This window comes from Notothenia rossii (assembly GCF_949606895.1).
Source record: "Notothenia rossii genome assembly, chromosome: 1".
In the NCBI taxonomy this organism is placed as follows: Eukaryota; Metazoa; Chordata; class Actinopteri; order Perciformes; family Nototheniidae; genus Notothenia; species Notothenia rossii.
In genome coordinates, this window is record NC_136912.1 from 8,594,732 (window position 1) to 8,734,862 (window position 140,131).

The 140,131-nt window shown below is 39.2% G+C and overlaps 10 protein-coding genes across 16 annotated transcripts in view; 6 read left to right on the forward strand and 4 right to left on the reverse strand.

Annotated features, from left to right (window-relative positions):
• Nucleotides 1–3,393: 3,393 nt before the first annotated feature.
• On the forward strand, nucleotides 3,394–13,993 carry LOC307028966 (dynein regulatory complex subunit 4-like). The gene is made up of 11 exons (XM_079664410.1): nucleotides 3,394–3,534; nucleotides 3,707–3,796; nucleotides 5,234–5,431; nucleotides 6,016–6,222; nucleotides 8,078–8,132; nucleotides 8,219–8,424; nucleotides 9,268–9,435; nucleotides 9,997–10,083; nucleotides 10,974–11,183; nucleotides 12,143–12,208; nucleotides 13,174–13,993. Exons 1-11 carry the CDS (start codon nucleotides 3,532–3,534, stop codon nucleotides 13,285–13,287), a joined length of 1,404 nt encoding a protein of 467 aa, XP_079520536.1. The 5' UTR covers nucleotides 3,394–3,531; the 3' UTR covers nucleotides 13,288–13,993.
• A 658-nt stretch (nucleotides 13,994–14,651) lies between these two features.
• kif16ba (kinesin family member 16Ba) lies at nucleotides 14,652–52,878 on the reverse strand. 3 transcript variants are annotated; one of them, XM_079663121.1, is made up of 29 exons: nucleotides 52,502–52,878; nucleotides 49,530–49,599; nucleotides 49,227–49,340; nucleotides 46,715–46,831; nucleotides 45,489–45,586; nucleotides 44,775–44,884; nucleotides 43,274–43,416; nucleotides 42,548–42,716; nucleotides 40,862–40,993; nucleotides 39,530–39,705; nucleotides 38,591–38,656; nucleotides 38,324–38,383; nucleotides 37,630–37,749; nucleotides 37,301–37,352; nucleotides 36,808–36,945; nucleotides 35,696–35,778; nucleotides 35,195–35,283; nucleotides 33,256–33,288; nucleotides 32,871–32,924; nucleotides 30,873–31,689; nucleotides 28,941–29,482; nucleotides 27,387–27,536; nucleotides 25,863–25,971; nucleotides 24,592–24,639; nucleotides 24,236–24,283; nucleotides 20,514–20,633; nucleotides 19,045–19,134; nucleotides 18,850–18,933; nucleotides 14,652–16,759 (listed from the first exon to the last, which is right to left on the reverse strand). In XM_079663121.1, the coding sequence occupies exons 1-29, from the start codon at nucleotides 52,546–52,548 to the stop codon at nucleotides 16,598–16,600; spliced, it is 4,041 nt and encodes a 1,346-aa protein (XP_079519247.1). In that variant the 5' UTR covers nucleotides 52,549–52,878; the 3' UTR covers nucleotides 14,652–16,597. The 3 variants fall into 3 exon arrangements, with proteins under 3 accessions (XP_079519247.1, XP_079519249.1, XP_079519248.1); XM_079663123.1 differs by lacking the exon at nucleotides 24,592–24,639; XM_079663122.1 differs by lacking the exon at nucleotides 33,256–33,288 and having other exon boundaries at nucleotides 52,502–52,877.
• Nucleotides 20,640–24,213, reverse strand: LOC307028287 (uncharacterized protein). The gene has a single exon (XM_079663200.1). It carries the CDS (start codon nucleotides 23,300–23,302, stop codon nucleotides 21,458–21,460), a length of 1,845 nt encoding a protein of 614 aa, XP_079519326.1. The 5' UTR covers nucleotides 23,303–24,213; the 3' UTR covers nucleotides 20,640–21,457.
• A 1,311-nt stretch (nucleotides 52,879–54,189) lies between the features above and the next one.
• snrpb2 (small nuclear ribonucleoprotein polypeptide B2) lies at nucleotides 54,190–60,819 on the forward strand. Its single transcript, XM_079658747.1, has 7 exons — nucleotides 54,190–54,271; nucleotides 55,255–55,326; nucleotides 55,653–55,825; nucleotides 56,620–56,751; nucleotides 58,883–58,918; nucleotides 59,400–59,488; nucleotides 60,443–60,819. Exons 2-7 carry the CDS (start codon nucleotides 55,263–55,265, stop codon nucleotides 60,600–60,602), a joined length of 654 nt encoding a protein of 217 aa, XP_079514873.1. The 5' UTR covers nucleotides 54,190–54,271; nucleotides 55,255–55,262; the 3' UTR covers nucleotides 60,603–60,819.
• Nucleotides 60,820–64,987: 4,168 nt separating this feature from the next.
• prokr1a (prokineticin receptor 1a) lies at nucleotides 64,988–71,519 on the forward strand. 2 transcript variants are annotated; one of them, XM_079644621.1, is made up of 3 exons: nucleotides 64,988–65,536; nucleotides 66,382–66,843; nucleotides 69,803–71,519. In XM_079644621.1, exons 2-3 carry the CDS (start codon nucleotides 66,416–66,418, stop codon nucleotides 70,515–70,517), a joined length of 1,143 nt encoding a protein of 380 aa, XP_079500747.1. In that variant the 5' UTR covers nucleotides 64,988–65,536; nucleotides 66,382–66,415; the 3' UTR covers nucleotides 70,518–71,519. The 2 variants fall into 2 exon arrangements, with proteins under 2 accessions (XP_079500747.1, XP_079500746.1); XM_079644620.1 differs by lacking the exon at nucleotides 64,988–65,536 and having other exon boundaries at nucleotides 66,177–66,843.
• A 3,088-nt stretch (nucleotides 71,520–74,607) lies between these two features.
• Nucleotides 74,608–97,299, reverse strand: aplf (aprataxin and PNKP like factor). 2 transcript variants are annotated; one of them, XM_079693698.1, is made up of 11 exons: nucleotides 97,008–97,299; nucleotides 96,663–96,819; nucleotides 95,039–95,110; nucleotides 92,467–92,630; nucleotides 91,135–91,306; nucleotides 89,964–90,111; nucleotides 84,871–85,139; nucleotides 84,430–84,692; nucleotides 82,948–83,079; nucleotides 82,005–82,051; nucleotides 74,608–76,726 (listed from the first exon to the last, which is right to left on the reverse strand). In XM_079693698.1, exons 2-11 carry the CDS (start codon nucleotides 96,759–96,761, stop codon nucleotides 76,512–76,514), a joined length of 1,581 nt encoding a protein of 526 aa, XP_079549824.1. In that variant the 5' UTR covers nucleotides 96,762–96,819; nucleotides 97,008–97,299; the 3' UTR covers nucleotides 74,608–76,511. The 2 variants fall into 2 exon arrangements, with proteins under 2 accessions (XP_079549824.1, XP_079549825.1); XM_079693699.1 differs by lacking the exon at nucleotides 97,008–97,299 and having other exon boundaries at nucleotides 96,663–96,832.
• On the forward strand, nucleotides 96,701–101,134 carry fbxo48 (F-box protein 48). Of its 3 annotated transcripts, none has more exons than XM_079693718.1 (3): nucleotides 96,701–96,837; nucleotides 99,358–99,682; nucleotides 100,683–101,134. In XM_079693718.1, exons 2-3 carry the CDS (start codon nucleotides 99,389–99,391, stop codon nucleotides 100,842–100,844), a joined length of 456 nt encoding a protein of 151 aa, XP_079549844.1. In that variant the 5' UTR covers nucleotides 96,701–96,837; nucleotides 99,358–99,388; the 3' UTR covers nucleotides 100,845–101,134. The 3 variants fall into 3 exon arrangements, with proteins under 3 accessions (XP_079549844.1, XP_079549843.1, XP_079549845.1); XM_079693717.1 differs by lacking the exon at nucleotides 96,701–96,837 and adding an exon at nucleotides 97,735–97,865; XM_079693719.1 differs by lacking the exon at nucleotides 96,701–96,837 and adding an exon at nucleotides 97,919–98,042.
• A 2,139-nt stretch (nucleotides 101,135–103,273) lies between these two features.
• Nucleotides 103,274–108,670, forward strand: cnrip1a (cannabinoid receptor interacting protein 1a). Its single transcript, XM_079680257.1, has 3 exons — nucleotides 103,274–103,780; nucleotides 105,476–105,620; nucleotides 106,235–108,670. The coding sequence occupies exons 1-3, from the start codon at nucleotides 103,602–103,604 to the stop codon at nucleotides 106,397–106,399; spliced, it is 489 nt and encodes a 162-aa protein (XP_079536383.1). The 5' UTR covers nucleotides 103,274–103,601; the 3' UTR covers nucleotides 106,400–108,670.
• A 3,376-nt stretch (nucleotides 108,671–112,046) lies between these two features.
• ppp3r1b (protein phosphatase 3 (formerly 2B), regulatory s1ubunit B, alpha isoform, b) overlaps nucleotides 112,047–140,131 on the forward strand; it is a 36,710-nt gene continuing 8,625 nt past the window's right edge. Inside the window, exons 1-3 of the mRNA XM_079663547.1 lie at nucleotides 112,047–112,278; nucleotides 123,082–123,121; nucleotides 139,523–139,699. Coding sequence (XP_079519673.1) covers nucleotides 112,276–112,278; nucleotides 123,082–123,121; nucleotides 139,523–139,699 — 220 coding nt within the window. The 5' untranslated portion in view covers nucleotides 112,047–112,275. The remainder of the gene's footprint in view (nucleotides 112,279–123,081; nucleotides 123,122–139,522; nucleotides 139,700–140,131) is intronic.
• On the reverse strand, nucleotides 126,085–137,677 carry LOC307044872 (uncharacterized protein). The gene is made up of 5 exons (XM_079690296.1): nucleotides 137,631–137,677; nucleotides 135,205–136,847; nucleotides 133,044–133,149; nucleotides 127,201–128,828; nucleotides 126,085–127,099 (listed from the first exon to the last, which is right to left on the reverse strand). The coding sequence occupies exons 2-5, from the start codon at nucleotides 136,837–136,839 to the stop codon at nucleotides 127,037–127,039; spliced, it is 3,432 nt and encodes a 1,143-aa protein (XP_079546422.1). The 5' UTR covers nucleotides 136,840–136,847; nucleotides 137,631–137,677; the 3' UTR covers nucleotides 126,085–127,036.

The window sequence follows — 140,131 nt, forward strand, 5'->3', positions numbered from 1 at the left end:
AATCATAAGAAATTACTCGAATGAAAAGCTGCAGATAGAGCCATAAGAAATGAATGCAACTGATTATTTAATGTTTAATGTTGTTTTTATAGGCAATAATTTAAGCTTTGTTAGTTCCAGGTTTAATATATGCAATAAGTTCATTTCAATACGTTCTGCAATAAACATTGAACCAGTCCAGCCCTCGACTAGTACCCATTTTTTAATGTTGGCCCACTGTGTATTTGAGTTTGACACCCCTTGCATAGAGTATCGCTATCGGACAGAAACATGTGATCAATTTATCCTTAATTTGACTGTTGTGGTGTTTTTGTACTACAATTCCCAGAGTTCAACTGTCTTTATCAAACCGTATATGCATGATTATGATATTCCTTAATTTTTGTATTGACTCATATATATGTCATATACTGTGTATTCCAAATAACCCGAAAAGGTACGCACCTTTATCAGAAACAATCACTGCTGTGTCTTATCCATCAGATGCATGAGCAGAGCAGATATTTTATCAAGAAAAGGGATTTAATTGTTTACATTTTGTTTGTTTGTTTGTCTTTTTCAGGCCAAACCAGCGAAGCGAGGCTCGGCCAACGTGTCGTTTGCGGATCTGTCGCAGATCGACCAGCCACCCAACACCACCAAGTTCTAGAAGCTTCTGAGCTAATAAACAACTGCAGAGTATAAATAATATATTTTATTTAAACAACTGTGTTTAGTTGCTAGGGTGGGCGATGTGCTGTGCTATAATTGTCTGGAATAAAGAACAGCATTTCGTCACGCAGGAAAATGTACTTTGAGAAAACCAGAAGCAGTGACGCGTTGATGTTTTAAATACCAGTTCACGTAATGAGATAAGACCTTTATCAATCAATCAATAAGAGTGGGGGAGGGTAGAGCAGATAGGAGTTCCCGCAGGGATAAGAATACAAATGATAAGATACCAAATTTTCTTTTTATCTTTGTGTTTTTGGTGGATACATAAAATAAAACAAGAGTCTAAACACGGATAAAAAAAACTATCTTAAGGAAACTATGATAACATAAAAAATATAGCAATATTTACATCGAATATGGTTGAAATATACAGTATGTATACCCGTAGAAATAAAATAGGAATAATACAGTATATCAGAGTATCTAAGGGATGTGCTACATGGTTAAGCTGTACTGAAAAAACAAGTATACAGTATAATAATATTCAATGGTTAGACTAACTGTAGATCTAATTTCAGTCAAATTGAGTGAAAGAGAAATGGAGCAAATTACTTTGTTGAAAATTTCAGCAGCAGATGTCCTTTCTCACAGTGACAGAATTTGTTTTCGTTTTAAGATATGATTAGTTCAACTTACGCAGAGAAACTCCCCACGGTATAAAACAGCCAATCACTCAAGACCTTTTCGACCCACAGCCATATTACTCATAACTTCCTCTTAGATTAAAAATACTATATTTAAGTCGTATCTGACACAACAGAGTTCACCAGCTGCAAAGATGCTGCTTTGTCTCTACTTCCTGCTGCTCGCTGCATGCTTCTCTATCAGCTATACAGGTAAGAAGATCTATTTTTAACAGGTTTCTATTAAAGTATTCATACATTTCGAGTTCTGGCTTTTGTCTTGTTTTCATTTATCAATCAGAGCAGATTGGGCTCTGGTTTCAGACAGAGGGTGAACAGAGGTGCTGCAGCACAGTATGAGAAGAATAAAGAGCTTTTTGAACATTAAAGCATGGAGACATGTCACAGCAGAGACACGTACTGATATGAACCTGAAAATGAGCAGAATACGGCGTCTTTAAACTGGTTATTCTTGAAGTCACTGAAAAGTTTGGGAGAATTAAGCATGGAAAACTTTTTGTCTAAGGTTTGTGTTTTTATTCTTTCAATCAGTAGTTGATATTTTTTTTAATAAAACCACCATGAGCAAACCATCAATCAATCAAACCATCTTATCTTGCCAATTGTCTGCTTATCATGGCTGTTGTTGTCCCGCTGAAGATAACAAAAATATACGAGGTATACTGTGTGATTGACAGAAAAGTCTACCACAAATGTTTAACTACTTTCTGCGTTTTGCTTTTCAGCTGTTCCTGAAAAAATATCAGTGCAGGCGGGCATGAAGGCAACACTGCACTGTCCTCATAAGAAAGGGGATGTAACATGGAGTTGGCATATGGATGGTGATGGTAAAACTCTGCCTCTTGTCACTATAGAAAATGGCAAAGTGAACATCATTGACAGGCGCTTTGGTTCCGGATCAGATAATTCACTGGTGATAGAAAATGTTACACCCGATCTTGGAAAAATGTATTTTTGTAATAAAGTCCGGATATATCTGGAAGTAATGAAGGATCCCAACATGGTGGATCCGGAAGCTGGGTATAAACCAGTCACTCAGAGAAACAAGGGACTGGGTGTTGACTCAGGACAGGAGGGAACCGCTGCAGAACCAGAGAACCAACCACGATCTGACTTTTGGAAAGTACCTGTTGTCGTTGTTGGTGCTGCTTTGGTGCTTCTGGGGATCATAACCCTGAGACACTTCTCCAAAAACAGAGAAGAGAGAAACCCCAACGAGGACGAAGCTGAACCTGAGAGGATCTACGAGGAGATTAAAGATAGTGAGCATCAGCCTGGGAGGGAGCCTTATGGAAGTCCTTATTACTGGACAAGCATCAATGAAATGCCAACTACACAATACAATAATAACAAACACAACAGTGTGAAAACACCAGCAGCTGAAGGAGGCAACAGGGAGGAGTGTGTTTATCACCTCGCCCAATTTCCACTTCACACGGGAAATCTCAGCGAATAAACTTCTGGTAAATTCAGCCTGTACATGAAGCGGGTCACCACACCTCTCCAGCCGTGTGAAAAATACCCAAATACCGCTGTGTTTTCTAAGAAGGGGACTTTTTACAGAAATCTGTAGAGTGTCAAAACGTTTTTTTGTTTGATGCCTGAATATAAAAGATGAGAATCAACAAGCAACTCATATTTGGAAACCCCTTTTAATGTCATATGCAGATAAGCAAAGGAGTGCCACATTTGTCCTTAAAACCCATCACAGCTATCAGTTGTTTTCAGGAAGGAAGTTTAAAGAGACAGGTCCTATGTCTTTTCCTAACCACTTCCCTGAGTCTTGATGAAAAACGTGAAGAGGTTAAGGAAAGATGTTAAGGACAATTCATCAGGAAAGCTGTTTTGTGTTGTGGAATCAATGACAATAAATGAACCTTGTAATTTTTATAATTTGTTTATGTTTATTTTTTATTTTATATAGAGATATATTAAGATTGTTCTTTAAATGTGTTAATAAATTATAATCCAGTCTTCAAGAGGAGACACCTGTGCGGGCTGCGGACTTTCAACAGAAGAAGAAGAAGGGGGAAATTGATGTTGCCATGACAACGCCTTTTGTTTACATGTTGCCGAGGACTCCAACTGTAGCTCGGCTAGTTTACAGGCTAACGGGCTAACTCCTGTCTTTAGCGTTATTTCCCCCATTTGTTAGCCTGTACTGTATTTCACGATGGTGAGTAAACTCCTTTTAATCAGCAGTGTTGTTGTTGAGTGCAATAAGCATGTGTTAGGTTAGCATGAGCCAGATACCGGATCGTTTGGAGACTGTAAGCTAAGCTACAGGTCAGATAACTGTTAGCGTGTTTTAGACATGGAGCTGAAATGTGCATGTGTTTTCTTTACAGCCCCCAAAGACTAAAAGCAAAAAGGTCGTGAAGGGGAAGTCCTCGGCCGTAGTGGACGGTCTTTCCACGGATGAAATGTCTAAAGATCAGGTGAGAGCTGCGATGCTACTACAGCTTACACAGCTAACACAGATAACTAGCATTAGCCTCAAAGCTATACTATATATAACACTGTTATCGTTTTTACTAGCATCACATTGTATTTGAGGTTCAGAGACATGTTTTGTTGTTAATCTTCTTTACTTTAGTAAATAGGGGTTGATATGAACACTGACTGTGGGGTTGAAGTGCTGACAATTTTATTTGAGGGTATTTATATCTTCATCACACTACCTTTTAAATGTATATTTAATTGATTATGCTATTCCTTGCATTGCACACTTAATGTTAATAATATCCTACTTTAACATGTTGTAAACTGTAATTAGCCCTTCATAGTTTACAGATTATTATCTTTCTCTGTCAATATGTAGGCTATATGTATATATTTTAACACTTCAGTTCTGTTTTATTTTATATTTGTTTATTTTGTACTCTTTTTCATTTTCACATTATTTGCAATGCCTTGTTCACACACTGCTGTGCGTGTGTAAGACATATTCAGATCCTTTATTTGAATTAAAGTGCTAATGCCTCACTGGAAAATACTCCACTACAAGAAAAAGTATTATAACAAAATGTACAAGTATGAAAACAAATTAAAGTTAGAAACTGTGTAGTAAAATTCTCCCTTTCTTAAATCTTATGTTGGATACCGAATATATAACACATAAGGAAGAGATGGGGAGCAAACAGTTGGCACAGTTGTTTCAGCAGAGTATAGAGAGTATCAGGTAATAGTGGCTGCACTGTACACCTACACCTACATGAACATGATCTCACTGCATACAGCGCCACTCCATGGTGAAGCATGAATGCTTTCCAACTCCTCTCCAAAGCTTCCTGCCAGAACAAATCAATACGGCTCCTCTCATATTGATTGTATCATATATACCATCAATACAATCAATATGATCTAAAACCAATATATCAATATTCCAATGACGTATAGACTATTCTGCACTATTTCTACTATATTCCATTTTATTTTATTTACTTGTACTATTGTATCTGTTTTATTGTGTTGCAATGTGGGAGGAGCCTGTGACCTAAGATTTTCATTGTCATAACTACACTGTAGCTATGTACACATGACCATAAAAGCCTTGAATCCTTGAATCCTTGAATCCTTGAACATGGCGCCAAAGATATTTTCTTTAAAAAAAAAAAAAAAGTTTAAAACAAATGTATTATTTTGTTTATTGTAGCCTCTGTTATCACTGTGCAGCCTGATTATGAGGAAACAAAATGACCAATTATTTGCCAAATCTAAAAATCAGGTTGAAATCTGCTGGAGCACAACAAAAAAACATGCTTGGCACACGGTAACTTTCTGCCTTATTTAACTAAAGGAAAACAAACATGGCTTTGAGTAGGCCTGTACAGGAGCATGTATTGTCCAGCTCTTTACACACATCTTCTGTCCAGCTGGAGGAGCACATCATCCGCCTGCGAGAGGAGCTGGACAGAGAGCGGGAGGAGAGGAGCTACTTCCAGCTGGAGAGGGACAAGATCCAGGCATTCTGGGAAATCTCCAAGAGGAGCCTGGAGGAGACGAATGCCGAGCTGAGGAACAGGCGGAGGGAGAGGGAGGAGGCGGAGGAGCGCCACCGGGTGGAGATCACTGTGAGCCACACACACACACACACACACACACACACACACACACACACACACACACACACACACACACACACACACACACACACACACACACACACACACACACACACACACACACACACACACACACACACACACACACAGGATTAGAGAAAACAAAACGAAGGGGACATTTAAAGACTATAAGAACCTTTATTGAATTGAGTTGAATAGACAAATGAATATATCGATTTTTAGTTTTATACTTTCAATTTACCAGTAATACCATTATCTGCTCAAATCTTCACACAGAATATTGTCTTTTATATTCACCCACAATTTTTAATGCGACTTCAGAAATATTCTTTCAAGCATTCTTTATTTGTATGGGGCATCATGTACTTTTGAATTCTGACATTATAATAAATATTTGATTTGATCAAGTGATTACAAAAAAATATATATATATTAACATAACTTTTTTATTGAAGAAATGACAGATCATGCTCACACCATCACTATATGATTTAACTGATTAATTTGAGTCCTTTTTTCATAAATCACAGTTGATGGGTTGATCAATATATGAACTCCTTGCTGGTGTTCAGGTGTACAAGCAGAAGCTGAAGCACGTCCTGTCTGAGCAACACAACACCGTCTCTGGGCTGAAGATCGACGGCGTCTCCTCGAGCGGACTCATCCGGCTGCAGAACGCTGAGAAGGAGCTCGGGCTGAGGACAGAAACGCACGGCCTGCAGGGGGACTTCAGGGAGAAGAAGCTCCACAACGAGAACTGCATCAAGGAGCTCAAACTGGTGAGACTAGGGACATTTTTACAAGGCAAGGCAATTTTATTTATATAGCACCTTTCAACACAAGGCAATTCAAAGTGCTTTGCAAACATGAAAGACATTAAGAGCATTAAGAAAAATATTATAAAATGGTCACATGTTTATTTGAATTTTTTCCTGTATTTTTTTTATTTACATATCATTTTTGGTTGGGTATTATTTTCTTTTATATTTAATTTTTAACTTATATTGAATTTATATAAAAATTATAGTTATTTTTAGCTAGCACCTGTTTCGGATTTGTAAGCATACCTGTCTGTATCGACTACCCAGGGAAAGGTCAGAGAATTTAAATGAATGTCTGTATGTATGTATACTTTGCCAAGACTTGGAAGGAAAGGGGTTGTGTGTGTGTGTGTGTGTGTGTGTGTGTGTGTGTGTGTGTGTGTGTGTGTGTGTGTGTGTGTGTGTGTGTGTGTGTGTGTGTGTGTGTGTGTGTGTGTGTGTGTGTGTGTGTGTGTGTGTGTGTGTGTGTGTGTGTGTGTGTGTGTGTGTGTGTGTGTGTGTGTGTGTGTGTGTGTGTGTGTGTGTGTGTGTGTGTGTGTGAGCAATAACGTGTAGATTTGAGTGGACTGTGAACTGAGGCAGGTGTGATTTCTATGTACATCTCCATGTATGTTATATACAGGGTTCTTACTGTCATTGAAAACCTGGGAAAGTCATGGAAATAAAAAATGTAAATTCCAGGCCCTGGAAAAGTTATGGAAATGTAACTAAAGTTGCATCAAATATAATTTAGATTTTATCTAATCGCCGAAATAGTAATACTATAATGATAATACATACTGTAGTAATGAAACGTAAAATGGCATTTAACCGTCACAGTATTTCGCTGATTAGAGATGTTTACAATCACGCCCTCTAGTCTACAGTGGCTTCAGCCTGTAGGAGCTAGTAAGCCTACTATTTGATCTACGTTATTTGTTTTAGATAGGCACAACATGTTTCATATGCAGACCTTATTTTCCTGTTCCATGTTAAAATAAACCATTTTCAGTGGTACCGCTGAGAAAGAGTCATTTCTTTGGTCATGGAAAATTAGGTAAAGGTCATGGGGAAGTCATGGAGAAGTCATGGAGAAGTCATGGAGAAGTCATGGGGAAGTCATTGGTGAAGTCATGGTGAAGTCATGGAGAAGTCATGGTGAAGTCATGGAGAAGTCATGGGGAAGTCATTGGTGAAGTCATGGAGAAGTCATTGGAGAAGTCATGGTGAAGTCATTGGTGAAGTCATGGTGAAGTCATGGAGAAGTCATTGGAGAAGTCATGGTGAAGTCATGGTGAAGTCATTGGAGAAGTCATGGTGAAGTCATGGTGAAGTCATTGGAGAAGTCATGGTGAAGTCATGGTGAAGTCATTGGTGAAGTCATGGGGAAGTCATTGGTGAAGTCATGGGGAAGTCATTGGTGAAGTCATGGTGAAGTCATGGAGAAGTCATTGGAGAAGTCATGGTGAAGTCATGGAGAAGTCATGGAGAAGTCATTGGTGAAGTCATGGAGAAGTCATGGAGAAGTCATGGTGAAGTCATTGGAGAAGTCATGGAGAAGTCATGGAGAAGTCATGGAGAAGTCATTGGTGAAGTCATGGAGAAGTCATGGAGAAGTCATTGGTGAAGTCATGGAGAAGTCATTGGTGAAGTCATGGAGAAGTCATGGAGAAGTCATTGGTGAAGTCATGGAGAAGTCATGGAGAAGTCATGGAGAAGTCATTGGTGAAGTCATGGGGAAGTCATGGAGAAGTCATTGGTGAAAAAGTGTATTTTACTGTGTTTTGTTTATTTCTACGAGTGAGCATCTCTGTTGCCTTTTGCTTCTCAACAGAAACACCAGGTGGAGTTGATGGAGCTGACAAACACCTTCGACAAAAGATTCAGAGGTAAACAAACTACATTTCTGACTTTAATTAAAAAAACAACCTTTATAAACGGTATTAAACATTTCCTTCTGTTGCTATTTAAATAGATATTGAGGTGAAATACCACAAGAAAACCGAGGCGATGATCCAAGCGGAGGGTAAGAGGCGGCGTGCGGAGGTTTTAGAGGTGGAGGACCGGATGAATGGTCGTGTTGTGGCTCTGATGGAGGACCAGGAGCGAGCTCTCAGAGGAGCAGAGGAGTACTACTCTGCTGTTAAGAGCAAACTGATGGGGGATCAGAAGCTGCTGAAGGTAAGAGACGTTACTTCAGAATGCGTATTTTTACAGGACCTAATGCCATGAATGTGAAGTGGTGGAGGGTTCACAGAATTCAATTATTGTTCTACCTACAAAATAAAACGTGCTAATGCTTTTGCCAAACATTTTGTTGAGCTAAATTTAAATTATTTTTTTAATGATTGTTTGTATTTTAATTGTTTCACAAAGCTCTTACAAATGTATACATGTTCTTTCTAGAGTAGCAACTCATTATTTCTATTTTTATATATTCTATATATATATATATCAGGGTGTCCATGGGGTCTTAAAAAGTATTAAAAGTTGATCAATCAATTTAGCGAAAATTATTAAAAAGTATTAAACGGCATTTAAGGAAGGACAATCAATACTGTATATAGTAAATGTGAGGTAAAGTGTGTCGCCAAGGTAACCGGTTAGAACTCGAAGTGGCGATGAGGTCTTAAAATGTTTGGAAAGGGTCTTAAAAAAGGTCTTAAAAGGTATTACACTTGACTTCAGGATTCCTGCTTATACCCTAATATATACTTTTATTACAGAAAAATTGGTGAATTTGTGCACACTTTTATTGAATTTATTTTAACCACTTTAGTCTATTTAAGCCAATCAGTGTCTTAGGACATATTTCTCCATATTTAAATAAAATTGGTTTAAAAAAATGGTTTCTTGTAGAAAAAAATTCCTGAAGCTACACACAACAATTTGATACAAACAAATAATCAAATAAAAATGTAAATGTATTTAGGTTGGGATATTAAGCAATTTGTAACATATCAAATGATGTTCAAGAACTCGGTGTCTCTTGTTTTCTGCACCACATGGTTTGTTGTTCTGTAGGAGGAACTTGCGGAGGTGACGAAGCTTCAGGTTCGATCCGACAAAGACCTCTCCTCAGCGCAGCAGGAGAACAGGAAGCTGAGCGACGCTCTGCAGGAAGCCCAGCAGACGCTGCCCGCTCTGCACCGACAGCTGCAGGAGGACCAGCAGGCCAAGAACAAGATGGTGGTGCGTTCACAGCTCAGAAAGCATCACGACACACTCTCTTATCTTAGGTACATACATGTTGAATGTAAGGCGGTGCTCATTCAGTGTTGGTACGTATTTTGAGAAAATGAAAATGACTTGGATATGTATTGCATTTTATACATTTGTCCATCAGTTTCCACATCAACAGGTTCAATTTAAAGACACAAGGATAGGGCGACATTGTTTTCATTTTAACACTAGGGGTCACTATTAGGCAGATTGTTTTATTCCTACATATGAATTGGATTTATCATGAGACACTTGTTTGGAGGAGAAAATAGCTATTTACGGATGAGGATTAGGGCCAAATGTACAAAAAACTAAATTGAGATCTCACCAAAAGTTAGTTAAATGCTGGGATTTGAGTCAGAATTATGATTTGAAAAAACAGACTCTTTTTTTTACCTTTGAGTTTTGTTGTTTTAGCTGTATGGGTATTTCCATGTAATTACACTAGGAGCAACACAGACTGGAGTCATTTTCCTTGTATTTGGACCCATACTTGGCCAATAAAGCTGATTCTTGTTCTGTGTCTGCCAGGCGAGTCGAGCTCGAGTGAAGCTCATGGATCAGGAGCTCAGAGATCTGACCGTGGAACACGAGCTGCTGCTGCAGGCCTTCGAAAAGGTAAACATCACGTGATCTACCTTCATCCCCAGAGGTGGGAAGTAGTGGAGTACAAAGACTTCGTTACTGTACTTAAGTACTTTTTTCTGGTATCAGTACTTTACTCCACTACTTATTTTTCTGAATACTTCTTACATGTCGAACACAAATACCTGTACTTTCTACTTCTTACATTTTGAACACAAACACCTGTACTTTCTACTTCTTACATGTTGAACTCAAATACCTGTACTTTCTACTTCTCACATGTTGAACACAAATACCTGTACTTTCTACTTCTTACATGTTGAACCCAAATACCTGTACTTTCTACTTCTTACATGTTGAACACAAATACCTGTACTTTCTACTTCTTACATGTTGAACCCAAATACTTGTAATTTCTACTTCTTACATGTTGAACCCAAATACCTGTACTTTCTACTTCTCACATTTTCCAAACAGGCTGGTTCCTTTAGTCTGAATGTGTGTTTGGTGGCGTGATCATTATTATTTAGAGTCATTGCGTGCCTATTGATTTGAACACGATCCGTGTATCCATCATTTCCTGGTCTTCTCTAAAGAAGAGGGACCAATGAAAACGTTGTCATGTTGCCGTTGGTCACCATGGAAACATTCATTAGCTAACAATTACATTATTGTTCTATTAACATAAAGGGAGGTCAGGTACTCTTTAAAACAGCTGCTAGTTATGGGTACTTTTTACTGAAGTACATTTCAAAGCCTCTTTACTTTTACTTGAGTAAAGAAGTTTAGTCAGTACTTCTACTTTCACCAGAGTATTTAAACACGAGTATCTGTACTTCTACTTGAGAAAAGGATGTGTGTACTTTTCTCTGGTCCTCCCTGGGCTTTACAGTAGGTATTCATGTGAATGTGTTTTTCTGCAGGTTCAGCAGGAGCGAGATGATCTCCTGCAGAACCAGACGCAGACCCTCCTGGACGTGCAGCAGCGCAGCGGGCTGAAGCAGCTGCTGCTGGAGAGGAAGATGGCGGCGCTGACAGAGACTGTGGAGAAGAAAGAAGCTCAGCTCTGCGCCGCTCTCTCTGCATCTAAAGTCACACAAACTGCAGGGGGCAGCGCAGCGAACAGAGTGGAGGTACGAGGTTATGAACATGTTTCATTTGCACCGGGACAGTTTCATCCCACAGGCCATAAGACTGTTGAAAGAACGTCCATCTGTTTGCAACTTATATATATCAATATTCCAATTACTTGTATATAGACTATTCTGCACTGTTTCTTAAAAAAAGTGTGACAGAACACATGCAATACGAAAAGCCTTAAAATAATAATAATAATAATAGATTTAATTTGTTAGCGCTTTTACAGGTGCTCAAAGACGCTTTACAGATAATAAATATATAGTTAAAGTTAAAGTCAAATAATACAAAAACAATCACACATGAAAAGCCAGATTGAAGAGGTGAGTTTTTGTGAGTTTGAAATAGTGATGCAAACTTCAACCATTCCTTGTTTGTTTTGTCCAACCTTATGTCATTTTAGTTTATAAGAAAAAATAACATCAAAATGCTTGATTAAAAAAAAATTGGTTAAAATCATGTAATATGTATTTTAAAAAAAAAGGCTATTATCAAAAAAGTTGCTTTTTACAGTTAGTCTTCATGTTTTTTGTCCTAAAGCTTAATATGAAAAATGACTGAACTCTTGAGTAACTGCTAAACTTGGAAAACTGCACTCCACTACTTATCACACGTATACCTGTAATATATTTACATTTAAATTAAAACTTTTAAATTCATACAATGCAGTGAGACTTGCAGTTTTGATTTTGGACTTGCCTGATTTAAATAAAAGTGAAAAAGCAGATCTTCATGTGCTCACATCCACACTTTCCATTTCCTATTTATGTCAACGCTTCTCTAAAACCTGCCCCGCATCTGATAAGACACCAGCTCAAGTATCATTATGTTGATGGTTTTTGTTGAATGGTTTTAGACTTTAGTTCTGCAATCGTTCTTCTTTCATAATCAACCTTTTTTAAAATTTGTATTCGAGCTTCAAGTAGAAACATCTGCACGTTATTTCTTCTTGCAGGATATATTGGAGTCCAAACAGGTCGCCATCGATGACCTTCAGGGAGGCTTGGCTCGGGATTGTAAGGTCAGTTATCTCAAAAGGGTTTCATTTATTTAAAGGTCACCTATTATGCAAAATCCACTTCTTCATGTCTCTTCTACATCAACATGTGTCCCCTCTTCTTCATGTCTCTTCTACATCAACATGTGTCCCCTCTTCTTCATGTCTCTTCTACATCAACATGTGTCTCCTCTTCTTCATGTCTCTTCTACATCAACATGTGTCTCCTCTTCTTCATGTCTCTTCTACATCAACATGTGTCCCCTCTTCTTCATGTCTCTTCTACATCACCACGTGTCCCCTCTTCTTCATGTCTCTTCTACATCAACATGTGTCCCCTCTTCTTCATGTCTCTTCTACATCAACATGTGTCCCCTCTTCTTCATGTCTCTTCTACATCAACATGTGTCCCCTCTTCTTCATGTCTCTTCTACATCAACATGTGTCCCCTCTTCTTCATGTCTCTTCTACATCAACATGTGTCCCCTCTGTGTAAAGAGATTCTGAAAGTTTCAGGAACAAAGCTTCTCTCTCTTTTTGATCCATTTCTATAAAAACCTGTCTGAAAATGAGCTGATCAGATTTTGGCCAGTTTATGATGTCATAACGATGTTCTGGCTTGTGTAACCATTAGCCAATCAGCAACCAAGGTAACCCCCCCCCCCCCCCCCCCCCTTATCACCTGAATCTCCTCCTAGAGCACCATTGTGTTCTTTGTAACCAAATCTCTCTCAGAGGGGCGTGGGGAGGGGCTCCTTATTTTCATCTAAAGTAACAGACAGAGAATCAGCACTTTGGAAACAGGGCTGAAACAGAGGGGATTATGGGTAATGCTGTAATGATCTGTTTGGTGTTTCAGCCAATCAGAGACAGGTTCTGGATATATCTGAGACCTATAATATATTGATGAGAAACAGTATGATAGGGGACCTTTAAAGGTTATGAGAGTATTCCCAGTCAGCTGTGAGAAGTAACCATGTGACCTGCAGGAGTACGACGAGCTGCTGAGGAGCTGCCGGGAGAAGACGAGGTCTTTGGGGGTCGACTTCCCCTTCAGACCCTCACAGCTGATCCTGGGGGGCAAGGACTCTCCGGGGACTTAAAAACACCAAAGACTTCACTTCTCTACCTCCGTCTCATTTCATAACTTCCCTAAAGATAATTGTATTGGCTTAGAAGTTTCTAGAGCAACTTCCAACATACAGGGGCGTGATTTCAAGGCACAAATAATCCAGAACGATCATCCATTTTGTCAAGATTCATTGTGTGTGTGTGTGTGTGTGTGTGTGTGTGTGTGTGTGTGTGTGTGTGTGTGTGTGTGTGTGTGTGTGTGTGTGTGTGTGTGTGTGTGTGTGTGTGTGTGTGTGTGTGTGTGTGTGTGTGTGTGTGTGTGTGTGTGTGTGTGTGTGTGTGTGTGTGTGTGTGTGTGTGTGTGTGTGTGTGTGTGTGTGTGTGTGTGTGTGTGTGTGACTAAGTGAGCTTTGTTGAAGGGTGTGACTGGGAAGGGAAGGGAGATCCAGAGGGAGACACAAACTACTTACTGTTGACTTTATACACAATTATGAACATAATGTTGATTTCACACAACGTGATGAAATTGCAGCTCACTGATGATTTTCTAAATGTTTTTAAACAAAAATATAAAATGTGCTTTATTATGTGGTTCTTTATTCTGGTTATCAAACCATCCTGCTGCTAAGAATGAATGTGTTTCTATTGATGCTGATGGTGAGGAGTGTTTATGAGGTCAACTCCAAATCACAACTTCAATCTAATGTTAAAACGACAATAAAGAATATTTCTGTCTTATTTTTGACTTTTGTACTTTCTTAAATCTTGTTAAAGAAGCCCTATTATGCTCTTTGGGGTTTTCCGTTTAGTGCATGTGAATGGTCAGCAATTGGATTCCTTTGTTTAATTCCTGAACAAAGTGACATCACTCTGTAACCCTTGCGCTTCTATTGGCTAGAACACATTGTACGTGATAGGCTAAGGGGCGGGACATCTCTAAGCGGTTGACCAACAACATATTTACGCTAGGCATTTGTACTGCTTTAACTAAATATATGTAATTTTATAAAACGGACAAGTCAAATCAAGCAATCTGATTGGTTCTTAGCCGTGATATAATGAGCGTATATCCTGAGTAGAATTGTAGTTACTTTTCACAAGTCAGTATCCCTCTGCGTCTGAGAAAAGCTACAACCGTTACAACTGTTACATTTCGTCCATTACGAAACTAACTAACTAACAAACAAAGCTTAAGATGGAAACATGTAAGGCATAATGTCTCAAACTTTTCCTTTGACAGTTTTCTTCACACACATTGACTTTTCTGCAAGTAATCGCCTCTGGTTTAGGTAAAAGAAAACAATTGTCGAAATAGGAAAAGATCATAGCTTGCGTTAAAATAAACATTTGTCTGGCAGGTGCTTCACGAAGGAATGAAAAGAGTCCACACAGTCCGGAGGTTCTTGTACATTCCCTTTACTGACATTCAATGCCAATAGTTCACATTGCATACAAGCATATCATTTAGAAAAACTATGCACATCGACATTTACAATCTATTTACACACACAGTATGGCTTATGAAAAAAGCAGTCAGTGGTCAGACGGCAAATTAAACTCCACGAGTGTCAAAAACAAACAGTTCAAACAGTGAGGAGGAAGACTTCAGGATCACATGATGGGTCTTTGGAAATAAAATCAGCTCGGGAATATATAAGTGTGGAGCTGCCGGAGGAAAAGTATTCCCTGTGATAGAAGTTTCTGTCTATGTCATTATAGTAAGAATCTAATGAGTAAAAGTGTGTTTGACTACGTGATGATTTGAAGAGAGAAGTAAGTTAAACTAAACACCATCACTTTCTGGGATCTAATTATTTATTTTACAGGTTTCCATGACAATTGTTCCTATATAAAGGGGGTAATGGGTTAATGACTTGTTAAAGCATAAGAACGCTTACAAGGAACAAACTCAGAAAAACTTTCCCTTCTTCTCAAACACTTACTTTGTAGATGAAGCCTCAACATATCCCTTCATGTCACAGGTCACAAAATGCAAGTATAAAAAAAACAAATGTTGTCCTGGTAACTATCTTTGGGATTATTCCACGTTTGGGAATGATATAAATTGAACTTCACCCACTCCTGCTTGGACCCATATAAAGTGTGGCACTGATATAACATTTAAAGAAAAACCTCTCAGATGGCACCGATATGATCATAAGTCCATATAAAGTTGTTAAATGGGAACAAAAACATGAATCTAGAGACTCTTAGCTGTTGTGGTTTAAACAGAATAACCGCAGCAGGCGACACATTATCATAACTTGTTACTGGTTGCGTGTTTTAGCTTCACTTCCACAGTTATTTCAGCTTAAGTGCATTTGTTTTGAGTAATATCTGCTCGTCGCCAACTTCAAACAGTGCTGGAGTCACAGTGACAGGAAAGAAAACAGTCTGACAACAAGAGAAATGGGTTTTTTTTGGGACTCAAGCTTCAAATATACATCACACTACGCCTTGCCATGCTAATATTTAGTCTGTCTCTTGTTGCTACAGCACAATGGAGGAATTCCAGCATTACTTTGACTTGTTTTCTGTGATCTGAAGCGAACACACAGACTAGCATTTAACGGTTTAATGTTTATTTATCCCCGCTTCAGACTAACATCCGTTTCCTGGGCCTGAGTGCAAAGTAATGTCAGTAAACAAAGGATAATGTGATCTACTGTCAAAGTAGTGTTCAGTCTTTCATAGCTGGTCTCTCAACAACTCAAGGTCCATCATGTGTTTGAACTCAAATACATATTTCTATGATCTATTCCTTTTTTTTCTATGAATACAGTGGTTCATAAATCTATAAAATGTGAAAAATGAGTGAAAAATGCCCAACATAGTTGCCCAGAATCTAAGTTTAAAAATGCATTATTTAGTTTAACAGCGACTAACAGTCAATACATATCCTGTATATAATGATATTTAACAGTGAAAAACAGCTAATCTTCGTGTTTAAGGAGCTGAAATGTGTGGTGTTTTTGTATCATATATTACTTTGTTGCTGAGGAACCGTTTAGTTGATCATCTTTTGTTCAGCAGGCGATAAAAACACAGCTTTTTTTTTACTTTTAGAGTTGCAAAACGGTCATGAGTTTCTCTAAATATCGTAGCTGCATGTTAATATATTTAGCCTAGCCGTGTATTGCCGTAACATAGTTTAAATGAAAGTCTTGAAACACAGCTCTGAGTTCCCTCCTCTTCCTCTGAGCAGCACCTGGTTTCAGATCCAGGAAACTGACCTGCGAGCTTTTCCTTCTTTGACCCTCTGAGGCGATTCTCTCTGGAGAAAAAGGCACCGAGCTGTTTTTTCCTTTTGGTTCTTTGGAGGAGGTTCCTTCTGGAGTGGGGTCATCCGGTGCCGTGGCTGCTGTGCTCAAAGACGCCCTTCTTGAAGAACGGATAGAACTCACCGATGGCGTGTTTGCTGAGATGGAAATGGCCGTTAGCGTCGGCTCTGAGAGGCGAGCCGCACGACGACAGCATCACTCTGAACAGGCTCCTCAGGTAACGCTGTGAAAACACTTTATTAGTCAATTTATTCAACAGGTCAGAAACAAAACAAATAACAATAATAATTATAATAATGAGAAGCAAAAAAAAAAAACATTCAAGGTACAAATGAAAAATTCTCAAATAGTCTGTCATGTTCAACAGGGGCAAGAAGAAGCTTAAAAATGTTCCTGGTCCCCCTCTAGCGTACATTTTTCTTGAAAATAAAAGATTAGGTGATCAGCATCCGTTTCAAACAAATAATCTTTTTTTGTACAAAACAACCAAAAATAAATCACTTTTACAACGAAAAGAAATAAGTATGAGTTCACAGGTTTCAGGACTAGAGGTAGAACGAATAATCGGGCGGCCATTCTGAAAACATTCTGCATTGATCGATACCTGCCGATTACAAGATCAATTTATTTATTTATGATGGTGTCACACTGAGACACCACAGCCAATTAAAACTTTGTATTCATGAAAATATACAAAATAAAGAGGGTTGTTGCTAAGATGTGTTTTCAATTTTTTGTAATTGCACTAAATCTTAACTACTACTTAAATGTATTTAAATGTCATTTTGTAATGTGTTTCTTTTGACACCTTATATGACACCCATCTTAATGTTTTTATGAAGCGATGTGTGCAGAAATGTATAGAGTAAATGAAGTGCACGGCAGAATCTACCAAAGTAAACAGAAGACTAAAAGCGGAAAATACATTTAAATGGTGTTTGTTTAGTAGTTCATCACTTTAATCTCATTTATCATTACTTTTATATTTTCATCACATGCACAGAAAACACGTACGATATCTGCATCTCTGATGGAAAACATCCTCACTGTCTTCCACAGTTTCTAACCTCTAACAGTTATATTCCCTAGAACAGTGGTTCCCAAACCTTTTCTGTCAGGCCCCCCCTTTGGAGAAAAAAAAAAAGCCGGGCCCCCCCAACACAAGTCAGGCTCAGTGGCGGCGCCAGAGATTTATTTTGGGGGTGCTGTGGGGTAGCTTGACGTTTCATAGAGGGTGCTCAAACATTTAGGGTTTCCCATTAAGGTACCGGGCGCTACAGTGGAATTTTCTACTGCAACACTCCCTACGCAAACACACAGTGTGACGGTTACAATGAAGGCTCGATAATCAGCTCACGGCATAGGTGTAAGCAGAGGAAAAGTTCTGTTTTTATAGGTGGTGTGTGGACCTTACATAGGGGGGTCCTTACCTCCTCTAGGGGGGTCCGGGGGGATGCTCCCCTGGGAAGATTTATTTTTAAATATTGAAGTTAAAAGCATCAATCTGGTGCACTTTGAGAGCAAAATGAAGAGATCTATGGATACCTCTCTCAACACCCAGATGAAACAGAACTGTAAACAGATTTCCTTTTTCTTTATGGATATTTTACAAATCACTCTTTTAAACTTTATTCTTGTTTTACTGTCATATAGTATTTCATACCTGTTTTTCATTTATTCTCTTATTTTTTTATAACTATAATGACCATATAAACGTGTGCCTCGGAAGTAATTGTTTACATTTTTTAAATCTTTTTTATTTATTTTTAATAACCATTTTTCCTCCTGGTCTCTCGCGCCCCCCTGTCATGCCTCTGCTCCCCCCCAGGGGGGCCCCACACTTTGGCAACCACTGCCCTAGAACACACGGTGGTTTTATCTTTCATGTGTAATTCAAACTGTAAAAAGATGTCTTGCCTCTGCAAGCCTCCTTCACTTCCTTCAAATCTTTCTCATTTTTGTCTACTGATTAATAGACACACCCCCCCTTCTTTATTTTATATTTAGTGTTTGTCTTTGTACTTTTTCTATTATTATTATTATTTATTTTTGTTTTGTCCTGTTAGTCTGTACAACACTCTCTTACATTTTGGCTACATGGTCTGTTTTGGTTATAATTATGATTTAAATATTGTACGCCTTCAAGTGAAGATCAACTATGTATGGCTTGTCAATTGATGATCAATAGCAGAGACTAAGCTGAACACTTTGAACTGTTGAACATTTGTATCTGTGGTTCCTATCAATGTACATGTCTTTTCTGTGTGTCTTCAATACAAATATATTTAAAATAATAAATAAAAGATGTCTTGCCTCTAAGTGATTCCGGCGTTCAGCGACCATCCGCTCGTCTCTGTTTCCAAACAGTTTCTTGGGAGGGAACTCGAGAGCTGCCAGCTGAAACAAACAGAGACTTCTGAGTGACACGAAACAAATCTCAGAGACGTGTGACCCGGACAAAGTGACTCGACAGACTCAATACTTGTAAAATAAATCAAACTCTCTCACCTCTGGGTATTTCAACTTCAGGCTCTTGTGCATTTCCCGGAAGCGAGTGTAGCGTCTGAACACGGCCCACATCTCATCCCCAACAGTGATCTGAACGTGGAGAGAGAAACGCTTAATGCAAGTCTATCAAAAAAATACACCCAAGGTTTCAGTGTTAAAAAAAAAACGAAATCCTGAGTATTTTACACTTAAAGCAACCTAATTGAGTGAATCTCTAAATATAAATTGTATACCGTACACCCTCAGTAATAAACATTCATTTTAACCGCATTTCCAACAACTAAACTGAAATTAATAAAGAAAAATGTATTTAAAGGTAGGGTAGGTAAGAATGGAGAAACCAGCTCGAGTGCGCTAGAATTTGAAAATACACAACCGAAAATAATCTGCCCCTTCCTTCAGACTTCCTTACAGAGCCCCTCCTCCAACACACACGAACGCGCACATGACCAATGAGGGCACGAGATAAGTTTGTGCACAGATGGAAGACTGACAGGCAGGTAGGCCATCCAGTTACTTTAGCCGGGCCGGCTCAGATGATTGGTCGTGCTATTTACAGCGCTACGGCTTCCACAGATGAAATGGTTGTATATATTTATGGTCAAAGCATTTCATGTGTTCATTGCTATCGGGATGTTAAGAGCATTCCATGGAATATAACAAAAAGTGTTTCTGAAGTGAATTACCTACCCCACCTTTAACTGTTGCACGAGAGTGTACAGGTGTACCAAAAAAGGGACCATTGTGCATTTACTTAAAGGTCACCTATTATGCACAATCCACTTCTTCATGTCTCTTCTACATCAACATGTGTCCCCTCTTCTTCATGTCTCTTCTACATCAACATGTGTCCCCTCTTCTTCATGTCTCTTCTACATCAAGATGTGTCCCCTCTTCTTCATGTCTCTTCTACATAAACATGTGTCCCCTCTTCTCCATGTCTCTCCTACATCAACACGTGTCCCCTCTTCTTCATGTCTCTTCTACATCAACATGTCAACCCCTCTGTGTAAAGAGAATCTGAAAGTTTCAGGAACAAAGATTCTCTCTCTTTTCGTCCTGATCCATTTCTATAAAAACCTGTCTGAAAATGAGCTGATCAGATTTTGGCCACTTTGCGATGTCACAATGTTTTTTTGGCTTGTTTGACCATTAGCCAATCACCAACCAAGGTAACCCCCCCCCCACCTTATCACCTGAATCTCCTCCTAGAGCACCATTGTGTTCTTTGTAACCAAATATCTCTCAGAGGGGCGTGGGGAGGGGCTCCTTATTTTCATCTAAAGTTACAGACAGAGAATCAGCACTTTTGAAACAGGGCTGAAACAGAGGGAATTATGGGTAATGCTGCAATGATCTGTTTGGTGTTTGGAGCCAAACACTTCAGAGACATGTTTTGAATATATCTGAGAGCTATAATATATTGATGATAAACAGTAGAAAAGGGGACCTTTAAGTCCTGAACTCACTTTCACCTCGAACTGGAAGTGCTCGTCCTTCCCCTGCCCGCGGAGAACGTAACGAGGAATGCTAATTTTAACGGGTTCCTGAAGGTCGTCGGAGCTCGTCCCGGAGCGACACACCAGATGCTGCAGAGGAAATCACCGGTAGATAAAAGACGAGGAAAAGAAGAGAAGAACAAGAAAGGAAGTGGAGAGTAAAGGGTTGACTCAGAAAACAGTATTATGAACCATTTTCTTTTTACTTGAATGGTGTATTTGAAAATGCCAAATATATTCGGTCAATAAGAATCACAGTTTAATCTTTATTATCCTGTTTATTAACAGTTAAAGGCACTTTAAACATTGCTGATTTAAATACATATTAATCATATTTCATGTTTAATCACTTCTTATCATAAAGCATTTATTGAAGTCATTCGATCGATAATTAAAGTGCAGCTGCAAAATGTTCCCTTTAAACCATAAATGATTGCAAGGCAAACAAAAATCAAGAATTGTCAACAATGACTTAAAATAGTCAAAAGCAAAAAAAACATTTAAAAAAGAAAAACCTTGAAATTCAAAAGTACATTTATTATTTAAAACCACAAATAAACAACAGGAATGACAAGAAATAATAATGAATATAAACCTAACATGATATGTGCTTCTTCATTTAAAAAGAAAATCTTCAGGACTTTGAGGCACAATAACGAAATCACAAAATAACATTGGAACATCTAAAATCATTTTAAGTGCTTCGATTTTACTTTGACATTATAAATAATCATGTTTCCAGAAATATCTCTTAACTCTTTTTCCGTCAATTTGTGGTAACTTATTTAAACACATCCCGAAGCAATTATAGGTGACTGAATATCTTTCTTCATTTAAATGTCTTCCTTTTGGACGAAGTTAAGTACGTTACATTTGTGACTTAATTCAAGTGAAACTGCCTTTAGGAGTTTAACTCAAGTACACAGATGGTTTATCAAGATCTCAGCTTCTGAGGTACATCCAAAACATAACTTCCAGGAATCGCCCTGACTGCTCAAATTGGTGATGGAGCACACGTCAGCCGAGCCTCGTCTGAACTCGATCTTCTTCTCTCGCGTTTTAGTTTGTTGAGTTTTAAACGTGAAATCCACCACCAGGCAGTTGTCATCCTTCTTCGCGAACAGGCATCTGATGTCTGATCGTCGGCAGAGTTTGAATGCCTGAAACTGAGGAATAGCAAGAAGCAGAGTGGATCCTCGTGGCACCGGGTGAAAGACGCCGTCCTCCCGAAGAAGAACCACATGACTGTCTGTCAGGAGCAACTGATAAATGGCGTCTTTGGGCAAGCGGGGAACGTCCTTGACTTTGACGCTGGTGTAGAGCAGAGGACGAATGTGTGCCAGAGAAGGTTTGCCAGGACCCTCCATGTTCCCGTGAACAACGTAGAGCAAGTCTGCGAGGATGCGCTTGAATCGGCACGTCACTTTAAGTCCGTTATCCAGAACGATGTCAGGAATGTTTGACGTGCAATGCAAAGAGAGAACCATGAGATCACCGGAGAGCAACGGGTGATCTTCAGTCCCTTCAGAGGACTTTCCCTGAGAAAGGACCTTCAGTAAAGCCTTGCAGAAGTCCTGGGTCAGCTCTTTGCTGTGGGTAAAAACAACCAAGATGGTGTCTTCCGTGGAGCCAATTAGGCGAACGTGCTGTCCTGCCAAGCTAATCTGGACCATCTTGATTTCCAGGAGATTAAAACGGTGACGAATAGTTATGGTGTCGTCTGAATTTGCTTCACTTGACAGCACTAATATCTCCTTTTCGGTCAAAAGCAAGCACCCAGGCTTTGGCATCGGCTGCTTACTGTTGGCAGCTTTGAGCCAGAAGATACTCAAGAGCTTGTTGACTTTTTGAGGACTCAGAGATTCCAACTTTTCAAGCATCTTCTGGGATGTAAAGGTCTGTAGCTCGGACAAGGCTGGAGGCAGCTGGACTAACTTCTGATAAAACACTTCAGGACATTGGTCTTTGAGAGACGACACAGAACCTTCTGGCCATTCAGAGACGCCTGGGATTGTAGACATGCCGCAACTTTGTGGTAGACTTAGGGCGCAATCTTTGGACAGATCAACCAGACTGACTTTGTTTTCTTTGGCATCAAAACATGGTTGTGGCTCCGGTTGCATTCGGTTAATAAATGGCAGCTCTTTGGACATCATGGTCACATACTGAGAGACTACATCCTTCATTTCAGTCACTTGTACATTTCGAATGATTTCACTTGTGCCCTGTATTGTTCGACTGGCGTCTTTGTACACTTCGGACAACTTTCCAGCAAAATAACCGAAACCATAGCCCCCGTTTGCTGCTACTTTCTCAGTTTTTGAATTGGCCTTATTTACGGATTCACTGATGTTACCATTGACAGAGTTCTTCAACTTTGATGATTGACCATTGGGAAGTTCACCATCTCGTTCTATCCCTGTTTGGTGCTTGCTGGCTGTATCTTCAACCTTTTTATCGGGTTCACAGCAGGCAGAAGAATGTCCTCCCTTATAAGGAATGTCTTTGTTTTCATCAAATCCGTTGTTCACTGCGTTTGCCGATGTGTCAAAAAGCTTGCGTTGTTCAATGTCACAGTGATCAGGTTTACAGACATCTTGGGCAACTTCTTCATGGGGTACTGTCACTCCATCTTGCCACCATTTGTTGTAGTGGACATACTTGTAAGGCACTTCCTCTTTTTTAATCAACTCTCCAGCTGATTCTACTTGTTCTTCTCTGTGAAGCTTTAAGAGGTCGTTCTCTGGTTCTTCCAACATGTTTTTCTGGTTGTGAGGAGGGGAGTAAGCCTCAAGCTCCGGGGCAGGCAGGAAGCTAGACCCGAACTCGCAGGCTTTCTGTGTGCACAAGGGGGGAGTCCATGACTACATCACCAAGACGGACGTGAAGGAATTATACTGAAGTCCATAATCCAACCCTTTGAGAATAACCATCTCCTCCATCACCAGGTGCACAGGCGAGTTGTAAATGATTCAAAATTAACAGTGTAAAGAGGTTTGGCATGCAAATTAGGATGAAAAGTGTACTGGGAATCTTTGAGTTCTAAATAAATGAGGGAAAAGTAGCACTTGCAAATATTTCTTATCACTATGACCTTCCTGTGAGCACATCGATTGTCTTTACAGAACTATATTTTGTTATTTTTTTGTTTCTGGCTTGAAATCCACCTATCTTGAACGTCAATTGACAAAAAAGGGATCTGCGTAAACTATTCTACCCATATTTAGTTTCACATAGTTTGAAATGAAGGACTTTGAGCTGAAATAAATGTGTGTGTTTAGTTGTCTGTCTACTTTTCATTTATTTGGTCGCTACCATCCTAACGAGGAGAATGGGCTTTCTTCCCACTTTGCTTTCACCAATAACAACAAGAGTTGATTAACTTTCAAGACTGACTCCAATCCTAACAATTTTCTATTTCAATTTTTATCTCGTACTACTAAACTGGAATTTTAAAAGAACATGTGTACATCTGTGAATTCCTGTGTTTTTCAAACCTGAAGAAATCAAATGGAAACCCATTCACCATCTCATTTCAAATTACATTGATTTTGGTCAATGATATGTGGAATCATGTTTCATTTTTTACATGCATGTGAGTCATTGTTTAAATGTAGCAGGTTTACAGATGTTAATTGATTTATTATAAAAAAGATAATTATCCCAATACTAAAATTAGATCTTTGTCTTACCTCATATTTGAGCCTTCTCGGATTCACGTTGTTCTGCTTTTCCTCATCCTGCAAACATTAAAACATTCATTATCAGTGTCACAAATACCAAACAAAAACATTAAGTAGGTGCAAAATACCAAACATAATGTTTTATTTTATATTCCAATTATACACCATGATGCCAGGAGAAAGGGACAAATGAAAGAAAACCCGGATGAGTAAAGATCAGGTGGAGAAGAACCCAATTAAAAGAGCAAACAATAGAACTGACTGATATAAGTGTTAATGATTCGATCCATAATCATATTTGGGAGAGTCATGCAGATTTCAGAGCGGGGGAAGTCTCATTCAGAGCAGGTGGATCCTGGTCTTACCTCCTCTGTTAATCTAACAGAGCTACAGTCACTAGCTTCTTCCTCCTCCTGCGGGGTTAAAGAGCTAAAGATCAGTTCTTCACAGAGAAAGCCGCTTCCACGCTGGACCTGCTGGATTTCTTTACTTTACACTTTACTTTTAACACAATATACATTTAAGAGCACAAATGAAGCCTCACCTAATGTGTTTCAGGAATAGAAGCCATATTCAACACAATGAGGAGCAATACGTTTCTTTAAGATGTTTCTTAACAACTGTAGAGCTTTAATTTAAATCAACAAAAAGTTGTTGACATAGTGCAGATAAACAAATAGTGAATAGGTGGATATGTACAGTATATGCATAAAGACAATCAGACCGTTTCTTCCCCAGAGCAATACATGCACTAAACTCCAGCTTGCACTGACACAATATATATATATATATATATATATATATATACATACCTTTTTATATACATTCAAAGATATTTATTTTTACTTAAACCGATATATTCCTGCACTTTAACTTTATCTGCATATTGAAATATGAATGCTTGCTGTTTGCATGTTGTCTTCTCCTGAATGTTGTACGTCTCTCGTTTGTTTTTTTGATGGAACCTTAAAAAAAGTAGTAGCTCTACTCATCTCATTGTACCTGTATAGTGACAATAAAGGATTCTATTCTATTCTAAATGAAAGCATGTCTACATACAGTATACTGCATGTGAGTTTTACTGGAATAACATAACATATTACAGTGTTTCCCCTAGGTTTACTGCTTTGGGGGGGTGCTGCCTGGTTGCTCGGTGGTATTGGGATATCTTTTTTTAAATCCTCTGGAGCAGAGAGAGGAGCTGTGGATTATTGTTATTGATTAATGCATCAGTGTTTCTTAGGGTCAAAAACTCTAAACTCACAACTTAAAATGAAAGTGTTTAGCTTATTTAATAAAAGAGCACATGTTCAATGTGAAAAATGACAGTAGATATAGATTAGTTGCAATTTGGTGCTATATATATAAAAAATAATCATAATAAAAAAAAAAAAAGATATACTGTATATTTTTTATAACACCTTGAATTTCAGGGGGGGTCGCGGGGCTCCGTTGGCGGGGCGCAGCGCCCCTCCAAGACAATCGTAGGGGAAACACTGTATTAATTCATAAGTGGATGTTGTTCTGTATGACTGATGTTAAGTATTCATCCGAGTAAAGGCCGGTGGGAAAAACACGTTTTTTTGTCAGCAGGTGTGAAAGATAAATTAATGCTGGGGTGAAAAGCAGTTCTTACCCTGAGAGATTCGCAGGAGAGAGACAGATCCATGCTGCTGCTGCTGCCGTTGAGAAGATTCATCTTGTGTAACCTCCGCTGGACTTCCTCTTCAATGTAGGCATTTATCCTGGATGATGGAGAACAAGCTTGAGTAACAATGTAAAGAAATACATGAAAAACCAATCGGTCTATAGAAAAATCAAGACTCTAATAAATCTACAATTTATTTGTGACAATACTTAAAGGTCCCATGTCATGCTTTTCTGGTTATTACCCGTCCCCTTGTGTGTTATGAAGGTTTTTCTGCATGTAAACGGTCTGCAGAGTCACAAACCCTCAAAGTACACCCTGTAGTGAGTAAAACTCTAACACAGAAAAGACCTGTCTATGCTGCCCCAGAACGCCTCGTTGGAGAATTCTCATTTTCCAATATTTTCTTCTTGGGTATAGTGACGTATTTGGGTATAGAGACGTAACGTTACGTCCGCGGAGCCATTACGTTCCTTCCTCACACAAACACACTCAATCTTTTCTCAGCTGCAGCTACGCGGATTTCTCAGCCTGAGACGGCGGGACACGGCGAGGCTGTGAGTGTTGGTTTCGGGCTGGTTTCCGCGCTGTCTCGCAGACGGCCACTGGGCTCACAGGGGCGGGGGGGGGGGGGGGGGGCAGAGTGAATACACATACTATACAGAGATGCTGTATGAGAAACCAATGTGAGTTTGGAAAATTGCACAGTATAAATCTATTCTAGTATTCCTCAACAATGGAATTATGATCAGTAGAAATGACATGGGACCTTTAATATTGTTTTAAGTTTGGGGAATGCATAGAAGTTAGAAAACCCTGAAAATGTAACCGAGTAAGGATCATATTATAAAACATAAGACAGTTGTTCTTTATTAACAAATAAAATATACTAAATATGAAGTTCAACAAGCCTTTGTTCTTGTCTTGCTTTTTTCTTATTGATTTTTTGATAACTACATTTTTTCGTTGGGAAAAAAGGGACACATTATTATATTGTTAGTTACTTTTCGATGACTAAAAAGTCAAGTCTTCATAAACTACAAATCGATTAAGCTGAAGAGAATACGAAATTGCTTTTCCTGAACTAAAACTAGACAAAAAGAAGACAGGATGATTCAATATGACAACAATTTGAACATTTGAAAAGAAATAGCTAACAAAATGAAGTAAGGATCATAAAGACGGTTTCTCTTTGTTAATGAATAAAATATACTGAATATGAAGTTCAACAACCGTTTTTCAATGTCTGAGGCGAGACAAAGTGGAAAAGGCAATAAAACAGGCCAGACTCAAATGTTTTCAAATTGAGGTTTTCTTATTATATTGTTAGTTATTTTTCGATTGCTAAAAAGTCAAGTTTTCATCGACTACAAACTGATTAAGCTAAAGTTTTCTTTAACTAAGATAAGACTAAATTGCTAATTATGACAAAAGCTGACATTGTAAACAGGACAGCAACTAATAAAAAAATAGCAAACAAAATGAAAACCGTGAGTATTCCCTGAGGAGTACCTGTCGTCGGAGAGCGGCAGCAGCGTGGTCAGACTCTGCATGTGGCTGACCGGAGAGCTGCTCTTCTCCTCGTTACCGATGGAGTGACTCCTGTTGTTCTCTTCTCCTTCACTGATCCTCTGTCGCAGCTTCTGGATCTCCCGCTCCACCCTTCAGATACAAAAACAACAACACTATGAGCTCTGTTTTTGTGGCAGCACTACACAAACATTTTGATTTCTCCATATCTGATTCAGGACAAACAGTGCTCACTACATTGAGGCTAAACCTGGCTTTAGGTCGTGACGTGTGTTTAACATGAAAGCCCATACTGAAGTTGAAAGGTTGATGATGTTTGATGGACAAAATGAAACAACGGATAGCTTAAGGGGACCTATCATGCAAAATGCACTTTTGTACGTCTGTTATACATGAATATGTGTCCCCGGTGTTCCAGGGAACTCACCAAGAGTCAGAAAACACAACCCTCTTTATTTTCCTCCATACCCAAATCTCTTAAAAAGGGGCTGCAACGGATCTGATACAGACTGACCCAGATTTGAACACTTTTATGAAGTCACAGAAGTGGCGCTAGGGCTATTGGGCCAACTCCACCAATCAGGAGGAGACAGCCACGGACATTGCCGTTCGAAAGCGCTGGAGACGTTGTAGTACATATTTCAGGCCACCAGATGGTGCTGTTCTCACAGAATCAGAGCATGAAAGACAGTGTTAAATTAAGCGAAATGAGGAATGGCTAAAATGCATGATCTGTTTGGTATTTTGAAAAATAAAAAGTATAAATATGCTTTATATTAGGTATGGTCCTACGCTTTATTATTCAAATATAGCATGATAGGTCCACTTTAAGTAGTACCACACGGTCAACAACAAAATATCAGCACAGGTCATCCACAAAACCGGCGTACAACAGGTGACCTAGATACCAATAAACCACACCTATGTGATCATAGGTGCTAAAAAAAATACAAATTAACGTGATGTAAATAAACGATAATACAAATAATACTTTTTTTTTTTTAAATACCATTTTATTTCTATTGAGATGTTTACATTTTCGAATGCTTATTTCTAGTCTTTTAAATTTGTATTGTACAATGCCATGTCTTTTTATGCTGCTGCTGCAACACAACATTTTTCCCAAATTGGGATCAATAAAGTACTTCTTATCTTATCTTATAAGAAACGTAAGCCTTTTGTCTCCTACAGTCTTGTCCAGTTTTGTACATTATATTACAGTCATGAGGTCTAAAACCACCACTCAGGGACAGTCAACTTTCATCCCACAGGCCATAAGACAGTTACACACCTGAACTTTTGAAAGAACATCCATAACATTCATCTGTTTGCAACTCATCTCAATATTTAAATGACTGTATAGACTATTCTGCACTATTTCTATTATATTCTATTTTATTTGATCTACTAGTAATATTGTATCTGTTTTATTGTGTTGCTCTGTTGGAGGAATCTGTGACCTAAGATTTTCATTGTCATATCTACACTGCACACTGTACACATGACAATCAAAGCCTTGAACCTGGAGTCTCTGACCTGTGCTGCTCCAGCTCGGCTCCGCCCCTCAGGTTCCTGACGGAGCTGTCGTGTCTCTGCTCCTCGGCTTCGGGCTCCAGAGAGGCGCTGCGCCTCAGGGCCGCGTGCCTCCTCTCCAGCCGGGCCACCGCCTGCTCCATCCCCTCTCTCTGCTGCTTGTCCTTGGACTCCAGGATCTCCTTCTCCTTCCTCCTCACCTTCTCCTCCTGCCGCGCCACGTTGGCCGTGAACTCGTAGGTTTCCTGGAGCTGCTGCAGCTGCTGAGCGCTGTGCAGGTGGAGGCTCAGCTTCTCCTGCTTCTCCTCCAGCTCCTTCTCCACCTGGAACAGCGTGTTGTCGAGCCCCGGCGGGATGTCGCAGTTCCCGTTGTTTCCTCCTCCGCTGCGCTCCAGCATCTCGGCCGCTCTCAGCTTCTCCTCGGCCAGCGCGGGGAGGAGTCCGTCAGAAACGCTGGCCAGCTGTCGCTCCTTAAACTGCAGCCTGTGCTCCGCCTGCTTCACCAGCTGCTCCTCCTGGGACACTGCTGTAGCGTCCTGCGCCCCCTGAATAATAATAATAATAGATTACATTTAATTATCTTGGCGACCTGGTAAAACAATGAGGTTTAGCATGCCATGGGTATTTCAGGATATCTGTTGGGGAAATGGTGAATGTCCTCTTTCAATCTGAGAGTAGCATGATAACAAAGGTATCAACTGCAGCTGTGAACATGACAGGATGTGTGATTACCTAGAAGAGCATCAGGACTGTTTGAGGCATATGATAGCTATGTGATTAACATGATGATTCAGCCTCTATGGAGAGAGACATATGACAAGCATGATCATTTCTGACGTGGAGCTAATCTGAAGTAAACATTGAATACTGCTTTCTATTCCTCCATCTCTTGTGTGAGGATTTTGAGATTTTGAGAAAAAGTCAGAATTTAGAGAAAAAGTCAGAATTTAGAGATTCTGAGAAAAAGTTAACATTTTAAAGAAAAAGTCAGAATTTAGAGATTTTGAGAAAAAGTCAGAATTGAGAGATTTTGAGAAAAAGTCAGAATTTAGAGATTTTGAGAAAAAGTCAGAATTTAGAGATTTTGAGAAAATCTGAATTTAGAGATTGAGAAAAAGTCGGAATTTAGAGATTTTGAGAAAGTCAGAATTTAGAGATTTTGAGAAAAAAGTCAGAATTTAGAGATTTTGAGAAAAAAATCAGAATTTAGAGATTTTGAGAAAAAAGTCAGAATTTAGAGATTTTGAGAAAAAATCAGAATTTTGGGAAAAACTCAGCATTTTGAGAAATATTCAGAAATTTGAGAAAAAGTCAGAATGTTGACATTTTGAGAAAAAAGTCAACATTTTTAGAGAAAGTCAGTATTTTGTTCATGACAGGATGTATGATTTCCTAGAAGAACCGGTATTCCTCCATCTTGTGACTGTGTAACTCCCTCTCTTGGATATCAGCATGTGAAGGACACTGTTCAGGAACTAGCTGATGCTCTGTGTGTGATGACTACTTCCAGATTTTGAGAAAACGTCAGAATTTTGAGATTTTTATTAAAAGTCAGAATTTGTAATAAAAGTCAGAATTTATAGATTTTCAATCTGAGATCTCACTCCTGCAACTGGAGTGAGATTTTTCTAACAACATCAGACCGGTTCACTTTGGAAAGATTTCAGCAGATGTAAATGTGGTTGTGTTTTTGTAAGGAATGTATTCATTAATGTGAAGGTCTTTATCATACACAATTAAACACAATCACATTTTGAATAACTACAAAAGGATGAAGAGCCCCTCTAAGTACTGTGCTAGAACGTAGGCATAAAAAGCAGCAGGAGGTTTCTGTGAAAGATAAAGCCTTTTCTTGCATTTGATATTTTGAACCATTTGCTCTAATTTAAATCACATTTGTTTAGACATGGTAAACAAACAAACAAACAAACAAACCTTCTCCTGCGTCTCCTTCAGCTGCTGGTTCCGGTCTCTGAGTCCGTGGCTGAGGTGCTGCAGAGTGTTTCTCTCCGCAGAAACCTCCTTCTCCAGGCGCCCCTTCTGCTGCCGGAGCCCCTCCTCCAGCTGGCCCAGCTCCTTCACCTGCGCCTCCTTGAAGTCGGTGTATCGCGTCAGGGCAGATCTCGCCTCCTTCCCCCCAGCGTCCTCCACGTCCGTCCGCTCTGAGGCCTCTTTAGCTCGGAGGAGAGACTCTCTGATGTCGGCCAGGGCCCGGCGCTCCTCCTCCAGGCGGCGGTTGTCCTCCCGGGTCAGCAGGATGGAGGAGGCGTCGTGTTTCTCCCTCAGCTGCTCCTCCAGCCGCCCCACCAGGCTCAGCTGCTCGCGGCCCTGCTCCTCCAGGCGCCGGCGCTCCGTCTCCAGACGGACCTTCTGCTCCTCGCGCTCCCTCTTCAGCCTCTCCAGCTCTCGGTAGATCTCCGCCGCCTCCTGCCGCCTCCGCTGCTCCTCATCCTCCTGCCCTTCATCCTCCTGCTCCTCCTCGATGTCTTCCTCCCGATGCACTTTCTGCCGCTGGAGGTCCTCTGTGTAACTCTCCAAGCGTCGCTCCTCCTCGAAGCGCTCCTTCTCGGCCAGGAAGTCTTGCAGGCGGCTCTCGATGTCCTGGCTGCGCGAGCGGAGGCTCTCCTCCTGGTGGAGGATCCTCTGCTGCACCTCCTCAGACTCTCTGCGCTGACTCTCCACCTCCTGCTGCAGCTGCTCCAGCTCTGCCTTCTCACTCTGGTGCTTTTCCTCCATCTCCTTTATCAGCCTCCTGAAGCAGCAGCAACACAAAATGATCGGGGCACGGTTATATACATATAGATATATCTTCCACAAAGTCACCAAGGTCTCTCTCTTAAAGGGGACCTATCATGCAAAATGCACTTTTGTACGTCTTTTATACATGAATATGTGTCCCCGGTGTTCCAGGGAACTCACCAAGTGTCAGAAAACACAACCCTCTCTATTTTCCTCCATACCCAAATCTCTTAAAAAGGGGCTGCAACGGATCTGATACAGACTGATCCAGATTTGAACACTTCTATGAGGTCACAGAAGTGGCGCTATGGCTATTGGGCCAACTCCACCAATCAGGAGGAGACAGCCACGGACATTGCCGTTGGAAAGTCCTGGAGACTCTGTAGTACATATGCCAGGCCTGTAGGTGGTGCTGTTCTCACAGAATCAGCCCATGCAAAGACAGTGTTAAATTGAGTGAAATGAGGAATGGCTAAAATGCATGATCTGTTTGGTATTTTGAAAAATAAAAAGTATAAATATGCCTTTATATAGGTATGGTCCTACCCTATATTATTCAAATATAGCATGATAGGTCCACTTTAATATCTAAATACATTTTCTTGATGATGTCTTGCGCTTGAAAGGTAATTCCAAGACGGCTTTTTATTTGATGTAAGGGTGAGGTCTGGTGAAACATAACCAACCTCTGATTTTGATGTGTCAGATTCTCAACATACTGTAACATCACTTTAGTGGCCAACTCTTAAAAGACAAAAGACTATGTTTTAATTGAATTCTCTGAGTTTTAGAAAGGTATTTGTATTTAAAGTTCCTCAAAACTAAGTAAATCACAAGTTTAATCACTATATAGTATTATACTGATTATTTCAAATCGATAACATATGCCCGGTTATACAATAAAACAAAATTACTTAACAATTGTGTTTATCTCTCTGTAGATAAAAATGAGAACACGGATGTGCAAAGGGACATTTCTAAATAAAGGCTTAGCTTAAATATGTTATGGAGGTTTTTATATTGCATTAAATAGAAACATCTATCAAGATCAATAAACCCTAACAGCTCGACCTTACAACGTTAAGATTTGATTTCCAGTTTCAAAGCAATTAGAAGTGTAATCAAGTTAAACCTAATCCTTATCCTGTGAACGAGTGCATGGTCATGTCTGTCAGTAGTTTTTTCGACTTGTACCTTTTCAGCTCCAGTTTCTCCAGCTCTTCTCGCTGCTGTCTCTCAAACTCAAGCCTGTAAACACAAAACACTCCATCAGCTTCCTTTACTCTGATCACCAAAAAGTCCACGAACACATCGTCAACATTAAACACCACAACAAATAAGGTGCAATAAATAAAAGCAGCACAAAATGACGGGCGTCAAATGAAATGCCAGGCAGTGTGAAAAAGCAACGATACATTCTCTACTCTCAGACGTTAAAATGGAGACACAAGCAGCAGGGTGGAGTGCAAAATAATAATAAAAACAGACAGTGATGGGTCAGGTTTAGAGACGGGACGAATCAACACACGTCTGGGTCTAAGACGGGACAGTTAGACAGGAAGTGGACGGCTGAGTCTACCTGAGGAAGACGGGGCCCTTCTGAGTGAAGAGACTGTCAACGGGACAGGGTTTCAACAGTTAATTCAACAACTTAAAGTGTGCATAGATGACAGAAAACTGTGCGCTTAATACATTTAACAAAACACACTGCTGCTTACAGAGTAGACATGTTCTGTTCTGGACAAATAAACCAAACAAATCTCTCTTTACAATCATTAAAAAATAAATCTTGATATTTAGCGACAGTAACCGGACAGAATACACAAAGAACGTTATCTGATTTTTATTATGTACTTTTAGTTATTTATTTAAACAATTTAAAATGTTGTGCTTTTGGTGGTACATGTTGAGTATTATTTGATCACAAATAAATACACTAAGAACAAAAGGTTCAATTTCCGGAAAAATGGAGAACAACAAACACCATAAAAATCCAGCAATTATTCAGCAGACAGTTCGTCCTGAAGCTCACAACATGAAAAACATCATGAACTGTCTAAAATAAGTGGGGGTTATCCTCTGGAGAGCATGAATAGGCTCAACAAATATCATAGAGATCAGTTTATTATGGTAAGTTGCAGTAACTACAGTCATTTGTCTTCTGAAACGTATCAAGGCAAATTAAAGGATTTAGTTTAGACACATAATATTGATGCACTTCAAGCTGTAGACTAGGATGGTCCTTAACATTGAAAGTGGGAAAGTCTAAACTCCAACCCCCAGAATTCATTCTATTAGTCAAGAAGACTCTCTGGGGGTTGGAGCTTAGACTTTCCCTTTCCCACTTTCAATTTGAAGGACCACCCATACTTGCCAACCTTGAGATGGGGGGGGGGGGGGAGCTGGAGCTGTTAGATTAACATTAACATGCTTATTGTAGTTGTAAGTGTAATGCCTTGCGAGTTGTCGATTCTTGTTCTGTTTTCTGTGACTATCTTCCTCACCATGCTGAACACCTTCTCAGACTTTCAGTTGCGCGCTACTAAAGAGACGCGCTACCATGGAAACCGAACGATGGTATAGCTGTATTAAAGTCAGAGTGGGAACAGTCGTCAGTAAATCTGATTTTGTCAGAAATCGGGAGAAATGCGGGAGAAATATGACGCGGGGGGGGGAACCGGTAGAGGGCAATGATCGGGAGGGTTGGCAAGTATTGGGACCACCCTACGTGAGGCTAAACTTCAAGGTTGATGAGGGAGGGGTAAATGTTGTTGGAATTTGAACACAATTCACCAGGAGAGTTTTCTTAACTAGTATAACGAATTCCGGTGGTTGGAGCTTAAAATAAATGAATTCAAAAAATGTATCTCTCACGAAGGACCGCCCTACTGTAGACATTTAGAAGTTGTTTTGCCCTTTTGTAAAATGAATGAAGCTCAATACATTGCTATGATTTTCATCAGATTACACAATGGAAAAAGCATTGCTTAAATTTGTTCCACGGAATACATTTTACTAAAAAGAGCTGCAGGACTAATGGCTTCATTTAGCAACACATCAATACAAACACAATGCTTTTGAATAGGTGCATTCACTTTTGATGGTATTTGATGACAATAGGGGAAATATAGATTATAAATTACTTTTATTTTAAAACAGTCAAATTATGTTAAATAAATAGGACAGAGTGGAGTCTTGCACAGAATATATCTAAAGGTAGGTTGGAACAAATCTTTTCACAACACAACTCTAGAAATAGCGTCTGTTTACTCCTCATATATCATTTTAAACTTCATTCATTTTGAACTAGTAGTGAAACATTTCACTCTGTGGTGTTTTATTAAATGTCACCTATGTTTTTTTAACCCTTATCATTGCATGAAGGCAGATAAGCATGATCTCATATCAGCTCTGATAAAAAAATAGTACCGGGGGGGGGTTTAGATGCAGAGGTGGGATGCACTGCAGCGGATCATCGCATGCAGCAGCTGATGCTATCTGTGTGTTCAGGCACTCACCCCGGGTTGTAGAGCATCACAGTGGACAGGTTCTCACAGGACGTGGACAGATCGGTCATGGAGAGGCTGAACGTAGAGAGGACGCCACTCTGAGGGGGAACATAATATATATCACCTTTCAGCAAAACAAATGAACTTCTAAGTGCTTTACAAGAAGAAATGAAGAGGTTAAAAGTAGTTAAAAGTTAATAAAATAGAATAAAACAAGTCATAATGACCAATAATAAAGGTTTAAATAAAATACTGCAAAATAAATAATAAAGCTATAAATAAACATAATATAAATAATTAAACTAAACGCTACATAAAAGCCAGACTTAAAGATGGATTTTTACTCTATTTAAAAAATATATAAATATAATCTGCTCCTGTGGAAGGTTATACCAGCAGTGTGGAGCGTAATGGCCAAAAGCAGCTTCACAAAATGCTCTGAAGTGAAAGCAGATTCAGTTTAATATTCAGGTTTTCTGAAGGGAACTCGCTCAGACGATCAAATCTCACCTTTCGTTTCTCCCTCAGCTTGGCCGCCTCTTTGGGATGGTTGAACCGAAACATGTTGGTCCTGCCGAGCAGAATCACCGCACCTGGACAACAACAGAAAGGCCTTTCATACATCTGGAGATTCAACATGTTCCGAGTGGATTTTGAGTGACTTTAAAAAAGGTCCCCTATTCCACTGTTTTTCATCATTATATTATAGGTCTCAGATATATACAGAGCCTGTCTCTGATTGACTCCAAACACCAAACAGATCATTGCAGCATTACCCATAATCCCCTCTGTTTCAGCCCTGTTTCCAAAGTGCTGATTCTCTGTCTGTTACTTTAGATGAAAATAAGGAGCCCCTCCCCACGCCCCTCTGAGATATTTGGTTACAAAGAACACAATGGTGCTCTAGGAGGAGGTTCAGGTGATAAGGTGGGGGGGTGGGGGGTTACCTTGGTTGGTGATTGGCTAATGGTTACTCAAGCCAAAACATCGCTATGACATCATAAAGTGGCCAAAATCTGATCAGCTCATTTTCAGACAGGTTTTTATAGAAATGGATCAGGACAAAAAGAGAGAGAATATTTGTTCCTGAAACTTTCAGAGTCTCTTTACACAGAGGGGACACATGTTGATGTAGAAGAGACATGAAGAAGAGGAGACACATGTTGATGTAGAAGAGACATGAAGAAGAGGGGACACATGTTGATGTAGAAGAGACATGGAGAAGAGGGGACACATGTTGATGTAGAAGAGACATGAAGAAGTGGGGACACATGTTGATGTAGAAGAGACATGGAGAAGAGGGGACACATGTTGATGTAGAAGAGACATGAAGAAGAGGGGACACATGTTGATGTAGAAGAGACTTGAAGAAGAGGAGACACATGTTGATGTAGAAGAGACATGGAGAAGAGGGGACACATGTTGATGTAAAAGAGACTTGAAGAAGAGGAGACACATGTTGATGTAGAAGAGACATGAAGAAGAGGGGACACATGTTGATGTAGAAGAGACATGAAGAAGAGGGGACACATGTTGATGTAGAAGAGACATAGAGAAGGGGATTTTGCATAATAGGTGACCATTAAAACAATGAATGATTTCTCTTCAGACTTCTTCCTCACCTTGGTTGAGCTGCGACCGCTCCGTCACCTGAACTCCGTTAACCGAACACTGAGCTCTACCGAGCGGCACCAGAGTCACTTTCCCGTTCTGGTTCTCAAACCTGCAGTGCTCACTCTCCAGGTCCAGACCGTGCAGGACTGCAGGAGGAGGAAATAAGATGTGAATTCAACGTACGTTACAATATCATATGTATCACAGTTATAGAGCTACTGTATGACATACTAATTCAAGTTCTAAATAAACCTTTAACTAAATAAAAATAGGTATTATAGAGGATGAGACAGAATTAACATATGTGTGATATGTTCATGTTCAAGTGAGTCATAAACAGTTTTTACAAAAGTCAGTTTTAATTCAGAGATTTTAACCCTATTCAAACACGTGTTTCTTAGTTTTGTTGGTGTTATCCGTTTCCTTCAACCTGCAGCTTGTTAAAAGTCCTTATTACTGATTAACTCCTGATGGTCAATAAATAACAAATAACAGACTCACTGATGTCCTGCTCCTTGGACGCATCTTCTCTGCCCACATATGTCTGTCCCTCCTGAGGAAGAAGAAGGAAATTCAAAGTAGTTTAAAATTCAGTTGCAAACATTAAGACATTAATGCACACCTTACGACAGATACATATTGCTAAGCTAAATTCATTTTGGAGTCCATTTATGATGCAACATTTTTGATAACTAAACAAAAATTAAGTGAAAATGTTCAAGGATGTTTTTTCTTGTTAGCATTATTTCCAAGTTGGAAAACTTGATGACAGACTTATAGATATAGACTTATAGATCATTTGGGCATAAGTGCACCAAGTGATTTCTGACCTTCAGATGGTACAGGATGATGCCGGTGCTGAGGAGGTCGTCGTCGATGCCGATGAGGTGAGGCAGCTCCGAGTCCAGCACCACGCCGATGCCCTCCTTCCTCAGAGCCAGAGTCTCCTCCTGGACACAACACATCACACACAACGTCAAGTAGCTTTAAACATACAAGGAGTTAGCCTCAAGGAAAAAGAAACAAGTACTCCAAGAGAATCATCCATTTTAAATTGAAATAAAAATAAACAATAAATTACATATAAAATTAACAATAATATAACAAGGATAGAATGTGCAAAAATATTGACAAAAGAATGTAAAAGGTGCAAAAATGATATTCCTATTTTGCAAATAATGTGCGTTGATGAAAGGCATTTGATTTTGAGACTTGAACTCATAAAATGTGCAGTGTCCATGAGGCAGCTTTGAACACAAGGGTGACAACATAGTAAAACCTCAGCTATAATTTCACAAAACAATCAAAGTTTTGCACAAAAGAGATTTTTGGTGAGAGAAAAATCCTTTTAGGTGACAAAATACAAAATAAAAATTGGAATTGAATATATAAATAATATGAAGTGCAAAGTACAACCAGGTTCTTTTTCTCATCAAGCAAACATCAGCAGAGGTCATTTAAACATGTTGCAATGCGACAGTCCACACAGCGAGCATGAGAAACATGAGTGATGAACAAAGTCACCTTGAGAATGTTCTGCGTCTCGTTCCACTTGTTGGTCCACTCTTTAGTCAGCTCCAACACCTGCACACACAAACAAACCAATAACAACTGAACAGAAACCACTGGGTAACAGGTGTGAAACTCCTCAGAAGAGCAAAGATCAACACATACAAAAATACACATTTCCAGTTCACATGAATGTTAAATAGTTATCTAGTTTAGTACAGGAGTCATCACACTTAAAACTTGAAAAAGATTGTGAACATTGATGTGAAAGGTAAGACTCACTCGGGCTTCATTCTGGTGCAGTTTCTCCTCCATGCTGAGAGCAGTGGGCGAGTCCAGTAGGGCAATCTGACGCACAGACACACACAGTTAAAAACACTACATATAATGATAACTGTTCAAACTAGGAGCATATTTCAGACAAAACATAACATTATGAAAAAGTTCAGAGCAAATTCAAAATAAAACCAAATCAAACTTTCTGAAAAATGACATGAGCTGTTTTTAATGAATCGTCACTTTCCCTCTACTAAAGCTGCGAAGGATCATTATTTCCATTATCGATTCATCTGTGCCGATTATTTGTTTGAATAATAATTGGGTAAAGAAAAAGTTAGAACATTTTAAAACATGTCCATCCTATTTTCTCAGAGTCAAAAGGCCAAAGATAACCAGTTTAATGTGAGATGAAACTGAGAAAAAGGAATATATATATACATTTAATAAGCTGTATATAACATTTTCAGAATACAAAATGCTTTTATAAATAACAATACATTGACAAACCATTGATTTTTTTTCTGTGGACCAGCTGTCCAGCTTCATCTGCACAGCTTCTACCATATTCTGTTTCTATCATAGTCAATTTTATTTACTTGTACTATTTTATGTGTTTTATTGTGTTGCGCTGTTGGGAGGAGCCTGTGACCACACACACACACACACACACACACACACACACACACACACACACACACACACACACACACACACACACACACACACACACACACACACACACACACACACACACACACACACACACACACACACACACACACACACACACACACACACACACACACACACACACACACACACACACACACACACACACACACACACACACACACACACACACACACACACACACACACACACACACACTTCAGTCAGAAACAGGTCCAGTGTGTGTGTGTGTATCTGTCAGTGTTTGTTTACCTGGTTTCCCTGAACCAGCAGAGCCTTCAGGCGAAAGATCTCATTTCGCAGTTCTCTGATCAGCCGGACGTTGCAGTCCTCGTTGATGGTGGGTTTGTTGATGATGTTCTTGGCTCGGTTAGCGTAGCGTAACGTGCTCAGCGTCTCTCCGTAGTTCACATCGGCGGGGGAAACGTCTGCAAAAAGACATTTAAAGTTACATCAGATCATTTGTGTGTTTGTGTGTGTAGGAGCCAAAATGCTACTTAGCCTCAGTTTATTATTTGTATTATTATTATTATTTGTTTACGTCACTTTTATTTGTATTTGTTGAGCACTTCTGGTAATCGTCACATGGGTGTGGTTTGTGTATTTAGATCACCTGTTTCATGTCGGGTGCGGATGACAGAGGTGGAGCTTGTGCCGATTTTTTTTTCTGTTGACCGTTTTTGTCCATCTAAGTTATTGTGTGTTTTGATGTTGTTTATTAGATATCTTCTACCTTGAATGCTTCCCAGAGAGTTTGGATCCCTTACTTGGACTATATTGGACCAACACTGTCATCTTCTATATTACGAGGGTTTCCTCCTTCAGCCTAGCGCTCCATAATGCACTTTGGATTTGACTGTTTTTGTGTTTTCCTGTCATCTGTATTTGTCTATTTATTTTTGATAATTATTACTATCCAACTTAATTTTGTTGTTGCCTCTATCCCCCGGATAGAGAATGGTGGAGGTTGGGGATCCCTACATTGTGCAGTGTTTTTTGATTTCTTATTCTTATCTACGTACCTTACTTGTCATGTCATGTCTGAGCTGTTCTGTTTTGTGTTGTAGAATAGAATTGGGAGGGATGAGACCCTCTTTAATGGTCACACATGCAGAGCACACAGCACACAGTGAAATGTGTTCTCTGCTTTGAACCCATCCCAGTACCAGGAGTCTAGTACTAGGAGCAGTGGGCAGCTATTGTACAGCGCCCGGGGAGCAATGGGAGTGAGGGGGGGAAGGGGGATGTCCGGTGCCTTGCTCAAGGGCACCACGGCAGGCCAGGAGGTGAACTGGGACCTCTCCGAGGAGCAGTCCACACTCCATATTTTAGGTCTGGTCGGGGACTTGAACCGGCCACCCTACAGCTCCCAATCCAAGCCCCTACTGACTGAGCCACTGCCGGAGACTGTATTTGAAACATTTAATAAAGATATTATACAACAAATATATATATCTTCAACTTCAGTATGTACTTTCTCATTGAAAACGCGTCGCAGTATAAAGCCAAGCTTAGCCTCTCTGCGACTCAAACTGAACAGGGAATTGAGCCGCCACAGTGTGTTATTAAATGTTTTTGTCTCACTGGCGATCATGATGGTTTTGGAGTTCCCGCCCAGGCTGTCTTTGAGCAGCCAGGTGAGCACGGAGTCTCTGTAGGGAACAAACACCGCCTTCTTCTTCAGGTTGGTGTTCCCTCCGTCCTGAGACATGTCCGCTGGAACACAAACAGATCCTTTAATCAGTCAGCAACTCAGCAAACATCACAAAATAAAAACAGACGGATGAAAGGGTAATTCTTTATATTAAAAGTTCCCATGTCATGCTTTTCCGGTTATTACCCGTCCCCTTGTGTGCTATGAAGCTTTTTCTGCATGTAAACAGTCTGCAGAGTCACAAACCCTCAAAGTACACCCTGTAGCGAGTAAAACTCTAACACAGAAAATACCTGTCTATGCTGCCCCAGAACGCCTCAATGGACATTTTTATTTTTCAATTTTTTTCTCCCTGGGTCGTAGGGGCTAAGTGACGTAACGGCGTGTGTGTGTGAGGAAGACTTCTTCTCTCACACACACACAAACACACTCACTCAGCCTTATCGTTTCTCAGCCGCAGCTCTGCGGATTTCTCAGCTTAGCCTGAGCACACACACAAACTCACAGCCAGGCTACGAGTGTGTGTGTGTGTGTGTGTGTGTGTGTGTGTGTGTGTGTGTGTGTGTGTGTGTGTGTGTGTGTGTGTGTGTGTGTGTGTGTGTGTGTGTGTGTGTGTGTGTGTGTGTGTGTGTGTGTGTGTGTGTGTGTGTGTGTGTGTGTGTGTGTGTGCGTGCTCAGGCTGAGTTCAGGCTGAGATTTGCGCTGTCTCGCAGACCCCACGCAGCAGCCAGGAAACGACACCAGTAATCCAGCTCACACTGTCCGCTCCGCGAGCCTCAAAGGGCGGAGCAGCGAGCCCCGCAACGTCCCGCCAACACGGCACCCAGACCCCACGCAGCATTCTCATCTGTTTGTCATTACTGGTGTCATTTTCTGGTTGCTAACAAACGCCATTGTAACACATAATCATTGATGTTCAGCTGTAACGGTGGTGGACTCATCAGAACAGAGTGGGCGAGCTGACCAATCAGAGCACAGTGGGCTCACAGGGAGGGGGAGGGGGCAGGAGCTCCAACAAGCCGTCTAGGACAGAGAGTGAATACACATACTATACAGAGAGTATGAGAAACCAATGTGAGTTTGGAACATTGAACAATGTAAATCTATTTTAGTAGACCTCAACACTGGTATTATGATCAGTAGAAATGGCCATGACATGGGACCTTTAAGGTAAACATATTCACCATCAACTAGTTGTTGATTTACATGCACATTAGCAGTATATTGGCTCTTTATTAGTCATTATAAAACACGTATTAATTCCTTATTCTACATGACCATATTCTATAAGCAATAAGCCATTAGTTAAGAGTTTTTCCTCAATAACCCTCTAATTAGTGCTTATTTATTGTAAGTAAGGAAATTGTTGTACATGAGTTTGGTCTTAATATGCTCAATATGCAGTAGCAGTACCACAAGAATAGTCATTCTCTCATAATAACACATAACAATATGTTCCCTATTCTAAAGTGAAGTCTTGTTCCTACCATATAAGCTAGTAGTTTGTCTCTAATATGTTAATTAACAACTAGTTGATGCTGAATAAGTGTACCTTAATATAAAGTGTTACAGATGAAAGTTTCAAAACTGATTTGAGAGAATGTTCTGTTTCTGACCTAGAGCAGAGATGACGTTGCCCAGGGTGACGAGGGACTTGTTGATGTTTCCTCCCTCCTTCAGTCGGACGCCCGTGGCTCCCGTGGCGTCGGCTCGCTCGCTGCCGGCCAGGTCCACCAGGTGGATCTTACTGACCGTCTCACTGGGCATCTCTGAATCAAACTTGGCCTAAACAAAAGACAGAGATTAGTCTAAACTGTGGTAATTTAAAATCTCACATTTTTGGGGGGCTAAACACTGTTAAAAACCTTGGTTGAAAGATAACAGGTTGAATTATTTTTGAATGTTTAAAACTGTTAATACCTTTGGACAAAGACTACTTATTATCTATACGTTCAGTCAAATACAAACAAGATGTCAGTTTTAGGAAATGTTGCAGAGCAGGATGAATTATGTGTTATTTTCTGCAGCGTTAGTTTTTCACTTAAAACAAAATAAGTTGTTTTTTCTAAATGTGATCGTAGGATGGTTACATTACTCGCCTACGTTCAACCACCTGCTCCAGACTTCTTCAAACTGTTGTATTTCTTGAAAACATTTCCTTTTTTTTTTGCATCCTTATGCTGTTGTTTGATGACTGAGTTGTTCTCAGAGCAAACTTTACCAAATATTTAAGACAATTGTTTTTTGAGTGTCAGTCTGAGGTGTCCAGTCGCCTCCACAGAGAGAACCAACCCTCTGTAGGGAAATGATTTAATTTCCGGAGTCTGTTAATAGTTCCTGACCTGTGTGAAGTTGATGGTGAAGATGGCGTGCGAGCGGCTGCTGACGTCGTTCATGCTGGTGCTGGCGGTGGTGCGGTTGATGTTTCCGGCCTCCATCAGCTCCTCCACGTCGCTGTAGTTCTGCACCAGGTGTTTGGACAGATCTGAGACAGAAGAAGACACATGAACCAAAGGCAGAACAACAACTTGTTTAGCAGGTAGCTACTTGCATGCAGATTGAATATTCCTACTCAATTCAAAGACTGTAAGATACAATTCTACAATATATCAATATTCCAATCGATGGATGGACTTGCACTATTTTATCTACAGTAGGGATGGGTATCGTTAAGGTTTTACCGGTACTACTACTTTTATCGATACCGCTTATCGGTCTTTTAACGGTACTCTTATCGGTTCTTTTGGAGAAAAAAATAAGGTAAATTAACTAAACAAATTGTGAACAAAACTAACATTGCTTTTTATTTAAATTAAATACATAATATTTCACATCAAAAGAAAAAACAGTGTTTTAACAAATCATATTAAATAATCTGATGACAGAACTGTAAACAGAATAGCTGAAACTTTAACAAAATAAAGAGTAACTCAGTTACCTCTAATCATGAACCCATGTTTGTATCATGTAGTTAACTCCGTGTGTTGCTGCTAGCATACATAACACCTGACGTGGAAACGTTACTCGTGGATGGGGCTACAGAGCTACGAGAAAGACAGTCGAACCCGGTGCATTCCTCCGTCTGGATGTGGAGCTCTTTTGCTAAATGTTTAGACACATTGCTCGAGTTACCGCCCTTACATGCTAAACTCTTATTGCACTTTCACAAACGAGCATTCCACATCGAGACGGGTAAAGTTTAACCACACCTCGGAGCCCGTTCTCTCCGCCATCTCCTCCGTGTGTGTGTGTGTTGCTGCATGTAGCATCTGCGTGTGTGTAAACTGCCCCGCCCCCTCGCAAGCAGGCAGGGGAGAGAGATCTCTCGCCTGGATTGGAAAGATCGAAAATACTAAAAAGACGCATTTTGCACGCTTTTTGCATATTAGAAACGGCGTTGGCGACACTAAAACTGCAATATAATGTTTGTGTAGCAATAATACATATATTTTTTACATGTCTCCAGTACCGATAAAAAGACTGTTAACGTCGGAGCTTAACGGTACCACGGTCTTTAATAATTCAGCCCCGGGGCCCGTTTAATACCGGGGCTCGGTACCCATCCCTAATTGTATCTGTTTTATTGTGTTGCACTGTAGTTATGCACACATGACAATAAAAGCCTTGAATCTTGAATCTAAAAAATAACATCATTTTAAACTGCTGTGAGAACAAAAGACCATCCTGAGATATTCACTTTAACTTCCCAGACCATAAAGCTGACCTGAAACCAGACAACAGAAAGCGTAGAAATGACTTTGTTGTACAAAAAAGAAAAAAAGACCAACTCGTACTCACTAAATAACTCAAACTAGCAACAAGAACCTTGCTCTGTAGTCTCACCTTCTACATACGGGCCGTCCTTGGGGTGCTCCCTGACTCTCAGGTTGTAGGTCTGAGTGGACTTCCTCCTCAGCAGGTCTCTCACCCTCTCGTTGTAGATCTCCAGGTAGCTGAGGACATAAACCAAAAGGAAGACATGGCTTTAATCCCAATTTACCTGCTTTTAGTCCAAAGTGTATTTTTAGCCTCAAAGACAAAGCGTTTCATCCCGAAAATGACTCCTTCCTGATGCTAGTTGAATATGCTACCTGCTCCCTGTCAATCATTCTGTTTGAGAGCAAGAAGAAAGATAGGGGACGCGGTTATCGATCAAACGGAGGATGAAACTCAAGAGCTGAAACTGTTGGACGTGATGATTAAGTTATTTCACAGCAATATTGAAAATGTGATTTATAAAAGATGATTTCAGCAAAGATTTGGCACCTGTGTTTCTATTTGAGGTTATTGGAGATTGATGCAGCATGAGAGTTACATTTACTATACTGCTTTCCTTTTAATTAAAAAATAGTGTTGGTATATTTAGCATTTTACCCAATTGTATATTTTAGATCTCTATCTATTCTGTAATTAAGTTTCATAATTGGTGTATTTCATTTTACTATATTTATGTTACGCACAAATATTACCAAAGCAAATTGTTTTAACCTGAAAGCCTACTCTGCAATAAGCTGGATTGTGAAAATGTGAGCAGAGCAGGTGTGAATCTGGCCTCACCTGACTTCTGCACGAAATGAAGCTTCATCCCATCGAGTGGTCGCAGCGATACGAGTGAACAAACCTTCACAGAACCTCGGGATCAGACCTGCGTCTCCCTAACAACACACACACACACACGAAGATACTTCAGTGAGATCCTGTAATATCAAACACACAGCCAAACAACTACAGGCTGAAAACCAGAGACATGTTTGATGCCAGAGACATTTGGAAACATCGATTCAAATAAATGTGAGATTTATTTTCTGCTAAATCTCCTAAACCACATTTTCCACCCTGAGGAGGATAAACATGTTGACAGTATGTATCAGACATGTGTCTTTAATTCCTTCTTACTATCTTCCATCACCACAAACATCTGTTTCTGATCTGAGTTTACATTACATTACATTTGACTTGTTAGACTTACATACTCAATACTGTGGGAAATCCCCACAGGAACAATTTGGGGTGAAGTGTCTTTCCCAGGGACACAACGACATGCTGACTGCAGTGGGGTTTGAACCTGTGCCCCCCTGATCCCAACACCAACGCACACCAACGCACTAACCCACTGTGCCACACGCCCCTATACATTTAAGTTGTTGATCAAAAGTGTATTGAATAATATTAATACATGGTATTTATATAGCGCCTCCGTGTACACAACATGGTTCTTTACAGCCAATATAATGACAACAGGTGTACGAAGTGTTATGGCAATTATGGGATTAAAGCTTAATACAGTGTAATCCTAATGAAATGTAACTGCTGTATCTTGGGAATGGCATGTAAATGTATGTGTAATAACAGATGTGTTCACAAAGGGTTTTATGACACTACAGGAAGGTAAGGAAGACATGTGCTCTAGGCAGGGGTTAGCTGTGACAACCAATTGTTCTTTGTAGGGTGTGAGTTTTGCCTACTGTCATAGGGCAATTACCTGGACCACATGTTGTTGTGTTGTCACGCAAATTATCTTTGCTGTGTCCCTGTAAGAGTTGCTGTGACACACAGAGCAGCACGCACTCTGAACGAGTCGTCATGCTTGCAAGCTTAAAAGACTTTATATCAATATTGTGTTTCTTTGCATATTTGCTAACTCATAATTTTCTCTAGACAGCGGCTGATTTTAAGTTGCTACGACAGAAGTTACTGTTAACCAAAGGCACATAAATAGTAATCCCACTGTTTTGAGTGAGGAGAATGAATATATATTTAAAACGCTGTAAAAAGCAACTCACAGGATTTCCCATCATGGTGTAGGACTTCCCCGAGCCGGTCTGACCGTAGGCGAACACGCAGGCGTTGTATCCTTCAAACGCCGCCCTCAGCACGTCAGAGCCCAGATCTTTGAACACCTGTGGAGAAAATGTGAGTTTTTATCTCTGCTTAGAGCTCTTTAAGGCTTCTGTCGCCAAGCCAACTGGTGCTCGAGATAATAGAACAGGTTTCAGACGCAGTATGGATGCTGCAGAGCTGTAAAGGGACATGTCCGGCTTTGTTACTAAAAATAATCCAAAAAGACAAGGTTTGCCAAGCTGTATTAGACAGAGATGGCAAAAGTACACATATCCTTTACTCAAGTAGAAGTACAGATACTTTGTTTAAAAATACTCTGGTAAAAGTAGAAGTACTGACTAAAGTTCTTTACTCCAGTAAAAGTAAAGAAGTATGGGCTTTGAAATGTACTTAAAGAGCCTGTGACAGCATCCCAACAACTGTTGTGCAATGAAATATTGGGCTACTAGTCATCTTGAACCGTCAGTTTAAAAAAGAAGGTGCGATACCGTTCCGATAAATATCAATAATTGCGAACATCGCGGGGAAATTCCTTCGACTCATTTTGAAGTTTTGGGGGAAGCCGGAAGTGACGTCGATGAGGGAACGCTTCACTGTGCGGCGAGAGAGCCAAACACGGACAAAGTGTGTTGTCATGCGTAGAAATGGTGAATTACTGAGTTTAGGCACGTTAATAACGTTTTAATGAAGTTGACTACAGTATATTCATATTTCTCAGTGCTTTCATGTCAATTCGGCGAACATAAACATAAATGATCGTGGTGAAAATGATGATTAAATTAGGATTAAAAATCGGTTGTGAGAGCTGCTGAATTTCCTCCCGTCGGATCTGATATAAAAACAAATCGATTATTTTTGTAAACTCAAGTGGATGAAACTACATTTATTAGTGCTTTCATGTCAATTCGGCGAACATATGACACATTAAATGATCGTGAGGATGATGATTTAAAAATCTTTTGTTTGAGCCGGGCTGCATTTCCTGATGAGAAAACAAACCTTAGCTTTTTGTAGTTGTAGTAAACCAACATGGATTAAAGGTGTGGTTTTTTACCACAATGTCGGGGAAATTAATGGATAAAATGCACAGATTATTATTATTATTATTATTATTATTATTATTATTATTATTCCCACTCCGATCGGGACACTAGGTCCACCGTTTCCCCGCAGCGAGCCTCCCCCCGTTGACAGTTTACGTGGGCTGGGCTGGGTGCAGTGGCGGACTGGCCATCGGGGTGCCGAAGTGGACCGGTCGGATAAGTCACTAGCACATCCCCCACTCCCCCCGTTGACAATTTACTAGTGGTACCGAAGTGGGCCGGTCGAGAGTCCCGGGCTAATTTTTAGTCCCAGTCCACCACTGGCTACATGACCGTATGACCGCCCATATTGACGCACCTAATTCCTAAACTTCTAACAGATACAACATAAACCGATCCTTCAGCCTCATATGAGCTCTCAGACACGTTCAAAATTAAACTGTCTGAGCTTGCTGCTGTGTGCCCCATCGTGCGTTTACATGCAGATGCTGGGATCCTGAACGGTGCAGCTGGAGCGCTGTGCCCGCATTGACGTCACACATAATTTGGCAGGACTTGAAGAATCCCCGAAAAGATCCAGAATATGGTCAACATTGAAGGGCAGATTAATGGTTATCAAAGTACAAATATCCAAAATCAGTTCAGTAACGGTTTTCAAGGGGACAATATTTACTCAAATTGATGGGTTTGGATGATGGGGGAAAATCGTGTCACAGGCTCTTTAAGTAAAAAGTACCCATAACTAGCAGCTGTTTTAAAGAGTACCTGACCTCCCTTTATATTGATAGAACAATAATGTCATTGTTAGCTAATGAATGTTTCCATGCTGAACAACGGCAACATGACAACGTTTTCATTGGTCCCTCTTCTTTAGAGAAGACCAGGAAATGATGGATACACGGATCGTGTTCAAATCAATAGGCACGCAATGACTCTAAATAATAATGATCAGGCCACCAAACACACATTCAAACTAAAGGAACCAGCCTGTTTGGAAAATGAGAGAAGTAGAAAGTACAGGTATTTGTGTTCAACATGTAAGAAGTAGAAAGTACAGGTATTTGTGTTAGAAATGTAAGAAGTCAAATTAAAAAGTGGTCAGAAAAATAAGTAGTGGAGTAAAGCACTGATACCAGAAACATGTACTTAAGTACAGTAACGAAGTATTTGTACTCCACTACTTCCCACCTCTGGTATTAGATATTATACATGTTATTATAGGCCGTTCATCACTTTTACTTCCAGCTTTATTAACACATACTGTAAGATAGGATATTTAGTAATGGGATAAGTGTTTTATGTCAGTAGTACCATCTATGTTTCGATTTCATGCCGTACATTGACAGGTTTATAAAAACAGCACATATATATAAAAAATATAAAATAAAAAGCTGTGGGTATTAGTATTTACCTTTTCCTGGGAGACGAATGGGGAGCTCTTGGAGTCCATGGAGTCGTAGGAGAAGTCGTATGTGAAGGTTTTAATTCGATCCCTCAACACTTCACCTGCGTTACCATCGGGGATCTTTGGAGAACAAGAAATGTTAAAAAAAGCACAGCTTCAGCTAAAATGTGTTAGGATCATTTTCAGCCTAAATAACTTCCTGTTTTAAAAGCGCATTCTTGTGTTGGTTAAGGTTCAAGGTTAGTTTATTCGTATAGCACATGTTAAGACACAGAGGCAATTCAATTAAATAAATACATTAAAAAGTACCTTCAGGTTGGTGATGGAGGTTTTGTTCCCTTCCATCTTGATAATGCATTTTGCGGTCAAGTCCTTTTCTCTGTAAAAGAACAATGTCAGTTATGTAGCTGCAAAATATCAAATAAAAACATTGCTTATTTTAGGATATAAACACAGGGGAGAGTATTATTATTTTCCAAATTCATCACGTCAGCATTCACAGCATCTTTTGGAAAAAGTTGTACCAAGTTTGATCATGCTGAGAATTCATTTAGCCGCGCACCACTGAAAAGAGTTTCACTATATGTTAAACAACATGTTAAATGCATGATCAAATGCACGCTAAAGGCTCTTAGAGCAATTTCAGACTTTATTTCACCATTAAAGTATTATCGTATGTTATTTTCTTTCTTTTAAAAGTAACATATTGCTGATTCTGAGAGGTTGTTGTTGAATGTGTTGTTGCATTGTTTCAATATAATTGTAATCATCATCATTACATCTTAAATGATCTTGATTAAACTTTGATATTAAACTTCCTGTCTTCCTTACTCCAAAAATACAAAAAACGGACAGTCTAATATGATGACTGAAATGTATATTATAAGATAAATAAATAAATATTTCTATTTCTATAAGTAAATTATTTATATGTTTATACTTGTTCAATTTTATATAGTTAATATCAAATGTGTTTTTGTTTTCAGCGACATCTTTATTTCCTTAATTTCCTGTTATAAATAATACAGTGAAAGCGACTTCAAAACGAGAGTCATAATATTTGAATCTTACTAAAATACACAAGTCACTCACAGAAACACAGTATAAAACAAATCTACGTTTATGTCTATACTTCTTTATTTGATATGTTAAAGTTAGGGCTGCTCGATTAGGGCAAAAATCATAATCTCGATTACCGGTATTTGGGTCAATAATTGATATCACGATTATTAAAAACGATTATCCATTTACTTTGAAAACATCCATTTATTGAAAAAAAAATTTGAACAGTATGTTTTTAACAGTTGATTATCCTGAACTTTAAGTATAATTCAACTGAAAAACCAATAAAAAAACGTTTTAATTAAATAAAAATAAAATAATCGTTTTATTTCGATTATGTTGTTTTCATAATCGTTGCAAGCCAAAATCGTAATTGTGATTAAAATACGATTAATTGAGTCAAAGTACATCAATAAGTCTTATCATGGCTTAACAGCTAATAAAACCTTTTCCCGAACTGTAAGGGCAGTGGTACATGTCCTGTAAATTATTTTATACTAGGGCTGCTTAATTAATCGTATTTTAAATCGCGATTACGATTATGGCTTGCAACGATTGCGAAAACAACGTAATCGAAATAAAACGATGATTTTTTTATTATTACTTTTTTTTTTTTTTGGTTTTTCAGTTGAATTATACTTAAAGTTCAGGGTAATCAACTGTTAAAAACATACTGTTAAAAAAAAAATTCTCCAATAAATGGATGTTTTCAAAGTCAATGAATAATCGCAATTACAATTATTGACCCAAATAATCGAGATTATGATTTTTACCATAATCGAGCAGCCCTATTTTATACACACTTCTTTCTGATCCAGCCCTAAATGTATGTTTCCTTGTCTCTCTTAACCGCCATTTAAAATGTACTTCTCACAGTCTCACAGTCCCGGATGTTGTGATGTCGAATGTTCACAGACAAACTAGGTTAACATCAATACAATCCACATGACTAAACATTAATTGTTTCAGCAGGGCGACATGTTTGTTTAGTCGTGTATACACTTCTGTCTCCGCCCTGGTTTGTCCTCAGGCTCAACAATGTCCTTTATATTGAAGCAGAAACACAGTCCTCACTTTCTGTTTAAAAGTGTTTGAACATTAGACTTCTGTAAGTTTAGACAAAAGCAGCTAATGAAGCAACGTGTCTGTTATGAGAGTGACACAAGAACTGAACACATTACACAACATTGTTAGCTCTCATTATAATGGATGTTAACTCAGACCAGAGTATTAAAAATCGTTTTCTCACAGGGATATGTTGGGCAGTCTTTTTCTGTATTGTTTGAAATGTGGATGAATTTAAATACACAATCATTTGTGTAGCTTAATGGGTCAAATACCGTGAATTCGGAGGTAATTGGGATGATAAAATGTTCCTACTTCTTAAGCTAAACAAACTAGGGCTGTTTTTCTGAGACTTCTTATAGAAACACATCGATGTGACAGGACAGCAACACAAACATACGATGATATTTTAGATTAGAATGCATTGCTGTAGATGAAAGTACCCAACAGCATATTCAGACGTTTAAATTGTTACAACAATAAACATCTATAGCAGTGAAATGCAACATATACTTCAATGCTGCAGTAATATTAATCCAAAAACATAATATATCATGGTTCGACACTGACAGAAAACATTTGAATTTGTATACTTTAAGCACATTTCCCTGGTGATACACTTTTACTTAAGTAAGGCTTTGAAGGCAGATGATATACTGTTCAGTTTGGTATTAGTACTTGAACAAGAGGATCTGCACCTCCATCATTCTGCAGCTACTTCATTACTTTCTACGTAAAAAATACAGTATATTTTGTATCTATAAGTTCTATCTCTTTGCTCGAACTATTTCCCTCTCTGAGACTCAAAAAGCTATTCTGATTCTGATAATAATCAGACAGCTGCACCTGCCCTACCTCCCATGGACAAGCAGGAGTAAATATGCTCTCAACCTTTGTTTAAATCACTGAATAAAGACCTGGTGAAACTGTGAATCTGAATCTTAAGGACTTAAGGTTAAATAACAATAGCTTCACTATTATAATAACCTTTAAAAACGTAGTGAAATTGAATTCCTGAGTCCATTCATGCCAGTTACATTCCCCCAACGGCTACATCTGTCAGTTAGCATAACACAAATAACGATATTATGCCATTTTATCTTCAGAAACATGACATATGATGTTAAACAACGTTATTATTGTCCTTAACTCACCTCCTGTTCATGGGTCTCACCCGGACAGCCACCCGAACAGATGCCATCTCTCATGTCCGTTAAATCCAGTTAGTTAGTTAGCCTCACAATGCAAAGCTTCGAGCTAATTAGCTAGCAGGCTAACCCACTAGCATGAACTTCAACCGGATAAAGGGGGCAAAAGTCGCAAAGATAACCGGCTGACTGCACAGGAAATGTAGAAATTACACAGATATTGGTGAGGAGAAGAGGGAAGCCACCGTGGACAGGTGTTATAGTTGTCCGGTGACACTGCTACACCGTCCCCGTGTGAACCGGCTCACATCCATGGTCACTGTTAGTTTAGCTTGTTAGCTTTCATATGACAAAAAGCAGCGGAGTAACGGGCAAGCATCAGCTGATGAAAACACAACATCTGTACGGAAGCCGGGAGAGGACAAAAACACAGCTGGAAAGAACATGAAAAACCCTTCAGAATTGAAGTGGAAGAAGTACTAAAATCTGGTCTAAGTAAAAGTAGAAGTACCAGAGTGTAGGAATATTCTGTCTCAATTAAAAGTCCTGCATTAAAAGTGTTACTCAAGTAGAATTACATAAGTATGAGCATCAAAATATACTACCAAAGCAAAAGTAGTCATTGTGCAGATTGACCCATTTAAGAATAATCTATATAAATGTTTTCATTATAATTATTGGTGTACTCAATTATTGATGTACTCATATATCAAAGCTGGTAAAGTTGCAGCTAGTTTGAATTACTTTATCTACTGCTTGGAAAAATGTGAATTTAATCCAGATATAACTACAGTCTTGTTAAAGTGTTGATTATATTGTTTATCATTCATCTATATCTGCAAAGTAACTACACCTATGTAGTGGGGTAAAAATACAATATTTACCTCTAAATAGTAATGGAAAGTGGCAAAAATACCTACCTCAAAATTGTACATAAGTACTCGAGTAATAGGCGTACTTAGTTTCTTAAAACCACTGGAAGCCCATTCTCAAAACAATTTGAAAACATAGCCTTTTGATAATAAAGATGTCAGAAGTTATTATAGTGATAAGCTTTCTTGAATAATTTATTGGTATCTCGAAAAAATTACAAATCTTTTTTTCAAGGTGACTGTTCCTATTTAAATAGGCAAACACTTTTTTGCTATCAATTAACACTGATTTCTTATATTCTTACTGAACTGTTTTTCATCAGCATATTTCTCGTCGAGATTCTATGGCAGGAAATTTCACCTTTAGGATTTTTTGTATTTAACATATTTAGAACTTACAAAAGCTTGGTTAGGATATCATCAGATTATCAACACAAGTGCAAAGAAAAAGGACATTACAATGACATTCATTCACAATAAGACAAAAAACATAAATAATACATCCAATAAGAACCAAGGGGGAAAAAAATACATTTAAGAGGCATTAAGCTTACTTAAAATAATAACCATTTGGAAATGTCATTGTAAATCTTTATCGACCGGTTACAAGATTGTATTTTTCTAAGGGACAGAAAAAAGGACTTGAAATCATTTATGAGACAGGGAAAGGAGGGCTAGACTTCTCTCCATTTACTACAATGTATGGTATTTACCTTTATATATAAAGTCGATGGTATTTACCCAGACATTTATGAATGAAAATCATGTGAAACGTTGTAAATGCTGCCTGTAGTTCTCCTCCCGGCCTGAGGGGGCTCTACATGTTAAATCAGGTTAAAGCAGCGCTCTCTGTTATCGGCGCGAGCAGCAGCTTCCTGTTACATGTGAGCAGTGTGGTGAGGAGGTGAGTTTAATATGTATACATCTTTCCTTTATTCGTATCTGTTTCTACATTTTAACAGATCCCCCATCCAGTTAATACTTGTCTATGGATTATGTTTGTATCGGTGATCACACTGGTCAGCTAGCTGAACACATAGCTAACTGCTGCTAGCCTTCCTTTAGTTATGAATGGATGTAGCTTGCGTTGAGCTAACGTATGCTAATATTAGCTTCAGCTACGCAGATGGCCTGATTTAAAACGTTAAAAACTCTTGAAAATGGAAATTAAACTATACCTTTGATAGTTGTGTATTATGGCTTCTGTCAGCAGCTCCTTATTTGTGATTTGTAGGAAAACACATGTTTATTAAGACTTTCTGGACATGTTTTATATGTCATTAGCATTGGTGGTGACAGTTTCATTAAGTCTGTAGTATTCTGCAACTACAGATGATTTTGGTACAATCAGATGTTTAAGAGGACTGCCTTATGTTCGTATGGTTTTCACGATGTTAGGTTGTAGAAAATCATATTAAAAATTGATTTTAATTGTATGATGGTTTTGTTTTATACATGGAGAACAAGACACTGTTCAACCAGACTGACAATGTAAAGGACAGAAAAACACAAACATCCCTCTGAGCAACCCTTCAATAAGAACAGAATAAATCAGCATAGAAACTGAGTGTGCAGATCTTACTATCCTAGACAAAAAAGACTAGATTATTTTATTTTTTGGACCACCTTGAGTTATCTCCTTGCCCCTTGAATCCTTATACTAGGTTGGGTTAAATGCAGAGTCTAAATTACACTATGTGGGTATACTGTATGTGTGACAGTAAGAAGTTGATCAGTTCCCCAAATCCATTTCCAATTGTACTGTTTTTGTATCTGTTAAAATAGTGTTAAATAAGGGAAGGAAGATTCCCCCCTTTCATCCGTAGTGTTTTTAGGCTTCAGATATGGATTTGCAGACTTTAACATCCTCTCCTGCTGTTTTGTCAGACACCACCATGGATATCCGACCAAACCACACGATTTACATCAACAATATAAATGATAAAGTCAAGAAAGAAGGTAAGTTACTGCTAATTCTCACTTTACGGCTTAAAATGTGAATTCATAATAACCTGTAAACAAAAATAAAACCAAACTCAAAGAAGTGCTTTGACACTTTGAACCTGAAGTTCCTTGTTACTTTTCGGTGTCATATATACTTACAAAATCTATGATGAGTCGAATGAAAGTATCTACCATGTTATGCTGATGCAAAGAAGTCTAGACATTGTCACTAAAGCTTTATCTCTAGACTATGAAAACTAAACTCATGTAATCGTTGTGTTTTTGTAGTCACACATGAGCCTTTGTGTCAAACTCTGTCTCTTCTCCTCTTCCTCCTTTAGAGATGCAGCGGTCGCTCTACGCGCTCTTCTCTCAGTTCGGTCAGATCGTCGATATCGTGGCGATGAAGACCGCGAAGATGAGGGGTCAGGCCTTCGTCGTCTTCAAAGAGCTCGCCGCCGCCACCAACGCACTGAGGCAACTTCAGGGCTTCCCCTTCTACAACAAACCCATGGTAGGAATAATGATGCTGTGTTTGCCGTGTCCTCACACACATCGCCTGATGGCCAGTTTTCTCTCTCTTTAAGTGATAATCTCTCCGACTGCATTTAGTCATGTTTTCATATGTGATCAGACAACTTTATCATGGTTCTTGTGTACCTTAAAGGTCACCTCTTATGCAAAATCCAAAACATGTCTCCCCCCCCCCCCCTCTGTGTAAAGAGACTCTGAAAGTTTCAGGAACAAAGATTCTCTCTCTTTTTGTCCTGATCCATTTCTATAAAAACCTGTCTGAAAATGAGCTGATCAGATTTTGGCCACTTCATGATGTCATAACGATGTGTTGGCTTGAGTAACCATTAGCCAATAACCAACCAACGTAACCCCTCCCCCCCCCCCCCCCCCACCTTATCACCTGAATCTCCACCTAGAGCACCATTGTGTTCTTTGTAACCAAACCTCTCTCAGAGGGGTGTGGGGAGGGGCTCCTTATTTTCATCTAAAGTAACAGACAGAGAATCAGCACTTTGGAAACAGGGCTGAAACAGAGGGGATTATGGGTAATGCTGCAATGATCTGTTTGGTGTTTAGAGCCAAACACTTCAGAGACATGTTTTGTATATATCTGAGAGCTATAATATAATGATGATGAACAGTATAATAGGGGGCCTTTAATGAAACATAACAAAGTTGAGTGCATGTTGCTACAACAGCTGCAAGAATGTATAAGGTATCAGAACCCTTGACATGTTTCCCCGCTCTGAAAGGGCTCTGGACTTTATTGACTGGATTTATTTTGCTTTCCAGAGGATACAGTACGCAAAGACAGACTCAGAGGTCATCGCCAAGGCGAGAGGCACGTTTGGCGACAAGGATAAAAAGAAGGACAAGAAGAAGAAGCCTCAGGAGCCACCAACCAGCATGCTAAAGAAACCGGCAGTAAGTCACGCTTTTATTTATTTTAAAGCGGGATTGAGTTTTGTTTTCAAATATTTCAAGAAGAGCAGCAAGTCAGGAGTGACGGGAGAAGATCCTTTACCTCAGTTAAAGTACTAATAACACTAGAAGTAAAACTACTTAATTCAAAATGTTACTTGGGTAAAAAGTAGAGAAAAGTAATTCGACAACGTGGAGCACATTTTGGATACTTAGTGAATATCATGAGCGGCATCAGAAATTGATAGTGATCCTTTTAGAGATAAAATATCAAATCTATAGCTCGTAAAATTCAGGGTCTTCTTGGGGAAGAGTTGTGCAGTGTATTTACAAGCCGTAAACAAATATGGAAAACTTTTGTTTTACCCGGCTTCATAACACAAAGCTATTTAAGGTCAGATACAAAAACTCCACCAGCCCTCCACCCACGAGACGCGCTGTTCCTCCGCAGCTGGGAACTGATGAAAGCTGGATCACCGAACTTCACACATTAGTCACTTAGCAGGGAGATTGATGACTGTAATACAAAAAACAAGGGACACGAGAGACAACTGGAAGAAATGTTTCCAAAAAGCTGTTTGTTTCTCGTTATTTTTTCGTGTGCACGTCAGAGTGTTTGGGATCAGTCACCTCTCTGCAGAATAAATCAGGCGACGTTAGATAGCAGTATAAACACGAGAGAACAATAATCAGCCCACACTCTGCAATTCCAGGAAATAGTTTGGAGGAGGAGGTGAACCTTTGCAGAAGACTTTGAACTGCTGCCCATCTGTAATAACTTTCTGATGAGAAGATCTGGCTACATTATCTTAAAATATGACTTCTTACCAACGTCACGTGGCTACATTATCTATCTTAAAATATGACTTCTTACCAATGTCACGTGGCCACATTATCTATCTTAAAATATGACTTCTTACCAATGTCACGTGGCCACATTATCTATCTTAAAATATGACTTCTTACCAACGTCACGTGGCCACATTATCTATCTTAAAATATGACTTCTTACCAACGTCCCGTGGCTACATTATCTATCTTAAAATATGACTTCTTACCAACGTCACGTAGCCTCATTATCAATCTTAAAATATGACTTCTTACCAACGTCACGTGGCCACATTATCTATCTTAAAATATGACTTCTTACCAAAGTCACGTGGCCACATTATCTATCTTAAAATATGACTTCTTACCAACGTCACGTGGCTACATTATCTATCTTAAAATATGACTTCTTACCAACGTCCCGTGGCTACATTATCCAAAATATGACTTCTTACCAACGTCACTGCTTTAGTTACCCTATGAGAAATGTGCTTCCAGTCGGTAGTTGTCAAACTTAATGATCAATTCAAAAACAATCCCCTGTTTTTATGACTATTTTCTAACCCATGATGATGTTTCAGATGTTAAAAACCTGGAAAAGTCATGCAAATTCCAGGTCCTGGAAAAGTTGTGGAAAACAATATTTTTCCCAAAGTTTTGTAAAAGTCATGGTAATTTAACTAAAGTTGCATCAAATATCATTTATATTTTATCTAATGGCCGAAATAGTGATACTATAATGGTAATAAATACTGTATCGTAATGAAACGTAAAATGGCTTTTAACTGACGAGGTATTTTGCTGGTGAGAGATTTGAGTTGCTTTAGCGTGTAGAAGTTAGTGAGCCTATTTGATTTGTTTTAGACGGGCACAACATGTTTCAGACCTTATTTTCCTGTTCCATGTTAAAATAAACCATTTTCAGTGGTACCGCTGAGAAAGAGTTATTTTTTTGGACATGGAAAATTAGGTAAAGGTCATGGAGAAGTCATTGAAAAGAAAAACATTGGTGAAAAAGTGCATGAACCCTGTTTTTCAAGCTGATTGACTTATTTCCCAAAAACGTATGAGTGGTTCTTTTTGCATGACTCTTTGTGGAGAAACTCAGTTTTACAGATCCGTTGACTCGTAAGTGTTAGGTGGCTAATTTCTGTCGTTTCAGATTTTAGAGTATTATTCCTTGTTCTGAAAGTTATTCTTTATGTTATCTAAACATGTTATCTATCTAGCTATTCTTCTATGCACGCAAACCCAAAACTGACACTAGTCTTCATGTGTTTGACTGTTGTTTGTTTCTTGTTTGCAGGGATCAACCTCTCCTCCACACTCCGGTTCAGCACAGGTAAGCTGACAGGAACACAAGCTAATCGGCTTATTTGAGTTTGAACAAATAATCCAGGATCATGTTAGACTATTGTTGAAATAAAGCAGAGAAATGTTGGACTAGTTGACACTTTATAACTGAAACTGTAATTTGAGTTTTGTCGCCAATTGAGAACTTATTACTGACGCTATTTCGGCAACTTTTTCACCCATTTAAACAGTTTGAGCCTCGTCTGATTTTGCAGTCTGTGTGCAAAGATTATTTTTGAAATGTGACATTTGCGTTATTTTTAAAGCTGCATATCATTTCTGAAGTGTCTTTTGTGAATTGTTATTGACTAAGGTTCGTTTTCGTCTCGGTGTAAACGGGGCCTGAGTCCCAAGTCGGTCCTAATCCACTATTCCATGACAGAAAAAGTGAATGTTATAAATGGAAATCTTCCCTATGTTTAGTTGATCTGTTCCGCACCCCGAACACACGATCTCTCTTGTGTTCTCAGGTGGCGGATAATCCTCCAAACTACATCCTGTTCCTCAACAACCTGCCTGAAGAGACCAATGAGATGATGCTCTCCATGCTGTTCAACCAGTGAGTTCACTGCCAGGCGTGTGGCTTTACAGAAAGAGTCTGTCTGTGTTTTAAGGTTACGGTTAGTTTAGAAAGGCAACGTGCTTTAAATAGGCATTAACAAACATGGACATTTAAATGACCTAAACAGAAAAGAAGACAAATCATGAAAGAGATGGAAACAGTAAACATTGACATTGGATATTCCAATTGTTGCTGCAAGAGGTGGAGAGGTATACTAATACTATGTTGTTGAATGACCTCTGGAAAAGCAAATACATTTTTTTTTTTTTTACTTCATCTTTACTCCACATCCTTGGAGCATAAAAAAAGTGGTGTCCATCGATTTAAAAATAATAAGCAATGACTCCTGACCAATCACAAGTTAACAACATTAGTATTTAGTTATATATTGGGGGGGAGATAAATCAAATAAACATGTGGTGTTGTAATAAAGACATGTTTGACAAACTGGTAAGATAAATCAGAGGGTTTTATACTTTATTATTATTACATAATTTCTGAATTATTGGCATGAAGTCGGACAATTTTCCGACACAGCAGCTGTCACGGAGAGCCTCTGTGATTCCCCTCTCTCTATAATGTGCTTTCCACAGTGTATTATCTCTGCTGCTATCAGAGCTCTATCTGTTCTACAGTGGAGTCTGCCTTCTATCACTCCTGTGAGACATCTTTTTCACCACACCTAAAGCAAATGAGTACAGCTTTAATGTTTCATCGATTAGCTTTGACTGAGGCACTGCTGGTTCTTACTGACATGCATGTAGCCACTTTCTTTGCCTTTTTACTGCCGTGCCATTCTCCCGGGGAAGAGTGACTGCCCTAATAAAACCTGAGAGCTGCTTCTGCTCATTTGGTTTCTGACCTTGGGAATGATGAGTAGGCCTGTCTCGTAACAGCAGCTTGTCAGACATTTATTGTGTGTGTGCTGACGGTGTTTTTCTTCCTCTGCAGATTTCCCGGTTTCAAAGAGGTGCGACTCGTCCCGGGGAAACACGACATCTCCTTCGTGGAGTTTGAGAGTGAAAACCAGGCGGGCGTGGCTAAAGACGCGCTGCAGGGCTTCAGGATCACAGCCACCTGCGCCATGAAGATCACGTACGCCAAGAAATAGATCCCCGGAGTTTAATCCAGGGATGCAGAGACTCTGTGGGGGGGGGGGGATGGGGGTCCCTTTCTGTCCGTTCGTTTTTATTTCTGTAAATCGTACATCTCCTCCTTTTTTCTTTTTTTTCTATTATTACTTTTTGTTGGGTAAATTGTCGTTGTTGAGGTCAGGCGAATGATCACTGGCCTACATCTTTTTTTGTAAAATAAAAGGCTTTTACATATGTTGTTTTTAGATGTGTTTTATTCCTGGATTTTCATTATCAATGTATTTATGGGCTGAGAGCAAGAACACCTTCAACTTTTGATATTAATCATGAGATACAACGGCAATGCAAATATACAATCTACATGTGTTTCTTCCCCATTAACGGGACAGCTTAAAAGAAACACAACTCTGAAAGGTCAGACTGAGCACTACTTTCTTCATGTTATTGCCTTGGTGCTTTTGATTATCCATAAAACGGCATGCAGATGTAACATGCATTTTGCTAGGACATATTCTGCACATTTCCAGGTGTATATCAGTATGTAGTGTCTCTACTTTAAAGAGTCCTCTCCTGCTGATGTTCAGGTGTATATCAGTATTTAGTGTCTCTACTTTAAAGAGTCCTCTCCTGCTGATGTTCAGGTGTATATCAGTATGTAGTGTCTCTACTTTAAAGAGTCCTCTCCTGCTGATGTTCAGGTGTATATCAGTATGTAGTGTCTCTACTTTAAAGAGTCCTCTCCTGCTCATGTTCAGGTGTATATCAGTATGTAGTGTCTCTACTTTAAAGAGTCCTCTCCTGCTGATGTTCAGGTGTATATCAGTATGTAGTGTCTCTACTTTAAAGAGTCCTCTCCTGCTGATGTTCAGGTGTATATCAGTATGTAGTGTCTCTACTTTAAAGAGTCCTCTCCTGCTGATGTTCAGGTGTATATCAGTATGTAGTGTCTCTACATGTCTCCTTCCTTTAATGTTCAAAAAGCTCTTTATTTTTCTCATACTGCCTGTGCTGCAGCACCTCTTTTCACCCTCTGTCTGAAACCAGAGCCCAGTCTGCTCTGATTGATTATCTGGCCGGCTCTGTTGTGATTGGTCAACCGCTTAGAGATGTCCCGCCCCTTAGCCACAAACGCCTATAATACTACAGGAAAGTGAAAACCTCCAAAAAACAACATTTTTCAAACTGAATGAGTAAAAATTACTATAATATAATCTTCTACCGCAGTAGTATGCGACATACACATGATTGTAGCAGGAATATTAATCCAGAATAATAAAAGTGAAACACTGATGGGAAATATTTGACTGCAAAAGGAAGTATTTTCCGAGGAACATTTTGCTGATCATTCTTCATACTTTTACTGAAGAAAGGGTTTTGAATGTCACTTGTTCTGAAGTCATTTCTGTCATACAAACATCCTGTTTTAATTGGACTGTACGGTGTCTGTGTACGTCTTGAAGATGTTAACTCTTCAAATCCTGAATGTGACATGGACCAGAAATGTTGCCGAGCTCCTTCTCATCATTTACTCCTGCTCTAATCTGACCTCGGGTAATAATGAGGGCATGTTGAATGGAATACGTGGAGGCATTTTTAGCATTTGTACATTAAATGCATGACCTCTAATGACCCCACAAGCTGAAGAGCTGTCAAGATGTCATATCTGCAGCGAGGCGCATTGTTATTTTCCTGTTGAGCAATTTGGAAGACGACGTGTCCAAATGGATGAGACATATTTGAGGCACTCTATTAATTGTTGTGTGTGTGTGTGTGTGTGTGTGTGTGTGTGTGTGTGTGTGTGTCATAATGGCAAAAATACCTACTGTAGCAGGAGCTATCACAGGAGCAGATGTCAGCACTATGCCTAGGTGTTTATGTGAGTATAATCAGGAACATTCACATAAAAAGTATAATAAGTGTCCCTCCTGTTGTATTTTGTAACATCAGATTATTATTACTCGTGCATTTATAAAAAAAATAAAAGGATTTGACTGTGGTAGTCTGTTGACGTGGAGCTAATTTAGGAATAATAATTAAGAGACCAAAGTGACACTTTAACAATATTTGATTTTCCAACCAACGGTCCAAACTCAATATTATAACACATTACAAGTTTGACATTATTCAAAAGGAAGAGCGGCAAACCCTCACATCTGTGAACTAGATAATGAGATGTTTGACTTGATAAATGACTTAAAACATCGAATTGCTCCCTATAGTCATCTTTAAAGTGGCTTGATTGAATAAAACAAATCGTTTCAGCCGTATAAACTGTAAGTATTTATAATCAGTCATGTTTAATGACAAGATGGAGCTTTAATCATCCCCGTAGGGAAATTCTGAATTTTTGATGAGATGTTGGTTTGTTTCTTTCACTAAATCGGCTTTATTGATCACCTTGCGCGAGTCCCTATGTGTGCGTGTTGGTTGGCTAGATGACGTTAACGCGCCTCGCGATCTTTCTGTCATTCACTCCATCAGAGCGCGCGGAGAAGCAGCTCCAGGTCTGTATCCGAGAATATTATCTCCTTTATTTAAATTAAACCTTAGTGTTCAGACAGCTCGCCCTTTTATGTATTCAATTGTGTGATTTAATTTAATTAGGCTTTCAATTAATGATGTGTGAGGTCAGTTGGAGGATCACGGAGAAACCTGCATGTTTTTTTTTATTTAAACGTAGATTTAGACCGAAAAACGTTCTGTTCGTTCTAAAGGTGATTTGATATTTATAAAGACGCAAATGGATGTCCATAATTAACCTTAATTTGACATGGTTCAGCACGTGATTCCTGCAGGAATATTTTGTTTAGATTAATATTGTAATTTGAAGTATTTATAAGTTTCCCTCCCGGATCTCATCCACTTCTTATATTGATGTTTGTTTCATATCTTATTTTTATACCTGACGAGATTGCCAGGGGACCTTAACGGGTCGTAGAGAGATTTGGAAACACCTCAAGTAAAACATATTTTCAGATCAAATTAAATATTGTATTATTATGAGTTTCTTATTATCACAATTAAGACATAATTAGGTATAGTTTCTACAGTGAAACTCACGTCATGTCAAGTCATAAGCAGATGTAATATTAGTTTAATGATGAAACAAATTAAATTATCAAGTATTGAAAAATGGCATTCACATTTCATTAGATCGTACTTTATTCTCAGAAACGTAACAATATCATGTCATTTTAAGTGTTTTTAATTTGTTTCTGGTAGAAAACATGTTGAGTTACAATTTATATCGTTGGGGAATGTATTATAAATCATGATTAAACAATTATCTTTTATGTCAACTTTGTCAATGTGATCATTAATATTTTTAAAGAGGACATATTATTTTCATTTTCAGGTTCATATCAGCATGCAGTGTCTCTACTTTGACATGTCTCCATGCTTTAATGTTTAAAAAGGTCTTTATTTTTCTCATACTTTCTCATTTCTCGTGCTGCAGCACCTCTTTTCACCCTCGGTCTGAAACCAGAGCCCAGTCTGCTCTGATTGGTTAGCTGGCCGGCTCTGTTGTGATTGGTCAACCACTTAAAGATGTCCGTCCCCTTAGCCTATCAAGTACAATGCTCGCGAGTGTATAGTGATATCACTATGTTCTGGAAGAAAACAAAGGAATCCAAAGAGTGGCGAAGTCACGCCCAGCTACTTCCGGTTCATGGGACCTTATTTCGGAAATATTATGTATTGAAGTAAATGGAGAGAGAAAACGTATCTTTCGATCCCGTTTGAATTGTGCCATGAATTACACATATGATGTTTGTCAATCTTAAAAAATCATTTCCATGTCAAAAAAGCCACAGTTTGTCTTAAAACTGTTGAAATATAAGACTATGAAAAATACGAAACTAGAAAGACTACAAATCCCAGAGTCGCGTACATTAACGTTACACATTACACTCATGTTACTCACCGAAACCTTGTAAAGCCGGTCCCACATGCTGACTCTTACGGAACCGACTAACTCCCCTTTCGTGTCTGTACAGTTCTCAACATGGCCAGACTTGTAGTGATTTTCACCTCTTTTAATACTTTTCACTTCATTCTGAAAGAAAGAGGTGAAATGTGCTAACGTGACGGCCGTCTTGGTGTTGGTGATGTATGCAAGACCAGAGTTGTAGTTCATTGAGCGCTTCACACAAACAAATGCGTTACTTCACAGTTTTACGACACATTTCTCTTTTTTTGACTTGCAAAATTATCTTTTAAATTGACAAACATCATATGTGTAATTCGTTGCACAATTCAAACGGGATCAAAAGATAATCTTTCTCTCTCCATTGACTTCAATACATGATTTTTCCGAAATAAGGTCCCATGGAGGTCCCCCGGAAAGGGAGGGACTTCGCCTCTCTATGGAGGTGTTTCAATCGGGGGGGGGAGTGTGGACAGAAAGTCCCTCTGTAGGGAACACAGGGATTTTAGGCTTTAAAGACCATTTACATGCAAAAAAAACTAAACCCCAAAATGCATAATAGGTCCTCTTTAATATGAGTCATGAATCTTAATATTTTTTATCCCTTCATCTATTAATTGGTCAATAAAACACTTCCATAGTCTGGTCAAATTGATTAAGGATCCCCTGTTTTGATCTAATATAATCTAATATTATTTAATATCTCTACAGCAGGTATGAATTAATACTTCCATTAGCTGTACAAATAAGCGACTTTAACTGTCACTACAAAATCTTCCTTAAAACAGATTTCCAATGCATGACTTTTGCTTATGACAGAGTGATTTGACAGTGTGGATTTAATAACTTTGCTTGACTTTAATTCCTTGATAAATCTTGGTAAACAAACCTCTTGTGTCGGGCAGTAAAAGATTCTTTCAGATGTCAGAGCTGAGACATTCCCCGACCTGCGGACAAATCTAACAAGAGGACTACACATGAACACTGTAACCTAGCAACACCATCAGCAAAACTACGAAACACGTGAGTCAAAGCCGTCAGAGGTCTGGAGTCACACTGAGCGGCCAAACAGCTCTCTGTGTGTCCAACACTGTATCTAGAGTCTTTACGGTAAAAGTGTCAGAGTCGGTGCCGGTGTGATTTACAGAAAGTCAAGCAGTAATGTTTTCACTGACGCACAAGAGCCAAATAATCTTCCCATTCAACTCGCAAACAAAAATAACTCTCTATCGTTAATCCTTTGTTATCTCCTGGTGTTCATTTTTGTTCAAGATGCTGTTTTTTTCTTTCCTGTAGTGTGTTATGTAGGTTTTTGTGCATGTAAATAGCCTGCAAAGGCTAAAAAGTGAGTTTCTCCTCCCTTGCTGAAATGTTTCCATTGGACTCTATTTCTGGAACATAGTGACATCACCATGTAACACTCGCGCTTCTATTGGATAGCGCTCCAACACATTGTACGTGATAGGCTAAGGGGCGGGACATCTCTAAGCCGTTGACCAATCCCAACAGAGCCGGCCAGCTAACCAATCAGAGCAGACTGGGCTCTGGTTTCAGACAGAGGGTGAAAAGAGGTGCTGCAGCACAGGCAGTATGAGAGGAATAAAGAGCTTTTTGAACATTGAAGCATGGAGACATGTCCCACTACATACTGATATGAACCAGAAAATGAGCAGAATATGTCCTCTTTAAAAGCTGAGATTAGAAGTTCATTCTTGACCGTGGAACAGTAGATTTATTTGATCTAGGAGTACAATAGAAAAGTCATCATGTAGTTGTTGCTTTTTTGATTAATATGCTTTTACGCTTGCTGTTTATTCTGCGTTACTGATTTTTTATTTTATGATTTTTAATGATGCACTTTCCTGCAGACATTCCCACCTCAGCATGTTGACCTAAATCAAAATGGACAACAGGACCAACAGCAGCTTGGGTCTACCGGACTACTTCCTGTCTGGCGACGTCCTGGACTACGAGATTCCTCTGGACGAGATCCCGGACACCACCCAGGGCCGAGCCTTCTTCGTGGCCACCATCGTCATCGCGGTGGTTCTGGTCGGCATCATGTTGGTTTGTGGCGTGGGAAACTGTCTCTTCATCGCCAGCCTCGCTCGCTACAAGCAGCTCCGAAATCTCACCAACCTGTTGATCGCTAACCTGGCTGTTTCGGACGTGTTGGTGGCGACCGTTTGTTGCCCGTTTCTGCTCGACTACTACGTGGTGAAGCAGCTGTCCTGGGATCACGGGCTTCTTCTCTGCGCCGCCACCAACTACCTGCGCACCGTCTCCCTCTACGTATCCACTAACGCTCTGCTGGCCATCGCTGTGGACAGGTGAGACAACTGCACCTTCATCATGGAGTTTAAAGGGGAGCTATTATGCAAAATCTAATTGTTCATGTCTCTTCTACATCAACATGTGTCCCCTCTTCTTCATGTCTCTTCTACATCAACATGTGTCTCCTCTTCTTCATGTCTCTTCTACATCAACATGTGTCCCCTCTGTGTAAAGAGACTCTGAAAGTTTCAGGAAAAAAGATGCTCTCTCTTTTTGTCCTGATCCATTTATATGAAAACCTGTCTGAAAATGAGATGATCAGATTTTGGCTTGTGTAACCATTAGCCAATATCCAACCAAGGTAACCCCCCCCCCAAAAAAAAATTGCCGAAGGACCTTGCGAAGGTTCATTTTCGTGTTGAATTCGTGTGTCAATTTTGCCCTTCGTAAGGCCATCGTGAGAGCATCTTGTTATCATCGGTGCCATCGGGAATTCGCCCCGATCAGAGTGAGGGCGAATGCCCGATGGCACCGATGATAACAAGATGCCCTCACGATTTGACAAGATGCCCTCACGAGTGCCTTACGAAGTTGCCGCTCACGAAGTTGCTGCCGGAGCCTAAGAAACTCCACCGGCGGTCATGCGATGGCTTAAGATGCCCTCACGAATGGCCCGATGTTGTTACGATCAGAGCCGAATTTGAACATTTCCTTAATCGTGTGTCCACCGGGTGTCAATTTCGGGACAGTGTGACAGGGGCCTTACAGAGTGTCAAGCAGTCTGCAGCGAAGTACAAAAGGACAGACACCTCTTTGGCTTAAGTTCAGAACCTTTATTGCCAGAAAAATAGGCAATTTAATGATTGCTCCACATAGAACAGATCTCTTTTGATGATTTACGTTTGCCTACAATAAAAGCATCTTCAGGGCCTTCTCTCAGCTCCTGAACCAGATCCATCATCGGCAGACGCTGAGACTTTATGACAAGCAGCCCTCCATGTTCTATTTATCAATGCTGACAACCTCCGTCATCTATAAACAGAATGTGCAGGGAGGGAAGATGGATAATCTCTGTTTATCCGGGACAGTCACAGTGGTTCCAGTTTCCCTCGTTAGTCTGTAGACCAGCTGAACATCTTCCACTGGGTCTCATTGTGTCCCATCTGTGCATCAAGTGTGCAGCTAATATACAGCTTAATCCATCAAATCAACAAATTATAGTTTTTCTGGTCAGTTCCCAAAGTGAGGCTCCAGCTGTTTGCAACACTTACGTCAGCTTCTTGATTAAAATGTCTCCTCTCAAAGTGGAAAACAGCCCTGAAAAACCTCTTGAGAAAGGTATAATTACTTAAGCTACTGGAGATGTTGATACATTTTAGATTATTAAATGATTACCAAGGCTGAAACAATGAGTTAATTGGTTGGTTAGCATTTCTTTTAAGGACCATTTAATTATAAGAATTGTGCTCTGGTTCCAGCTTCTCAAATGTGAATTCTTTTAAATGATTATTTTCTGGATATCTTAGTAGTCTTAGAGGGTCTCGTGCTTTAGGAAATGATGATGGTATCAAACAATAACCATTCAAAAGTCTGTTATGTCCTGCCACAAAATCGTGCTTGTGTACAGCCAGATGTCTGAAAGGATCCTCTTGGTTTGAAAAGTATTTCAAGCTTTTAGGTTTCAGAAAGTCCTGTTTACAAATAGCTGTTATTATGTATAAATGGTTTGTTTTGTATGTAGAGAAAAGCTGTAGTGGTGAAGTCAGACTGAAAGAGACTGTCAGCAACAGTTCAATACGTTCAATACGTTCAATACAGCAGTCACTGGTAAAATAAACTGGAAACTCAGCATCAAGATGTGTGCAGACTTCAAAAGGAACAGGTTCCTGTTTCGGTGCACAATAACGGCTCGATCAAGCTGAAATCATCAGGCTATGTTTAGCTTTAGCAAAGCTATTCTTTTAACTTCTCACTTCTACAACCTTCTCCACAGGTGCATGGGTATTCAGGGGTATTTTCTGTTCATGGGTATGTTTATGTCATGATTTTAGTTTTGTGTGTGTATAATTTCCTGTTTTATTTTAACAATTTATACCACCACTGAATGTCATGTTGCTTCATTCATCTAATAAGGAGTCATAGTCTTTTTAGAGTTTTACTAAACCTCTATTGTCAGTGAACTTAAATATTGTGAGGTAGTAAACAAAATACCTAACTGCATACAAAAGCTATATTTACAAAAACTTGTGTACGTGTCTTCAATGCCTAAAAGTAAAGTGGAAAAATACCTCACATTTCCAGGTCAGGCCGAACACACCCCATGTGCTTCAGTTGGTCCTTCGGAGTGTTTGATTCAGAAAAATATTATTTATTTGCATTACTTTACATAGTGGAATTTCAGGTTTGATTCAGTGCGTTTCTCTCTTCCTGTGTGCAGGTACATGGCCATCTTTACTCCACTACTTACGACGACTTTTTACTTTTACTTCTTACATGTTGAACTCAAATACCTGAACTTTCTACTTCTTACATTTTGAACCCAAATACCTGTACTTTCTACTTCTCTCATTTTCCAAACAGGCTGGTTCCTTTAGTCTGAATGTGTGTTTGGTGGCCTGATCATTATTATTTAGAGTCATTGCGTGCCTATTGATTTGAACACGATCCATGTATCCATCATTTCCTGGTCTTCTCTAAAGAAGAGGGACCAATGAAAACGTTGTCATGTTGCCGTTATTCAGCATGGAAACATTCATTAGCTAACAATGACATTATTGTTCTATTAATATAAAGGGAGGTCAGGTACTCTTTAAAACAGCTGGTAGTTATGGGTACTTTTTACTGAAGTACATTTCAAAGCCTCTTTACTTTTACTTGAGTAAAGAAGTTTAGTCAGTACTTCTACTTTTACCAGAGTATTTTTAAATACGAGTATCTGTACTTCTACTTGAGGAAAGGGTGTGTGTACTTTTGCCATCTCTGGATCTCAGTGTGTGTCTCTCTTCCTGTCTGCAGGTACATGGCCATCCTCTACCCACTGAGGCCTCGTATGAAGCACCAGACGGCGTACTGCGTGATCCTGACCGTCTGGATCGTCCCCATCTTCATCTCCATCCCCTCCGCCTTGATGTTCTCTGAGACCAAGTACCCCCACAAGGAGGGTCGTTCCCACAAGACCTTCTGCGCTCAGATCTGGACCGTGGACCAGCAGCTTTACTACCGCTCCTACTTCCTGCTCATCTTCGCCCTGGAGTTCATGGTCCCGGTCACCGTCATGGCCGTCTGCTACATCCAGATCTCCAGGGAGCTTTGGTTCAAAGATGTTCCCGGTTTCCAGACGCAGCAGATCCAGAAGCGGCTGCAGAGTCGACGGAGGACGGTGGTGGTTCTGGTTCTGGTGCTGGTCGCCTACGTCCTTTGTTGGGCGCCATATTACGGTTACGCCCTACTGAGGGACTTTTACCCCACCCTTATATCCAGGGACAAGAACTCCTTAGTGGTCTTCTACATCATCGAGTGCCTCGCGATGAGCAACGGGGTCATCAACACCCTCTGCTTTATGAGCGTACGAAAAAACACCAAGCGCCTGAAGAAGGCGGGGAAGTTCCCCCTGAGGCTGGTGACTTTTGTTCCGGCAAAGTCTTCGGTCGAAACCGAGACACGGACTTTGTCTCTCCGAGTGACGGACGACACGGAGGGAGGGAGGCTGAAGTCAAAATATAGGACATAGGACGTCAAATATAGGACTGTTTTAACAGCACACTGGATGAGATGTGATAGGATTTTATTTATCCCGAAGGAAATTGTTGTGCCAAAGTTACAAAAATACAATAAACACAGCAGCATAATAATAATAAAACTGTAAAAAGAGCAATTAAATAAGCACAAGATCTGCTTAAACATCCAGAATCTCATCAAAGAAGCGCCAACATGGGATCATTCAAGATGGAGGCACTTTCAAGTACAAAAGCATCTGAGATGTCATTAGAAACTGTTTGGAAAAGGCACTCAAGTAAAAAATACTTGGCAGGTGATTGGATGAATTCATTGTCAGTCAAACTCTTGAGAAAGTCCACTAGGAGAAGATTAAAAACCGTCTTTTTCATCGAGGAAAGCCTTCAGTGCCATTCTTTGTTCTTCCTTCAATTAATAAATACCATCACTGTTGTTTTGAAGGAACAGCCGCCTCTCTGTGTTGCGTCACACAAAAACAATTGCTGCTCTATAGATCCTCACAGGCATGGAGGACGCTGATTGGTCCATTTACAAACGCATTAGTTGAAGCAAGATAGGTGTGATGTTGTGATATTGCAAGAATCCAGATGCTGTGCAAGGTAACGTGTGAGAAGTTCTGTTTCAGAAGAGCTGTGCACAGTTTGTAGAAATACTAGATTTAAGCGTAGGTTTTGCTTCAAGCTAAAAGGTTCCAGTAAACACCGGTGTGATATTAAAATTGAGTCCTCCAACATTCCATCATATTATATAAGGACATAAGACGACAAAATAATAATAATACCAAAATAAAAATAGTTGAAATGAAACAGTACGATTAATTTGAATAAAATAGTGCAGGTGAAAGAAACATTATGTAAGGTTCAATATTATACAGTGAAACACAATTAACTATAACTATTAAGATAATAAGTTAAATAAGTTCTAAAGATGCAACCAGATGAATGCTTTAGGAGAGTTCATGCGTTAGACGTTTTTTGCTGAGAAATGTGCGTCGCATAACAGTTATTGTTGATTGATGTTATTTTTGATTTATTTACGAGTATAGCAGAGAGTAGACGCTGCTGACTGAGATATATATATAGAGAATATATATCAGAAGGTGTGTTGTTTATTAATAAAGACTCTCTCAGCCAATCACATCAGTGGCGTCATCACAGCCGAGCCAATCACAGGGAAGCACGACCACAACGATTCAACAAATAAGGAAACAGCCTCTTCAAGAAATCACGTTGTTGTCCTGTTGATTTAGCCCAGGGGTGTCACACTCAAATACACAGTGGGTCAAAATAAAAAAATCGGTACTGGTCGAAGGCCGGACTGGTTCAATGTTTATCGCAAAACGTATTAAAATGAACTTATTGCACATATTAAACCTGGAACTAACAAAGTTTAAATTATTGCCTAAAAAAACAACATTAAACATTAAATAATCAGTTGCATTCATTTCTTATGGCTCTATCTGCAGATTTTCCTCAGTCAATGGAAACATCCATGTAAACTCAGTGTGCTGCTCTGTGATGCTAGCTCAAGCAGATACTTGGCATCTCATCTTGGGTGCAAGTTCATCAATGTTTGGGGTCAGGCTCTGAGCTGAGGAAACCCTCAGGATTGAGTGAAGGTGCGTGCAATATACCGACGGGCCAGATCTAATAGAAATTAGAAATTATCCTGCGGGCCGAAATTAAATCCACCAAGGGCCTGATTTGGCCCCCGGGCCTTGAGTTTGACACATGTGATTTAGAGCAACATGATGTGAATGCACGGCTGCAGCCACAAGTGGGGGGTTTATTATTTAATGTATACAATAATGATACAAATAATATAATGACAAATATTGATAAGGCGTTTATAATCACGTTAACTCTCAGTTTGGATTCTACTGCATCTGATTTCATTGTATTTCAAACCTGAAATTCCCCCTTAGCTAAGTAATGTAAATAAATAATGTTTTTAGGTCTCAAATTTAGACCCGTAACATTTGGAGAGGTTTCTTTTTAATTGTTCTCGGTGATAGCAGCAGTGGAAGAAATAACCAGACCTGTGAAAGTAATAAGACATTTTGAAAATACTCTCCTACATGTAAAAGTCCTGCATTTACAATACATGTTAGTAAAGGTGTGCATAGCTTGCCTGTCAGTGTTTTATTGCTTGATGTTTTGGGATTAATATCACTGCTGTTTTAATGTGTACGTTACATGTTATTACTGTAGATGTTTATGATTGTGTTCATTTGAACTCCTTTATATAAAGTTGGGTATTTCTATCTACAGCAATGCGTCATATTCTCTAAGATCATTATATGTTTGCAGCTTTATTCTGTGTCGTCACAAATCTCTAAAAAGTCATTTTGCCATGATTTTCATCGAGTAAAACAGCTCCGTTTTCACTGCCTGGCGAAGCATTTTCCAGCTGATCCGAGATGGTAAATTGTGGATTAAAAAAAGGGAACATTTTCCAAACGAATAAAGAAACATTTCAACACCCATCAGCTAATTCGCAGAGTCATGGCCTTTACTGATGTTTGTTTGTAATGAGTAAATATAATGAGTTGTTGTTTCTCCAGCAGGAAGTAATGAGGTGAAACAGGAAGTGGTTTGATGTTGAGTGTGTGGATTAACTCCCTGTGTATTAATAATATATGTGGTGACGTTTCTGTGACGCTCTCTGGATGCATCTATCCCCTACTCTTTATTATATAAAATAATATTCATTAATATGTTTTTTAGGAATTGTAAGGTGTCCTTGGGTGATTTGAAAAGCGCCTCTAAATAGAATGGATTATTATTATTATTGTTGGGGAATAATTTGCTTAGGTATTCAACCTTTGACACAGTTCATCATTTTCTCTTCTCACTGTCTCCTTTCCCATGGCATAAGTTCTACTTCCTTGGGTATTGCTGCTATCTCTCTTAAGCAGGGGAAGCTTGGGCGCATTGTTGATGCCAGCTTATGACGGAGCACAAGCTGCCATGAGATAGTTTACTGTTCAGGGACATCTAGCAGCCCTTCTTTTTAGGAATGTAGGTTCCCTGGCGCACATTCTTTCCTATGGACGACAGCTCTAGTTAGATTCAGGGTCCATATTTGTTTAGTCTCGCTGATGAAGGATGTTGATTATTACACTCTGAACTAGGGCTGCTCGATTATGGCAAAAATCATAATCTCGATTATTTGGGTCAATAATTGATATCACGATTATTAAAAACGATTATCCATTTGCTTTGAAAACATCAATTTATTGGAGAAAAATGTTTTGAACAGTATGTTTTTAACAGTTGATTGCCCTGAACTTTAAGTATAATTCAACTGAAAAAAAAAAAAAAAAAAAAAGTAATAATAAAAAGATAATCGTTTTATTTCGATTACGTTGTTTTCGTAATCGTTGCAAGCCATAATCGTAATTGCGATTAAAATACGATTAATTGAGCAGCCCTACTCTGAACTAGTTCACACTTTGAACTACAGAAGAGTGCTTCGGAATTAATTGTGGCATCTCAACCCGTATGGTCCCGTGACTAGTCTTGTGAATTCTCCGGCCGAAGCTCCAAACAAACCGTCAGTGTTTGCCATCAAAGCTCCAGCTCTCCGAGTCCTGTTTACAATTTCTTCAGAAGTATATTTCACTATAGGTTAAGCTACCCAGAAAATTAGAGTAATTTCAATTAGCTCCACCTTTACCAGCTTTAACATGAAAGAGATGAACACATTATTGCATCATTTTGAAAGAAAATGATTTGGCTTTCAAGGAACAAATAAAGCTATAGAATAGAGGGACGTTAGCTCATATATGAGACTTCAAAGATCTTTTACTTTGAAACTGTACATCAGAATGACCTGATATTCTCTGAGTGAATATTTAAGGTGGTCTGCTATCCCCCTGAAGTGAAATGTGTCTTTGATTATGGACAGTTTTTTATATATTCATATGTAAAGATAGAGGGACGTTAGCTCATATATGAGATAATCAAAGATGTTTTATTTTGAAACTCTACATCAGAATGACCTGATATTCTCTGAGTGACTATCTTTTGTGTAAAGTGCATATTTTCCTTGCTGATTAATCTAATAACTGAGTGTGATGGAAGGCAAGTCAAAACATCTGGTGATTCATTTCTGTTTAACATCACGATGAAATAGAAAACAAAACAGGAAAGACTTTTTTTGTTTTCAATAAATGTATTCAATAAGGATAAGAACATACTAAGTAACAATTATAAGAGATCTACTCCGTAATTGTACATATTTACACAAGTAAAATCAATCCCAGACAGGAAGAGATGGAGCTTCAACTGAGAAAAACACTTAAACAAAATAACAAACCTTATACAAATACAATTAAAATGGACAAAACCAAATCTTTATAGCGTTTTCAGTGCTTTAGAAAGAACAGTTAGTAGTTTGCCCTTAACTTGTGTATTTCACTTCAAACATTTATTAATTAAACATAGATTTAAAGCTGCAAGAGGGATCTTTTTCAGGCATAAACTTGTATTAATCCACTGTTTAGTTTGAGGCCAATATGACGACAGCTGCATGGCCTTAGGTTGTTGTTCCACCGAGGGAAACATACGCCACTCATTTTTAATTGCTTCAAAGAGGTTACGCGTCCACTCAGAAGAAATGGGACAAAATAAAAGGATTTCTGAAGCTGAGTGACTTCAGGGTCAGGTTCAGGTTAGATGCTAACGTTGAGGACAGTACACAGAGTAATTATAGTTGCTAAAAGCTAATGGTTTAGGGAGAACATTGGGTTTCAGGGTCAGCTTAGGGACAGTTTTCAGCTACTACGTGAGCACTGTGGAGACACAGAGTGCATTTTAAAATGACTTTTGAAAGATATTTTTTGACATAATGTGTGAGTATAAAATGCTTAGGATCGAGGCTGTATTAGGTTGTTTTGCTAGTTGTATAAACGACTAAATTAATTGATTTACACAAGATTTCTGAGCTTATTAACCCTTGATTTGTGTTCTTGTTAAATGTGGTGTTAGGGACAGAAAACAGGATAATTAAAAGGTGCTAAAAACTGAGATATGGGGGAGAGCATTTGGTTTCAAAGACAGCTTTTGGATGGTTTTCCCCTTATAGATGAGACCTGTGGACGTAGATAAGTGCTTTTTGAAATCAGCTCTCTAATGTTCTACTTTTGGGAAGAAGGAAAACAAAAATAAAGACAAAGAGAGCAAGAGGAAGACATAAACGCATCACCTGAAGAATGACCTCAGGGTTTTGATAGTCTCACATATCAACGTTTCTGAATGCATGGCTTTCAGGGGTTCCCAAACTTTGCCATGCCGAGGACCCCCATATAGCATTATCCTCTGGCGGGGACCCCCCTGTTGCGACATTTGCTACATCCGTGCTCTCATCCAGCTGCAGAGCGAAACATTCACTAGCTCTCACTTGCTCCAAAAGCTGAGCAGATTTTCACTCGCAGTAGCGGCAGCTCGATTCTGATTGGCTTGAAGGGCGGTCGTGTGATTCAAAAACAAAAAATATGACAAGATTGGCATCAAAGGACACATAGATTGGTAGATATGCAGTTATTAATAACATTAAGAAAAAAACAAACTTAAAAAGACAAACAAATCCTGTTTCCCTCAAACTTTGAGTGACCCCCCTGGCGGCCCCCGGGGGGTCGGGGCCCCTACTTTGAAAAACACTGGCTTAGATTACATCACATCTGAGCTGATAAAACATCTGATTTGTGTTCTTGTTCGATTCTGATGTTGAGGACAGAATACAGGCTAAGATTTAAAAAGGAGAAATAATGGTTTTAAGGACGGCTTTCTGTTGGATTGCCACAGGTCAGTTGGGACCAGATTCTATAAACTCAACACTAACATAAATTGCATTTTATTAAAAGTGAAGATCAGATCCAAACACAAGCATTTTTGGGGACACTTTACATTAATATCTGTATTTAGAACTTTATCTGTCTGGTTCAGATAAAAAACAAACAAACAACAAAAATCAAGACGTTGTGTATTTATTTCCTCGTCTTCATGAAGGTCTTTGCCTCCTTCTGTAACTCCTTGATGTCCTCCTTACCGCTGTCGTCAGAAACAGGAGGTGTGTAGTCTGAGTCATCGCCCGCATCCTCGCTTTCGTCATCGATGAAGCTGTCGTCGTACTCGTCCTCTTCATCATCATCATCATCCTCACCACCGCCGACCTTTTTGTGGACGGTGCGGGTAGAGCGAGCTGTAAAAGCATTATCAGAGTGAGTGAGTCACACGGGGAGGAAACACAAAAAGGCTTAAAGTGCAACAAGAGAAATGTGTTTCTTTCATCTGCCGCTGTTCCTGAAGTTCATTTTGAATTCAGCAGAACTTTATGTTTTACTTTAGGTAGAAAGAATAGAAAATACAGACAGAGAAAGGGGGGGGGGGGAGTTTGACATTTCAGTTTTTAAAATAAGGTTTTTGGTTGAGGAACTGCCACTACTTGTCATCAAATTCACTTTTCTTTAAGCCATGGACTGAATCATTTAACAGAGTAATGACTTTGTAGACAGCTAGCATTGTGAAATCATCCATTTTGTGTGGCGCAGTGGGCTAGTGCGTTGGTGTTCGGACCAGGGGGTCACAGGTTCAAACCCCTCTGCAGTCAGCATGTCGTTGTGTCCCTGAGACACTTCACCCCAAATTGCTCCTGTGGGGATTTTCAACATTTTTTTGACTGAAAACCTGCAGAAGAAATGGTGTTCCCATCAGCCTCTGCTGTACTGTGCATTGACTGCTAATTAGCACATTAGCATACTACCAAGCTAACCTAACAGACAGTATTTGACTTGCTAAACATCAGCATTTTAGCATTGCTATTAGAACCATCTTTAATGTTTCCTTGTAAAATATAATGAGTAACCAGCTTTTTCACTTACTGTTAAAACCTTTTGACAATTGGACATGTCCAGCTACATATTTTAGATTAATTTATATTGTTTTAAATTCGCTCTATCAAATAATGAACTACTTATTTATGTGCATATTTTTCTTCTTTTTTTTTTTTTTTTAAATTGTAACTCTATGTTGTATGTCTTCTTCATCTTCTTCTTCTTTTTACATTTGAGACATTTCTTTTTCCGGGTAAGACCCCGAAATGCCTCTCTCTCCCTCTCTGACATCTCTCCCCTGACCTCTCCACCCTGCCTCTCACCGTTCCCCCCTGCCCCAAATGGTCCTGGACTCTAACCCCCCACCCCCCACCACACACACAACCTTCCCTCATCCAGCACCAGTCACCTTTCTACCCATCTCCGCTGCTACTGCAGTGAAACTGTACTTTGAAAATGTTTCTATTTTGCACAAACAAATCTTGCATTAATGTGAATTCATGTTCTGTGTTTTTAAATATATTATTAACCAGCACTTATTAAACTATTACTTAGTTGTATACCCCGTTTATCTAGGCCCTTTTTGTATTTTGTTTTATGTATATATGTCACACTGTGGGAAACGGTATCTCGAGATTTCTGTATGTATAACACATGTAGACATTTTGACAATAAAGCTGACTTTGACTTTCAAAGATATGTATTATTATCGAATCGATGAACCAAATTACATTTTTCAAGGGAGCACTTTTGAACATTTTTATAATTTTTATAATTTGTTCATGATATTTAATAATAACAATACATAATATTTATATAGCGCCTTTCACGAAACCCAAGGTCGCTTCACAAGTCGGGCAGGGGGGGGGGAGTAGGGGAAAAGAGGCAGACAGGTCAGGGAGGGGGGGGGCAAGCAAGTAGCGGAAAAATAAAAATAAACCTATCAAACTAACTATATAGTGGGGAAAGCCTTGGTGAAAAGGTGCGTTTTGAGGGCTTTTTTGAAAGTGCCCAAGGTTGGGGCGCTGCGGATTTCGGGGGGGAGAGAGTTCCAGAGGGTGGGGGATGCTACACTGAAAGCTCTGTCACCGAAAGTCCGCAACCTGGTGCGGGGGGTAGAGAGGAGATCCTGTCCAGACGATCAGAGCCTCCGGGATGGAGTGTGGTGGCGGAGAAGGTCAGACAGGTATTGGGGGGCGAGGGCATGGAGGCATTTGTAGGTCAGAAGAAGGAGTTTATATGTGATACGGTGCTTGACTGGGAGCCAGTGGAGGTGGATGAGGGTGGGGGTGATGTGCTGCCAGGGCTTGGTGTGAGTGAGCACCCTGGCAGCCGAGTTCTGCACATACTGGAGCCTGTCCTATTTAGACCTCATCTAATTATTGTTTAAACGTAAGTGTGTGTTTTAATGCAGAAAACCCATTATTTGTTCATTAAAAGAAGGAATGAGGATGTGCAGCCGAGGCAGAGGTTTGCTCTCACTAATGGCTTTCTAGTTTTAATAATAACCTTCATAATAGACCAACAGGGCCCCTAATGACATCCCTGCTATAGCTAAATGTCAAAATGTAGATGTATAATTTAGATTTCTACTGCATTTCCATCAGTAGTCATCAACATATTTGCTTCTGTATCGGTGAAAGGACAGCAGTGTGGAAGAAAGAAAGAAAAGGAGGCGTCATTTTTACGGTCTCTTGAGGTTGAGACACGGCGGCGTCTTAAATCACGAGAGATTGTCGAGGGACTCGTCCGTAAATAAGCGTTAAGTAAATGTCAACTGAAGGCCTCAAAATGCAAATGCTGCCGAGGAGAGACACGCTTCCAATCAGTGGAGAGAGGTTTGGTTAGTCAATGGTGTGTGTGTGTGTGTGTGTGTGTGTGTGTGTGTGTGTGTGTGTGTGTGTGTGTGTGTGTGTGTGTGTGTGTGTGTGTGTGTGTGTGTGTGTGTGTGTTTGTGTGTGTGTGTGTGTGTGTGTGTGTATGTGTGTGTGTGTGTGTGTGTGTGTGTGTGTGTGTGTGTGTGTGTGTGTGTTTGTGTTTGAGGGGTCAGAAAAGGGGGGGGGGGTATGTTCGAAAAGGCTCTTGATTACATTATAAAGGCTGCTAACAAAAAAAATCAATGGGCCACTGTGAGTTTATATATCCTGATCAGATTTGGTGTGCGTGTGTGTGTGTGTGTGTGTGTGTGTGGGGGGGGGGGGGGGGGGGGACCCTGTGATGCCTCTTCTTCTTCAGGCTGTGAATCGGTTGCTAATCCCTTTCAGAGAGGTAAATTGCTTTTATTTTTTACTTTTAATAGCTGTCATTTTGTGTTTTTAAAGACGTGCACAATCAGTTCAGTATATCATTCTACCGATGTACGTCGCAATAATAAACACTCACAATAAGTAGATTGTGATGAGTTTCCATTATTGGGATAATTGTGGAAATCCTGAGCTCGCTTTCAAGTTCAAATCATGATAGAAAAGTGGGAAAAGAGGCCAGATTTGTTTTTTAACTTTAAGAAAGAACAGACTCCTCACCTCATGATCTATGACGACCTTATTTAAAGGGGACCTATCATGCAAAATGCACTTTTTGATGTCTTTTATATATAAAGATGTGTCCCCGGTGTGTCGGGGAACTCACGCAGCGTCAGAAAATAAAACCCTATCTCTTTTCCTCCGTGCCCAAATCTCTAAACACGGGGCTACAACGGAGCTGATCCAGATTTGAGTCCGATATGACGTAATATCTGAAATGTGGACCCACGGCCCTATCAGAAACGTTGCTATCAGAAACAATGCCCGACTGTTTTGGATGTAATATGGTCGTTATTTATATTAGCATCGCTAACACTCAGAGCTAACCTGTACTGGAGAGCATGTGTGTGAAGAAGCAGGAAATAAAAAGGAACTCACCTTGTGGTATAACCGGCAAGAGAGAAAGCCTTTGAGCTCCATACGGTTTCAGAGATAATCCTTGATAATCCATGATATGGCGTTTCATCACGGCAGTATTTAGTTTAGACCAGGGGTTCCCAACCTTTTTTCCCAAGAACCCCCCCAAATGACTCCTGTTGGAAGTTGCGCCCCCCCCCCCCCCCTCCCCCCACACACACAAGGGGGCAGCAGCGGTAATTAAAGTTTAAAAGTCTCAAAAATGATACAACTACCGTCACAAACTAGATGAATGTGAAGTATTTTGTTAAAGGAGGATGAAAGCGTAATTAAGGAGCACTATTGGAGTGACTTTGATGGTTATTGGACTCAGGATTCATTCATTTGGATTCCCGCTGTATGAAGAAATTAAAGGACGGCGGAAGTGGAAAGAATTCACAAAGGGATTAAACCGTTTAAAACACATGCTCAAAGTAAACCGGATTTTGCCGATGTGTTTATGTGGATTCAAAAGTCGTAAATAATCTACAAAATGGAGGAGACCGATCTGATCGGAGCAACTGTGACAAATAATCCAACTGAAACCGGCATGAACGATGACTATGTTTTAAAAATGCGCTTATCCAAATAAGCCTGGTTTGGAAACTTTACCGGAAGAAGAAACATTTCTATTAAAGAAAGAATTATACATTTCTGTCTTTTTATGCCTTTAAAAGCTACTAACTTGAATTGTTATTAAAATTAATTAATCAATTATTTTTTATATTTTATTGTAATGTAGAGACAAGGCTTTTAGTGACAATCATGTATTGAAATAGTCTAAATATGATATTTGGCCTCAAACCTGAGGGGCGCTCCCCAGGTTGGGAACCACTGGTTTAGACAGTAGCTGCCGGGTCCCGCATGAGGTCATCCCCCTCCTTTTTTATTTATCAATTTTGAAATCAGTACTTTTGAAACAGGAAGTTAAATGGAGGGATATGAGGCATGGCTAGAATGGGTGATCTGTTTGGTATTTTGAGCAAAACACCTTCATTGACATGTTTTTTATATATTTTTATATATCTGACACTTTTGCTATTGCCTAAAAATAGCATGATAGGTGACCTTTAAGTTTGTTTTATTTTGATTTTTCAATAAAATAATTTTTCCAATGCAATAAAAACAATAGTTTCTTTGGCACAGTGATCCCAGTATGTGCCATAGTGACATATTCAGAGTTTCAAGGACATTTAGATGATTAGTGGGATAAATTGTGATCGCAATTATTTAGGCTAAGGGGCGGGACATCTCTAATGGTTGACCAATCAAAACAGAGCCGGCCAGCTAACCAATTGGAGCATACTTGGCTCTGGTTTCAGACAGAGGGTGAAAAGAGGTGCTGCAGCACAGACAGTATGAGAACAATAAAGAGCTTTTTGAACATTAAAGCATGGAGACATGTCCCAGGAGAGACACTACATACTGATATGAACCTGAAGATGAGCAGAATCTTACGATCAAACAAACAAATGAATCATATTCAAACATGTCTGCCCTATTATTCATTAAAATTACCTAATATACTACAAAAAGTGAATATGTTAAATAACTAAGCCATTTTAAAGGCTTACACATGTGTATAATACCTGAGATAATGACTTTTAAAGAAGCTTTCATCACCTTGCATGGAGAAATATTTTTGCTATTAAAATGTATTATGTTAGTCCAGAGCAGACTAATTTATTCAATTTGATTTTAAAAGAATAAAGACGGTGAAACATCCTACCTGGCTTCTTTGTGTGTTTGTATTCTTTCCTGTGAAGAGGATTTTTCCTGTCAGGGAACAAAAAGGCAAAGTCAGCGTCACGTTTTTTTCTTAAAAGAAGTACTATGGCAAAAATAAATTACTTTTTCTCTCATTAAAAAGTCATTGTGAAACCGACGGATGTTTTTAATGCATTTTTTTAGCCTATTGTTGCGGATTAGGGTTAACTAAATGTTCTACAAATACATGGAAAGTGTGTGTATGCGTGTGTGTGTGCGTGTGTGTGTGTGTGTGTGCGTGCGTGTGTGTGTGTGTGTGTGTGTGTGTGACGTGTGTGTGTGTGGGACATGTGTGCATAGCTGCGGGAAGTAGGGGTGCACCCCCTAGAATCTGGAGAATCACAGAACGGCCGGCACCGCCCCTTAATGTGTTTTGAAACGACATCATTGAAGTTGCACTGACGGACGACAGAGGTCCAATGTGTCCCCGCAGCGAGGCTATGCCCCCCCGTTAACAAATCACGAGCACCCCCTGAGTAAAATGACTTCCCGCGGCTATGCGTGTGTATGTGTGAGTGTGTGTGTCTGTGGGACGTGTGTGAGTGTGTGTGTGTGGGACGTGTGTGTGTTTTACTCTGAAACACATCCTCCAGAGTAGGGTTGCACATGTGGAAAAATGTACTGAATTGCAATTATTTTAACTCTTTATTGCAATTGTGATAAATGTGTCATTATGAAATAAAAGTCTCTTGAAATAAATAAACGTGTATTTAAATGTAAATGTATACATATTTATTGCCTCATTTATTTATTTCAGAATTTATTTCATAGGCATATTTATATATATACGTATATGTATTTATTTAATTATTTATGTATTTATTTATTTAATTCTGGCTTAAATGGCATCATCACCATCATGCCTTTCAATCCCTCCTTCTATAGTCCATGCTGTTATATCTCACCTGTAGCAGTCGGTGCCAAAAGGACACTCGGGTAAGTCTTCCTCCTGCGTCTCATCTTCCTCCTCTTCCTCATCCTCCTCGTAATCGGTGTCCCCGGGGTGACTGCTCTCCTGGAAATGCATCGGGTTCTTCCTGCAGAAACAAACAGGAAGGTGATGAGAGGTCTTCCGAAACATAATGGAGAGTCTGCACATTGAACATTTGAACAGCATGTTTCCAATCTGCTGCGTGTCCCTGGTTACAGGATGTGCATTTTTATTAAAAAAGGACCAAATACTGGACATTTTGGAGAATTTAAAGCACAAACTGGGGGAAAATGTTCCTTTAGAGTTACATACTGTATGGTGGTAAATAGATTGCATTCATATAGCTTTGTTCCAGTCTTCACAACCCCTCAAAGTGCTGTACACAAGCGTCTATGAGTTTCTAGAAAAGTGCTATACAAGTGTCATATATTATTATTATTATTATTATTATATACAAGTCAGCATTCACACACATTCATACGGAGGCAGAGGCTGACATACAAGGTTCAGCCGTCCAATTCGAGGATGACCATTTGTGTTTTCCTTCAAATATGGAGCACTTATTTTTTAAGAAAGTCACGGCAAACAGGTCGTGTAAAAAATTTGAATTAGCATTTCTAGAGATATTTATGGAATATATTCTCCATATATATATTATCTCTCTATATCTATAAGTTGCAAAAACCACAAGACAATAATAATAGTAACAATAACATAAATTATCAAAAATATTTGATAAATGTTATTTTGTGTCTAAAGCCCTTCACTAGTGTTTTATTTTCAGAGTTGATCGATTTGTGTATATTTTCTACTTTTTAATGCTGTTTTAATTGTATCTCGAGATGTTTACATTTTAGTATTGTTTATGTCTACTCTTTAATTTCTACGTACGTGCAATGCCTTGTTTTGTTGTTTTTTATGCTGCAACGCAAAAATGTCCCAATTTTGAATCAATAAAGTACCTCTTATCTTATCTTATCCATGAAGACAGTTTTGTGTTTATTTTGTCACGATTAAGGTCAGATTTTTAGGGCCAAAGCTTTGAAAAAATGACAATTAAAAAACTTGAGATGTGTACTTTTTGGGGGGATTTGGTTGACTCTACACTTAGCTGATTCGTCATCCTGTGAATGACAACGATTTGACTGATTCCCCACCAATTAAAAGGGAACGTCGTTAGTTTAGGAGCTTTAAAATGTTAATCCGTGAGATTATTTTCTTTACTTTGTGGTTTACTTTGAGAAAACAGAATTCCTTTTTAGCCGTTATGTTTTTGGACGAGTCTTTATCTTATCTTGAAGACGCAGGATCTCTCGAGGCTAAAAGCAGAGAGAGATCTCAGAGAAGCTTTATTTCATTTGTTCCTTGTTTCATGTTTATCCCCTTCTCACATCAAAGAAAAACTCTCTGTTTGGGCTCTAAAGAAGCTCAGCTGTTGTGTTGATTCTCAGTTTACCTGTAGCAGTTCTTCCCGTACGGACACGGCGTCCTGAGTCTGGCATCTGCTCGTTTAGTCTGCTGTCGTCCATTCTTCATCTCCTTCTCCTCGTTCTCAGATTGACTGATTTTACTCGTCTGTGTTTCGGTGTTTGCTGCAGATGTTCCTGCTCCTCCTTCCTCCTCGTCCTCCTCCATAGGGAAGCCGTCAGACTCGTCGCTGATCCCAGATCTGTTGGGTTCGCTCTGAAGACGACCTGAAGGCTGCTCTGAAGGAACATCCTGAGAACGGACAAAGACGTAAACGTATTGTCCCTTGTGAAGTGTAAAGCATATAAGGTAGATCAAGACTGAGAGTAAGTCTTATTTGGATGAACAATTAATACATTAATGGGATCAAACAAACACAAAGTGCAGTAAAAAAACATCAATAATCACATGTACTCGCTAATAACTCAACTGTTTTAGACTGAGTAGCTTCCTGCTCTTCATCACTCATCTTCCTCCTTCTCTTCTTCGGCATTTCTTCCTCGCTGAGCTCCTCTTCAGATGAGGAGGTCTTGGTGGGCGTGGCCTGTTTTGCTGCTTTAGAGCTGGTTGAAGGTCCTTTAGTGCTGGTTGAAGGTCCTTTAGTGCTGGTTGAAGGTCCTTTAGTGCTGGTTGAAGGTCCTTTAGTGCTGGTTGAAGGTCCTTTAGAGCTGGAAGAAGGTCCTTTACTTCTCTTTAAAGCTGATTGAACGTAAATGGAGGGAGAAAATATGAAAGTTGTTTTTGATTAACTTGTTTTTCACAGAAATGCACAAAAAATGTAGCGGCCTTTGATGTTAAAAACAGCAACAAACAACGTCGATAGGAGTACAATAACCAATACATCTGTTTTTAACTTTATCTTTTTTAATCTTTTATCAAAGACTTGTCTCTAATCTTTGAATATTGTGAAATACTGAATATGTAAAACAATATTGAACAGGATAAATGTCCTCTGGTGAAATTGTTTACACTTCCACACACAACTCAACACTCATTTTGTGAAGAGATCACAAGACATAATAAAAGACAAAGCTTTTTAAAGCTTTTAAAATAGGTAGCTAAGTAACTAAGTAATATAGTAGGTAAGTAGGTAAATAAGTACCGGTAAGTAAGTGAGTAAGTCAGTAAGTACTTCAGTGAGTTAGTAGATAAGTAGCTAACTAACTAAGTACCTAATTTAGTAGGCAAGTAGGTAAATAAGAAAGTAGAGTAACTTACTAACTGACTAAGTAAGGTGGTTAGTAAGTACTTAAGTAAGTTAGTAAGTAAGTAAGTCAGTAATTTAGTAGGTAAGTAGGCAAACAAGAAAGTAAGTCAGTCTCTAATGGCGCTTTTCCACTGCAGCACGTAGCACGGGCCCGCTTGTTTTTGCTTTTCCACTCGGGGTAGTTCCAGCTCAGGGCCACTTTTTCACCTTTTTTCTGGCCCTCCAAAATCGAGGTTCTTACCGGGCCAACAACCGGGATGAGTATGCTAACCTAGTGACGTAAACAGTCTCGACTGCTGAATGGTCAGAGAGAATCGCTGGCAAGGGGGCTACAACTAGGGCTGCTCAATTAAATCGTATTTTAAATCGCAATTACGATTATGTCTTGCAACGATTACGAAAACAACGTAATCTAAATAAAACGATTATTTTTGTATTATTACTTTTTTTTAATTACTTTTTTAAATTAATTTTTTTAGTTGAATTCTACTTAAAGTTCAGGGCAATCAACTGTTAAAAACCTACTGTTAAAAAAAAAATTCTCCAAAAAATGGATGTTTTCAAAGTAAATGGATAATCGTTTTTAATAATCGCAATATCAATTATTGACCCAAATAATCGGGATTATGATTTTTGCCATAATCGAGCAGCCCTAGCTACAACTACAACAAAATGAACATATTTTACCGTGACTTAATTGTAATACACGTTTCAAAATGATACCAAAGTAACAACATACTGATAACGGTCTGCAGACAAGACGGCGGGCGAAAAACCTTTTAAAATGCGTGTTTTCTGAATGGAGATCGGATCGATCAGGCTAAGCTAACGTTGTATATTCTCACAACAACGGCCTATAAAGACAAAAAACAAAACAGCGACTGTATTCGCTATGACACAGAAAGTCTGTGGTTTGTACTTGTTTAACTTTTGTCTAGTTTATGAACAGATATGAGGAGCTGTGAGCTCTGAGGGCTAACAGCTAACGGTTGATGTTTTGGTTTTGTGGTTCGCATTGAAGATGACGTCACAGTCGCAGTTTTACGCAACGTTGCTCCGCCCGCCGAACAGCCGATCGCCCTGCCTACACTGCGTTACTATAGTTACTACCCCAGTTGGTAAACTGTAATGGAAACACAGCATAAAGTGAGCCTGGCCAACCAAGGCCTAACCATACCGTACTAAGCCGTGCTAGGCCCTGCAGTGGAAAAGCGCCATAAGTAAGTAATTAACTAACTAACTAACTAACTAACTAACTGACTAAGTAAGTAGGTCAGTCAGTACTTAAGCAAGTAAGTAACGAACTAACTGACCAAGCAAGTGGGTCAGTCAGTACTTAAGTAAGTAAGTAAGTTAGTACGTTAGTAGGTAAGTAAGTAACTACTTGTAGGTAAATAACTACCGTAAGTAAGAAAGTCAGTAATATAGTAGGTTAGTAGATAAGTAAGAAAGTAAGCAACTAACTAACCAACTAAAGTCAGTAAGTCGGTATGAAATTAAGTAAATAACTAGAATGACTCGAAAAAATTAAGCAAGTACACAAACTTGTATTGAATCAAAGTACATGAGAAAAGGCACTTAATTACTTTCCATCACAGCCAACATGTTTCAACGAAGTCAAACTCTAGATTTGAGCACATCAGTGAAAAAGTCTCAGTGAAAGAAAGCAGACTGATATTTCTAAACTGAGAGTAGCACGAGTTTCTCCTTAGGAAACTGGATCTTTTCCATCTTTGCACTTTTCCCAGGAACACTCATCTCTTTAAGTGCAGCGCAGAGCGGATGGACGCAGTAATGGAGGCAGAGAAGAAGTCACGGAGCGTCTGCTTTCCTTCAGAGTAAATATTACAGCAGCAGACACTCAGGGGAGAGGAGGATCTACACTGTGCTCTTTTAACTCCTTTAGTCATCAAAGATCATTGTAATATACAGAGAAAGGTTAGCTGCTATGTTGCTCTCATGTTCAGTCTCTTGTTTATATCACTTCATTAAATATCACAGCAGTCGCTCCTCAAATACATTTGGGGAGGAGGTGCCGTACTGACATTTATGTTTATTATTGACATTTTTGTGTTAGCTGACTGGTTTTCTATTTATTTATTATTCCTTTTTTTTGTATGTCTGTTTGTCTGTTTTTGTATGTCTGTCTGTCTGTTTGTTTTTGTCTGTTTTTCTATGTCTGTTTTTCTGTTTGTTTTTGTCTGTTTGCCTGTTTTTGTACCTTTGTTTGTCTGTTTGTCTGTTTTTGTATGTCTGTCTGTCTGTTTGTTTTTGTCTGTTTGCCTGTTTTTGTGCATCTGTTTGTCTGTTTTTCGATGTCTGTATGTATGTTTGTCTGTTTTTCTATGTCTGTTTGTATGTTTGTCTGTTTTTCTATGTTTGTTTTTGTATGTCTGTCTGTTTGTCTGTTTTTGCCTGTCTGTTTGTCTGTTTCTTCTGTCTGTGTGGGATTGTGTTTGCCCTGGTGTCAAGCAGTATTAACAATGTTACTCTACCTATTTTTCTATAAAGTGAAGAATTGTTGACCTACTTTTGATACATGCTCTGATAGAATAACTAGTATGCTGTTAACAATAAACAAAGGTAAAAAAAACAAATATATATCACAGTAGTCATCATGATTAAGGGACGCCTCAGACTGGATTAGATGTTATTTAAGGTCAATGATGGTCTGCTTTTTTTCAGGTGCACCTGGACAACATCACCTGGAAACAGACCCTCATTCCCTCAGACACTGGGATTAGAGCTGAAGACGTACCAAAGAACAAGTGTTTTAAAACAAGGTATTTTGAGGCTTTTTAAATAATGCCTGACAGTCTTCTAAATCCTCTGTAGACCTGCGTTATCTCCAGGTCACAAGTCAATTATTCTGTGAGAGATTATGAGATGAGTTATCACAAGAAAGCAAAAGCTACAATGTCTGCCTGTTTATTGAAGTGCAGTCTGCTCTGATTAATAATAGGAGCTACTTGATATTATTTAATTTGATTTAACTTGATTTGACATTTTCAGCTTTTTAAATATAAGTAATAATAATAATAATTGGGGGGGGAAACCTTTTTTACTGACGTCAGTACACAGTCCCAACTATTTTGTGGAATGCTACAGATACAGTAGCAATGAAGCCAGCGCTCACCGCACTGAATATGACTTTTCCACATACGAACACAACTCGTCCCGTCTCATGCCCGCCGTACACACACACTCATATGGAAGGGGCGGTCTCTCCCCCCAACAACAGAGCATTACATAACTGTAAAACGTATCATAACTGTGCACACCTTATACTTATTTGATAACTACTATATCCCTTGGTTACTTGAACATGCTACAATATGATTAACCAGTGTCCTACCTTATTAAAATATTGATATACAAAATATTTATATTGGAACAGTGTTCGACGTAGTAATGCTGTAACATATTTCAGCCGCTAGGTGAAAGGTGCCTTTATAAATAATTGTATTTATAAAAGGCACCTTTCAAGACTGTCAAGGTCTCCGTAATAAATAAAACCTTTTAATTTCTCATGTTAAGGGCCTGATTCAACAAATCAATACGTTTCTGTGTCTGGGTTTCTGAGTAAACTTCAATCAAACATCAATAGTACGCTCCAAAATGGAAAAGACTGGACAAGAAATATACATAATCTTATATCCTTAAAATTATTGTTAAAGCTCCGGACATTTAAGACATTTCAAGTGCTTGAAGAAGAAAGTAAACTTTATTGATCTAAGGATACACTCACAGATCTAGCTGGTTCAGGTTGAAGTATTCAAAATGAGGACAGACACATGAAGAAATAAGTCCTTAAAGGTCTCCTATTATACTGCTTTTCATCAATATATTACAGGTCTCAGATATATACAGAACATGTCTCTGATTGGCTGAAACACCAAACAGGTCATTGCAGCATTACCCATAATCCCCTCTGTTTCCAAAGTGCTGATTCTCTGTCTGTTACTTTAGATGAAAATAAGGAGCCACTCCCCTCTGAGAGAGATTTGGTTAAAAAGAACACAATAGTGCTCTAGGAGGAGATTAAGGTGATAAAGGGGGGGGGGTTACCTTGGTTGCTGATTGGCTAATGGTTACACAAGACACAAAATCGTTATGACATCATAAAGTGGCCAAAATCTGATCAGCTCATTTTCAGACAGGTTTTTATATAAATGGATCAGGACAAAAAGAGAGAGAATCTTTTCCCCTGAAACTTTCAGAGTCTCTTTCCACAGAGGGGACACATGTTGATGTAGAAGAGACGTGAACAAGTGGGTTTTGCATAATAGGTGACCTTTAAGACATGAACTCATTACCTTTGGGGATGTAGGAGGAGGAGGAGGGGCTTTGTGAAGCTGCTGCTGCCGCCATCATCCAGGCGGGTAAAACTCTTGTCCTGGTTACAGACGGAGAGACGACATTTTGTTTGTCTTCTTCTTCTTCTTTTGGTTGTGCAGAATCTCCCTTTATAGAGGGAAAACAGAAAGCACTTAACATCAGTGAACTGTGTGTTTATCATCAGAGACTGAAAACTATCTGAAAACATTGATCTCATAGTTATTAAAGATTATCTAGAAAAATGTGATTCCTTCTTTCCACACAAATGATCTTTAGTGGAGCACAGCAGAGCTTTGGTCCGTCATTATAAACAATGTGACCTTCAGACCAAAGCCACAGTTAGTCTCAGTTTAAGACAAGTAGGAATAGAAATAGAGAGCAGAGATTACAGATGTTGTTAGCGTCAAAGTAAATCCGTGTATTTTGACAACCTCAGTGTCTGAACTCTTTTAAGATATTAGACTAAAACTGTTTTTGTGCCGCTATGAGCATTTCTAGTTGATCGTCTTGGAACTTTTCAGAAATCCCTGGTTATTTCACTCTAGGAAATGGAGGAGAAGTTTGTTTTGGCCGTGGTTGTCTATAATTTTCCTCTAATGCCGCGGCTAAGTGTTGTTCTTTCATCCCCACAACACAACACAGCGACTACATGTTGTGGTTTTGACAAAATAAAAAGGCTGTTTTATTATTCCCTCTCCTTCAGATACACTTTAGGATCTAGATGTCTCTCTCCCCCTCACTTTCAGAAACCATTTGCTCATCCTCTCCATTAGCTAGGTGTTTTATTCAATTAAAATGTAAGAAATGTAACCGTTCATCATAAAAAGCAATTGATCAAAAACTTGATGAGGAACATCTAACAGTTGCACCCTTAACTGATTCATTAAGGAATATAAAGCAAACCTGGGACCTGTTTGTTTACTTCTGGAACATGATTTTAATATATTTATTGCCTATAATTGAAATGAATTTCTTGTTCCGTTCCAATTCTACTTGTTTTCCTTTCATATACTTACCTTGAGATGGTAGCATATGTTCATGTCTTGTCTGACAAATGGTATAACATCTCTATAAATTAAGCATTAAAAAAATATAGACAATTTCTAAACTTCCTGTTCTGCTAAAGACTTTGATGTGATTTGAACAAACCTTTGTTAAACTTCTTTTGTCGACTTCCTGCTGTTCTAACGGAGCTGCTGGTGTCGGCTCCTCCTGAGGAAGAGACTGTCCAACAGCATGAGGGGGTTCAACATCTGGCTCAGGAGAAACAAATCGCTTCTCCTCTTCTTCTTTTTCTGCTTCTTCAAACATCTGACTGTTCCTACGGGAAGAAAAGAATAATTTAAATCAAACATTCATCCTCATGTTTGTGAATCAACAACAATCTGAATTAATGACACTAAGGAGACTAGTTTAAAGAGTCCCTATTTTGCTTCATGGGGGTTTTCCTTTTTCCTTCCTGTAGTGTGTTGTATAGGTTGTTGTGCATGTAAATGGTCTGCAAAGGTTTCTCTCCCCTCCCCCCCCTGCCTGAAACACCTCGATTGGACTCCTTTCTTTACTTCAGGAACAAAGTGACATCAATTTGTAACACTTGCGCTTCTATTGGCTAGCGCTCCAACACATTGTAAGTCATAGGCTAAGGGGCGGGACATCTCTTTGCGGTTGACCAATCACAACAGAGCCGGCCAGCTAACCAATCAGAGCAGACTGGGTTTGGGTTTCAGACAGAGTGACCTTATATAACCTTTATACACTGAGGTGCTGTATATATTTGTGTGTTTGTGTAAAAGTGTGTGTTAATGTGTCCTGGAGAGGGGGTTGGTTTTGTTTTGTCCTTTTGTCTTTGAATATACACAGTATATGTTGTACATTTATCTCAGTATGTACTTCTTGTTTCAGCTGTCAAATAAAAATCAATAAACTGGTTTGTGGCCAATTCAATGACATTCAGCCTGAACAATTAAGCTTGAAGTCCACTTTTAAAACTTTTTAACAACTAACGGAGATTTTCTTGAGAAAAAGGATGATGTGAAATGAGAGCCTTAATGCTGTTGCTCTGAAACAACCTTCAGTTTCTCATGAATTTAAGATGAGGCTGGTCTGAACAGCGCTGACATCTTCTGGAGTGTCTTCTTCCTGTGTGTTTGATCTAAACTTCAAGCAGAGATCTTCAGGAGAACATGGGGGAAGGTACCTCATAGATAAAAGACTGCAAAAGCTCAAAGACTGCATGGATCAATCTTCTCCTTAATGCTGGGTTTTAATTTGACTCAACACAAAACACTTGAACTGAACCCCACTCTCTCTGCTGTGCAAAGATAAAAGATAAGACTGTAATCAAGCAGTGAAGAGCGGCCTCCTCCGTCTCCATTTAATTACCCACGAAGACGGGGAAATCGCAGTAAACAAGATTCATCTCTTGATGTTGAAACACAATGTGTTAACATGGAGAGGAGCGTGTTTCAGATGTTTAAGTACCTGGGAGTGCGGTCCCCTCCGCCCACGGCCACCACCCTGTAGATAAACTGACCCGGCATCAGCGAGAATAAATCTCCATCCTGAAGAGGGAACCAGACGTCTCTCTGCAGAGGGCGAGGGTCGTCCGACAGCAACGACTGAACGAAGCACGGGTTCAGGTGGGTCTGAGGGGGGGAAACAGTGAGAGGATGAACCAATGAACTCCAGCCCAGCAGGTTTTCTATCTAAACTAAAACTATTTGAAGTTAAGGAAAGTCCAAATTATGCTTTTGGGGTTTTCCTTTTCCTGTAGTGTGTCATATAGGTTTCTCTCCCACACACTCCCCCCACTGCCTCCATTGGGCTCCTTTGTTTACTTCTGTAACATCACTATGCAACACTCAAGCTCATATTGGCTAGCTCTCCAACACATTGTACGTGATAGGCTAAGGGGCGGGACATCTTTAAGACGTTGACCAATCACAACAGAGTCGACCAGCTAACCAATCGAAGCAGACTGGGCTCTGGTTTCAGACAGAGGGCAACAAATAAAGAGCTTTTTGAACATTAAAGCATGGAGACATGTCACAGGAGAGACACTTTCAGCTGATCAGGCTTTCAAATACCTCAAAGAACATTACAATAGTTGCCTCCCTGTTGCACCTATGTTATAACATGTAAAACAAACCTGATAAACTGAAATTCATCTGTATAAGAACATGTATTAAATATAAATAACTTCCAAAATTAATGCTCTGTGAAGAATAGTTTTTTTTCCAGCTTGGGATCAAAAGATCTCATTTATTGATCGACTGATTTCTGCTCACAATTAGAAAACATCTGAAGTGTTGTGACTGTTGAGTGATAACTATTCAACTCACAATTTGAGACGGGTTGATGCATTAACAGCCTCTTAAAGTCAATTCAGGAAATGATAATCAGAAGATGTCGGTGGGATATCACGCTGAATAATCTTTTCTAAACAGACCTCGATGTGAACTCGAACGAATCAATACTTCCTCCTGGTACAAATCTGAGCGTTGAATTTATTTAATGGAAAAAGACACAAAGGCGTGTGTTTACAAAAAATAAGTGGCGACTTTTCAGCAATCGTTGACAGCCATTACTGCTGAAACACAAATTCCCTCTTTATGGCAGGGACTTCCTTCCATTACAGGGAAGACAGAAAGCAAGTGAAGTGCATTCAGAGATTGTGTGTTTATTTCCTTGAATGAATCAGCAAAATGTGGTCCTTCCTCTACATCTATCTTCCGGATGAAATCCTGTTCATTCTTTTAAGAAAGAAATACGGGAACTTAATCCTAGAAACACCATTGAGTAATAATAATAATAATGCAATCCAAATAACACCACCAGAAACTAGTGCGCTAAACACATAAATAAACACGGAAGTGTTGTCAACTGGAGCACTAATATTTGTTGACAAATGGATAGTTAAAAAATAATAGCCAGATTTGTTTTCATTCAGAACGGCAGCCTCTCAAATATGGAGATTTCCTGCTTTTCTCTTTTTTATATAACTATTAAATATTATTTTCTGCATCTTAAGACTTCACTTTGTTCTTTGAGAAACTGCTATGGGAGTTATCCAGCATTTTCTGACATTTTATCAACCAAATTAAATTGAATAATCGATTAAATAATCAACACATTAAAGGTGGGGTAGGTAAGTTTGAGAAACCGGCTCGAGATACACTTTTTGTTATATTCCATGGAATGCTCTTAACATCCCGATAGCAATGAATATCTATCTCTAAGTGCTTTGACAAAAAATCCATAACAAAAATGTCATCTGTGGAAGCCGTAGTACTGTAAAAAGCACGACCAATCATCTGAGCCGGCCCGGCTAAATTAACTGGATGGCCTACCTGCCTGTCAGCCTTCCATCTGTGCACAAACTTATCTCGTGCCCTCATTGGTCATGTGCGCGTTCGTGTGTGTTGGAGGAGGGGCTCTGTAAGGAAGTCTGAAGGAAGGGGCAGAATCTTTTCGGTTGTGTACTTTCAAATTCTAGCGCACTCGAGCTGGTTTCTCCATTCTTACCTACCCTACCTTTAATGGATAATTAAAAATATGGTTAGTTGTAGGGAGGCGTGTGGCGCAGTGGAGCACAGGTTCAAACCCCACTGCAGTCAGCATGTCGTTGTGTCCCTGAGACACTTCACCCCAAATTGCTCCTGTGGGGATTGCCCACAGTATTGAGTATGTAAGAGTAACATGTAATGTAATGTAGCCCTAGCTAGTGTCATTACATGCATTGCTAGTTTTATATAGTCAGTATTTCTTGGAGGGCATCAGTCTTAGAAAGCACAGATTTCAGATTACTCTAAACATTATCTGTAGTGTTTCACATGTTTGCATTATGCAGCCATTAAAGAAACTGATCTCAAACAATAAAATACATTATAAATAATTAAGACACGAGGCGGTGATTTCTGCGACATTAACATAATTGATCTTTAAAAACCAAGCCTTTGTAATAACCATTAAACTACAAGTGAAACGAGTGAAACAGGCAGAAGCAGTGGTGTGTTTATTGTTGTTATTGATTATTTTCAGTGTGAAGACGTACCGGTTTGAGGCGCAGCTGTCCGTTCAGGTTCTCCAGCAGCCCGTGAAGTCTGGAAACTCTCTTATCACTGACCTGAGATGACAAAACATTAATTAAACAGGAGAAGCTTCAGTACAAAATGAGTTAGATATGTTTAAATAAACTGATAGATAAAGACCACCATAGTAATTTCAGTAATTTCACCTGTATTTTATAAAAAGAACACCTGTGATGGTACCCAGAGGATGAATCATATAACGTTTGGTAAGTGTGTGTGTTTCTACCACCTAGAGTTACTTTAAGTTTTTATAAAAGTCTAGTATAAAAAGGTAAAACTTCAACATTCATGCAGTAAATAAAGTATTAATATACGTGGATTTTTGATTTATTTACAGATTAGTTTTTCTATTATTTATAACAAAACATCCCTTGTATGCAGTGGAAGTGAAATCAGGCCATGTTTAAATTTGAGAGACACATGTGTACAAAGAAAAGCAATAGAAACATGCTGGGAAATCTGTCCTTTTGGTGATAGCTGTGATCAAATCAGGGCTACAACGACTATGTTGTACCGGATCAGGAATTACACCTCCATGTTCCAGTGTGACAGAGTCCTCCAGTGGTTCAGAGGAACACCTGCAGCTCAGCTATGACAGGTTCCTTAGTTTGACTCTTTAGGAGCATGTTTAGATATTTATTTAAAATCTCACCAGTTAGCCTGATTACAGAAATTACAAATGCTACTGCTGAGTGCAAAAGAAGTCGAAAAAAGTGGAAAATTCCCACTATACTACTAAATACAATAGACCATTATAGGTTTTTTCTCATTGTTTAATGAACAAACACAAACCATTGCATGAAAAAGGTCTTTAACCCTCAAAATAGTCGCTGATTTATTTGCTGTCAATCAACTAATAGATTTATGGTTTCAGCTGTGTTAACCTGTATGTTTGCAGGAATCTAAGATTGTAAATTAACCATAGCTATCAGAACAATCTAGTGGAGTAGCATTCATATTTGCACTCTGAAATGTAGTAGACTAGAAAGTGGCAAGAAAAGGAATAACTAAAGTAAAGAACAAACTATTCACTATTCTATTTTAGTACTTCCCACTACATCCCACTAACAAATGTACAGCAATGTTTTAAATGGGTATTCTTCAGTCACGCTAGTATTAAACTAGCAAAGAGTATTAATAAGACAAGTTGAAAGCAGGAATATTGGTTAGTATTTGCAGAGTTGATTAGCAGTTTTCTCTTTGACTTGAAGCTATTGAAACTTACTATTGAAAGTCAATTTTACCAATTTATGGGTGATATATAACGTGTGTCTGTTAATAGTCTGTTGTGCAAATGTTTTACTAGAGTTAAAATAACACACTGCATTTACAGCAATATTTATTAATGTGCACTGTTTCTTAAGAGTACTGCAAGTATCCAAACCAAGCCAAAACAAAAGTAGTATTATGTGAGTCGCTTTGGGTAACTTAACATTTAGTTAACATTAAGCTGTCTTTGGGTCTTTTCTGCTGTAACAAATGTACATTTCCCCTCTGTGGATAAAAGGTATTCTGATTCTGAAAAAGCATCAAATAAGTAACATTAACATGTAATGTAATACAATTAAATACATAAAAAGGACTCACTCCCAGTAAGGGCCCCCTGCCCAGCACCGTTTCCCCAGGAGGAAGGTGGATTGGTTCCCCGCCGCCACCGTCCACCGGGAGCAGGTCGAAGCCAGACATCTGCACCGCTGGCCGGGTACTGGAGTGGAGGGAGCTTCACCCCAGTTCACTGGAGCCACTGGTTGATAACACATAAGTAAACAACAAACAACAATTTAGTTCAGGGGGTTTCGAAAAGCTACAGAGGACTTACAGTAATAGTGGAAGTAAACGGCTTCTAAAACTTGCGTTTCATTCAGTTGCATGGACTGTAGTCAGCTAAGGTCTCAACAAGCCATGCAGTAATACACTTTTACTTCTGCCTACCTGTTGTGAACGAAAACAGGATAGTTATTTGTCTCTCAGGATAAAAAACTCCACAATCAAACCGACAGCACAGAAAGCATTTACAACTCTAGCTGCAGGATTCAAAACTTCCGGGATTCTGAGGAGTCTGCGCAGTAGACCTCTTTTTTTTTTCTATTTCTGCACACACTTGAACCGAACTCCATCCAGATTTAACCCATTTTAAATGTTATCATTCACTTGCGAATTATTTGTGCATTTAAAAAAAATAAAAAGACGATTTATCAATAATAAATGTAACTATTTAATTCGGCATACATTTAACAGACATTACATTCTTGTAATGATCAATATTTTCAATTTATTCATTTGGTTCACACTTCTTCCTCTCCACTTGTGGTCATCGTGTACTGGATTTGAATAGCTAGATATTAGGACAGAATAGAAAGAAATAAGGAGCTTTTTCCGCCATATTATTGTCTAGCAAATGTATTCCCAACATGTTTCACCGAATAACATTGTTTTGAATTATTTCAATAAAGAAAGAGGATTTTCTGTATTTAAGACGTGAGAATCAAATTATAAATTGCGATTTGTATAAACTAAACTTACGCAATGTATATAAAATGTACGCCGAATTAAGGATTGATATGTACTTGTTAATAAAACATATTTTCATTTATTTAATAAACATTCATAATTCGTCAATAAACAACAACATGTTAAATTGTATAGATTCAGGACGGAGTCTGGTGAATGTATGACCCTTTATACGCATGCGCACTTCATCAAAACACACGACGTGTGTCTGTGTGTAAACAACCGTTGAAGGATTTAAACAGTCAGCTGTCACCGAGACACGGAGCGACCACACTGCCGGTAAGAAAACAACAAACAAAACTAAACCTCATCGTGTTGTAGTAAAACAGTCTGACTGACTTTTATATCTGCATTTTTTGTAAAAATCACCAAGGATTTGGCCTGAAAACTGCGAGGGTTTTTCAGTCGATCTTAGCTAGGCTAACTGATGTTAGCAGGGACGTCAACGTTACTCCGGTGAGCAAGAGTAAATTCTGATTGAACATTTTCACTTTTATGCAGATATTAAAGCTTTCTGTTGGGTTTGCGGATGATCGTAATTTAAACGGATTGCTGTTATTTTGTTCTGTTTCATGGTCTGGAAATGGTTAAATCTGGGTTGTGTTTAAAGGCAGAGATTTGTGTTTCCACCCAAAAGCCTAACACCTATTTTTGGGTTATAGAAAACTGCATTTATATCACGCCTGTTTACTTTTCAGAAGTATCTGTTTACTTTTGTCATGTTTTCAATTTGCATCTTGTTCTCACCTGTTGATATTCCTGGCTTTATGCACATTTACTTTATACTGTTTTTACTTGCAGTATATATATTTTGCATCTTTGTACTGCAACTGCTGCACAACCATTTTATTGAGTGTTTATTCATAAGGGGAACATTGACAATATGAAACATAAACTCTACCTTTTAGTGTATTTTACCAGACTTAGCTGATATTTATATAAGAGAGTAAATACAATAAAATAAAATACAATAAAATGTAGGACTAGGGAGGACAATCATAGGGAAATATGTTTATAAAATCCTGGCTTTATTCAAAAGGATAGTCTTCAACAAGCTCTTGACACTGTCTGCCTTCCTAATAAACACAGGAAGTTGTTTCCAGAGCAAGGGGACCTTGTTAACTGAGAGCACTGACTCCTGATCTGGTTTTCCGGACTCTAGGAATTACTAAAAAGACCTGCACTCAATGGTTACAGAGCTGATTCAGTGTTTGCGGGGTTTTCAACTTTACTGTAAAGCTAGTGATAGAACTACATTGTTTTATGTCCTATTGTAGGGCATACTACTGTTATATTTTACCTGTGAATAACTGCCACATGTGACTGTTCATAGTCTGTTGGTGTACATGTTTTAATTTACTTACATTTTACTTAAAATTATGAAAGTGAGTGTCTCTGTATTTTTACTATGCACTGGTTTTTGGCAAAATGCTATGCTTCTGTAACTGAAAAGGCCAAAATGTATTTATGTTCTACAACTGAATAGAGGATGGAGATTCAGCTCCAATGGCAGATGTTGTTTTTTAGAATTTAATAACATATATACATCGCAAAATATGATCCAAAGTATTTATTTATTTGTAGGAAAAACTCTTGCTCAATGAAATACAATATATGCCACAAAATTCCCCAAGACAATTTAATAGGAATGTCCTCTTTCCTTATGTCTTCAAAGTGCCGCCTGTTGGATTAAAAAATAATCCTGAAGCGTTCACATTGTAATGAAGCTGTAATCATTGACATCAGATTTCTTTATGCCTCTGTTTTCCAGGCGGTTTCAGACAGTTGGACTCTGAGCTATCATGCATCACGACCCGGCCTCGCCCGTGTTTCTCTGCTCTAAAAGAAGAGCCTCCCTCATGTCCACCTGCGACGTCCCTCCTCAAAACTTTGCAGAGACGCTGCCGACGGAGATGAGCGAGAGGATCTTTGGCGAGCTGGACACCGAGAGTCTCTGCAGCGCGGCGCTGACCTGCCGGCTGTGGCACGACATCATCGAGGAGAGCGAGCAGGTGTGGAGGAATCAGTGTTCACTGGTCAGCGCCGTCTGCCAGAGGGAGGTCGACAGCGACAGGAGGGACGGACTGTCCTGGAAGGTGGGTCCACTATAGAAACAAAACAAAGAAACCATGAAGAAACAGGTCAGTAGGAGCATATAGGGAAAAGGGGAGAGCTGTACATTTCAAGACAAGAAAGAAAATCAATGGTTGCACAAATGCAGTCATGAAATACTCAAAAAAGGCTTGGAGTTACATGAATAGCTACTATTTTATTATATATTTTAATTTATCTTCTTATCTTTATCTCCAGAATTCGGATTATGTTCATACAAATATATTTGTTTGTATATTTATTTTTTCTTTGTTTTGCACATTATCACTTTAACCTCTTCCAGTATGTCTGTATTCATATTTTTCTTTAAATAAATATTGTTATTTTTATTGAATTCTTCATTGAACTGTCAAGAAACCAAATTCCCCAAGTATAAATAAAGTTTCCTGATTCTGATTAACAGTGCAGATCTCTGAGTCCTCCAGTTGAAAATCAGCAGAATAAAACAGAACAAATGTGGTACAATCAGAATAACATTTTAAAAAAAGAACACAGCTGCAAATGTCCGTTCACCACAGCGACACAAAACATTAGATTTCTTTTTTATACGTCTTTTTATTTCATTATAGTGTACAATAATCGATGCAATTTCATTTACATTGTAGTATCACAGTACACTAATTCCACTCCCCACACAGGCAAAACCAAACCAAAAAATGCTTATCAAGATAACTTAAACAACAGAGCCATGAAAAGAAACATAGAAAGTAAAAGAAAAGAAAAAGAAAAACATCAAAATAAAACAGACAAATAATTATACAATACAGCGACAATAAGCGCTTTCACACCGGAATACTTTTCCCGTTTAGTTCCGATAGTTCCTGCGATTTTGCGTTCACACCAAAAAGAGTACTTAGTTCATAAGAACTTTTACCCACTTTTTAGTGCCTGCTAGAGAGGTGGTACTTTCCTGGGGAGAAAAAAGCTCCAATTTCTGATTACAGATAACGACTGGTAATGACTGTGTCCCTCTCGTTCCTGCAGGTCACTCTGGTGAAGAACTACACGCGGAGCTGCCTGAAGAGAGACTGGCTGAGGGGACGGTTCAGCCATGTGCGCTCTGCAGAGGAGCTGAGAGGCAGGAAGATGACGCCTCTGGACGCTGAGACCTGGGGAGAGATCCTGCAGGCCGAGCTGGACAGATGAACGACAGAGGACTCCACATACAGTATTATTTTTTTAAAGCACCTCTGGCACTTTTGAGAGCCTGATTTCTAACTCTAATATATTTGATAGTTTTGTGTTTTATGCAAACACACACACACAAACAAAAATGTGAATGGTTTTATTTTTTTTGTACTTTTTTAAAGAAAAAAAGAATCATGTAGAAAATGAAAGATTGACATCAGAGGGTCAAATGATTTGCTACAATCAAGCTGTTTCAATCCTGTGATGTAATAATGACTGAGATGCAATACATTAAATGTTTGCAATTAGCTGAAGTAAAGTTTAATTTTCTTTTTCTTGTGTCGTTTAACACAGACTGAGATGCAATAAATTGCAAAACTCCTAGCTAAAGTTGAATTGTGATGAAAATGGAAATGTTTTCGCTTTGTCATTTTACATATTTATGAGAAAAACAAAGACACAAAATAGGGTAAAAGGATGAGTAGTAGGAAAAGGCAACTCACGGAAAAAGCAAAAGGGGGATATAGATGATAATTGGCAAATATAATCTATTATATATTATAATGAGCAAAAGCCCTCGTTACATCCCGTTTTGATTATTGCAAGTCCATCCTCTCTGGTCTTCCTCACAAATCTCTGCGTAAGCTCCAACTGGTCCAAAACTCAGCCGCCCGTATCATTATCTCCTTCCATTGATCATATCACTTCGGTTCTTCAACAACTCCATTGGCTGCCACACTCTTGCACCTCCATATCTATCTGAACTCCTTCACACCTACACTCCCTCTCGTGCTATCCGATCCTCCTCTGCCTTCCAACTCACGTATTTCTCAATGTCAAGGAAGCTTCCTTGGTAGGACAAGTCCCTCCAAGTCAGGTCCTTCAGAAGCAATGCAAGAATCCTTTCTAGCCTCGGAAAATGAAGAATTGCGGAACAGGTGTGCAGGTGTGCGTCATATGAGAGGCCCCGCCTTAAATGGAGCGCGATTTCCACCAAAGATTTGGAAATTGGTCCGTGCGCAAAGCATTGTGGGGATTTTAAGACCACGGAGGATACACATATACAGGCCGTTTCTCAATCGCGAGGAAACTGGCTTCCAAGCCAATATTTCAAGGAAACTACGTCATCGAGTGCCGCCGAAGGACTGTTCCAATCTCCAGCATACTTGGAATTCCACCGAGGCCACGTCCTTGGTTTGGGGGTAATTTCGAGGCTGCACATGGGTAGACTTCGCGTCCTTCAAATCCCCACAATGCTTTGCGCACGGACCAATTTCAAAAACCCTTGCGGAGAATGGCTGAACCGACGCAGCGCAGCACACATTTAAATGTAAGTATGTAGTGGCGTAGAACATGTGTTGGTAAATATGTTACTTTGTTGCATTTGTTATCACCAAAAATGTGTTCTGTGAAAGTAAAGCAAGTTCATAATTAGATAGACATCGTGAGGTATTTATTTTCGGTACAGTTTATGTTGAAACCGTTAGAGAGAGTGGCATACTTGTTAGCCTGTTCCATGTTCCATTGTTCTTTGTTTTCTGAAGCCGTGGCTTGGAAGTATATTTGCTTCGTTTCTGAAGGAAGTGACTTGGAAGTATGCGACTACCAAGCCAGTATCCTCGCGATTGAGAAACGGCCACAGCCTCGAAATTTCCCGCAACGAAGGACGCCGGCCTCGGTAGAATTCCAAGTATCCTGGACATTGGAACAGTCCTTCGGCGGGACTCGATGACGTAGCATCCTTGAAATAGTGGCTCTGGAGCAGCCTTCCTCGACATTGAGAAACACCCACTGTACCTTCTGCCCGCCTGACAAGGGTCAAGAGCCTTCAGCCACTCTACCCCCCGTCTATTGAACTCTCTCCCACAAGACATCTGCAATATGGACTCACTCTCAACCTTCAAATCCTGCCTGAAAACCCACCTTTTTAAACTGGTGTATTCAATATCTTTATTCCTCTAAAAACTGATTGTTGTTTTTAAGTCTTTGTTTTTTAAGTCTCGAATTACTGTTTGACCTTCTTTGTTGCTTGTTTTTAATTATGCTCTGTGTCCTTGAGAGTTTTGAAAGGCGCCCATATTTGCCATAAATATATATATATAAATGCATTATTATTATTAATTATAATATATTTCCTTTCTTTCATCATGATTTAAATGATACATCTTGCAGAAAGAACTAACAAATATATTTTGTACATTTACATTGATCAATTTAGACTAAATGCACTTCAATATAACGGCTACAAGAAATTGTGATTCTTTTTATTCTGGCACTTATTTGGGTTTGATTAAACGTATTGGAAATTGAGTCTAAAACAACAACACATTTGCTACACAATGTCCTTGGTATATTTGATTTATTTTTATAGGAGACAAGGAAAAAGAGAACATTATCGTCTAGCCTTAACCAAAATATGTGCATATATGTTTTTTTTTTTAATTAACAAATAGTTGCACTATCATTTTCATTGAAATATACAAACGTGCATATTCTTGTTTTTTGTCAATTGCTAAAGAAATATATTTGATTGTTGGGTTCAGCATTTGGTAATTACACTGGATTTTTTTTTAAATACAATTAAGAAATAATTGAGTTGCATCCATGGTTGCATCACATGACTCTGGCCTTCAGACTTTTATTTTGAAAGACACAACCGGAAGTCCCTTAGTGCCCTGCTTGACTGTGGTCCTCCTCAGCATCACCACATCTTCCTCCGTCTGCTCCCCCAACACCGAGCACTGACCCCGTTAGAGACCCTCTGAACCCGGGATAATGGACGGTGTTCCCCCGATCGTCGACATTGCCATCTCGCTGCGGATCCAGCCCAACGACGGGCCCGTGTTCTTCAAGGTGGACGGGACCCGCTTCGGCCAGAACCGGACCATCAAATTGCTGACAGGATCCAAATACAAGATCGAGGTGGTGCTGAAGCCTGGAACCGTCGAGGCCATGTAAGAGGAAATGCAATTCAAACCACTTTTTATTATTAATTTCGCCATTCTAGGGTCAGATATTGCGGTTTATCTGCAGCAGGAGGCACAAGAGTAGACACTTAATTAAATATAATTAGAATTAAAATGGTAAAACGCCCATTATACAATGGATTACCATCATTGCGGTTCAATAATGCTTAGACATACAAAATAAAGCAGTAATATCCGGGCATGTTAGTGGCTCCTTGGCCTTCCTCCTGCAGGCCTGTAGCATCACATTTCCTCCTGAATGAATCATGATATTTTCTTCTGTATCGCTGGTGGTGACAGGAAGCCTCGTCGCTCTCTGATGTGCAAACACTAACAGCTCATGTCGGCTGTGTGTTGTTGGATTAGATAAAGAGGAATGAGCGTGTGCAGCAGGGCGGGGTCCACCAAACAATGGGAGGGACCTATGTGAAGGTGACTCATTAATATGTACAATAACAAAGATACTGTACACGCAAAATAGGAATAGAGGACCTACGGGAGAATTAGGACCTGCTCCCCATGCTGATAATGCATTGTTATTAATAGACTGAGCTGACACTATAGCCAGTGATTAACCTAAGTAGATTTACTCAATTACTGTTCTTAAGTACAATTTTGAGGGACTTGTACTTTATAAATAGATATATATTTATATATACAGTATATATGTTCACGACTCACGACAGAACAACCTAAATAAATAACTGTATATACAAAAACCTTTTTTCAACACAACACAGTCCCAGAGCCTGCATACCTAAGATGTGCAAATTGAAATGGTTGCAATTTAGAAAAGGTGATTACAGTAGCTGTATAAAGGTCTAAAGATATGCCCAAATTAGTTTGAGTTCAAAGGTTTTAGGGTAGTTGTTTGTGAGCAATGGTACATTTTAAAAAGTTGACTGAAATCAACTAAATGCATAGGTTTAGTCTCTGTGAGGCTTTGATAAAGATATGCTGATGGGCATGCTGTATAGGCGTGGAGTACGACTAATATGTACACTTTTACTGTAGGATTATGTTAGCACAATGCAGAGTAAAACAATATCAGAGCCCCGCTGCAAACAGGCCGCGACATATGGTTGTAAACATTTGACCTATCTTAGTTGATATGGTACTTAAATTGAGCAAATTCACTAAGGAAAAGCTGGATAGATTACAAATATGTTATCTTTTTTTGACATTTCTGGAGACAGACAACACAATTGTTCCTTTTATATTCAAATAAGCATTGAATCCAACTCTCATTTTTGAGTCAGACATGTCTGTTGTTTCTTTTTATCACACTTAAAACAAAATGTAAACAAAAGGCCTGTTATGTTTTGGAGGAGCACATTTTTCATTGCCATATCTACACTGTATGTGCAAATGAAAATAAAGCCTTGAATATTTTACCTCTCTGTAACTATCTTGTTTTATTTTCCCCCAATGTCCTGTATTATGGTGTACTCTGGCATCAAGGTGACATTCTTGAATATTGTTATATTATTCTGCCCGGGTTGTTATTTTACAAAAAAAATAATGTTGAAAGAAATATATTTTGATGTCCAAAGTGAGCTATAAAAGAAGCTATGCCAAGCCACAACAGATCAAGGAGAAGAGTCAGCACTCAAGATCTGCAGCTGTCTTATCCCTAAAAGCTTGTAATATAATATCAAACTCCTCTCCTCTTCCTCCTCACAGCAACATGAACATCGGAGGCATCGTCTTCCCTCTGGAGGAGCAGTCACGGGACCAGGAGTCGGTGGTTTATCACGGAAAGTACGACACCGAGGGCGTCCCGCACACCAAGAGCGGAGACCGGCAACCCGTGCAAGTCGCTATGGAGGTTAGAAAACTGTCTCAGCGACATTTACCAGATATCAGAGGCTGTTTCCAGATGAGGAAGAAGTACTAAGTATCCTAGCTAATAGAAAAACACAGAAACACCCTTCTTATTTCTGCATGTAGCACTCAGACAGGTTTGAATTATTTGTAGCTGCAGTCGCACTTTGATTGGTTTAGTAGCTAATGTACTTGAAGGGTTGTTGCTATGTTGAGTCTTGTTTTGATTGTTGATTACACATATTGTTAGTGAACATTTCAATACTACAGTTTATAAAGACTCAGTTAGGCCTTTAAGTATATTCAAAATCAAGTAAAAGTACAAGCGTAGCCTATTAGCATCAAAAGCTAAAGCTGGATAGCCTACAGTACATCAGAGGTTTATCATAGTTTAATGCGTTTTGTGTTTACAACCTAAATCCGTTTAATGGTTACTTTTACTTTTGGTACTTAACTACATTTTTGCACCAATACTTCAGCACTTAAGTGAGTTTTTTATTGCATCCCTTAGACTAGCAACAGGGTATTTTTACAGTTTGTTATTTATACATTAACTGTCAGTAAAATATATGATTACTTCCACTGTGAATGCTGACCATGATCTCTGTTCCTGTCCAGTTTATCAAAGCCGGGACGTTTGAGACGGTCTGGCAGGCGAAGTACTACAACTACTACAAGAGGGAGCACTGCCAGTTCGGGAACAAATTCAACAGCATCGATTACGAGTGCAAGCCCAACGAGACGCGGACCCTCATGTGGATCAACAAGGAGTCCTTCAACTGAGCCGGCTCGTCCCCCCACAAACACACAGCAGAGGACCGGATACCTTCCAACATCAGCTTCACTAAACAAGGACATGTCAGCGGGGGTATTTGTGTTGTTGGGACAAGATAGCTGTTTTGCTATGCTATTCTTTGAAGGTTTTTTATGTTGTTTTGAAGCTGCGGTGGTGCTTTCTGGCAGCTTCACATGCCAGAAACAGGGTAGCTAATATTTAAACACCTATACAGTGACGTACATTAACTGCACACAGCGGGATCATGTCGGCCAACACGGCTGGTTTAAAATGTTTTATATCAAAGAAAGCACGGAAGGGAAAAACCTAGGGAAAGATCTTCGCTTGCAAATGCAGTTTTCTCTCATTTATCTGTGTTTAATGTTCAAACCATCGTTTACTCTGTGTACAAATACTTGCTTTCAGTAACTAAACATCAAGAGCAGCATCACATGAAAAGTTACACATAGCGTAACGGTTAAAGGAACAGTTGGACATTTTGTGAAATACGCTTGTTTTCCATCTCGTTTTAGAAGATTTATAGATATTTAACCTCAGTTATTCTAATACAGAGATAAGTCCAGGATGTGTTAGCTTAGCGTAGCTAAAAGACTTTAGGCAGGGAAAACCCATTTCTTACCTCTATGTTAGATTATGTAGGATTCTAAGGAATTCACTGCAATGGTTTTTTCCTTACTTGCTTTTCATGCATGGGTTTTCCCCCCCCCATTAGGAGCAGAGTAGATTTGCAGAAATCTGTGAATTTCTGCCCAAAACTAACCTCTATTTAAATTCTTTAGACAACTGTCTCCATCTTGAACCACCGCTGTTGTCCTGTGGTTGATTAAACACATAACCTGTATCTCTGTACTGGAGGCGTTCAAATATGTCAATCCTCTAATCTCACTCTGGAAAAGGAGGGAAGACAAAACCTTTTTATTATCCCAGAACTGATCCTTTAAGTGGAATTAAATAAGCCTTTAAATTGTATGCAATACCCCCTGATAACTAAATATATCTCTAGCTGTTAAGGACCTAGTGGATGGAAGACACCTGTAGGAGAAATAACTATTTTATCTTATTTATTAAATGTGTGGATGTGTCTGTGAGAAAGAAGATGTGGTGTATGTGAGCGTGGACATCATTGTAATAGCTTTGACTTTTCTTATGTGTTATTTAATGGAAAAATCTGTTCAAACAAGGAGGTAGCATGAAGGGATGTTTCTTGTTCTTGCCGATAACTCGACAATTTCAGACATGTTCAGATTTTGCCAGCTGCAGAAAATGTGAGTTTTGAGGCAGAAAGCATTGAAAGTATCTAAAGCCAATAAGCAGCAATCTGTTTGTGGTTGCTAAGACTAAGAACAACCATACAGGTACAAATCCGTCAAGAATAGGAAAAATAGACAGAAAATTAAAGTCAGGTTTTCCAAAAGAAGCTACATTTCTGTAGGAATTTGAAAAAACTCACACACTGATATTTAACAGTGTGAGTGGATGATGGAGGATGCTTCCTTTAAATGATAAGGCTGGTGTTACTCAACATTTCAACAAATCCCATGAAAAGACCAAAACGTATCCTCTGCTTTCCTGTCAGTCACTCTGAGCTCCAAGCTGATTGGCCCCTACTGCTCACTTTAGTTATTAACAAACAAACAAGAGGAAATGGTGCATTTATTGGGGACTACTTTCAGTGGCAGAGGAATCCACATTTGGTACTTTAGTGAGTATTTGTGGCAGCGGAACGTTGTGTGTGTATTGGCTGAAAATAAACGACAGTGTGTGTGTTCATAATAAAGGAACATGTCACCAGGGCATCAGTGAGGCTCATTGATGTGTTTTAATAGTTTCTGAACAACAATGGAGCTCTATGGCACACAGGAAGAAGATATTTCAGGTTTTCGGGTTGTATTAGATAAAGGTCTATTCTTAGGATTTATTGACAAAAATAAAAGTATAAGACTGAAATGTTAAGCCTTCAAACACCTCCGTCTCTCCACCTGAAAGAGGACAAATTCTTCTGTCTTTTATTTTCAAGCACGATGCTTATTGCAGGCTGCGAGTGCTTCTCTTTCTGAGTCTTATACCGCCAAGGACTCTCTGTCCTCTGTTCTCTGTCCTCTCCTGAAGTGCATGGCTGGATTAATTTATTTTGCCAAATATGATCTGTTTGTTTGTTTTTTGTTAAGACATCTCAATGCATAAACCTTGTTGTTTTGTTATGTGTTAAAATGAGGAGTATAAAGTGTATTTGTGAATAAAACAATATACTGAATCAATGTCATTGTGTAGTAGCAGTTGTTATTATAATGTATTAGTGTTGGAGGAAGTAGTACTCAGATCCTAAAACAAAAGTACTGATACATAATTGTTAAAAGTCCTCATCTGAAAGTGTTACTTGAGTAAAAGCAAGTTAATTCAGTCAGGAAAATGAACCCAAAGTAAATCACTAAAGCTTGTTTTGATTAACTAATGATTACTTTCATTAAGGACAAATCTGCAGATGTTATTCACCAATAATCAATTTATGTTTCGTTTGTAAAAATAAGGAAAATAGTAAAAATGCTGACACAATGTTCTCACAAACTTCAACATCATGTTTTATCAATAACAATTATTTACATTATTAAAATTAAAAACATCAACTCTTCATGTTAGTGGAACAGGAAACAGGAAATATTTTTAAATGAAAAATGACTCAAACAGTTATTCAAATAATCCTAAAATAATAATTTAGTAATTGTTTCAGCTGTATTTGTATTCAATGTTAGTGTAATTTATCAAATAAACATAATATTGCATCATCATCTGGTTAGATTAATTAAATAACGCATTTGTTGGGGATCAACGGCGGATTAATCCATAATATTCATATATTCAACTCTTTTTTATATAAATAAATTATATTGTAAATTAATTGAAGCTTTCTTAGTGGAGCAAAAAGTGTAAAGTGGCATTAATTGGAGATACCTAAGTAAAGAAAAAGTACCTCAGATTTGTCAGTATGGCAATTGAGTAAATGTACTTAGTCAGATTCAATTAAAAAATGTCAGAGGATCTATCACTCTGTTAGCTGTGGTTATGCTGCCTCACATTTGGTCATAATTCATATTTTGCGTGACATTGCAAAACATGGTTTGCATGAAACATTACAATCATGAACATACATATTAGTGTGGGATGAGATGCAGTTCATTGTGCTTCACATCCAAAGTGTTGTGCACACTGTTGCTGTGTGCCTTTAAATCGAGGAAGAGAACACTCTGTTATGACTGTAAAAGGGGGATCACATTAACATTTATTCAAGTTTAAAAGATGATTGTGTGGTAATGAAAACATGATGATTGATGTTTGTTTTTATTACACCCTTGATGTTTCCTCTATGCAACGATGAGCTTCAGAGATTGAGAGAAGATGTGCTACCATTTTCCACCAAAGATTGTCTCCGTTTAAGGCAATGATTCACTCTGAGCAAAAACATATATATATATATATATATATATATTTAGTATTAAAGTATGATTAGCTTAATGAAATATGTGGGGGAAACTTCTGAAGCAATTGGAGACAATCAGGACTCAGAGAGACGCGACGAGAGCTGGAGCTTTGATGGCAAACACTGACGGTTTATTTGGAGCTTCGGCCGGAGAATTCACAAAACATGTCACGGGCCACGGTCTGACCACAGGGTAGAGATGCCAAAATCAATTCTGAAGACCCCTCCTGTAGCTCCAGGTTTTAACTAGTTCAGAGTGTAATAATCAACATTCTTCAATAGATAGACTCAGGGCCGTCCCTGGCCAACTTGGGGCCCCAAGCGACATTGTGAGATGAGGCCCCCCCCCAACCGACAGGAGTGGAAACGAAGTAAATATAATTCCTGTTTATTATTATCATCAACACAGTTACTTTTTTATACAGTGAGGTAAATGGTACATGTGCATGTATGTCGTTCAGTATGCATTTCCTGCCAAATACTAGCCTTAAAAAGATTAAAATATAATGAATACAAATAAACTACTTCCACTAATAATCATAATCATAATCAATTCAATAATATAAATACTATATTATTTTTATTATAATATAGTTGTAATATAGTCAAGACAAAACATGCTTATTACATGCTCAAAAACTGATATTTCTTAAATCTGTATTCAAATGTAGTTCCCTCTGTCAGCAATTTATCAACAACTACACACACATTTATATCAGTATTTCTCTGTGTTGACATGATGATGACTGTTAGGAGTTAAGGGGAGAGGCTGAGTTTCACCATGAAATGTGCAAATTGACATAAAAATGAGGGGTTGGGTGCGCGGAGAACTGCGCTGAGAACTGCGCACAAGCCAAGCTCATAAGCCGAGGCCCCCTGCGCAATGTGAGGCCCCATGCAGCCTGCATGATCGGCCTTTAGGGAGGGACGGCCCTGGATAGACTAAACAGCTGAGGACACTGAATCACATTTGTTGTCGCTTATGGCTCGGGGTCTTCTACACCCCGAGAAGGATGTGTTCCAGGTGTCCCAAAACAATAGCTATCTCTGACCGAAAGTTGCCCGGTCATGAACTGGTAACAACAAAAACATGCTAGGGCAGCCCTTCCTTAAGGGAGATAGCGGCTGCCCAACGTTGGGCATCTGCGTCAGAGGGCGAAAGGTAAACATGTACCGAATTATTCCCTGACAAAATATAAATATTGTGCACTTAATGTATTTACAGTGTTTACTGTTATAAATGGTGTTTTTGGATTACTGCTGCATGTAGATGTTTAAGGTTGAGCTAATTTCATTTTTGTGACGATGGATTTTCAAGCAGATCCAAGAGGCTTTTTTACAGTTTAGCATGAAAAGTAGGAAGGTTAATAAATAAATGTTAATACAATAAAACCAAAGAAGTACACATTCAAGGCAGCAAAAGATAAGTTCCAGTAACATGGGGAAAATATGAAAAGTAGGAGCCTGGTGACACTAGTAAATAGTAAACGTGTATTACATTACACTACTTGTACCCACTTTTATTTTTTAACGGTGTTCTGTCTTATGTGAAAGCACTATGTTTTGAAAGGTGCTATGCAAATAAAGTGTATTATTATTATTATTATTATTATTATTATTATTATTAATAATCAGAATCAAGTTTATTGACAGATATTTTACACATACAAGGAATTCACTTTGGTGCATGGTGGTGCAAATATAAACAATCTAACAAAAGCAAGTTGTAAGTGTAGGTCAAAAATATAACGATAATAACAATAAACTATTTTAATGAAACTATTTAGCATAAAAGACCAATATTTATAGCAAATTGTAATTCAAATATATAAAGAACCTCAAAAACTAAAGCACTTCTTAGGAAAATGAAAATATGACTATGATACAGTAGTGCTGTGCAGACACGTCTGGAGAAATGTGCAAAATATATTCAGAGAGCTGAGCATGAACATTATTATTATTAAGAATCAGAAGTGGAGTGATCCATCTGCTGAATAGACGAGCTTTGGTTTGCACCTTCCTCCTCCTCTCTCCCTCTTCACTCTCCCCTTCTCTCTCTCTCTCTCTCTCCACCACTACCTCTCTCTCTCTCTCTCTCTCTCCCTCCACCACTACCTCGCTCTCTCTCTCTCTCTCTCTCTCTCTCTCTCTCTCTCTCTCTCTCTCTCTCTCTCCACCACTACCTCTCCTCTCTCTCCCCCTCTGCGGCTCTATCAGCTCGCGCTGCAGTGAATCTCTCCCCCGCTGTCAGAAACCGTAAAGTCAGACAGCCGGTGGTCGGTATCTCACTGTTAAAAGTCACAAACCTCGTCTTTTATCTGATTGCGTCGATCCGTTAACGGAGCTTTAAATTACTCTCCAAGAAGCTTCAGACCCCCTTGCGGCAAAATGGTAAGAAAACCTGTTTTCAAATTAAAATGTCATTTTGTAAAAACAGATTCCCTTCCTTCGTCTGCACTATTAGCTTCAGAGCTAGCATACTAACCTAGCTATCCTTAGCACAGCTCTCATCTGAACTGTTAGCTTCAGAGCTAGCATCCCAATGCTAACCTAGCTGCGGTTAGCACAGCGCTAACTGACATTAGAAAAAAAAAGAGCGTAACGTTTTTTTTGCCCATGACAGTATATCGTTTATTCATTGTATTATTTATGCTTCTTTTAAATGCCACACATGTCACACATCCACGTAGAGAGTAACGTCGATGTGTGGCTTGGTTTTAATATGGTCACAAGGCTAGTTAGCTTGTGAGGAAATCCAGAAATACTATTACGGTTTTTGCTAGCAGGCTGTAGCTAGCTGGAGGTGCGTCAAGTGCGCAACACGGTAACGACGGAAGTGTCGTAACGTCAAAAATAATAAAAAATAAAAGCTTAAAATAATGTAAATTAAGTGAGTTCACAACTAACCTTTTTTTATTATTGACTTTTTGGCTAAGCTAATAATTGAGTTCATACATCGTTAGAAATCAGATCAATCAATAGTGTGGATGTGTCCTGCTCGACCAACATCCTAACATTTCAAGATATGTGTAATGGTGTGGTGCAAGTACTGTGCTCAAGTACAATTTTGAGGTACTTGTAGTCTACTTGAGTATTTCAATGTGTAGCTATTTCACTCTTCTACTCCTCTACTTGTATTTAGTACCTTTAGTTACTTTACAGATCTGGATTAATGATGTGAAATCTAATCAAGTCTTAAATCAGACTTTAGCTCCACCTGGAGTAAATTCACAAGCTACCCTGCAGTATACAAAGTCATTCAAACTAGCTGCACCTTTACCAGCTTTGAGAACACTTTAATGATCAATCATTATAAAAAATATCATATATTTTATTCTGAAATGGACCAATCTGCACAATGACTACTTTTACTGTCGCTACTTTAACTATATTTTGATGCTAATACTTTTGTACTTTTAAGTAACGTTTGCACGTCCATAATCAAATCATACTGTAAAAATACTCTTATTACAAGTGAAAAGTCCTGCATTCATAGAGTTACTGTTTTTAATGCTAAATTAACATAGATTTAAAATGAATGCATTACCACCACCTTGTGCCAATATGAACACAATATTGGATATATTTAAATGTTTAGACATTTGTGTTAGGAGCTGTTCTTATACCATATACAATTTCTGCAGGACTCTTTTAGTGTTACTCTCTGGTAATAAAGTGGTCGTGCAATATATAGGTTATGAAATTGTTTTTGCCAGTTTTAATCTGCAATTTACGATTTTATTTTGAAAATATTGACCGGAAGTGTTGTCTTAAGTGAGAAACGGCTGATCTGTCAGAACACTGGAGCTCTGTCAGACGTCCCTGTTGGTGTTTTAAATCCCTTTAAATCAATCTTTAACCTCATTTTTCAGGGTAATTGATGTCTGATTTTGAAATAATTGATGCTGTGAAGCAGGCTGATGATATCTGTTGTTAAATAATATGATGTGTGATATAAAACTAGATGGCCCACTGTGATCAACAGTTGATGATTCATCATAAGGCGTAACATACAATATCAAATTAATTTATACACACATTTTTTGAGAGCCTTCTACCCACTTAACTCTGTTTTTAAAAAGGGCATAGAAAAGCGCTACAGCTCCCCTATGTGCAAAATTGCTATTAAATTAGCATTGTAGCCCGGGCCCTATGTTGCATGTCATCCCCTGTCTCTCTCCGAGCTATAGCTAACCAATTAAAAAAACAATTATGGACCTATTTTTGTGAGTACTAAAGATAAAAGCGACAAGGATGGCTGTGAGGAAGTCTCATTTTGGCGGGGGCTATAGGGAATGTCTTTTACATTTGACATGGTAAATACAGCCTTAGCAAAGAAGTCCTATATTTTAATTGTATTCCTTTTTATATCCGCTTAATATTCATACATTTCTGTTATTTCTCATAGAAGGTTCAACCTGGAATATTCCCAAAATTGTGCAACCCTTGTTTCGCCCAATTATTTTCAGCCCACATTTTTATTAAGATACAACAACACCAGGGATCACCATCTAAATTCAAACCAGAGACTTGTGAACATGGTATTTGTTGCAGTGACAGTTTTAAGGTTTCATTTTTTTTTTTTTTAACGCGTAGATCAAGAGCCACAAGTAACCTGCATTGAGGAATGTGGATGCTTGTATAGCAAGATAATCATACAAAGCAAGTCGACTAAGCAGTGAAGGTTTCCTCAATTTGTGGAGGCAGGTTTAAGTTATTTGTGTAAGTGCAACACACACTGGACACATTACATCATGCAGACGGACGAGGATGTCGAGGTGCAGTAGCTGGGATGTGCCGATCCAAATGTGATGTGATTTTGGAGCGAGGTTGTGGATAAACGCTGGGAAATAGGCCGCTGGTAGGCCTATAATGTTATAACTCTCATATCCCGCTGGTCTGTATTTCCCCTTAGAGTTCATATCTTAATGCGAGTTAAAAATGGATTGATGACTCCAAAATTGTGTGGAAATGATTACCCTAGTTCTCCCACGTGTAAGAATACGCCCACACTGAGCCAGCTGAATTTAAAACACATATTTTTCTCTCCTTTCCAGCCCGCAGTGCCCACAAGCTGCTGTTTTTCACACCAAACCACTGCTGTCCTTTATTAACAAATGGTTTATTGAGTACAGCAATTTGAAATGTAGGAATACTAAGCTATGGAACACAACGATGTTAACGCTGTGTTTTTTATCATTCATTGTACATATAGCAATGATGATTTTAGTACACTTCCAGGATATATATTATTACTGGATTTTGGGGAATCCTGGGTGTTTAGTCAGGCATTGCATGGCTGAACAATTTAGAAACAAATATCTAGTTGCGATGAAATCATGATTTTCAACATTAATCTAATTTAGAAATATATATTTTGCATCACAATGCTTTAATACATTTTTTGTGATTATCTTTACGTAGCGTTTTCTTTTTGTCTGTACACTACGATTTGTAGGATAGCTCCATGATTTACACACAAAAGAAAATCATAGTCAATATGGTCGCAATTCAGGCTTATATAAAAAATACCTGACGTGTTTTAATAGCCATATCTGAGCCTGCATTTAAACAGCAATAAAGCACAAAAAACCCAAATTAGGATCCACCTTCCAACACATGTATTATATTAAAAGAAGTCAGCGAAATGAAGAGATAATTTTTTTGAGCTAACAATAAAGGATTCTAATGGCACAGGATTTCTCACCGCCGACGTGCCATGCACCGCACAAATATAAGTCTTACAACTAGGGATGCTCCGATCGCAAATTTTGGGGCCGATCGCCGGAATCAGTGTCGTCCGATACCGATCCAATCAAGTGGGCGGGGCCTATGGGGATCTTCCATTTAAAGTGATGTTTAAAACTCAGTTAATGGGGCTCAGTTAATGGGGCTCATTCACTGGTGCTTCCACAAACAACGACCAACATAAACATTCAAATTAAGTACATTATTCAAGTTTACATTAACTTTGGAGAATAACACGGGAGAAATAACGGGAGCCTCTCTTTTCCTCTCTCTTTCTCTCCTGACAGCCTGTAAGTATCTCATGCAGCTCTCAGTGATCCAGTAATGAGTGACCCGACAGTGAAGAATAAAAATGTGTAATTAGTTTAGCTAATGACATCCCACCGCCTCGCTCGGCATGGCTAGGCCTCGTTAGGCCTTGTTAGTACTGGCTCACTTTATGGCGCATTTCCATTACAGTTTAGTAGCTGGGGCAGTATCTATTAGGGCTGTGCAATTAATCGTATTTTAATCGCGATTACGATTATGGCTTGCGACGATTATGAAAACAGCATAATTGACAAAATACGATTATTTTGCTGGGTGCTTTCGCCCCTCCCTAAAAGCCCACTCGGCCACGTGGGAGTGACATGTGTTGTGAGTGTTCAGCGCGAGCAAAGATGTCAGAACAAGAGCAGCAACTCGTTAAAAAGAAGGGCTGCGGGGAGATTCCCAGTCGATCGCGAGATGTGTCTAAAAATAGAACAACAATATTCTGTTTTATCGTTAATGTCCTGGAACATAATCTTCCTGTGCCAGAATAATGCACTTGAACGCATCAAAGCTTTGTGATTGGCCAGCGTCACCCCATGTGTCGGGGCGTGGCTGGTGGGCAGTGGGCACTATTTCGCTGACGTTGTCCGTGTCAACAGGAGTGACAGTCCGTAAACACACAAGACCGCAATTATGGCAAGTGCAAGAAAGTCCAAAATATATAATTTTCACTCCGAGTGGGAGGATGATTATTTTTTTATCTATTCCATTTCAAAGTCCATCTGTCTCATCTGCAATGCGAGCGTGGCTTTATCGAAGAAGGGTCATTTAGGAGCGGCATTTCAAAACAGTGCTCACAAGCTACGAGACGAAATTCCCTCCTAATTCTGCCCTACGCTCCGAAAAGGGGAGGGGCCTGAAAGGACAGATAAATGCACAGCAGTCCATTTTCACCAGGCCCAACAACAAGAGCAAGGCTGCTATCATAGGATCTTATCGTGTCAGTCACGTTCTTGCGAAACACATGAAGTCTTTCAAAGACGGCGAAGTTGTGAAAGAAGCATTCCTGGAGGCTGCCGACGCGCTTTTGGGGGACAGTAAAAATAACAGTAGCATTTCAACAGGTTTTTGATATAATAAAAACTCAAGTTAGATACCGTTATTAATCAGCTGTAAGTTTTAGTTTGTTTGAACTTATTCATTATAATTATTGTACAAAATGGTATAAGAATGCAAACATTAAGATCTGTTCTGTTTAAATTGATTATAGTCTATTATCAATTCAGGTTAAGAAACTAGTGTTGCTTGCATCCTATTTTAAAGGCATTTCTTTTTATACTCTAATAAAATGCATCAAAAAATGGGTTTGATTCTATTAATTTTGTCTTTTTTATTGCACTTTGGCAGCAGATTCCTGTGTAGCTTCAGATCTGAGTTGTCTTATTAGTAAGCCTAATTTATACTTTTGTAGCAACACTATATTTATATAATGGCAAAGAAAGGGTTCAGAGTCTTTTCTTTTTTTCCTGTGTCATATGTGGCAGCACTGCCACAAGTTCCTCTTCAGAGAGGGTCAATACAGGTGGCAATATTTTCACCTGCCTGCGCTCATCTCTGAAACCAGACCATGTAGACAGGCTGGTGTTTCTTGCAAAAAATCTTTAAGAGACGACATGAGCAGCCCTACCAGCATTTGCCATGGTGGCCAAAACATTTTTATTTGGTCTTAAATTGTAGTTCAACATTTATTTCCTGTTACTTCTGGACCATGACAGTGGGCCAGCCTTCAACGTTTAACTGAGTGGAATATGTTGAATATTTTTTACCAAAAGGTTGGCTATATGTTAAGGAGTTTTCAGTCGGTTGTGACAGTGCACTGCAACATATTTGATTTAATTTATTTTGGTCTAATTTATTTTTATTTATCATATTAATATATGTTTAGTATGTTTTTGGAAGTGCGCTCCAACATATTTGTTGATCTTGTTTATTGGTAAAATATTATTTGTTTTAAAGTTCAATAAATGGTCAATGAATAATCGTCAAAATAATCGTGATATCAATTATTGACCCAAATAATCGTGATTATGATTTTTGCCATAATCGCACAGCCCTAGTATCTATAGTAACGCAGTGTAGGCGGAGCCGTGACGTCATCTTCAATGAGAACCCCAGAAAAACAACACAGCTGTTAGCACTCAGAGCTCACAGCTCCTCATATCTGTTCAGAAACTAGACAAAAGTACAAACCACAGACTGTCTGTGTCATGGCGAATACAGTCGCTGGTTTATTTATGTCTGTAGGCCGTTGTTGTGAGTGTGGACCGTCGGAGCATATACTGCGTTAGCTTAGCCGATCTCCATTTAGACAATACGCATTTTAAAAGGTTTTTCGCCTGCCGTCTGTCTGCAGACTTGTCAAAGCATTAATTCATGGTTTTTACTAACCGGTATCAGTATGTTGTTACTTCGGCATCATTTTGAAACGTGTATTACAATTAAATCATGGTCAAATATGTTCATCTTGTTGTAGTTGTAGCCCCCTTGACAGCGATTCCGTCACTCGTTTAGCATACTCAGCCCTGTTTGTTGGCCCGGAAAGAACCTCGATTTTATGGGGCCAGAAAAACTGTGAAATAGTACCCGCTAGCCGGTACTACGCTAAGTGGAAACGCAACCAAAAACGGGCCCCGCACGGCTCGGCACACTTAAAGCGAGCTCCGCACTGTAGTGGAAATGCGCCATCAGTGTGTGTTGCTCCGCTCACCGGTCCGTCACAGCGGGCGGAGCTGCGGGATTTCTGCTTCACACACGTTGCATACCGCTATTTTACTGTCATTTTCGGACACCTTAAAATACTGCCAGACTCGTGAAGCCATTTTGACGAGCTTGTTTTGCCGAACACAGAGAAAAGTGTCATGTATTTTACGTCATAATTTTACGTCATACGATCGGTTCTCGCGATCTGCATTTTTAAAGAGCACCGATCGATCGGCAGAGAGTGAGGCCGATCGATCGGAGCATCCCTACTTACGACGGTCTTTAGGGATCTCCTTACCACCAAATGTTTAAAACCGGGATACATTTAATTGATTTCCCTTTTGACTGCCTCACAGGCCTGATTAGATTAGATTTATTTTTGGTATTTCCCGAGGGACATTTTCCTCTGTCAAACAACTACACAAAATACCTGCAAAAAGCCAGTTAATGTCACTAACATGTTACTTAAATGTTTTTTTTCCTTATCATCCTTGTGTTCATTCTTATCTGTACTGTCCAATGTTTTTCTCTTATTCTGTGGCTGCTTTAACAGCTGCATTTTTCACGGGGATCAATGCAGGTCTATTTTATTTTATGTTATCTTAAACTCTGGCTAGGAAATCTCTGCAAGACCAACATACTAAAATGGTATTTTGACACATAGTGTACCTTTTTAAGAAATATTGCTTCTCCTGCAATTTGAGTATCGCAGAAGTCTTATTTTCAATTTTGATAACATGCCATTAAATATTTCAGCGATACAGCATTACGATTGCAAAATGTACATTTCATATTTAATCGTCAGACAAGAATACTGTTCACTAGGCTGAAACGTAGTATCAATGACCTGAAATCAATTAGTTATTTCCTTCTTGTTAAGTAATCAGATATCTGTAAATGACAACAGTTAAAGTTTAGAGTATTACTCTATGCATAGGGAACAAAAAGGAGGTCAATCCAGCACAGACACTGCAGACGAACCAGAATATCTGTCCAACACTTGACCACATGTTGTGATCAAACAGTGATGTTGTTGTCTGACTGAAACAGGAGAGGAAAGAACAGACTAAGTGTTTTCCGATTGTAAGTAAGTCCTTTCCCAGACACACACAAAGTGCTTGACAAAGCATTAAAACATCATACGAATCATAAAAGATTAAATGACCACACAACAAGCCACGTTCACATTGTCTGTGAATGGTGATCCTTACAGAAATATTTAAAAAGTGTAGAGGCCATGTGTGGTTCCAGTGGTCTGTGTGGTGTAAACTCGGTCCACTAGGAACAATAAAACCCCAACATTCTGTATTTCTTTGCAGTTCATAAGACAGTTGATGCGTACGTTTTTTGTTATGTCCCGATCAGAGCAGCACGGAGGTCAGCAGTTTGAGATTCCTGTCAGACGCTGCCGCAGCTTTACTGTCATGTTCGCTGTGAAGCAATGCCAGTCCGATTTTGTGACGGAGATTCAAATAATGTGGCAGATAATCAGAGCTGCGGTGGGGTTACCGTTCACGGTCCCTAAATATACAGGCACATGTTTCATTGTAGGTCAGGTTCATAAATGAATTCCTCTTGGTGGAGTGATTGACCTGATTCACTTGTAGCATTGCAGTGTATATTGCTATGGGTTTATTTCAATGTGTACATAGGGGTGTAACGATTTAGTGAACAGCGACGATCAAATATCTGCTGTAAAAAACTGCTATAAACCCTGAAATGAAATACTGTTCAACCGACTTGGAGGAAAATATGGAGAGAGACTGAGAAGACCTTTTTTACTGAAGTATTTTAATTAAAGGAGCCCTATTGTGCTCATTTCAGCTCAATATTAGTATGTTGGGCCTCTACTGTGACATGTTTACATTTATATACAAAATCCATGATTGGTATCCTGCAGCAATTAGTTAACGCTGTTACAGTCATTCCAAAGAAGTACATGAGCTGTTAGAAATGCAGTGATTTATTGTTTAATGTACCATAAAGGTTATTTCTCCTTGCTTGATTAGGTACAGTCAGATAGTTGAGAGTGGTACTCTATCTTTTTATTTTTCGTCTTGTATGCTTTTAGATTGTGAAAAGTGCAATTTGAAAGGGCGGAAAAAGACAAATATAACACTGAGAAATGGTTGAATCAGCAGTCAGTGGTAGAAGAAACTGGAACCTTAGCATCAAAATGTGTGCAGATTGAAATAGAAGCTGGTTTCAGTGTCAAGTGCACAATAATGCCTCTAACAACTTGTAATCAACCAGCAATATGTTGCTCTAGCAAAGCTTGTCTTAAAACCACAATAGAAAATTAAACATTAGTCAGTTCAAACATATTTGATCAAAGCACTGAGTAGGCTGAAAGTAAAACATATTTTGTATAGCTCAGCTGTGGATTAATAATGATTAATGGTCACTGATACTTTAATGTATTGGAAATTCAATTTCTATATTTAAACAATATTCTACCCTTTCATGCAACACTGTGGGGACATCAACTAAATTAAGTGTTAGTTTTTTATCTTGCTATTTTCTTCTATTCTATCTATTCTATTTTGTGTCCAAATTATGGATTTGTATCCCTGTTAAAATAGTGATTATTCAAAAAAAACATCAAAATAAAATGAATCACTAACTGTGATGTCGCTCTCGCACACACTGTCAATGCTTGGTGGCATTAAGTCAAATTTGAAATCTGTGAAACTGATTACACTCTACTCTATACTAACGTGCAACAGGAACTCACAAGTACAAGATGAAAAGGAAACCCCGTGTAGTGTACTCGGCCGATGTGACGCCTGCCATCAGAGCCAAGTGTGTGTTGGGCTCGGTGTCAGAAAACAAGCTGGAGCCGACCTCTGCATGTGGAGATCCCCAAAGAGGGGGGAGGGGGGCGGGGGCTGGCACGGCAATCTAAAGAAACCAAATCAAGTCTTCAATCAAAAGCACAAACAGGATCATTCTGTATTGAAACTGATTTAGGAAAACTAAATGGCCTTTTAGTGGAATTTTACAGACTCAGACTCAGAATACCTCTATTCGTCCCACATAGGGGAAGATTGCATTTATTAGATGGATGGATGGACGGAGGGATGGATGGATAGATTGATGGATAGATTGATAGATGGATGGATGGATAGATTGATAGGTGGACGGATAGATAAATGGATAGATGGATAGATTGATTGATAGATAGAAGGATAGATAAATGGATATATGGATGGATAGATGGATAGATAGATTGATGGATGGATGGATGGATGGATAGATTGATAGGTGGATGGATAGATAAATGGATAGATTGATAGATGGATGGATTGATTGATTGATTGATTGATAGATGGATGGATGGATGGATTGATAGGTGGATGGATAGATAAATTGATGGATGGATGGATGGATGGATTGATAGGTGGATGGATAGATGGATGGGTAGATAGATAGATGCATGAATAGATGGATTGATGGATGGATAGATTGATTGATAGATGAATTGATGGATGGATAGATAGATTGATGGATGGATAGATTGATAGATGGATGGATAGATAGATGGATAGATTGATGGATGGATGGATGGATAGATAAATAAATAGATGGATGGATGGATAGATAGATAAGTACTTTATTGATCCGAATTTGGGAAATGTTTGCGTTGCAGCAGCATAAAAAAACAAGGCAATGTACACAAGAGAAATTAAGACACAGAAATGAACAGTCCAAAAATGTTTCTGAAATAGTGCCACTAGCATTAAGCCATGATTGATGTTGCTTTGCGAAACGGTGGGATGTCATTACGTTAACATCAAATACTTCCATTATCACAGTATGATTTTTAAAATGTTTTAAATATGGTTGATAAGACCCGTATTATCCTAATCAATCAATGTGATAAGGCCCAAATGTAAAGCAGTATTCACCTCACACAGGACCTGTTTTATAAATGTTGATTAGACTCACTGTGGCTCTTGTTCACACTCTAGGAGGCCTCGGTCGAGCAGCCTGATTTAAAGTCCTTGAGAGATGAGAGAGGAGGCAAATGAAAGCAGCACGGCCTAGTTTTAGAGTCCAGATCATTCTGTCGCTCATGCATAATGAAGAACGCCAATAATGACTCTAGAACAGGACACAGAATAGCTCAATTCATCTTTTTTCTTAGACATTTAAGCTGCTTTCGCTGATTTGTTATGAATATAAGTGGTGATTTCTTCAAGTTTATGGAGAACTGTTATACATATGGTGTTTCATGTTATGTACTGAGAGGCTTTTTGGCACCTCTCCTGATGCAATAAAACCCAGCTTCTCAATTAAAACTGAGACATAAAGCAGACCCTAGTCCTGCTTTGTTCTCTTGTATATAAAGTATTGAACCCCTTTTTGAGATGCAAAGAGTTTCCTGTTTATATGTGAACATTAATTTCATTGTCAATCTTTTCTCTCTTCCAGGGAAATGAAGCCAGTTATGCCCTGGACATGTGCTCGCACTGTGAGTATCAATCAGTCACTGACTAACTTATTACTTTCCTTAACTGTTTTGATTCCCCATGTGTTGTGTTGGGGGCCAATCTTACTTTTTTACTGAGAGCGTTTTCTAAATGACAGTGAGTTTTTTTTGTACTTACAATGCAAAAATACATTTCAATGCCTTTGAACACATTTACCTTTTCATAAGAATTTGCAAACATTATTTGTGTATTTTTTATTGATGCACTACCAGAAGCATACTTGAAAAAAAGACCTTCATTTTATGACGTACAAACACATTTCTCCGCAAACATTTTTTATTAATGAAAAAAGAAAGCACAACCTTGTCAAACATCAGATGCATCGGTGTGTAATATTGTCAAACCGCTGTAGAAAAAAAAAGTATTGATACTTAATGCCACAGACGTAATTCAAACATTTACCCTGGTCTGCACTTTTTGGTGGGGATTTCTCAGTGGAAACAGACACACTTATTTAGCGTTTTGATGGTGGTGGGTGATGGATGTGAACATCCCCACATGGTGCACCTTCTTCTGTAGAACTCTGCTGGCAGTCTGACCCAGACTCCCAACACTGTGAGGCTAAAAATGCCTCGTCCCTCTGTAAAGGTCAGTGTCAGGGCTGCTGGGAGAACCTCGCTTATTTTTAGTCACGACAATATCCCAGTTTTAATTAGTTGGTCGCTTTGCTCTGACCCCCCCCTCAACTCCAGAGCAAAGCTTGACACTTAATTAGAAAATAATGTTTGAACCTACTTTTTAAAGCTTACACTCAGGAAAGTGGTTGTGTAAGCTGAACTTGGGTCTCAAAATTACGTCAAGCGTCCCTGGTATCGGATACTTTTGCTCAGTGAGTAGGAGGTTTGGGGGGACTGCGTCCTAACGAGCTGTTAAAAGAGGTGTGGAAGACTGGGGGATACCCTACAGAGGGAGGAGGGGGGTTAAGATTTATGACCTGTGCTAAGTCTTTGCCCTCCAAACTCACAAACCTGCCTCCCATGCTGCCTGTGGATTTCCAGGAAACATTGTGACCTGGAAAGTTGATACCAAATCTTGGGTTTTCTAAGCAGTACCCGACCCTGTTGTGTGACCGCAGGAACGGTTCACTCAGGTGTCTCTTCTTACTGCAGTTGACTTTGCCTTGAAGCAGAAGTCACACAAGCAGCTCTCGGGTGTCTCAGCCTCACCAAACCGTGTATTCTGCGAGGTGTCTGGGTTGACGGCCTGAAACGAAGAGATGTGAGCGGCAGGTTTCAGGTTTGCTGACGCTGCTGTAATTCCCCAATCCTCTGACAGACTTAACCTGCTCAGGGATATTTATGGGGGTCCCCGATGCTGCCACGCCTCGACTCCCCACCCTTCTTTTCTTTCAGGACCAGCAGTTCAGTACAGCTGCTTTCCTTGTTAACATCATGCTGTGGTATATTTACCATCTTAGCTCCAACCGTGGCACTGCATCACAGAAAAAATAACTAGCAGTGAAAAATAATAGGTTTCTTCTTTGGTTTATTGAAAGAATACTGTTTTTTTTTTATTGGCTTGGAGACTCGAGTTGAAAAGCCCATTTCACACTATACAAAATACCCACTAACACCCCCTTTTACACTGTACAAAATACCCACTAACACCCCCTTTTACACTGTACAAAATACCCACTAAAACCCCCTTTACACTGTACAAAATACCCACTAACACCCCCTTTTACATTGTACAAAATACCCACTAACATCCCCTTTTACACTGTACAAAATACGCACTAATGCCACCTTTTACATTGTACAAAATACCCACTAACACCCCCTTTTACATTGTACAAAATACCCACTAACACCAGCTTTTACACTGTACAAAATATCCACTAACACCACCTTTTACACTGTACAAAAGACCCACTAACACCCCCTTTTACGTTGTACAAAATAACCACTAACACCAGCTTTTACACTGTACAAAATATCCACTAACACCACCTTTTACACTGTACAAAAGACCCACTAACATCCACTTTTATACTGTACAAAATACCCACTAACACCCCCTTTTACATTGTACAAAATACCCACTAACATTATCTTTTACACTGTACAAAATATCCACTAACACCACCTTTTACACTGTACAAAATACCCACTAACACCCCCTTTCACACTGTACAAAAGACCCACTAACATCCACTTTTATACTGTACAAAATACCCACTAACACCCCCTTTTACATTGTACAAAATACCCACTAATATCCCCTTTTATACTATACAAAATACCCACCAACACCACCTTTTACTTTGTACGAAATACCCACCAACACCACCTTGTACACTGTATACCCACTAACACCATCTTTTACATCGTACAAAATATCCACTAACACCACCTTTTACACTGTATACCCACCAACACCACCTTTTCCACTGTATACCCACTAACACCATCTTTTACACTGTACAAAATACCCACTAACACCACCTTTTACACTGTACAAAGTATCCACTAACACCACCTTTTACACTGTACAAAATACCCACTAACATTACCTTTTACACTGTAAAAAATATCCACTAACACCCCCTTCTACACTGTACAAAATACCCACTAACACCCCTTTTACACTGTACAAAATACCCATTAACATCTGGCTTTTTATACTTTTTTTTAATAACAGGGATTTAGACCATGATTATAATTATGAAACATAACATACAAAACAAATATGCTCTCATTACTGATCATCGTAAAAAACATTTATTAAAAAAAAAAAAAAACAGATAAAAAACCCCACTAATTATTAAGTCTTTGATGTCTTTCCACTGTTTGAACAATCACCATATTGGTTTAAGGAATTTAAAAGACGGTCTGAATAAGTAACAGATATAAGAAAATAAATAATTCATCGGAACATTTTCACTTTCAACAAACCCTGCTTCGATGTTGTGTTTGTGATGTTGAACGTCGTTCAACGTGCACCACATAAAAACAGAAACGCATACTTAGCAATGGGAAAGGAGTCTATCGATTATGTTAGTAGCTGTTCTTGTACAAAAAACACATTTTGGTTCAAAAAGAGTACACAAGGATGAGGGTGGCACAGGCCAGTAAACATAGAAAATGTAAATGAATTACATTTGTAAAAGGAATTGATTTCTACCCAACCGACAGACCTTAAACATACACACAATGTGTCTAAAACGAATCCCACTGAAACACAACTTTTGTCACCCTCTTTCACCAATTTCTTTTTTCTTCAAGGCTCCTTGAAACAATATGCTGCCATCCTAGCCAGTGTGCATGAGCAGAGACTCTTTTCTTGCTCTATTGCTATGCTCCTGGTCTATTTGTGCTGCAGCTGCTCTGCTGTTGTAGTTCTGACTAAGCAGTTGCTCAAGCAGCTTTACACTTGTATTAAACCACTCTTGCTTTGTTCACAAGTAACCAACGGTTTCGCCGAATCAACGAGGACTGAAATATTAAAGATCACAACATTAAACTATTACAGAATCAAAATACTACAAAAAATAAAACAGATTTTTTTTTGTCTCATCAACCACCTTACCAATATTCACAAATCCCCCCCAAAAATTGGCCACAGTAATCAACTGAATAGGAAATATTGTCAGTATCTGTTCTATTAATCAACTCTGATACATTTCAATGCATAATAATGACACACACTGTACTCTGCAGACATTATAGGCAAAAAATAGGCCTTAATCTTAAATGAAGCTTTATGAAACATTCAGCAACATATTGTCTGTAGCTATACATCAAGATATTTTTGCAGCGTTTCTTTTTTCCACTCCCACTGTGGTACATTTTTGTCTCTGGGTGGTAGGGTGATGCGGTTGTCATTTTCACACAAAGAAGGTTTTGGGTTTGAACTCGCCAGCGAAAACTTGCTTTTCTGTGTGGAGATTCCCTATTTCAGCGGCAGCTTACATTTTCCTTTGTTCCCCGGATTCTCTTGATCTTCGGCAATCTGAAAACCTATAAAGAAAAAAAATGTTTTTCCACGGAATTAAATAGATATTCTCGTCATTACATCACTATAGTCTGTGCAATGGATAACGTGTAATACGGATTCTCACCTTGACCGGCGTAGAGATGACAAGAGGCGCTGAGTTTGTACCGCCGTAATTACAGTCGGGGCTGAAGTATGGGTAGAGTTTCTCAGTGAAGGAGCAGCCAGTAAAGGAGTAGATAAGAGCTGCAGCATCTACGTCATAAAAGGAGACCAGACCCTCCTCATAATCCACAAACACCCCCACCTTCTGAGGCTCAGACTTCAGTGAGAGAAGGACTGAAGGATCATCAAGAGCTTCGTACTCATTGACATTTGTCAACCATATAGTCCAGTAACCGCACTGAGGGCCCAGTGTGATATCTCCCTTCCTGTTGATCGACTCTCTGGCCACTCCTAAATCCCACTCGGTCTTTCCTTTAACTTGAACCTCAAAGTAAAATCTGCCTGAAGAGAAACTCTGCTTTCCTAAAACACAATTACAGTAAGAAAATCTCTCTGGGTTGTTTGGGAGATTCTTCGTTACATCACCATGACTCACTTGTTTCCCATCATCAGACAGGATGAGTTCAGGATGTGCTGTATCAGGATCAAGAGTCACATCCACTGCGTACCTCTGGACCCTCTTCAGTTCAGCTTCAAGCTGCTTCTTCATCTCTTTACCGAGTGTCTCCTCCAGCTGAACCACAGCTCTCACCACAGTCCCCTCATGTGATGAATGGACGCTGACCTTTGTCCAGTCTTTGGTTTGTGGAGCAACTTTCAAGGATGGAAAGCTTTGTAGAAGATCAAGGTGGTCTTCAGAGTGTGAGAGACGCTCCATCAGAGTGCTTCTCTTCTGCAGCTCAGAGATTTCCTGTTTTAGGTCTTTGATAAAACCTTCAGCCTGTTTTTCAGTTTTTTTCTGCTTATCTTTGACCGTATCCATCAGTTTGTTCAGTCCTCTCTCAACAGACTCCATCAGAGCAGTGAAGACCTGAACACCTTCTACTATCTCTCTGTCTGCTTCTTTTTCACTGAGGTCCACTGAGTGTTTGATCTCCTGAATTTTCCGTTGTCTCTTTTGGATCATCTGCTGAATTTGAACATCAAGTGCTGCCTTCTCCCCTTCATATCCTTCTTTGAGAGGAACCACATCATGCATCTTGTGGTCTGAAACAGTGCAGAGCATGCAGACACATGTCTGGTCGGTCTTACAGAACAGCTCCAGAGGTTTATCGTGCTTCGGACACATCCTGTCTTCCAGGTTCTCCACAGGGTCGATCAGCTGATGTCTTTTCAGGCTTGAAGCTGTCAGATGAGGCTCCAGGTGAGTCTCACAGTAGGAGGTCAGACACACCAGGCAGGACTTCAGGGCCTTCAGTTTGGTTTCAGTGCAGACGTCACAGGGAACTTCCCCTGGTTTGAAGACTTGTTGCTCTGAGCTGATGCTGGCTTTCTGTTGAGCCGACTGTCTGAACTGAGCGACCATCTCAGAGATGAAAGTATTAACGTGCAGCTCAGGTCTTGTGTAGAACTCTTTTTTACACATGGGACACTGGTACCTGTCACTTCTATCCCAGTGTTCAGTGATGCAGGTTTTACAGAAGTTGTGTCCACATGATGTTGTGACTGGATCAGTGAACACATCCAGACAGATCGAGCAGAGGAACTGATCTTCAGCTTGCAGATAGTTTGCAGCAGCCATATCTACACCTGTAGTGTGAAAGAATAGACAAAACAACAAAGCATGTTTTTATCATTTGTTTAAAAAGAAACAAGCATAACTAATGTTCTTTTTAAAAATAAACTTAGGCAGAGTTATATTGAATCATACCTTCTTTTTTTTTTATTTGCTCAATGCCAGGCTGTAAGCAACTGGAACATTTTAAGGCTGGAGCCACACGAGGACGATAACGCAAACGGGCCGCAATCGTTATCAAAAAAGTCTTCCGTCCACACGCAACAGGCACCAGAAACGTGTCCGTTCACACCAAGCCCCCTGGAAGTGCGCCGGACTCAGATGAAAATATTCGTGGTGGCCAAACGGCGGTACTACACTTCCGTTTAGTTGCCAGCCCCGGAAACACTTTTCCCCATTGACTTACATGGGGAAAGAATGGTCTGTAAATCGTTGGATAATTTTTTTTAAACTAAATAAACTACCCAGTATGAACACTTGCATAGCTCTTATTAAAAACATTCGTTCCTCAAGTTGTAAAAATGTGCTAATAACGTTATTCTAAGTTATTTCCCTCTGCATTATGAAAGGGGCATCTAAACCACGGGACCGCGCCGCCCGGCACATTCATGTGATGTGACGTGTTCAGCACTACATGAGTTTTACCTTTACCCATGGATCCACAATAAGAACGGACCCATATCGCCTTACTGCCATCCCACGAAGCTGTAATAATGGATATATTACACATGTTTGCTGTAGTTGATCATTTAAAAAATATTATACTACATGGGCTGTATGATGTAAATCTTGTATTAAATAAAGTTAATATTACCAACGTAGATTAACGTCCCTGTAGCTTCTTATTGCACTTGCAATATACCATTAAAGGAGTTGAACGTTGCTGTTTGCTATTACTATAATACCACGCAGGGATAAGCCAGAGTTTACAACCTTTGCATGTGGGCACAACACGTTTTGACCCAGATTACTTAGCTATACCATATGATATCGCCCGAGGAAGTCGTCATACTTATACATGTATAAATAAAGATATATGTGTCAAAGCTCTAATCAAATTAACAGTTGTATTAATTATACTTAAAATGAGAAAAAAAAAACCGAAAATCACATTGTCTGATTTTTAAAGGATTTATTTGCAAATTATGGTGGAAAATAAGTATTTGGTCAATAACAAAAGTTCATCTCAATACTTTGTTATATACCCTTTGTTGGCAATGACAGAGGTCAAACGTTTTCTGTAAGTCTTCACAAGGTTTTCACACACTGTTGCTGGTATTTTGGCCCATTCCTCCATGCAGATCTCCTCTAGAGCAGTGATGTTTTGGGGCTGTCGCTGGGCAACACAGACTTTCCACTCCCTCCAAAGATTTTCTATGGGGTTGAGATCTGGAGACTGGCTAGGCCACTCCAGGACCTTGAAATGCTTCTTACGAAGCCACTCCTTCGTTGCCCGGGCGGTGTGTTTGAGATCATTGCCATGCTGAAAGACCCAGCCACGTTTCATCTTCAATGCCCTTGCTGATGGAAGGAGGTTGTCACTCAAAATCTCACGATACATGGCCCCATTCATTCTTTCCTTTACACGGATCAGTCGTCCTGGTCCCTTTGCAGAAAAACAGCCCCAAAGCATGATGTTTCCACCCCCATGTTTCACAGTAGGTATGGTGTTCTTTGGATGCAACTCAGCATTCTTTCTCCTCCAAACACCTCTAGTTGAGTTTTTACCAAAAAGTTATATTTTGGTTTCATCTGTCCATATGACATTCTCCCAATCCTCTTCTGGATCATCTAAATGCTCTCTAGCAAACTTCAGACGGGCCTGGACATGTACTGGCTTAAGCAGGGGGACACGTCTGGCACTGCAGGATTTGAGTCCCTGGCGGCGTAGTGTGTTTCTGATGGTAGCCTTTGTTACTTTGGTCCCAGCTCTCTGCAAGTCATTGACTAGGTCCCCCCGTGTGCTTCTGGGATTTTTGCTCACCGTTCTTGTTTCTCATTTTGACCCCACGAGGTGAGGTCTTGCGTGGAGCCCCAGATCGAGGGAGATTATCAGTGGTCTTGTATGTCTTCCATTTTCTAATAATTGCTCCCACAGTTGATTTCTTCACACCAAGCTGCTTACCTATTGCAGATTCAGTCTTCCCAGCCTGGTGCAGGTCTACAATTTTGTTTCTGGTGTCCTTTGACAGCTCTTTGGTCTTGGCCATAGTGGAGTTTGGAGTGTGACTGTTTGAGGTTGTGGACAGGTGTCTTTTATACTGATAACGAGTTCAAACAGGTGCCATTAATACAGTTAACAAGTGGAGGACAGAGGAGGCTCTTAAATAAGAAGTTACAGGTCTGTGAGAGCCAGAAATCTTGTTTGTTTGTCGGTGACCAAATACTTATTTTCCACCATAATTTGCAAATAAATTCTTTAAAAATCAGACAATGTGATTTTCTGGATTTTTTTTTCTTGTCATTTTGTCTCTCATAGTTGAGGTATAGCTAGGATGAAAATTACAGGCCTCTCTCAAATCTTTTTAAGTGGGAGAACTTGCACAATTGGTTGCTGACTAAATACTTTTTTGCCCCACTGTATATAGCCTGTGTTGTATATTTATACACACAAATTAACAACCTTGTGTGTGTCAAATAACAAGTTATATTTTAGTGTTGTTTTATGCTTATCCACATTTTTATTTCAGAGCACAGGAGAATGCTGGCCACAACATAGAGCGCAACAGTGAAGCTGGCAATGCTGAACAAAACCATCACTAGATCGTGTAAAATCAGCGTAATATAAAGCACATAACGATTGATGTGTACCAACATTAGCATAATTACTAATGGCTCAGACGTTACACTAGCTAGCCGCCAGCTGCTAACTGCCACGGCCGCCTCGTTATTAGCTAATATGAAATCCATCATAACTATCCACAATGCGCGGTGCTGTTACTAGGGATGCAAGAAACTGACCATGATCAAAATCGAAAATCGGACAGCCCTGGTGAATAATAATCGATTATTTGACGCCCCTCCCCCCGCGAGAAAAAAAAAAGAAACTCTTGCATTTGACCTCATTTGCACTTGGCAGTTTGAAGTAGTTCCACGAGTTCAACTACAACAAAGTGCATTCAGAACAAAGCCACGGTGCTTTAAAACTGCATAAACATCTAGGCCAGTAGGCCTACAACAAAATAGTGTAAATAAAGACTGTAACAGTCAGGCCTTCAACAACAACAAATGCACCTATAAGTTTGGTAACCTAACGTGTTGTTGTGATGACGTAATCAAAACGCGGCGAAAAGCACGGCGCGCGACCATGCTCGCCGCTGGCTCAGAGCAAACATGTCTGCCGCTTGGAGATATTTCAAAATATCAGAGAGAGAGGCGCGGATTGCGATTTGTAAAACGTGTTCAGCTGACATTTCTCGAGGGGGTGTAACTGCAAAGACTTTCACCACTTCGGGATTACTCCACCACTTGAAATCAGAACACCCGGACAAATATGCAGAGTATGATCAACGTAACCCTGTTATCTGACATTCGGTGATATTTTTTCGGTGCTAAAACCCTTTCGGCCGAAAGGGCCTTTTTAACCATTTTCGGCCGATAATTTTCGGTGGCCGAATATTCGGTGCATCCCTACTTAATATGCATCCGTGGTTCACACGAGACCGCTCGAAAGCGCTGGAGACGCTGTAGTACATATGCCAGGCCTGTAAGTGGCGCTGTAGTCCAGCCACAAAAGCAGCGAAGAAGACTTCCCTTGCATGGTTGTCATGGTTGCCCTTCGGTTTATTCTCCACTGTTGACGCTCTGGCTCTTTTTATATTTAAGAATAGCACTGATAACCAAAAGCTGTGCTTCATGACAACATTTTTTATTTCCCTTTTCCTGCTTCGTATGAAGAGCTTCCCGCCGGTTTTCCTGGGGACAACTTTTATGTGAAACCATTGGACAAAATCTAGGAGGTAGGAAAGCAGGAGTGAAGCTAAACTCCCAACCTCAAAGATTCAGTTGAAGGTTAAAAGTCCAGAAAACGGACACGGAGAGATTGTGAAAGAAGCTAGCAGAAGCTTTTAAAGTGGGCTACTGTATAGTTACCCTGAGGACAGATAGCCGTAGTTATCTTGTTCACACTTTCCAAAGTATTACATTAAGAGTGGAGCCTTCACCTGAGTAGAGCTAAAGTTTAGTGTTAATCTTGCTTGTTGAAAGTGTAAATATAATCAGCTACTCACCAGTGTTTGACAGAAACTCTGCTGTTGTTGAGAAGGACCTGATGAATTCAGTTTGTATTTTCTTTGAGAGAAACAAAGACTTGCCTCGACTTCGGTGTGGCTGCCTCTCTGAAATACTTCACTTTCATTTCTGGAGTGTGACGTTGTAGCCCTCCTCTTTCCTGGATTTCTCTACCCCTTCCTGCCGGTCTTCAGAGTATTGTATTCTTCTTGTTAGGACATGATTTTGGTGACTCACAATAATTCGCCTGGCTTAGCATGAGGTGTGTGTGGTATGTGCCAAATTCATTTATTGAGTAAACGTTTTGAGGGGTAGCACAGAGCTCTGTAGAGTGTGATATTAGCAGACCAAACAAATAACTGGACAATTGTAAAAAGGGCACATCGATATAAGTAAGGATGTCATGAGAACTGATTCTTCTGTACCAAGTTGATTCCAAAATCCCCAAAACGTAGTGGTACTTGTTTTTATAAAGCACTGCAGGTACCAGAGGAGGGCTTGCATTGAGTTACACTATTATACATCAAAGCTCTCTTCATTCACAATGAGTATTGGAGCAAAAGTAGGATATTAAAAAGGGAATGGTGACATGAACTTCCTAACAACAGCTCTATCTTTTTGAAGTTATATTTTCTGTCGTATCATATCACCTAATGAGAATTGTGGTATTTTACTGCCATTTGAATTGACTACTAAGATAAGATAAGATGGTTCTTTATTAGACGTACTAGATGTCTGGTGTTGTGATGCGCCTGGTAAGCAAACAATTATAAAATGTAATTAAACACATTTTTAGGATTAATCCAAAATATAAACTGTTATTGTATCACGTCAAAGATCCACTCGGTTTTTATCTCCATCAGAAACATTTTGACGTAGTTATACCGCGACTATTTTTATACTGTTCAACAAGTAAGGACAAATTCAAAAAATAAAGTATGGTCATTGTTGGACTATTACATAGAGCACCATTTTAAACAACTTTTGTCCTTGGTCAACATGAGAGGTTATCCTGTACATGTGTAACAAACTGTCTGCTCATATATCAGGGTTTGGTTTGCAGTACAGTGACTCCATGCTTATCTCTCCTTTGTGTTGTGCTCCATCCAGTGGACACTCTGCACCATAACACCAGGAAGTGTTGTACATGGACGCTGGTGCTACTGAAGTACAACCAGCTAATAGATTGATAATGGATCAAATAAAAACAGCATTATTTTAAAAATATCTTTAAATTAAATATTTAAATGTTTGCTTGTTTACATAAAATAATATAACGCTACCCTGCTTACTTTGATTTACACTTCACATTTGATTGTGTTGTCTTTGCCTTTTAACCAATGAAACTTGATATAAATGAACACATATTTGTCGTCTTGATATTTATGTCTTGTCTGCTTTAAACTTTGAGGTAAAAAAACAAACTTTTATATAAGAAGGAAAACATTTGAGCATTTTAAGTTAAAAGGTGAAACTCATTTGAACAAATAAAAATGCTGAAAGGTCAGATTCATAATTAAATCAAGGATTTTGTATTTGTTTAATATTGACATAAATCACATAGCAATAACTTTGTTATCTTATTATCATCATAGCTATTAACAGCAAGTTTTATTTTATTTTACAATCACATATTTACAGATTTTTTTAGACAGATGTTACCATTGATTGAATGACTGAACAACTTCTAATACAAAATAGAACATTCTGTTGGCATCTTTTCTATTGATGTGCTTTGTCCGTTAACTTTTAATGTTGATACAACGATGAAGAATACTTTATTCTGTACACAATACAAGCTTGTAAAATGCCTTACTGTTAATATGAGCCCTATTTCTTGCAATATTAAGCATTTGATTTGGCTGGATGTCAAATAGAAAAATTATCAAAAACTAGGATTTTGGTTTTTTTTCCAAGAAGAGCTGCAAACAGCAGCTTGACATATTTGACGTTATTAGAAAACAGTGACTTCTTCTGGAAGATATTTACAGTGTTGAGTAATAGGATACATGTCATAAAATATGACGTGTGAAAAAAATGTTGCCAGAATAAACAGATTCTGTAGAAAATAAGATGGAAGTTATACAGTTTTGACACTAAATATGTTTGTTTATTACCTTGAATGGAAATAAATCAATATAGGATAAGTGATTAGTTTACTCTGACAGGAGAGATGATCAGAGGTGCAGAGTTTTTACCACCATCATTAAGACCAGGACTGAAGAGTGGGTAGAGTTTCTCAGTGAAGCAGCAGCCAGTGAAGGAGTAGATCAGAGCTGCAGCATCTACGTCATAAAAGGAGACCAGACCCTCCTCATAATCCACAAACACCCCCACCTTCTGAGGCTCAGACTTCAGAGAGAGAAGGACTGACGGATCATCATGAGCTTTGTACTCATTTCCATTTCTCAGCCATATAGTCCAGTTACCCCACTGAGGGCTCAGTGAGATATCTCCCTTCCTGTTGATCGACTCTCTGGCCACTCCTAAAGTCCACTGGGTCTTTCCTTGAACTTGAACCTCAAAGTAAAATCTGCTTGAAGAGAAACTCTGCTTTCCTAAAACACAAATACAATCAGAAAATCTCTCTGGGTTGTCTGGGAGATTCTTCTTAACACCACCATACCTCATTTGTTTTCCATCATCAGACAGGATTAGTTGAGTATGTGCTGTATCAGGATCAAGAGTCACATCCACTGCGTACCTCTGGACCCTCTTCAGATCAGCTTCAAGCTGCTTCTTCATCTCTTTACTGAAAGTCTCCTCCAGCTGAACCACAGCTCTCACCACAGTTCCCTCATGTGATGAATGGATGCTGACCTCTGTCCAGTCCTTGGTGGGTGGAGCAACTTTAAGGGACATGAATCTTTGGAGAAGATGGAGGTGGTCTTCAGAGTGTGTGCCCTGCTCCACCTCAGAGCTTCTCTTCTTCAGCTCAGAGATTTCCTGTTCCAGCTCTTTGATGAAATCTTCCGCCTGGTTTTCTGTAGTTTTCTGCTTCTCTTTGATCGTGTTGATGAGATTGGCCTGGCCTCTCTCAACAGAGTTCTTCAGAGCAGTGAAGACCTGAACACCTTCTGCTATCTCTCTGTCTGCTTCTTCCTGACTGAGGTCCACTGAGTGTTTGATCTCCTCAATCTTCAGTTGTCTCTTCTGGATCATTTGCTGAATGTCTGTCTCAAGCTCAGCCTTCTCCCCTTCATATCCTTCTTTCAGAGGAACCACATCATGCATCTTGTGGTCTGAAACATGGCAGAGCATACAGACACATGTCTGTTCGGTCTTACAGAACAGCTCCAGAGGTTTATCGTGCTTCAGACACATCCTGTCTTCCAGGTTCTCCACAGGGTCGATCAGCTGATGTCTTTTCAGGACTGACTTTGTCAGATGAGGCTCCAGGTGAGTCTCACAGTAGGAGGTCAGACACACCAGGCAGGACTTCAGGGCCTTCAGTTTGGTTTCAGTGCAGACGTCACAGGGAACTTCTCCTGGTTTGAAGACTTGTTGCTCTGAGCTGCTGCTGCTGCTGGCTCTCTGTTGAGCCGACTGTTGAGCCGTCTGTCTGAAGTGAGCTACCATCCCAGAGATGAAAGTGTTGACTTTCAAATCTGGTCTTGTATTAAAAGCCTCTTGACACATGGGACACTGGCACCTGTCACTTATATCCCAGTGTTCAGTGATGCAGTCTTTACAGAAGTTGTGTCCACATTGTAAAGCGACTGGATCAGTGAACACATCCAGACAGATGGAGCAGAGGAACTGATCTTCAGATGGTGTACAACTAGCTGCAGCCATATCTTCACCTGTAGTGTGGAAGAAAGAACAGTTTCTTTAAAATACAGTTACAGAAAAATAAAGAAATGGGATTGATATTGGACAGTCAATTTTGAATTTTATGTTTTGACTTGCAATAAGCCAAGCTTGAGCAACCGTTCAAGACTTAATAAGTTCAAGATAGCTACCATGGCTAAACGGCTATGAATGTTTCTTTATCCTGTTTAGACTACGGCTGGACGATATGGATAATATAGAAAATCACAACATTTTTACACAATAACATTTTTGATGGATAATCAAACAAAGCAAATGGTTTGAACAGTCTGGAAGTTTAAGAAAGTTACATCACTTTACTGTCATGCAGCCTTTAAAACCAGGATACTACAGTTATGCAATTTTACTACTTCTGACAAATCTGACACTATATCTACTCTAATATCCAGATGATGATATAATATTGATAACTACCTTCGCCCTAGTGTAGACCAACTTATAGTAAAGAATAACACTGATAACAAAGCTCTCAGTACTTTGTGACACACCTTGCTTCACATTTAAACCTCAAACTGGTTATTTGGTGGTGAGCTTTTAATATGACACACCTAACAAAAAAGAGTAAGCAGTATGTAGGAAGTAAACAGTAAACAGTAATAATGGCAGGAAACCAGGAATGAGGATAAACTCCAAACCGCAGAGTTTCAGTTACAGGTTAGTTCAATCCAGAGGGCTGAACCGTAGGCCTGAGGACAAACAACACCATACTTGTATCATATTTAGTTGACAGTGTAAATATAATCAGATGTACTCACCAGTGTTTGACAGAGACTCTGCTGTGTTGTTGAGAAAGATCTGATGAACTCAGTTTGTATTTTCTTTAGACAGAAACGGAGACTAGTCTCGACTGCAGTGTAGCTGCCTCTCTGACTAACTTAACTTTAATTTCCTGAGTGTGAAGTGTAAGCTCTCCTCTTTCCACTGTAGCTGGTTGTGTTCCCTCCCTCTGATTCACACAGGTGTTGGGAAATACCAGCGACTCTTCAGGTTAAAATGGAGCAAAGTTGGTGCTAACAGTGGAGAGAGTGAGATATGTGAAAAGGTTTTTCTTTATTATGTTGAAACTGTCTCAGCTATACTTTAACCAGAACAGTTTATTTCATTGGAACCTCTCCTCATTGATACCATATCTGTGGCAGGACTGGTGTATTATTTAGCATGAATTTGTATCTAGATGTGTGTAATAAAACTGTGTTTATAAAAAGAGGAGTTAATTCTACTTCTTACAGTGCAATGAACTTTCTTTAAAGGATTTTCTTTAAAAAAAAACAACGCTTTAAATTAGTTGAGAAACTGGCAAAGATTAGCTGGGGTCTCTTTGTTGAGATTTTTTCTTAGGTTGTTTATATTTCATGTCCTTGTATAAGTGATTATCCTCACTTGAAGGTTTGTTGACTCATGTATTTGTTTGCTTTTGAGTGAGAAGTAACTTTTGTCTCATCATTTCTGAGTCTTGTCTTGTGATCCATCTAGTGGTCGTTCTGTGTCATGACATCAGTTAGTTGTGACCATGGAGGCCTGTTGTTGCTGCAGGGAGAAGTGTAGAAGAGGAAGGCTGTCAGATCTCAAACGTTCAGAATTAAAATTATTTATGTTTTACTGTACTTACAAACCAATCACTCTCAGATTACTTTCAGAGAGAACATATAAAGTTTAAGTTATAATTGTTGTCAGTCTTGTTACCTGCAAGAAGAAACACTGCAGTAGAGGAAGTAGAGTGGAAATGTACTGCTCCTAGTTTTAATTTGTGATTATAACTTCAATTACAAATGGTTTATGTCTTTGATTTTAAGAATTTTTATTACACATTTGTTATCGTGTAGTATTGTTTGAATGTAGTCATTTTTATATTTTATATATTTGTTATTATAATATTTCTTAGTGGAAACCAAAGGAATTTGAAAAACAAAATGTAATAACAGTAAAATGGTAAAGAATGAAAACAAATATTTATATTTAACAATACAAAGACAAGGCAAAAGCAAAGGATAACGGACTAGTTCATCACATTAAGTTGCTTTGTTGTTATGGCCATCAGCTGTAAAGAGGAAAGGGCTCCTAAAAACTGCAGGAAAGGAGACCAGGTTTTATTTAAAGGCATTTTATTGTCTTTTAATAATAGTTTTGAACGCCACTTGTTTTCTGATAGCTTTTAGCAATAAGCTGTGTGATGTTTTGTATCGCCTTGGGCCAAACTTCTTTAAATGTTTGATTATATTAAAGGACAGGATATATCTCCGTGAACTACCAGGTTACCAACACAATGCGTCCCCCAGCTCTTTGGTTATCAGCAGAGTGATTGGTGATGAAAGAGGCGTCACATGACCCGGTGTTAGGGCTTAGAGCGTGGCACTAGGAGGTCCAGTAGCATAAGGTCCAACTTATCTGAGACCAGTAGCTCTGAACAACCATGGCCAGTAGGAACAAGAAACCAGGTACGTTTGAGAGAAATGCCTTTACAGAAAGAGGATGGAATACAGGTGGATAACAGGTGTTCTAACTCCTCCTGTGTGCTTAAGTTCACAGGTTTTAAGTTTCGCCAAAACATGCTCATATTTGTCCAAATCTCCTCCTGTTATCCGAAGACTTTGTCTGTTTTAGCGGCTGTTAATAACTCTCTCTCTCTTTGTCTTTGTTTTCATTTCAGTTGATGCCGATGAGATTAAGAGGCTAGGAAAGAGATTTAAGAAACTCGACCTAGATAACTCCGGCTCCCTGAGTGTGGAGGAGTTCATGTCCTTACCAGAGCTCCAGCAGAACCCCCTCGTGCAGCGAGTCATCGACATATTCGACACCGATGGAAACGGAGAAGTCGACTTTAAAGGTAAATTAATCATGAAACTGTTTCCCTACTCCCTCTGATATTCCCTTTGTTTTTAAAATGAAAATGTGTTAACAGTATCCTTTCTCAGTGTCCTCAAAATGACACGTTGTTAAAGATGCAGTCTGTCTGCTCCTGACTGTCCTCTGATTGAAATGCAATGCAATGGGCTGGCAAACAGTAAAGTTAAATGCATCAATCTGGTGCACTTTGAGCACAAAATGAATTTATGGATACAGCTCTCAAAACTCAGATGAAAGGGAGCTGTATACTTTTCAATAATCCAAACATCTTTAGAATATGATTACAACCAATAACAAATAATTTAAACTAGTTTATTCTCATCTTATGTTACCTAGTTAGCATTCTTTCTTTTTATTTATGCATATTTTACTAATCACTCCCCTTTCAAACATTTTTTTTTTTTTTACTGTC

What these genes read in the sequence shown, in the direction of transcription:
- LOC307028966 (XM_079664410.1), top strand. An exon ending in CTTCGACAAAAGATTCAGAG is followed by an intron (nt 8,133 to 8,218) that starts GTAAACAAACTA and finishes CTATTTAAATAG; the next exon opens with ATATTGAGGTGAAATACCAC. An exon ending in GCGCAGCGAACAGAGTGGAG is followed by an intron (nt 11,184 to 12,142) that starts GTACGAGGTTAT and finishes TTCTTCTTGCAG; the next exon opens with GATATATTGGAGTCCAAACA.
- LOC307028287 (XM_079663200.1), bottom strand. Translation starts at nt 23,302, where the DNA reads ATGTTGGAAGAACCAGAGAACGACCTCTTAAAGCTTCACAGAGAAGAA.
- kif16ba (XM_079663121.1), bottom strand. Translation starts at nt 52,548, where the DNA reads ATGGCATCTGTTCGGGTGGCTGTCCGGGTGAGACCCATGAACAGGAG. An exon ending in CAAAACCATCATGATCGCCA is followed by an intron (nt 39,706 to 40,861) that starts GTGAGACAAAAA and finishes GTCTTTTTGCAG; the next exon opens with ACGTTTCCCCCGCCGATGTG. An exon ending in AACGCCGGAATCACTTAGAG is followed by an intron (nt 16,760 to 18,849) that starts GCAAGACATCTT and finishes GTGTTTTCACAG; the next exon opens with CGTTACCTGAGGAGCCTGTT.
- snrpb2 (XM_079658747.1), top strand. Translation starts at nt 55,263, where the DNA reads ATGGATATCCGACCAAACCACACGATTTACATCAACAATATAAATGAT. An exon ending in GCATGCTAAAGAAACCGGCA is followed by an intron (nt 56,752 to 58,882) that starts GTAAGTCACGCT and finishes TCTTGTTTGCAG; the next exon opens with GGATCAACCTCTCCTCCACA. An exon ending in CACACTCCGGTTCAGCACAG is followed by an intron (nt 58,919 to 59,399) that starts GTAAGCTGACAG and finishes TTGTGTTCTCAG; the next exon opens with GTGGCGGATAATCCTCCAAA.
- prokr1a (XM_079644621.1), top strand. Translation starts at nt 66,416, where the DNA reads ATGGACAACAGGACCAACAGCAGCTTGGGTCTACCGGACTACTTCCTG. An exon ending in CTGGCCATCGCTGTGGACAG is followed by an intron (nt 66,844 to 69,802) that starts GTGAGACAACTG and finishes TCCTGTCTGCAG; the next exon opens with GTACATGGCCATCCTCTACC.
- aplf (XM_079693698.1), bottom strand. Translation starts at nt 96,761, where the DNA reads ATGTCTGGCTTCGACCTGCTCCCGGTGGACGGTGGCGGCGGGGAACCA. An exon ending in ACAAAAGAAGTTTAACAAAG is followed by an intron (nt 90,112 to 91,134) that starts GTTTGTTCAAAT and finishes CCCTCTATAAAG; the next exon opens with GGAGATTCTGCACAACCAAA. An exon ending in CTCCTCCTACATCCCCAAAG is followed by an intron (nt 85,140 to 89,963) that starts GTAATGAGTTCA and finishes ACGTTCAATCAG; the next exon opens with CTTTAAAGAGAAGTAAAGGA.
- fbxo48 (XM_079693718.1), top strand. Translation starts at nt 99,389, where the DNA reads ATGCATCACGACCCGGCCTCGCCCGTGTTTCTCTGCTCTAAAAGAAGA. An exon ending in GGGACGGACTGTCCTGGAAG is followed by an intron (nt 99,683 to 100,682) that starts GTGGGTCCACTA and finishes TCGTTCCTGCAG; the next exon opens with GTCACTCTGGTGAAGAACTA.
- cnrip1a (XM_079680257.1), top strand. Translation starts at nt 103,602, where the DNA reads ATGGACGGTGTTCCCCCGATCGTCGACATTGCCATCTCGCTGCGGATC. An exon ending in CCTGGAACCGTCGAGGCCAT is followed by an intron (nt 103,781 to 105,475) that starts GTAAGAGGAAAT and finishes TCCTCCTCACAG; the next exon opens with CAACATGAACATCGGAGGCA. An exon ending in CCGTGCAAGTCGCTATGGAG is followed by an intron (nt 105,621 to 106,234) that starts GTTAGAAAACTG and finishes GTTCCTGTCCAG; the next exon opens with TTTATCAAAGCCGGGACGTT.
- LOC307044872 (XM_079690296.1), bottom strand. Translation starts at nt 136,839, where the DNA reads ATGGCTGCAGCTAGTTGTACACCATCTGAAGATCAGTTCCTCTGCTCC. An exon ending in TGATCATCTCTCCTGTCAGA is followed by an intron (nt 133,150 to 135,204) that starts GTAAACTAATCA and finishes AGTATTTCAGAG; the next exon opens with AGGCAGCCACACCGAAGTCG. An exon ending in TCATCTCTACGCCGGTCAAG is followed by an intron (nt 127,100 to 127,200) that starts GTGAGAATCCGT and finishes TTTTCTTTATAG; the next exon opens with GTTTTCAGATTGCCGAAGAT.